Source organism: Mercenaria mercenaria, chromosome 1 (assembly GCF_021730395.1).
Source record: "Mercenaria mercenaria strain notata chromosome 1, MADL_Memer_1, whole genome shotgun sequence".
Lineage (NCBI taxonomy): Eukaryota > Metazoa > Mollusca > Bivalvia > Venerida > Veneridae > Mercenaria > Mercenaria mercenaria.
The window spans coordinates 24,502,663-24,646,841 of NC_069361.1; the positions used below are offsets into that span (position 1 = coordinate 24,502,663).

The 144,179-nt window shown below is 33.8% G+C and overlaps 4 protein-coding genes and 1 long non-coding RNA gene across 7 annotated transcripts; 4 read left to right on the plus strand and 1 right to left on the minus strand.

Annotated features, from left to right (window-relative positions):
• Positions 1-1,177: 1,177 nt before the first annotated feature.
• On the minus strand, positions 1,178-28,837 carry LOC123543493 (equilibrative nucleoside transporter 3-like). Its single transcript, XM_053542405.1, has 13 exons — positions 28,719-28,837; positions 23,470-23,591; positions 21,875-21,956; positions 15,439-15,599; positions 14,843-14,937; positions 14,353-14,403; positions 11,725-11,957; positions 8,627-8,657; positions 8,129-8,226; positions 7,746-7,857; positions 4,317-4,402; positions 3,435-3,634; positions 1,178-2,194 (listed from the first exon to the last, which is right to left on the minus strand). Exons 2-13 carry the CDS (start codon positions 23,526-23,528, stop codon positions 2,083-2,085), a joined length of 1,320 nt encoding a protein of 439 aa, XP_053398380.1. The 5' UTR covers positions 23,529-23,591; positions 28,719-28,837; the 3' UTR covers positions 1,178-2,082.
• A 15,081-nt stretch (positions 28,838-43,918) lies between these two features.
• Positions 43,919-47,557, plus strand: LOC128556746 (uncharacterized). Its single transcript, XR_008370811.1, has 5 exons — positions 43,919-44,412; positions 44,800-44,832; positions 45,073-45,114; positions 45,313-45,372; positions 47,461-47,557. It is a non-coding gene; the product is annotated as an uncharacterized LOC128556746 (long non-coding RNA).
• Positions 47,558-64,970: 17,413 nt separating this feature from the next.
• LOC123545701 (uncharacterized) lies at positions 64,971-78,024 on the plus strand. Its single transcript, XM_053542412.1, has 7 exons — positions 64,971-65,378; positions 68,232-68,306; positions 72,194-72,274; positions 72,755-72,787; positions 73,243-73,287; positions 73,492-73,551; positions 75,512-78,024. Exons 1-7 carry the CDS (start codon positions 65,342-65,344, stop codon positions 75,568-75,570), a joined length of 390 nt encoding a protein of 129 aa, XP_053398387.1. The 5' UTR covers positions 64,971-65,341; the 3' UTR covers positions 75,571-78,024.
• Positions 78,025-92,015: 13,991 nt separating this feature from the next.
• Positions 92,016-104,619, plus strand: LOC123543087 (uncharacterized). 2 transcript variants are annotated; one of them, XM_053542416.1, is made up of 6 exons: positions 92,016-92,096; positions 95,454-95,534; positions 98,575-98,601; positions 98,921-98,983; positions 99,479-99,544; positions 101,749-104,619. In XM_053542416.1, exons 1-6 carry the CDS (start codon positions 92,039-92,041, stop codon positions 101,844-101,846), a joined length of 393 nt encoding a protein of 130 aa, XP_053398391.1. In that variant the 5' UTR covers positions 92,016-92,038; the 3' UTR covers positions 101,847-104,619. The 2 variants fall into 2 exon arrangements, with proteins under 2 accessions (XP_053398391.1, XP_053398396.1); XM_053542421.1 differs by lacking the exon at positions 98,575-98,601.
• Positions 104,620-113,131: 8,512 nt separating this feature from the next.
• Positions 113,132-126,339, plus strand: LOC128556754 (uncharacterized). 2 transcript variants are annotated; one of them, XM_053542432.1, is made up of 7 exons: positions 113,132-113,180; positions 117,195-117,281; positions 117,904-117,987; positions 121,451-121,492; positions 122,089-122,133; positions 122,367-122,423; positions 123,235-126,339. In XM_053542432.1, the coding sequence occupies exons 1-7, from the start codon at positions 113,147-113,149 to the stop codon at positions 123,303-123,305; spliced, it is 420 nt and encodes a 139-aa protein (XP_053398407.1). In that variant the 5' UTR covers positions 113,132-113,146; the 3' UTR covers positions 123,306-126,339. The 2 variants fall into 2 exon arrangements, with proteins under 2 accessions (XP_053398407.1, XP_053398404.1); XM_053542429.1 differs by having other exon boundaries at positions 122,364-122,423; positions 123,235-126,337.
• Positions 126,340-144,179: the final 17,840 nt, after the last annotated feature.

Here is a 144,179-nt window from a genome sequence, read left to right on the forward strand (position 1 = left end):
CATTTGAGAGCACCTTAAACTTTTCCTAGAAATTGTGTTGTTATTCAAATATAGGCTATCAAAGTACACTGTGAACCATTAACTAATTTAATGTAGTCAGTGAATGTGTAACTGAAAGAATAAAACTATTTTACAGTCAATAAATGACAACCCTGTTAATATCACATGAATATTACACAACAATATAGTTGAACAATCAGTCAAACAACTGCCTGGAATACAATGCCTGGAATACAGTAAACTAAATACAGAATAGTCTCCCAACTGTCTCTAGTGTTCTTATATCAAAATTACACTGAAGTCAAGTAAAAATTTACATCAAGTCAACAAAACTTGTCATTTCATAATTCCAAGATAATTATCATATACATGTACATTATTCAACATTAAGAGCCACATTAAGTCTTAATTTATTTTGAGAAAAAAAAGGAACTCCTTGCTCATGAAAATGTAATGAGAACTGAAACAAACGAAAAAAGCAAAGTCTAAAGTTACAGTACTTCAGTGAAACACTGATCCCTGGAGCATTGATGAATCAAGCACCTGTGCCTACACATGCAATTCATGTGTTACTTGCCATTTCATTGCTTATATTGGCCTATGTTTGGATCACTTGAAACCCTGGCAAACTCAAGCAATTTGTTCGTCTCCTTCGGACATCAAGCAATTGGTGTTTTGATGTAGAGTAATATTTTGGTGTTAAGGAAGGCTGTCATATATACAGCAAATTACAGCATCAAACAATCTCAGTTTATAATAAAATAACTGAATATAATCATTACTGTACATCATGGAAAATAAAACGTATTTCAACCTCTAGCCTATTATTGCACAATCCACAATAATTTGTGTACATTGTTGTTAAATAATCAATCTGTATATACATCTAAATAATTCACATAATGTAGCAACTTCTATATCAAGTCTATTTATATAATTACAGCCAGACTGATGACACACAAGTGGACATTTCCTGGACTGTCCTTCAAGTACTGGACAATCATTATAATAAGTCTATAATCAAGAACAACTTGTATTGGGCAAAGTTCAAGTACAAGTGTACTTATAATCTATAAGCTATCACTGCTTACATTTGACTTTCATAAAAGACTGCCACTTAATGCATGTTAAAATGTTTTACTTTTGTATTTAAGAAGATGGATATTTAAGTAGCCTAATGTTTTATACATGAAAAACTGATAACATCAAGTTCTGTAGAAGTGTTTGTATCAGCAAGAATCAATAAATTAGGTAATAAAGTCTTGTCAGCAATGATACTCCTGTTCATCTAACTATATCAAATCGGTTCATGTGTACTACTTGTTAAATGTTTGAAAATTACTGACAACTTCCATACATGTGAGTTTGATGTCCAAAAAAGGTGAAATCATATGGAAAACACTTGCATCAAAGACAGCCCAAAAAACTTGCAGACATGCACATATTGCAGGTAAAAATATAAAAATATCATTGGTGTAAACTGGTGCAAATAAATGACCGATTATACTTTATATTAAACAACATGTACATTGTATATTTTACAAATATCCCAAGGGAAACAACTGTAGTACTCCCTGGTATAGGACACCATGTAGTTGTTTCATGTATACTGTATACATGTTAAAATATGAACCAGTATTACAATGGCTCATTACAGAAAACCAAATTGGACACAGGAAGTACCAGCTAATCACATATATTTACAGAATGTAACTCTCCTTTCAAACAATTAATTAATTGCTTAAAACATATTTTTCAACAGTTCTGCATTAATAATAGTCTTTGAGACAACATAAATCAAATGAACAAAGTGAAACAAATATAAAAACATATTCAGCAAAGAAAATTCGAAGTGTACAAAAGTTACTACAAGTAAAAAAGGAAACACCCTAGAACATTTTAAGTCTGTACAATTTGGTGTTATTAATAAGAGCAAAGACTTTATCTGCTTCTAAAATGTTGGGAGGTCTGGCATGCATGAGCAAACAATATATTACTGGCTTTTGGGACAAGTGAATGGATTTTGGCAAATATAAAACAATATCATTTACATAACAATGAAATATATCTTCTTGTACATCATCACAGAGATTTCATTAGAAGTATGGCTATCAATGATCCAGATACAAGACCAGTTGTCAGAAATGTTGACATCATAGCACCAGTGCTCTCTGCTTTTTCTGGTGGTACACGCCTGTAAAATGACAAAATATGACAAACATAAAATACCGAACTAATTAATAGGATCAAAAGGAATATAAACAACATAAGAGAATTTCTAAATGAACTTTGGCATATGAATAGATAAAAGATGTGAATAAAAGAATGAGAAAAAATACATATATCTCAAACAGTATAACTGACAGTAATTTATACCCCAAAGACACTGCTTTGACAAAGGTATGGTAAAATGTTGTTATTATAACCTTTGATCTCCAAATGTGACCTTAACTTTTGACGTAGTGACCAGGTTTGAACACTCATTCATCCTGAAGAGGTTAATAAATTGAAGCTAGTTTTATGAAAACTCCTCACGTGGTAAAAAATGTAAGATATAAATCTGATGCAAAATACAGCTGTTTGATCTTTGACCCATAAATGCGACCTTGACATTTAGACCTTGTGACCTGAATTAAGAATGATTCTCGTTACATTTATGTGTAAATACTTGAAAACCAATTAAACAGTCTAAAATAAAGCAATCTGACCTTTGACCTGCAATATGACCTTGACATTTGACCTAGTAATCTGGGTTCTGCATGTTGCACTTTGTCTTGATGAGGTAAACAACTGATGTTAGTTTTATGAAAGTCCTTCTAGTGGATATAGTGCATACACAAAGTTAAGCTATTTGGCCTTTGACCTTGACTGTAGTAACAAGGGTCATACCAGTCATATATCATCACAGTGAACATTTATGTGTAGTTATTTGAAAATCCATCAAACTGTTTTTGAGAAATATCTCCAGAAAGGAATAATGGTATGTGTAACTACAATATAACCCACAAATACTTTGTATCTGGGAGTATAATGAGTGAATGAATAGAAGAATAAGAAAAACTGACACTTTAAGAAGCCAACAATTATTTGCTCTTTTTAGGATTAGCTACTTTTTTTTTGATTTTGTTTTTGATGGGTTTAATGTCGCACCGACACATGATAGGTCATATGGCGACTTTCCAGCTTTAATGGTGGGGGAAGACCCCAGGTACCCCTCCGTGCATTATTTCATCATGAGCGGGCACCTGGGTAGAACCACTGACCTTCCTTAAGCCAGCTGGATGGCTTCCTCACATGGAAGAATTCAATGCCCCGAGTGAGGCTCGAACCTAGATCGATGAGGGGCAAGTGATTTGAAGTCAGCGATAGCTAATTCTTATCCTTTCCAGTTTAGCTGTATTAAATAAAATAATGTGTATGTATACAATACAAACCTTGGACCATACATCATAGCTAATGTCCCGAAGTAGCCATTGGTGAGTCCAAGTAAAAGTATAAATACAACAGGGAATACATCACTGTGAAACATCATAGGGCTAGTTCTTGGCTGAGCATTACAAAACATCAGTAGAGGTATAAAAACAACACGCAACACGGAAAACACCAACAATATATTTGACTGTCCATACTTTGGCTGTAAAATAAATATACACAGATTTTCAACATAAAGAAAATTATGAAAATTAACATATGAGATGCAACTGATAAATCAGTTTTCAGTGAAAGTAAAGTGACCAGCCAACATCATAGAGACATGAAGGCTTTTAGGCTTGAGAAAAGCCTCTCTGATCATCTTTTTTCCACACAGACACACACAGGCATTCACCTCACACAAAGATACACAGACACACCTATCTTGCACACAGACACCTACCTCACACAGACACAAAATTTGCACACACTTCATACACAGACAAACACCTTGCAGACAGACACACATCTCAAAAACAGACACACATGCATTGAACAGACACCTTGCACACAGACATACAAACCTCAGACACAGACACACACCTTGCACACAGACACACACACACCTCCCACAAAGACACATACCTCACACAATGACAAACATCTTGCACAGACCTAAGAACATCACTTAAAAGGCTCCCACATAAATCAATTCAGAACAAATTGAAGTTCAAACCTATTTATAAATGTGAAGTATTAAGCAACAACATAAAATTTGACTGAATAAGAGTATTTAGGTTATTAAAGTAATTATTCTGAAGTTCTGCCACTTTTATGTACACAATATAAGACAGTTACTTAATGAACATAGATATGTATGTGATGTAGATAATGGTCACACTTACCCACTGTACAGAACCTGCTACAGATCTACCGCTCCAATCTCCACAGTTAAACAAGAGAAAACATACCAGGGCAGAGAAATATTTCTCTGAAATATAAATATTTACAGTTCATATGTCGAAAAGGGGAGGTCAATAATACTCAGATATGGCAGCGTACCAGTACAACAGAAAGCATGATAGCCTACTTACAGTCAAACTCGCTTTATACGAACTCATCCGGACCTAAGAAATATGTTCGTATCAAACGAAATTCGTATTAATGAATGTATGACCAGATAATTTGTCCGAGTAATTTGGGCAGTATCACCGGTATCATCGGTGAATAGATTCCAATATTATGATACATGAAAGTAGTTAATAGTTTTAAACTGATTAAGTTAATTCATTCAGATAACATTGAAATTACTCAAGAAAAGTCATACTTAAACAGGTAAAACTGTATTGATTTAAATTTTAATGTGCGGTCGAGGTCAAGAGCGCCAAATTATATCCGCCGCCAACATTAAAGCTTGTACTAATAACTAATGTTGGTCGCACCCTCAGATAATCAATAAACGTGTCAAACGGTCTGATTGTCACTTTGATAATCGGTCCGTAATTAGCACGTGACGCAATCAGTGCTCGCGCGGCACATGCTTTAATGTTTGCAGACAGCTGACTGCAATGTATTAAACATTTTTGACTGGTTTCCAAATGTTTCTGACTGGATCTAAATCATTGCGACGGGGATCCACTTCTTTTATTTAGAATCCGACGGATGGTTTATTTCAAAAGGTTATGTTTGAACACGGTAAAAAACAAATGGTCACTGCATTTAATCAAAGAGCTATAATTGTACTGAGACATCACACGGAAAACCGATAAAAAATAATTTTTATAATTACTTGATTTGAGAAAATTACATGATTCATTTGTTGGGGCTCCAGTTGAAACAAGTGCAGAAAATCGTCTTTGCAACCCGACTGTACAAAAAAAAAAAATGGACTGGCAGACACGAATGAGAAAGAAAACCGGAGCGGCGCTGTTTATTAAATCGGTCTTTTAAAAAACGTTTTAAAATGAAATTTTGTTTACATCAGAAGAGAACATATAACTTTATAAAATGTAGTTGCTTACTGAAGTACAATGTAAGTGAAATGCGGCCAACCCGCGTGACCTTTTGGTACTGTACATGTGGGAATTTACATAACGTACACATTCGGTCCGCGGCAGAGTATATCTTAAAATACTGAGGCTGTGTAGCAGAGAATATGTGTCGTGTAATTCACTTCGACGCATTGTATTTTATAGAATTCCGTCAAAGAATGAGGAAACATCACAAAGTATATGCCGTGGATACGGTACCTTAGTTCCGTGCGTTGGGCCCGTTGGCTTTTAGACTTGTTCCGCACGCGGTGTCAATGCCTCGGCAATTTTATCCTTGCAAGTATTTTCTCGAAAAAACATCGAAATTTAAACAAAGTAACGATCACACATAACGCTGAACAACTGTCTTCATTGTATGGTAACTCGCGGTGACTGGTATCTCAGTTTTAATGCATGACATGCTTATTTCTTTACTCTGTCACGTTTTACAAAAAATGTAATATTGGGAATGCCGTGGGTGGGGTAGCGCCGATGTCAGGATTTTCGTTTCGGACCGATTGAGTTATCAAAATTTCCGGAGCCCTGTGTACTATATAACAAGCATTCTAAGAGGTATAAAAGTTTGTATATTTTGGAAGACACAGCCTACCTGTATCTACACTAGAACGTCAATAATGTGTATAAAATTATTTACACCTCTTACAAATCTTGACCTGTTAATTGATTAAATTATTTTATATTGACATGATACATAAATGACCGAGTGTTTGTTTGTGAATAGGTGTGAACTACTCCATTGTCCAATTACCAAGCGGCACAAGTTTGACCATATTATTATTTTCAACACATTTTATAACGGCCCCACTTCTAAAATTAATTCGTATCAAAACATGGAAAAGTATAATATTTAAGCTTATTGGGACTTCCAAAATGTGTTCGTATCTACCGATTATTCGTATCAAGCGAGTGTGCTATTACCGAAATAATTTTACAAAGAAAATAGAAGGACTCGGCAGGGGAATTCGGACTTTGTTCGTTTAATCCAAAAATTCGTATCAAGCGAGTTCGTATTAAGTGGACTCGACTGTATATACTGAAATATTGTTTCTGATAAATGTTGTAGCAGTTTTTCTTAAAATAGAAAGTTTTTTTAAAAATGAACCCTAGAGGAAATACCAGACTTTGAAGTCGAAAGGACGATTATGCATATAATACAAAATTTACACAATGGTTAAGACATTTATTATTTAAATAAAGACCAACACTGCAGACATTATCATTTCTGTTTCAGTTCTATCCTAGTGTACTTTTCCTACATATACATGTATGATTTATAACTTTCTTAAGAAATACAATCATATAACTTCTCAGATAATGAGTTACAGGCTTTACAACAAAACTTGTATCATTGCTATCTTCTTTAATACACAAGCACACAGTTTGTATGAAGAAAGGGATATACATATGTTACCACTCTGAGGATGTTTTCTTCACTGACAGTACTGATGAGGCCAGTACAGGGACACATGATAATGTGACATTATGACGTACTCTGGGGGCATTTCCTCAACTGAGACTATTAACAAGGTTATCACAGGGACACATGATAATGTGAAATGTTCACAACTGACGCCTTTGCGGGCATATCCTTCACTGAGACAATTAAAAAGCTTATTACAGGGGGGACACATGATAGCGACTAAAATATGTTCATACCTGACCACTCTGTGGGAGTTTTCTCTACAGAGACTATTGATTAGGTTATTGCAGGGAAACATGATAAAGTGACTAAAATATGTTCAAACCTGACCACTCTATGGGAGTTTTCTCTACAGACACTATTGATTAGGTTATTGCAGGGAAACATGATAAAGTGACTAAAATATGTTCATACCTGACCACTCTGTGGGAGTTTTCTCTACAGAGACTATTGATTAGGTTATTGCATGGAAACATGATAAAAGTGACTAAAATATGTTCATACCTGACCACTCTGTGGGAGTTTTCTCTACAGAGACTATGGATGAAGTTATTGCATGGAAACATGATAAAAGTGACTAAAATATGTTCATACCTGACCACTCTATGGGAGTTTTCTCTACAGACACTATTGATTAGGTTATTGCAGGGAAACATGATAAAGTGACTAAAATATGTTCATACCTGACCACTCTATGGGAGTTTTCTCTACAGAGACTATTGATTAGGTTATTGCATGGAAACATGATAAAAGTGACTAAAATATGTTCATACCTGACCACTCTGTGGGAGTTTTCTCTACAGAGACTATTGATTAGGTTATTGCATGGAAACATGATAAAAGTGACTAAAATATGTTCATACCTGACCACTCTGTGGGAGTTTTCTCTACAGAGACTATGGATGAAGTTATTGCAGGGAAACATGATAAAGTGACTAAAAACACAAAACATACACTGAGACCTTCTTTCCAAACCTGAAATACATATATTTAGATACATTAATTTAATGTTACACCTACCTCAAAAATGGCAGTATTGTTAGGTACACTTGAACAAACTTACTCAGAACAATAAAAGTAATTCTTTTCTGTCTGATGTCAGACAAAATGTTGAATTATGTAGTCTTGAACTTTCGACTTTAAAGCGTTATTACTTTATTAGGAAATCAAAAGTGGTTATTGTAAACCGAGTTTGTTTCTACAATATCAAAACAATTAATGTTTCACTTTAGTGTTGGTGACTGACCTTTTTCAATATATTTATATAGTAAGAACAACCATGATCTGGATCTATGTAATTTACATCATCTTCATGAGAATTGACATCTATGGCTATAGTGCTTCCTGAAATCATAAAAAACAACAACATTTAACAGCCAGTTGATAGTATTTTATCTTTAACACAGAAACAGCTTACTGTTATTTCAAGGTTAATACTTGAAAACTGTAAATATTACTTCTAGTGTGAAATAAATTCCCTGTAACATACTGTGGTCATTAAATTCTAACCTGGATCCATTAATGATTCATGAAAACATGGTACGTCTATACAGTGTGCTGAAACTCAACATATTCATCCTTCTTGCAGTCAGTAGATTGAAACTAAATAATGTTTAATCTTCAACAAAGACTTCCAAGTAACAAAAGTAACTTGATCAATGCTCCATAGCAAATATCAGATAGAGAATTTCACACCAATGAAGCAATATATACACATGCCATGTGTTTAATAAACATGACTTACCTATTTCTAAAATGTGGTATTTAGAATAACCCTGAAAAGAAAGTAAAATCACTACATGTATTAGTTAACAATGTGCAATAATAAAATCTAAGATTTTTCTGTATTTTAAAAGATAAATAGAAAGAAAAACATATTACAGTGGAACCTCCCTAATCTGAACCCCTCTAATCCAAAAACCTTTCTAAACTGAACGAATTATTTGGTCCCATTTTTTCTTATTCATTCTCTATTGTAAAAATACTAGGGATGGGAACGAATATTCGAAAATCAGTCGAATATTCGAATATGAAATTAAATTCGAATATTCGTAAATTATTGTTTTTTTGTTTTTTTTCAAAATGAGTATCATTGATTTTGGGCAATAATGTATAATTGGCAGGGGCCACCGTTACTGATTTACAGTTTGCAACAGGCGTAAATGTGTCAGATGCATGTTAAAAATTGTCCAATTAATAAGATAACTGCAATGCATAATTAGCTGGGGTCATCGTTACGGATTAACAGTTTGTATAAGGCGTAAATGTGATACCTTTTATCTTTTGTTCTTTTTATTAGCGCCTGTTTTATGTATCAAGTTTTAGAATTTTTTTTCTTCAAAACTAATACCAAACTTGTTATTGTCGATCTTTTTACAATATTTTGTATGACATTTCAGACAGTCCGCAGAATCGGCTTTCATCCGAATTCGAAATAAATTTTGAAGTAGTTTATAATAAAGCAAGAAATAACATATGATTGATGCATAAGATCATGTTGAATGAGGTTTAAGTCTGCCATACTTGCTTTTTACTCGCCGATTGAAAATTTTCAAAATGGCGGCAGTAGTACAACAGAGCGACACGTGCTTAAATGGGACAACCTGCTACTTTTAGATAAAGTTGCGACGGTCTAAGTTATAATAATCGATTTGATTTTTTTTTGTATCATTTTTAAAGTAAAACACTGAATTAGTTAAATATGTTCATGATTATTCTGACAGAATCGTGAAATAAAACCTTAGGGTCGGCGGGTTAGGCCTTATTACGTACGATGATTCACGCTTTATACAAAGGAATACAATGTGTACATGCCAATCACTTAATAAGAATTTAAAGCATCGATTAAAACAAACCAAATATTCAAATATATTCGAATATGGCAAATCGAATATCTGAATATTGATTTCAGTATTCGATCCCATTCGTAAAAAATACCCTTCTAATCCGAAACCTCTCTACTCCGAAAACTGAACAAACTATTGAGATTTATATATCTAATTACATTAAAATCTACCCTTCTAATCTGAACCTGGTTAATCAATGTATCTATGTAAATCTTGCTCACATTTTGACATTTTTCAGTCCGTTTACAATTTCAGCTATTACTCTTTATAAAGGTGTCAACATCAATAGGCCCCAACACTGGTAATCAAAAGTCATGTCAGAGATTTGCTTTGTACATCCATGCAATAAGCACAGGTGTGAAAGAAGCAAGTTCAAATAGTTTGTTCGAACAGAAATAATGTAAGAACTAGAAAATGCTTTTGTAAAAAAGCGCATGTCTCCCCCAATGCAAAGTCCTATAGGCAAGAAGCTAATAGGGGTCAGGAGCGAAGTCAAAGAGACACTGATGGTTGGCTGCAATAGGGATCATCTACTTGGCATGTCCAGTCATCCCGCAAAATTTCAACACTCTTGGCCTAGTGGTTCTCAAGTCACTGTTCAGGCTCCTGTGACCTTGACCTTTGATCAAGTGACCTCAAAATAAGCAGGGGTCATCTACTCTGCATGTCCAATCATCCTATTAAGTTTCAACATTGTAGGTCAAGTGGTTCTCAAGTTATTTCCAAAAAAATGATTTTACATGAACAGGCCACTGTGACCTTGACCTTTAATAGACTGACCCCAAAATCAATAGGGGTCATCTACTCTGCATGTTCAATCATCCTATGAAGTTTCAACATTCTGGGTCAAGTGGTTCTCTAGTTATTGATCGGAAATGGTTTTCAATGTTCAGGCCCCTGTGACCTTGACCTTTGACGGAGTGACCCCAAAATCAATAGGGGTCATCTACTCCAGCAGCCCTACAACCCTATGAAGTTTGAAGGTTCTAGGTCAAATGGTTCTCCAGTTATTGCTCGGAAATGAAGTGTGACGTACGGACGGACGGACGGACGGAAGGACGGACGGACAGACGGACGGACAGGGCAAAAACAATATGTCTCCTGGGGGAGACATAATTATAGACATATGTGCAACAAGTACTGCCAATGTAATAGATCCTATTAATCTGTACTTTCCTCAAAATTGTTTGTGCAATTTGTTTATTTAAACACTGAAAGTGGTACTAAATCGGATCATTACAATAACCGGTCAAGTAAAATATTCTCCTTTAAGCTACATTCTGTGAATGTAGGAGTGGTGAAAAAAATGTTTACAAGCGATACTGAGAAGTTGAATTAACATGAAATTTACATTACACTAAAGCAATCTACATGCTGCTAATAATTTGATTATTTTTATTAGTCTGTACACAAAAAGATAAATTTACTCTTCATGTGTAACAAACAACATAATTTTTCGTTCTAAAATAGAAACCTTTCTAATCTGAAAACCCCTCTAATCTGAACTTTTTTCTGGTCCGAGCATGTTTGGATTAGACAGGTTCCACTGTACACTACCAAAAATCAGATGCTGCTGCACTGAGTATTTGAAATCATCATGTTTTATTTAAGGTAAAGAACTTGTAATGACACTTGGAATTTCTGATATTTCCATTTGATTATGTACTTTTGTTATGCAAAATGACATTGCTGGGATGTAAAAGTAGCTGAATACACGCAAAACATTCCATAAAAATCTTAGAATGCCAAAATTTGCATACAGAAACTATACCATTTGCCAATTATCATTACAGGTCCATTATGATTGCATTATTACTACCTTAATTATTATACATGTACATGATATTATATATAAACTTATTTATACTATGTCAAAAATAAAGCGCCTTCGAATATGCTTCTAAAATTTCCGATCAATTTAAGTTTCAACCACATCATGCAAAAGCTAAAGATATCTTTATCTACAAAATACATGGTACAGAAAATATTAACTTACTATACAGTACAGACAACCATAGCCTATAAATGTTAGCACAGCCATAAACACCGCAAACATGAAGAACACGAGGCCGCTGTCTACGACATGTGACCCGATGGCCAGAGTGACTAGATTAGCAACTGCTGCAAATACTCCACCCATAGCTTGCCCTGTCATTGTCGCCTGAACATACTGCGAGGGAAACAAACTCGCCAGACCAAACAATGAGGCTCCCAGTATAGAACCACCAGCTGAAATGTGTATACAAATACTGGTCAAGCAATTTCAAACATATTCTTCAGGTACATATGAGCCGTGCCATGGGAAAACCAACATAGTGGGTATGCGACCAGCATGGATCCAGACCAGCCTGCGCATCCGCGCAGTCTGGTCAGGATCCATGCTGTTCGCTAACAGTTTCTCCAATTCCAATAGGCTTTAAAAGCGAACAGCATGGAGCCTGACCAGACTGCGCGGATGCGCAGGCTGGTCTGGATCCATGCTGGTCGCAAACCCTCTATGTTGGTTTTCTCATGGCACGGCTCATATATAGCAGCAGGTGCAGATCTTACTGGAGTCAAGATAAAATGGAAATCTTTATAATGATAATAGTTGCACTAAAATCATAATTTGTACAAATTTCCTCCTTAAGGTCAATATGAAAATGCTATACTATAAACTCTTGTCATAGATGTTCCACATTCTGAAATATTGAGTTTTCTTCAGTTCTGCTAAAAAAATAGTGAAAGTTAACTACTGAAACTATAGTAGCCATATTCATTGTTATTATGTATGTACAAAAGAAAAAGTATACATATCTTCAAAGATTGATAACTGCTTTTATTCTATATCTATTTTATCTATCCAATCGCGAACGTTCATTTGCAACATGTGACCGTACAATATATTACGGTATTTGGATGCATGTGCATACAAAAATCCTGTATTTTCTGTATTTGGACGGTTCAACAGTCCCATGTTAAACATACGATAAAGCCCGAAACGCGTGAAAATGTTCCGAATGTAAATCGGATGAAGAAGGTGCTCTATGTACAGAGTTTGATTATGCGTCTTGAAATCTGGATTTAATTTTTTGTTTGTTTACAACACAAAAAAAACGATTCAAGGAATAACAATGCTATCTGAGTTAGATATAAAAACCTTTGTCAATAATCAAAAACTTAAAAATACAGTAAAAAGGATCATCAGATGTTGGAATATTTGAAAAGTCGCTAAAAGAAGCCGTTCCGGACGAAACTTAAAAATTGGTATCAGCCCTGACTGTCTAAATAGCTACCGCAGCAGTTTTTATTTGACGGTTAAGAAACAAAATGGAGAAGATTATGAATGGCAGCGGACGGGCGGTCAGCATCCAAAACATGTCTGCTCTCTAATTCAGTTTTCAACTTGCTGACAATGTTTGTGGGCATTACATCTCGGCCAATTTCGATTACCAGCCAAATTGTACCAGGCACCCTCTGATTATAGTCCTTGAATTACTCGAAAAACGGGGAATTTAGCCTTGTCTGCTCTTTTAAGTCGAACAGTTTTCATCCGATCTTCACCAAACTTGCTGACAATGTTTAGGGGCATAATATCTCAGCCAAGTATTATTACCACCCAAATCGCCAAATGGCTGTTGTAGGGAGGAAAGCTGGGAAAAACTAGAAAAGGCAGGCATACAATATTCAGTGAAACATTTTTAATTTAAACTATTATTACAGTAAGATAAAATAGATATAGAATAAAAAGGTTATTTAACAATGCACTGTACAATACAAGACATATTTGGACTCGTACCCAGCTGAGAAAACCATACTGAACTCGCCTAGCGGCTCGTCCAATATGGTTTTCTCAGCTGGGTACCTGTCCAAATATATCTCCATATTGTACAGAACAATGTTAAATAACCTAATAGTATTACAATAATAAAATTATTATATACAATACACCTTTCCACAATACGGTTTGATAATATAAAGGATGTCAAAAATGACATGGTCCCCTTTTTAAATGCATTTCTGTGTGAAGTTGTGCAGCATGAAATTGGAGTATACGTATCAGGTTACTGGAGGGTTACAGGTGTCTCAGGTGTATGTATTGCAATAAATAGGATTCTTTATATAAAAATACAACTTATATTTCAGGTATCATTCTGGATTCTCATAAACTATTCTTTCTGTATGTGCTTGGTGCGATGTAAAAATGGGATTGGAGGAAAGGAAGGGCTATAGTTGTATATACCCTCAACCATTATTCCATTCTTCCTTCTGTTCTGAAACATGTATTCTGCTTCAGTATGTTAAATGAAACTTTTACTGAAACTCTTGTATAGTAACTTACAACAATAATTAACAGTGCGACAAACTGGGGAGTTTAATGGAAACTATATGAAGATCCATTTGAAGCATGTAAAGCCATCAAGAGACTTTTTTTTACCTGAGTTAGTGTATGGTAGATGATGAAATAAATATATTGTTTCTTAACAAACTAATCTAAAACTCATCAAGTTTTATTCATTCTGTGGTAACTATTTTGCCGCAGCAATTGAAAACAGAGGCAATAATTACATCCATGACAAAATTCTGAGAAACTACAGGCACAATATTTCTAAAATTTGACAGGAAACATATCTTAAATACTTACAGCTTATTAAAACTGCTGTTACTAAGGTAACAGAAAAGAAAGCCGACTGCCCTGAAATATATAAAGCATCACATTTTCATTTACGCTCAGAAATTTTTAAACAAGTAAAAGCATCTAAATCCATGTGATAACTTTAATATTTAATATTAAACTTTTTTACATCATTTTCCTTCTGTTTCAGCTACACTCTGGTCTTGGCAAGTCTTTCTATTGTTTAATCTGCTTTTTTTTTATTGATATATCAGGTATATTACCAAGTCCACAAAAACTGCATATCTCAACAAAAATGGTTAGGTTAAGAACTGTTGACTTCTGTTTTACCTATATGCAAAAGGATAATTATGATTATATTTTTTTTCATTCATAGTAAATCTGAGAAATAATTTATCTAAATTTAAGAAATACTTAACCATAAAAAGGAAAAGTGGAACCGATGACCAAATGCTGTAATTTCATTTTACTTCAAATAAGAGAAGAGAATTATACATACATGTATCTGTGTCTATTTTGACAAGACTAACAGTAAGCACAAACATCAGTATAACCAACACCAGAGAAAATATCATTCTTGTCTTCAAACATATCCTGAAAATTTAAGACAGTAGACAACAATATGTTGTATGCTTTAAAACAAAGGAGTCTGAGAAGAGATGTATATATCCAGGGTTAACTATTTACCACCCTTAATAAATATTTTTCACAAAGAACGTTATCATAATTTAGCATCTTGTTCAGATCAGCTAATAAATCTGTGTTGCAGGCAAGCAGAGATTGCTTTAATGGCCTTCTTTTTTTTTTAAAAGATTAATGCTCTTCAAGACATACTAGCTGTTACAAATCACAAGCTTTATAAACAACTGACATAACTACCAGGTATTACATGTCTTGGTTATATTTTCTTGCTTTTGTCATTTACTAAAATTTGAACAAAAAATAATTGTGAGGAAGACTAAAATCAATAAATATACAAAAAACTGACAAGGATGCACCTTTAATGAAGAATAATTTTAATAATTTTCAGATGATAATCCAGATATAAGGTATTATACTTTTTAAAAGCTCAAGGTGGATATTTGTTTCACTTACCGCTGTATAATAAGTGCTGTTATAAAGTTAAATGCGAGGTTTGGTATTGTGTTAGCCACAACCAGGTAACTCTCAAACATTGCTTGTAGTTCTGTCTCATATTGTGGGTCCAGATATTCTGATTCTGGCTGTGTAGTGTTGCGCAACTTGTACTTGAAATACTAAAAGCAACAAGCAATATTTCATATATCAGTGGCCAGTGTGTCGAATGCGATTCGAGTTCTTTTTCATATTTTAAATGAAATTTAACAAGAGTTTTCACATGACACACTAGTAATAAAAGGTGTAAATTTCATAAAATACTTCTTCCAGTGTTTTGGCCATTGTGTCATAGTGTATAGGTAATGATGTACAACAACAGCCTGAAGTTTAATTCAAATTCTTTTAAATAAAAAAGAGATACAGAGCAAGTGCATCATGAAATATATTAGTTGGAGAGTTATGAAACTTGTGTCATACAATGTGGGTGATGATGTTTAACTATAACCTTCAGTTTTCAGAATCAAACTAGAAAATGCTTTTGTAAAAAAGCGCATGTCTCCCCCAATGCAAAGTCCTATAGGCAAGAAGTCAATAGAGGTCAGGAGCGAAAGTCAAAGAGACACTGATGGTTGGCTGCAATAGGGATTATCTACTTGGCATGTCCAGTCATCCCGCTAAATTTCAACACTCTTGGCCTAGTGGTTCTCAAGTCACCGTTCAGGCTCCTGTGACCTTGACCTTTGATCAAGTGACCTCAAAATAAAAAGGGGTCATCTACTCTGCATGTCCAATCATCCTATTAAGTTTCAACATTGTAGGTCAAGTGGTTCTCAAGTTATTTCCAAAAAAATGATTTTACATGAACAGGCCACTGTGACCTTGACCTTTAATAGACTGACCCCAAAATCAATAGGGGTCATCTACTCTGCATGTTCAATCATCCTATGAAGTTTCAACATTCTGGGTCAAGTGGTTCTCAAGTTATTGATCGAACTGGTTATCAATGTTCAGGCCCCTGTGACCTTGACCTTTAACGGAGTGACCCCAAAAACAATAGGGGTCATTTACTCTGCATGAACAATTATCCTATGAAGTTTCAACATTCTGGGTCGAGAGGTTTTCAAGTTATTGATTGGAAATGGTTTTCCATGTTCAGGCACCTGTGGCCTTGACCTTTAACAGAGTGACCCTAAAATCGTTAGGGGTCATCTACTCTGCATGACCAATCATCCTATGAAGTTTCATCATTCTGGGTCAAGTGGTTCTCAAGTTACTGACCGGAAATGGTTTTCCATGTTCAGGCCCCTGTGACCTTGACCTTTCACAGAGTGACCCCAAAATCGTTAGGGGTCATCTACTCTGCATGACAATCATCCTATTAAGTTTCAACAATCTGGGTCAAGTGGTTCTCAAGTTACTGACCGGAAATGGTTTTCAATGGTCAGGCCCCTGTGACCTTGACCTTTAATGGAGTGACCCCAAAATCGATAGGGGTCATCTACTTTGCATGTACAATCATCCTATCAAGTTTCAACATTCTGGGTCAAGTGGTTCTCTAGTTATTGATCGTAAATGGTTTTCCATGTTCAGGCCCCTGTGACCTTGACCTTTGATGGAGTGACTCCAAAATCAATAGGGGTCATCTACTCTTTATGATCAATCATCCTATGAAGTTTCAACATTATGGGTCAAGTGGTTCTCTAGCTATTGATCGGAAATGGTTTTCAATGTTCAGGCCCCTGTGACCTTGACCTTTGACGGAGTGACCCCAAAATCAATAGGGGTCATCTACTCTTCATGACAAATCATCCTATGAAGTCTCAACATTCTGGGTCAAGTGGTTCTCTAGTTATTGATCGGAAATGGTTTTCAATGTTCAGGCCCCCGTGACCTTGACCTTTGACGGAGTGACCCCAAAATCAATAGGGGTCATCTACTCTTCATGGCCAATCATCCTATGAAGTTTCAACATTCTGGGTCAAGTGGTTTTCTAGTTATTGATCGGAAATGGTTTTCAATGTTCAGGCCCCTGTGACCTTGACCTTTGACAGAGTGACCCCAAAAACAATAGGGGTCGTCTACTCCAGCAGCCCTACAACCCTATGAAGTTTGAAGGTTCTAGGTCAAATGGTTCTCCAGTTATTGCTCGGAAATGAAGTGTGACGTACGGACGGAGGGAAGGACGGACGGACGGACAGGGCAAAAACAATATGTCTCCTGGGGGAGACATAATTATTCATTGTCAGGCAAGTAATATTAGGGATAGAGCCAAAAAACTTTAACCTGAAATTTTTAGTACATGGCACTTCATTGAATGACACATAAATAATAACAAGAGGACCATGATGGTCCTGAATCGCTCACCTCTTCCCACATGACCCAGTTTTGAGTATGACGTCGTTTTTTCTATTATTTGACATAGTGACCTAGTTTTTGAGCTCATGTGACCCAGTTTTAAACATGACCTAGATATTATCAAGATAAAAATTCTGACCAATTTTCATGAAGATCCATTGAAAAATATGGTCTCTAGAGAGGTCATAAGGTTTTTCTATTATTTGACCTATGGACCTAGTTTTCGAAGGTACGTGACCCTGTTTTGAATTTTACCTAGATACCATCAAGGTGAACATTCTCACTAATTTTCATGAAGATCTCATGAAAAATATGGCCTCTAGAGAGGTCACAAGGTTTTTCTATTTTTATACCTACTGACCTAGTTTTTGACCGCACGTGACCCAGTTTCGAAACTGACCTAGATATCATCAAGGTGAACATTCGGATCAATTTTCATGAAGATCCATTGAAAAATATGGCCTCTAGAGAGGTCAAAAGATTTTAATTATTTTAGACCTACTGACCTAGTTTTTGACCACAGTTGACCCAGTTTCAAACCTGATCTAGATATCATCAAGATGAACATTCAGACCAATTTTCATACAGATCCCATGAAAAGTATGGCCCCTAGAGAGGTCACAAGTTTTTTTTTATTATTTGACCTACTGACCTAGTTTTTTAAGGCATGTGACCCAGTTTCAAACTTGACCTAGATATCATCAAGGTAAACATTCTGACCAATTTTCATGAAGATCCACTCAAGGGTATGGCCTCTAGAGAGGTCACGAGGTTTTTCTATTTTAAGACCTACTGACCTAGTTTTTGATCGCAGTTGACCCAGTTTCAAACTTGACCTATATATCATCAAGATAAACATTCAGACCAACTTTCATACAGATCCCATGAAAAATATGGCCTCTAGAGAGGTCACAACGTTTTTTATTATTGACCTACTGACCTACTTTTTGAAGGCACGTGACCCACTTTCAAACCTGACCTAGATATCATCAAGATGAACATTCAGACCAACTTTCATACAGATCCCATGAAAAATATGGCCTCTAGAGAGGTCACAAGGTTTTTCTATTATTTGACCTACTGACCTAGTTTTTGAAGGCACGTGACCCACTTTCGAACTTGACCTAGATATCATCAAGATGAACATTCAGACCAACTTTCATACAGATCCTATGAAAAATATGGCCTTTAGAGAGGTCACAAGGTTTTTCTATTATCTGACCTACAGACCTATTCTTTGATGGCACGTGACCCACTTTCGAACTTGACTTAGATATCATCAAGATGAACATTCTGAATAATTTTCATGAAGGTCTTATAAAATATATGGCCTCTAGAGAGGTCACAAGGTTTTTCTATTTTTAGACCTACTGACCTAGTTTTTGACCGCACATGACCCAGTTTCGAACTTGACCTAGATATCTTCAAGATGAACATTCGGACCAACTTTCATACAGATCCCATGAAAAATATGGCCTTTAGAGAGGTCACAAGGTTTTTCTATTATTTGACCTACTGACCTAGTTTTTGAAGGCACGTGACCCACTTTCGAATTTGACCTAGAAATCATCAAGGGGAACGTTCTGACCAACTTTCATGAAGATCTTATGAAATATATGGCCTCTAGAGAGGTCACAAGGTTTTTCTATTTTTAGACCTACTGACCTAGTTTTTGATGGCACGTGACCCAGTTTCGAACTTGACCTAGATATCATCAAGGTGAACATTCCGACCAATTTTCATGAAGATCTTGTGAAATATATGGCCTCTAGAGAGGTCACAAGGTTTTTCTATTTTTAGACCTACTGACCTAGTTTTTGACGGCACGTGACCCAGTTTCGAACTTGACCTAGATATCATCAAGATGAACATTCTGACCAACTTTCATAAAGATCCCATGAAAAATGTGACCTCTAGAGTGGTCACAAGCAAAAGTTTACAGACGCACGGATGGACGACGGACACCGCGCGATCACAAAAGCTCACCTTGTCATTTTGTGACAGGTGAGCTAAAAACAAGGCAGTCTGAAAGACAGCTAAATCCCCCGCCACTGGTATGGATAGTGAAAGGGTACACCTTTGACCTTGAGCTGTGACCTTGAACTGACATGGCTGACCCATGAATTCTGCACATAGTCTAGATGAGGTGATCATTTGAACTATGTTTCATGAAAATCCTTGAAGGGGTTTAGGAGATACAGAGCTCAAACCTTTGACCGTGAGTTGTGAGCTTGACCTTGAGTTGACATGGCTGACTCATGAGTTCTTGATGAGGTGATCATTTGACCAAAGTTTAGTGTAAATCCTTCAAGGGGTTTAGGAGATACAGAGTGGACACAAAATGGAAGGCTCAAACCTTTGACCCTAAGTTGTGACCTTGACCTTGAGCCGGCATGGCTGACTCATCAGTTCTGCAAATTGTCTTGATGAGGTGATCATTTGACCCAGGTTTCATATGAATCCTTCAGGGGGATTAGGAGATACAGAGCGAACACAAAATGGAAGGCTCAAACCTTTGACCCGGTGTTGTGACCTTACTCTGAGCCAACATGGCTGACTCATGAGTTCTGCATATTGTCTTGATGAGGTGATCATTTGACCCAAGTTTGATGAAAATCCTTCAAGGGGTTTAGGAGATATAGGGTGGACACAAAATGGAAGGCTCAAAATTTGACCTTGAGTAATGACCTTGACCTTGAGCCAACATGGCTGACTCATGGATTCTGCACATCGTCTTGATGAGGTGATCATTTAATCTAAGTTTCATAATTATCCTTCAAGAGGTTTAGGAGATACAGAGCGGACACGAAATGTTAGGCTCAAACCATTGACCTTGAGTTGTGACCTTGACCTTGAGTCAACATGGCTGACTCATGGATTCTGCACATCGTCTTGATGAGGTGATCATTTGACCCAAGTTTCATGACTATCCTTCAAGGGGTTTAGGAGATACAGAGCGGATACGAAATGGAAGGCTTAAACCTTTGATCTTGAGTTGTGACCTTGACCTTGAACCGACATGGCTGACTCATAGATTCTGCACATTGTCTTGATGAGGTGATAATTTGACCAAAGTTTCATGAAAATCCTTCAAGGGGTTTAGGAGATACAGAGCGGACACGAAATGGAAGGCTCAAACCTTTGATTTTGAGTTGTGACCTTGACCTTGAACCGACATGGCTGACTCATGGATTCTGCACATCGTCTTGATGAGGTGATCATTTGACCAAAGTTTCATGAAAATCCTTAAAGAGGTTTAGGAGATACAGAGCGGACACAAAATGTTACGGAAGGATGGAGACCATTCCTATAACCCCCAACACTTGTGGCAGGGATTAATAAAACATGATTATGCTCCATATCATATAAAACATGATTTACATGATGTATGGGTCAAATGATGCATAATTCATGTGACATATGGTTTGCAATAAGCAAAATCACATAAAACATGGTCCGCATGACGTATAGTTTGCATGACATTACTAAGATGACCTATGATTTACATGATACACAAATCAAATGACACATGACTTGGAACATGATTTACATGACACATGATCCACAATACATGTGATTCAAATGCAACATGATTTACATGGCACATGGTTCATACAATGCAAGACATTACACATGATTCAAATGACATAAAATCTGTATAATTTACATGACACATGATTCATAAGCACATCATTCAAATGATAACTTATTCTCATGAAGCATGACTTACATGACAAATAATTCACATACCACACAATTTCGTAACACATGAACATGATACACATGATACATTATATACGATACAACATACGAGCCACATGACAAATGGGTCACATGGAACACAATTTACAAGAGACATAATTCATATGGAACACAATTCAAATGGTAAGTGATTCTAATGAAGCATGACTTAAAAAGACTCACCAGATACATGATATCTGTTTTCATTCTACTGTAAGTAACATTAAGGAAAATTCACTCAGGATTACAAACAATTTTTCTTCACTTCTCATTTTCTGTATAAAATATACCAGAAACGTGTATTAAAGACACATTTAAACATTAAATGTAAAATGACCTTTAAAAACTTCACCCTTACCTCACTAGCCGTAATAAAGAAATTCCAAGGCGCCAAAGATCCAAGACCCAGCAAGTAAAATATCAAGTAAACCAGGTGAAATCTGAAAAATAATTATATATGCATATTTCAGTTGTGGATAAGAAAATGGGGTTTCTTTAACCTGCTGAATTAGTAAAATGGGCAGGTACATCATTCAAACTGGGCAATACCATTTATTATTCAAAGGGGTGTTCACTGAAAATTTAATGACTGAATAGCGAACAGTGAAGACCAAGATCAGCCTGCATGAACATGCACTGGTCCCAAAGGCAGAATAACTTGAAGTTAATTGTTAGAAGATAAATAAAAATTCCCTGCCTACCTATCCAATTTGTACCATGACAGAGGAAACAAAGACATTTTGAGGTTGGCCTCTCTGTGAACAACTTGTGTTCAAATCAGCTAACAGTCTGAATCTATATCATCATCCCTAAAAGTCTGAATCTATATATATCATCATCACTCTATCATCACCATCCTTTTTACATTCTCACTCTTAAAGCATTTGTACATACCGTATAAGTACTTATTTCTGCGGGCTTATTATTCTGCGATTTTTTTCAAAAATGAGGTGTTATTAAATTTCTGCGTACCTTATTTCTGCGGTGTCTTCCTTCTCACGTTGATTGGATTTATTTCTGCGGTTCTGTATTCACCGGTTGTTTCATTAATTTCAAATAGACAGGTACATATTTTGTTGTTATTTTGACAGTTATGTTGGCTTCCAGATTGAAAATAAAAGTTGAAGAATACTAATGTGGCATCATCATCATCACATAATGTTGAGTGTTAAATCAAAACGCAAGAAAACAGTCATTTTATAAATACAGTCATGCCAAACAGACATGAAAAATGCTTGAATCTATATTCTGCAAACATTCTCATCTGTGCATTGTAACGGTATGATATTTTTTGTTAATCACGCCTTTTTCAAGTCCCATACAAATAACGATAATATGACCATCACCAAACGGATTGGTTAACAATAGACACAAAGGATACAACGGATTGTGTTTGTCACATAATTTAAGAAAACTGAAACGGGCAGCTGATTGTTCAATAGTGAACGAAAATCAAAACAAATTCGATGTTTTTATTATGTTTATTCAACAACAAAACAATAATAAAACAGTTCTATTATATTACCGTACTACTAAATTTTTTAAACTTGCTTCGTCGGCCTTCGGCTACATGCAGGACAAAAGCGGATAACACTATAGGACACTGTCTTATACTTAACCGGACTATAATGGCGGCCTGTATCATCGGATCGCGGCATGTCAGGATAAAATTTTCTGCGGATTTTAAATCTGCGGTCTTGTTGTCTTCCGCAGAAAACGCAGAAATAAAGTTCCCGCAGAAAACAGTGCTTATACGGTATTCCTGTAAATAAATGTAAGAAAAAAAAGTTGAATTGGTTCTGCAATTTTTACTGTTATTAGCTATTTAATCTAAACTCCATCAAATACAGTCTAGATAGCTTCTGGTTTCTTAAGAAACTTGTTTTTCCTGCTGACTGCACCTTTTTAGTGTATGTTATTGTTTGATAAATACTTGACGAAAGATTGCTTTACCTGTCCCTGGGTATAGGTCCATGAACTTGTGGAAGAAGTGGATCTTCTGAGGTATCCATTCTTTCAACCTTCACAAGTCCCCCTCCTTACAATCTTTACTGTAGCTGTATGAAAATCATCTCCTGTATCAAAGCAGACAAAGAAAAGTAAATCAGGTCAACATCATACTGGGCATCAGTGATCATAATGTAGTAGACATCCGCAAGGATATGTTACCAGAAGCCTTGAGAAATTCCCTTGTATAAAAAAGCAAACTGGCAGGAAATAAAACAGTCATTAATTGACTACCACCAGGTTATGACAAATGAAGGCAAATACTCTGCACTAAACACAGAAGAGTTATGGCAAAATTTCTCAAATACCCTAAACAACCTTACAGAATTTAAAATGGATTCCATCCAAACAGTCAACTATATGAGATCACCTTCCATGGGTCAATCAGGACATTAAGAAACTAATCAGAAGTTTTAAAAAGGTTAAAAAAACTAGCTCATCTTCTGATCGAAAGAAATTTCTAGACTTAAAGCATCTAGTGCGGAAAAAGGTCAAACAGGCTTATAGCCAGTATCTTGAGCACATCCAAAACTTGAACAACACTGATGCTTCACTCCCAAATAAACCAAATACTAAGAAACTGTACTCGCTCATTAAACACTCGGGACAGGAATCTGCCTCTATCCATCCCTTTAAGTATGAAAATAAACTCCATCTGGATGATCAAGCTAAGGCAACAGTACTGAACAAACAGTTTCAGTCTGTTTTTAGCCCCAAATCACCACTAAACCTTGCCTTGCTCAGCAAAATGAAACTAACTCCAGATGGTAAATCAGTCCCTACTATGCCAGATATTAGGATAGGCACAAATGGTATTGAGAAACTCCTAAGCAACCTGAACCCCCATAAGGCCAGTGGTCCTGACAAAATCAAGCCTATAATACTTAAAACACTCTCTGTAGAACTATCCCCCATCCTTGAGGTCATATTCCAGAAATCCCTGGAGGAAGGATCACTTTCATCCCAGTGGAAATCCGCATATGTTACCCCCATTTTTAAACAAGAGGGCCAAGATGGCCCTAGGTCGCTCACCTGAGAAACACACCATAACCGTGCAAACATGTTTGACCTAGTGATTTCATGGAAACAAATATTCCGACTAATTTTCATTAAGATTGGACCACAAATGTAGTCTCTTAAGTGTAAACAAGTATTTTCTTCAATTTGACCTAATGACCTAGTTTTTGAGCCAAGATGACCTACATTCGAACTTGTCCTTTAATTCATCAAGACTATCATTCTGACCACATTTCATGAAGATCAATTGAAAAATCCAGTCTCTATTGCATACACAAGGTTTTTCTTTGATTTGACCTAATGACCTAGTTTTTGACCCCAGATGACCCATTTTCAAACTTGGCCTAGAATTGATCAAGGTAATCATTCTGACAAAAATTCATGAAGCTCAATTGAAAAATACAGCCTCGTCTATCGCATACACAAGGTTTTTCTTTGATTTGACCTAGTGACCTAGTTTTTGACCCCAGATGGCACATTTTCGAACTTGACCTATAATTCATCAAGGCAATCATTCTGACAAAAATTCATGATCAATTGAAAAATACAGCCTCTATCGCATACACAAGGTTTTTCTTTGATTTGACCTAGTTTTTGAACCCAGATGCCCATTTTCGAACTTGGCCTAGATTTCATCAAGTTAACCATTCTGACAAAATTTCATGAAGATCAGTTGAAAAATACAGCCTCTATCGCATACACAAGGTTTTTCTTTCATTTAACCTAATGACCTAGTTTTTGACCCCAGATGACCCATTTTCAAACTTGGCCTAGATTTCATCAAGGTAATCATTCTGACAAAAATTCATGAAGATCAGTTGAAAAATACAGCCTCTATCGCATACACAAGCTAAATGTCTGATGACAGACAGACAGACGCCGGACATCGAGCGATCACAAAAACTCACCTGAGCAGCATTGCTCAGGTGAGCTAAAAAGGTGATAGGTCAAATCCAGTAAATTATAGGCCAACTTCATTAACATGTGTCCTATGCAAAGTTCTTGAACACACTGTTTCTTCATCTGTTAAGCACTTTACCAACCATGGTATTCTGTATGACCTACAGCATGGATACAGGGAAAAAAGATCATGCATTACTCAATTAGCTATGTTAGTAAATGAGCTGGTCACTTCAGTCTACAATAAGAAACAAGTAGATCTTATACTACTGGATTTTAATAAAGCTTTCGACAAGGTTAGCCATGAGAAAGTCCTAAAAATGCATGAATATGGAGTCAGAGGTAACACAGTAGTCCTAAATTGCACTTCCTCTGATGCCATCCCAGTATCATCAGGTGTCCCACAGGGGTCTGTACTTGATCCTCTGCTCTTCCTAGCTTACATAAATGACCTCCCACAAAACGTCAGTTCCAAAGACCGTCTGTTTGCAGATGACACGGCAATATATCTAACTCTGTCATCTGCATACCAATCTGTCACTCTCCAAAATGACCTAATACTTCTAGAAAAGTGGGAGATGGAGTGAGATATGGAGTTCAACCCCTTAAAGTGTCAAGTGATCCACGCCACTAGAAGGAAACATCCTATCCCTACCCAGTATTACCTACATGGAGTCCAACTTGAATCGGTCAGCTCAGCTAAATACCTAGGCATTGATATCTCAAATGACCTATCATGGGACAATCACATAAACAGGTCAATCAAGAAAGCTAACCAAACTCTAGGGTTCTTACGAAGAAACATTAAGGTCAAATCCCAACCCATTAAGACCATTGCTTACCAGACTCTAGTCCGACCCCAGCTCGAATATGCCTCCGAGGTATTGACCAAATTGAAAGCGTCCAAAGGAGAGCCGCCCATTGGATCAAGACCGACTACGGCCGTACTTCCAGTGTAACAGATATGCTACACTCCCTAAACCTTCGTCAACTAGATTTAAGGTGTATATATTCTAGCTTATCATTCTTCTATAAGATTCATCATGATCTGGTTGCTATCCCAATCGCAGATTACCTGACCCCAATGACCCGTTGTGTCCGCTATGGCCAATCCCTAAGTTATAGGTTAATTACTGCAACAACTGACTATTACAAGTTTTCTTATTTTCCGAGAACAGTGTACCATTGGAACCGACTCCCCCGTGTTGCCCACCTCCCTACCCTAGAGCAGTTCAGTGCTGCAGTATGCAGCCTTAACATGTCTCGCCCTAGTTATCCTGCAAATTCAAGTTTTAACCTTTTTATATCACCAAAGTTATTTTTAGTTTCTTCCACTCTAAATTTTTATCACTATATCCCAAACAAAAAAAATTTCTAATAAACACTATAAAAACACATTATAAACACTTTCAAAACCGCTTTTTTGGTGTTTGTTAGTGTGTTCCATTAGTGATCCATTGAAACAATCAAGAAATGGTTGCAATGGATCGCTAACGGAACGTTCCATTAAATGGATCGCGATTTTGAAGTGAGTTATTAACTTTACAGAGCCATGTCAGAAGGCTTTCTCCTCTTTTATCAGGAAACATATGGTTTTAATCCATCCAATGTACCGTAACAGCAGATCTTCTAGTTGCTATGGTTATGTTATGTAATCTCATCTAAGGTATAATATAGAGGGACAGAAATTAGTGCATTTTGTAGGTTGTAAGTGTAAGGGTTGGACATATGGATTTACTGAAGAGAAAATGGTGGTTGTTATTTCATTTAATTTCTATGATTTACAACTAAAGGTATTTTCTTAATACATGTACTTACAATTCAGTATAAATAAATGCATGTTAACATTGTGATTCTTTATAGATTTCATTGTATGTTAGAATTCAAAGATTTATCAAATGCATAACACAATAGTTTTGAAATGCTGATTCAAATGACCTATATATTACTTTCTTATATTGAAACTAGTTAATAAATATATGTTTCTCTTTGTCTATCTATATTTCACAAAATTTAAGCTGGAATTTCTGTTAGCTGCATGATTTATCAAATGATTTGTATAAAACTGCATTCAAATGATTATGAAAATGTTGAATGCTTCTATATATACATTAATAAATTAATATTTGAATAATTTTAACAGAAAAACCTTTTCAACAGTTACTGCATATCTCTGCAAATCCAGGCTATATATATATCCAGTCACATAAACAATTTGCCAAAACTGAATGCATCAGGTTTCAATTAAATACAGCCTGTAGTTAGGAATTTATCAGTTTGATGAAACGCATTCCATTGAGTGATCTATTAAGCGATCTATTATATATGCGTTCCATTAAGCGATCCATTATGCGATCCATTATACGATCTATTATGCGTTCCACTGAGCGATCTATTGTGCGCTCCATTAGCGTGTTGTTAAATGACACATTTATGTTAATTAGCGATCCATTAGCTCATTTGCATGTGAAATAGGAACACGGTTTTGATGGTGTTTATTGGATTAACAACTCGCTTACGGATCATGGTTTTAGTGGTGTTTATTGACAGTGTTTATTGGGCCTTTTTTTTTTGTTTGGGATTCTTTCTCTTTTTGATTTTGACGCACAAAACATCTATGTTCCCGCAAGGGGTTTGACGTCAATGGCAGATAGATAGATATCTAAACAATAGAATATCCAGTGCTGTATAAATACATCCTGTCTTACAGTTGTTTTATTTTTCTATGTTTTCGTGACATCTTTGCACCCTTATAGTATGTGCAAGTTGTTGATATATAATGATACAGGATTTCTTATTGTGTTTGTGTTCTGTATGCCTTCAGAACCCTCTGTTGCCATCACAAAGAACAACTTCACAGGGTGTCTTATACAGGTTGACACATGGTCATGCGATAGTCGGAAATCGAAGGTTGGGTGAAAGATGTAGATGTAAGTGTTCAGAATGAGTTATTTAGGCTTTGTTTACAGGAAAATATTGACCTGTGCAAAAATTATCAGAATATTGCGACACGCACACAATTAGTTGGACTATTAAATGGGGTGACACTTTGTAAAGAAGCAAAACTGAATTATGTGACCTATGTCTTATCTTCAAAGCACAAGTGTGCTTTGTTTCCAATTGTGAAAATGTGTATGAACACAAGAGATTTAAATGCATGCATAGGTCGAATAATATTAAGTACGAATCACGATCAAAAATTATTTCACCTTTATAATACTTAACAATTTTGCTCTTAGAAGTAAAATTAAAACGACAACAGAGAAATTTATCCTCACCTGTATGTACATTTTTCGGCAACTTATGAGTAATATTTTTGTGACTTTCTCAATTTTCGCAGGAAACGGAATCTGTCATTTAATCGCGCATGCGCGGTAAAACCCACGTGGGAAATGGACAGCACACCGATTGAGTTCTCACAAAATGGTGAATTTGCAGTGCATTCAAGTCATGACGGTGTAATAAAAGTATGGGAAACAGCTACGAACAACCTAAAGAATGATTACAAACCTAGTTCTCATCTTTCCGCATGTTGCAGTTGTCTGTCTTGGTGTCCAAGATCCAGAGAGGTAAACTATGGGTTTTTGAAATAATTCACATTTTGGAGTAATCTGCCTTCTGTTTTCTCTGTACTACATAACTTGTTAACAGATTTTTCTTTCAGCAGATATTTGTTTAGAGCACAGTGAGATCTATTGCCAATATCACACTTTTCTGTAACACGTGATGGCTCATAGACATAGTTTTAAATAGGTGTTGTTGTTATTATCATTTAAATTATGGCTTAGCCCCATTTGTTAACCTAACTAGCCACAATCCACAACATCCACACTGTCTTGTTAAAAATAAGTGTAACGGAAAATTCATATTCATTGTGAGACAACTGCAAAATATTACAATTTACGGACAGTATAATAATACACTCGAAACCCTTTATAATGCTATTCGATATTCAGCAGTATTCGGTATAACGCAGTATGCTCTTGGCTCGTTAAATGTACATGCAAAGTAGTTGTAGGATCTCTTTGCTTGTCCTTTTTAGATTTCCTGCAATGTATTTATTTAGTTGAACAACGGTGTTGTTTGCCGCTTTATTCATGCGTCACGCAACATCAAGTTGAAATAATGAAATGAAAGAACTGGCACGCAGAAAAGTGCCATTCTAATATTCCAATTTAATGCAAACACAATTCACCGTGTCCAACCGTTCAAAAGCAGTTTGGACAATTTTTAATTATTCGAAAGTTTAAAAATATAATAATCACTCTCATGCATCATGTATCAACACAACCCGACAACATGCACACTAGCGGTCTGAAGGATTCCCCGGACATATTACCAGATAAATTCCCTTGCGAAGAATTAATGGCAAGTTAAGGCCTTTACGCGCGCGCAACGCTCCTTGCCTATCTGGCCCGTCAACCGTAGAAAACCATCCAGCCAAAATTGCTTACCTGTCCTCATTGAAGTTAATATCTTTCATGAAAAAGTGATCATTGTTTCAAATCATTATTCATTTTGTGCAAGAATCTAGCTAGATCTTTATTGAAAGAGGCTACCAGTTTAACCGTGCAGTCATCCTGAACATAGTAGATGATAAGACAAAAGTGTTTGTAATAACTGTGGTGATCATCCAATCGGTCTCCTGTTCCTTGCATTTGTTTTAGATCAAATCGGCAGCTGTTTGCCATCCAGAAAACATCTTCTGAGTCAACAAGCAATCTATCCATAATTAAATCCATGTGTTCATAAGAATGATACACTTTATTACTAAGAGGCAGTTCTGTTATATCCTTGACCCAATCCATGTTCCTGTGATAAAGCAAACACAAGTAGTTAATAGGCACTACTCGTCCGTGTAATCAAATAATTTTGATGCACGGTTTGCATATGACGTAATTTTACCAATGCTTGATATTTTTCATACGACCGAGAAACAATTGCTACAATCTTGAGAAAACTCCCCCAAAAACAAAGACAAATATCAAGGAAAACCACGTACCAAAAAGTCAGCCTCCCCAAAACGAAACCCACAGCACGCAAACGCGCACACCACAAACAAACACACCTACACACCCGCACACAAAGCCAACACAAGAGGACAAAACGAACAAACAAAGGAACACAGTGGGGCACCGCCTTGGAACGGTCCCCTACCTATTCTATCCGCCCTATTATTAACACAAAACAACCCAGGTGGCGGGGCTACTCTCAAAATCCGAAGCCCACACATATGTGCCTCGTGTAAATTAGTATATGACATTATGTATTATTCTCACACCCCGGCAAGCGGTGCAGGGGTAAATTATTACCTCGTGTAAATAAGTGTTTTTCATGGATTGTTATTCTCACGCACCGGCTCACCGGTGCAACATAAAAATCACCTATTTATTATCAAGGAGCCATTGAATGAGCAGCGGGTGACCTTGGGAGACCGCACAGTGAGTGGAGCCGCAACACATTATCTTGCTGCCTAGGCCCTATAGTTTTGTCCTCGTGTTTTGCTTTGTATGCGAGTGGTGTGTGTGTGTTGATAGTGTGCAAATGCACTCTGCGTACTGCGAGTTTCGTTTTGGGGAGGCTGCGTATTACTTGTTTGATATTTATCCTTGTTTTTTAAGATTGCCTTATGGTGTATAGATATCCATTTTCACAGCAGCTATTATCTATTCGTGTAAGTGGGTGGCAGCAGATTCCCAGTTTTTCTAAATAGTAGAGCAAATGAAAGATAAAGCACTAGTCTAGATGACATAGAATAAATGAAGATGATATACCTTATGTATGGAGGCTACAGTAACTGTATGGTTTATCTGTGGGTATGACATGGTTTACAGCAGGTACATTTTAGCAGAATAGTGTTATTTTGACTAAAGAAATATTGAAGTGAAACACGCTATTTCAGGCATGAAAATAAAGTCAAGTTTTTGTAGAGATGCTGGTGGAATATGAACCATTTATGATATAATTGTTGTACATACATTTATAAAAATAAGAAATGTCACTCTTAAAAGCTATTTATTGTTGTCATCTTTTGTATAGCAGACCTCTCTTCAACCAGCATGAAAAATCTTATTTGTTAAGATACAGATTTACAACTTATTGTTGAGTGAGCATTTTCCTGTCTAATTCCATATACTTTGAGTTAGCAGCTTGGTCAAGTGTTGAAAGATTTGTGCCAGGTTTAATTATTGTATGGAATTCATATACAGTAAATTTCTCATATAGTATGAAGAAATGAACCCGCATCCTCTGGAGTCTGTACAAAATATGAGATGATTCATCTGTGGTAAAAAACAACAGCTCATTAGTTATCAGTACAAATGTATTTAAAAAGTGTCACAATTAAGGAAAAATATTTGTGAATTTTTAAGTTTAAGTTTAAGTTTCATTTGACCACATGTGAGGAAATTATTATGTTATTTTGTTTGTTTTGGGTGAACAGACTCAATCAAACCGAGTCTGCTATTATTCTTCTTGGTTGCATTCTTTGCTTTGAAAGGATCTTTTTACAGATTTTATTAACTATCACAACAGCAGTTTTTAAATGCCGCGTGGCGGCTGTAAAATGTCTCCCCGTACTTGGATTCAGTGTTGTTATATTTTCTGGTCCTTTGGGATCATGGAGTTCATTCAACATATGTGTAATAGAGTTCCGCTTAAGCCGGTGCTATGGGGCGTGTGAGGTGTTGCACATTTCATTACCTCTCATGAACAGACTCAATCAAACCGAGTCTGTATTATTCTTCTTGGTTGTATTCTTTGCTTCCAAAGTATCTTTTTACAAATTTTATTTTTTTTAATGACGTTTCTCAACAGATTTATAATATTTGTTTAAGCAGTACACATTCATTTCAAAAACACATGTAAGCAAGAACAATAGAATTTAAAAACTATTTTAAAGCATGTAAAGTGTACCATAATTATAATTTCTTAATGTTTTCCACTCATTCCATGTACACATACATGTTAAAGCATACATATACACATTGAAACAATATATCTTCAACACAAAATGTAAAATACCATGAATCTGTGATTGTTGCTCAGTATATAAATAATGCATTTGTTAAACGCAAAAAAAAAAAAAAAATCATTTTACTACATATGAGGAATTTATAATTTAATATTTGGTTCAGTAGTTGACATACCACCAAACACATTCACATAATTTCAAAAACAATTATAAGCGGGGATAAGTAGAGTATATTAATAACTGTTTAAAAGCAAGTCAAATTGACTTCTTAGTGTGATTTTAACTCATACCCTGTACACGTACATGTTCATGCACACATACAAGCACTCATTTAAACAGTTAATTTTAACATGATAAGTAAATTACCATGATTTTATAACTGTGGTTGTAGAAGTTTTAGTGTTGCTAATGTAGTGGTGTTCAAGATTAATTGAAAACTTCTTGACATGCAACTTGTAAAAATCATAAATAATTCTGAAAAATATCCGTTAGTGGTTGACATACTACCCACCGAATTTCCATACATTTTACTTATCCCGCTGTTGTTGACAGTATGTGGGATGTGCTTTGATTATCCAATTCAGTTTCAGTGTTGAGAACAGCAAAATCATTTTTAGTTTGCCAACTCACTAATTCTTTGAATCTCATATTTTCTAGACTTGGTTGTTGGCGTTTCTACACAGTGGTGTCGTTGACACTTCGATGCCATTGCAAAGTCTGGATACTCATCTGTCCCTTCAGCAGAGTTTGCTTTGACAGTGCTACAAATACCGCTCCTGATTTGTTTTAATTCAAAAGATTTCGTGCCAGGATCAATCATAATGTGCCGACTGATCTTACCTGCACCTATTGTCATTCCTTGACATCTGTGAATGGTTGTTCAATGGCATTAGCTGTCTTTTGGCATAGACATTCTATCATGCGCTCCACAGGGACAATAAGTACCACTTTTGATTCATGTGTAAGGAAAGTTTATGGAATCGAACCATTATAACATCTGGAAGAGAATGTTTTTGACGTCTACCTTTAAGACACTTACAGCTCCAGTTGGTTGGTTACCCTTACATGCATATCCTGTTATATACTTTTCAGTTGCAATAATTTCAACCGAAGGGTTTTCGTATGAGCTGTTAGACAAAATAAGAGAAATGTCCCCATTAGCTTTCCAGCCTTGTGTCTGATACTTTGAATGCTGCACCAGCATTGAATGAGCTCTAGTCTCATTGAGTTATTTTTGTTAAAAACAATTTCTGGTGATTTACGCAAGGTTTTTTTCTGAATTTTTGTCTGTACCAAATTCAATACGGTGAACACGTTTTCAGACAGTAATTAGAACATCTGTGGAGATTTATTCTGTTACAAAGCAAGATATGGTGTTCCAGTAATATTTCTTTAGATTCACTAACTTTCATTTAGTTTCGGCAATGTTTTTATTTTCTTCTGTAGGGGCTGGTGGTGTACTTTCAGGGGGTGGCCATAAATATTTGTTTTGCAATGTATTTTTGTCATTACCAGCAGGATGGTTTGCAGTTAAATCAAAATTAGATTCAGCTCAAACTGACAGGTGCTGTACAGCTTGATCATCTAATACGCCACATTTTATGGTTTTTGTTTCCATTACGTGTGTTAGAGATTCACCTGGCGGGGATTACTTTTATTTACACTGTCCCGTGTCTTAGGAGCATGGTGGGGGTAAGAGTGAGGTTGGGTGCGCACCATAAACCGGTTTAAGCTCCCCAGTGGTGTTTTTGCCACTGACCGTTCCAAGGCGGTGCCCCACTGTGTTCCTTTGTTTGTTCGTTTTGTCCTCGTGTGTTTGCTTTGTGTGCGCGTGTATGTGTGTGTGTTTGTGGTGTGCACGTCTGCGTGCTGTAGGTTTCGTTTTGGGGAGGCTGCGATTTTGGTACGTGGCATTCCCTGTTTGATATTTGTCTTTGTTTTTCAAAGTGTAAGTTATATTGTTGAAGGTCGCCGCGCCATTGAATCATGCCGCTACACAGCAAATTCTTGTCGTTGCCAAATAAATCACGGAATCATTAGTTTTGACGCCCTTAAGAAATTAAGCATACATTTTTTTTGTTATTTAGTTCTATAACAGTATTTTCATTAGCTGTAGTCTGATTTCTAATACAGTAAAACCTGTCTATAAAGACCACCGTTGGGAGAGGCAAAATGTGGTCTTTATTGGGAGGTGGTCTTCATTCACAGGTTAAAATACACTTTCGATGTTAAGATGGGAAACAAAACAAGTGGTCTTTAAAGCTAGGTGGTCTCTGTTCCGAAGTGGTCTTAAATTCAGGTTTGACTGTACTTTATACCTGCTTAAAAAGTTGTTATCAGCTATAATTGGTCAATATTCAGATTTAAGTTGACAATTTGGCCATGTGCGAAACATGGTCAACTTTAAGAATATACCAAGCAAATGCCATTTTTTAAACATCACTATTAGGGGTCCAATACCTTAAATAGTGTCTTTTGGATTCTTGGTTCTGACTGAGGCCTCCTTGGCTACGAGGAACTCAGAAACAGTTTGAGGAGTTGACTGTGTTGGCTCAACATCAGCACGGTTGTGTATGTACTCAATGTCCTGCTGAAGTGGTTCAGAGGGTTTGAAGCTTGCAGGATCTACAACATCAGGATTGAAGAGACATATACAATGTACCCGCTTTTCTAAATGATGAGCGTAAATTTTCTAGAGACAATGCTTTTGGTATATGCTGAGCAACCCAGTTCACAGATGTTATACCTTGTAATGCTCTTTCCACAATTTTCTCGAATAAACTTGTGACTCACTTTGTTTTAGATCTTTTCAAACGGTCAGAAGCAACCAATGTCCAGTGGTTGTAACACATGACTTGTTTCTAAATTGATTTTTGTACTTGTATCATGTATAAATGTTGAGTTCTGCTCAACCCGGTGCTAGAGGGCGTGGACGGTAGCATGCATTTCCATTACCGTCCATGAACGGGCTCAATCAAACCGAGCAAGCAACATTTTCGTTTTTGTCGTGTTGAGCGACCTGTGGAGTTTCCATTTTTTCTATTTCTGTATGTGCTGGTAGTATGAACAAAATCATGTTCTTTGTTTTAGACCAGTTAATCAAGTTAATGATGATGTGTGATCTATCGCCATAGTACATAATCAACACTGGATTTACCTCAGAACTCTGGCATTATTCGCATCTTACTGCACAAGTGTGTTTTTGGTGAATGTTTTATAAAAGCAATTTTCGGTTGCTGTGCATTGAAATTTGTTAAATTAACGACAATGCCGCATAAGTATTTGAAATTGATGCATTAGGAATTAAGACATCGGACTAATGAAATAATAGTTCTTTTCTTCAATCTTCTACGCAGTGATCTCCCTTACCTATAGGCAGAAATTTAGAAGTTGAAGGGAAGCAACTCCTGCTTGCAGTTTGTCATTTCTTAAAAGGACTGCCCCAGTCAAAATAAGAAAAGTCATATTTGGAAAGTTATTATTTCGTACTGGTAACAGAGAAAGAGTTTGGTATATTGGGTTAAAAGCTATTATTTCCTCCACCCATTTTACACAAACATCTATTTCAGGTGGAAATGTACTTGAAAAATGCATATCTTTCCATTTTAACAAATGATATGAAAAATATTACCTAAATATTGCACTGTTACTTCAGCCTGATTCTGACACATCACCGTCAACTCCTAGGCAACCACCATCTAAGAGCTACTGTCGCATTCGTGCTTTTGGAAAGATAAAGAAAGGTGGAACACTGTCTCAAAGCATTTCCACACCCACTGACAGTCACTGGTTGCCTTGATCCTGTTGTTACGGTTTGAGGCTTAAAGGCAACACGTGTTACCACACATGGAGGTTGATGGGATGTCGACAGAACCTTCTAATCAACGTTGTAGATCCTTTCTGGCCTGTCGGACAAGTTGTATTTCGATAGAATAGACCCAAACTCTCTGTAGTAATTGCTTACGCAGTCCACAGTTGTTGTTTTGGCTCTCTGGATCTGTAGGCCTCGGGGTTTAAGGACCTTGAGCTCTGGCCAATGAGACATAAAGTTTGTGTACCATTGAAATGACATTGGATGGTCACTGGCCCTTTTATCCATGCAAACAGCATATTCAGATGCCATGTCTACAATCTCAGAGCGACCACATAGAGCCATGAACTTTAAATGATCCACAAAATGGGCTTCTTCCTCTTGGGAGAACTGTAGCCTCTGGATAAACTCTACCGCTTATGTCTCAGAGATGCTTCTGGTATTCCATACTCCCTAGCAGTGGTCTTGATGTGTGTCCCAGTCTCTCTCACCTTCTCCATTGCCTTGACCATGAATGTTTGGGAATAGCATCAGTACTTAGTCTTAGAGATCTGAAAAAGATAAAGGAAACAATAATTTTAGTCAGAACTTATATATGTTTACAACAGATTAGAAACAAAATCATATTCAATTAAATGCCAATTAACGTCTTCTAATGCTCAGTACAGTTTACAACAGAGTGAATATTTAGTACGTTGTACATAATTTTGGTTACCTGACTGTCATGTGACCTAGAAAAATAGGTGCGGCACCCAAACGACCAAGAGCTGACATTTCCAGAATTTGCAAGTATAAGAATTGGGCTTATAAAAAACTGAGGATTTTGTCATCAGTTAAAATACATAAAATTGGATAAAAGTTTGATAATCTTACCACAGTATCTCTGGCTTTCCACATGGTTAATTAGATTCTTGCGAATTAAGACGAAGTGGAGTGTGACGACAGATTTTTCACGGTGGCCGTCTCAACATTAATATATTGTGTGCGGTAGCTAAAATGCGTGAATGGTGATATGCTTGGCTTATTATGCCACCACTATGCCGTAGGGGATGTAGATTTGGCTCCGTCTGTTCGTCCGTCCGTCTGACCGTCACAAAAAGTATTGAACGACCGTCATGAAATTGTTTTGGAATGTTATACAACATTAGGAATTGCTCACCTAAGATTTTAGTATATCTGAGCACATAGTGCTCAAAGTGAGCTATAGTCGTAGGACAGTGTCGTCCGACGTCGTCCGTCGTTCACAATTAACTTAGAAGTTGCAATTTAAGTCCAATCTTAATGAAACTTAGTCAGAATGTTGTGTTGAGAAAATTTCGACAGAGTTTGACACTGGGTCATTATGTGACCAGGTCAAATCATAAAAAATCTTGTTAACACTCAAGACTCCTTTTTTTATACTGGATCTATATAAGACCTGGTCAGAATATCTTTATAAAATTTACATCAAATTTAAAAAGTTTAAAACCTGTGTGTTTTTCTGTTAGGCTGAAAAAATATACCCGTTGCTTAAATCTAGAGAAAGTCAAGATTTTGTTCTGTATGCAAAAAAGTCTTAATAATCTTCTTAGCTGCAATTAAATAAAAAACAAAGAAAAATATCAAACAGGGAATGCCACGTACCAAAAACGCAGCCTCCTCAAAACGAAACCCCCAGCACGCAGACGCGTGCACCACACACACACACACACACACACACACCCACACACCCAAAGCCAACACATAAGGACAAAACGAACAACAAACACGCACACAAAGCCAACACATAAGACGAAACGAACAAAGGAACACAGTGGGGCACCGCCTTGGAACGGTCAGTGGCAAAAACACCACTGGGGAGCTTAAACCGGTTTATGGTGCACCTAACCTCACTCTTACCCCCACCATGTTCCAAAGACATGGGACAGTGTAAATAAAAGTAATCCCCTCCAGGTGAATCTCTTACACAAGTAATGGAAACAAAAAGGCATGGCATGTAAAACACAAAAATGCTCGTGTATAAATATATAAAAAACAAACCTTAAGAACCAAAAACGTATGTACTCAATGCCTTTTCAGAAGACAGAGCAACAAGAGAAACACCCTTAAGGGCCCGACGATACAGGCCAGAAGACAAATATCAAAACAGTTCAGTCCTGGTAGGATTTAAAAACTGCTTATCATAGAGTCCTCCCCCTCTTCCGTCAGACGCAATCAAAGAGGGAAGCGTAGTGTCCAACTGTAAACGGGTTGAACACTAAACATGCGGTATGTCTCAAAACAGTTGGGTCGTAACCTCTTTTAATAAAACGTTTGATAATCTTTCCAAATACATTTGGAAAATTACCGTGACCCAAGATCTTACGAAGTTTGTAAACCACATCCCCATAAAAAACGGGTTTAGAAATACCTTCTCGCAGAAGTGTCTTTAAATTACTATTGAATTTTAAAACTAAATCAGAATTACGATAATAAAATTTAGCAAAATATTTACGCAGTTTGTAATAACGGTAGCCTTGCTGAAGAAGTTTACCTGTAATATATTGATTACGTTCATTGAAATGCTTGACATGACTACACGCTCTGGCAAACCGAATTAAATGAGAAATATATACCCCATAAGATGTAGCCTGAGGTACATCCCCATCCAAATGGGGAAAATTTACAATACTAAAATTAAAATCATCCCTCTTGTCATAAATTTTGGTATGTATAAAATTGTCATAAATAGAGAGATGTAAATCTAAAAATGAAGCATCAGTATCCGAATTGTTAGTTTTAATTAACTGAAGCGCCCTAGGATAAATAGTACCCACCAATTGACCAAAAAACGGATTATCCATATTAAGAATATCATCTAGATAGCGTGATGTATTATTAAATGCCTTTATAATATCTGCCTGCGTATCTGGAGAGAGGCTCAACATAAAGTCTCTTTCATAACAATATAAAAACAAATCTGCGACAAGGGGTGCACAATTTGTTCCCATGGGAATACCAACAACTTGTCTAAAAACTGCATTCCCAAACCTGATGTAAATGTTGTTCAATAAAAAGGAAAGGGCTTTACAAACTTCGTCACAGGTCCACATTGTATAATGTTTAATAATATTGTTAGTAAAAAAAGCTTTATCAAAATTGCAAGCAATAAATGTAGCATTCTCTCTGGCAAAAGTCTTTTGAATTAGGGCAGTTAATTTGTCATTTATTAAGTTATGTGGTAAAGTGGTATAGAAAGTAGAAAAATCGTATGTACTGACTGTAGATACCTTGTAATTATTAATTTTCAACTTATCCAGGATTTCACCAGAATTTTTAATCGACCAAAATAAGTGTTTACCAGAGTTTTCGTATACTTTATCGCAGTATCTTTCCACGTGGGCTTTCACAGCAGTTAGACACGATGTTAATAGTTTTGAAATATTTGTAGTTGTACAAGAGCTTGAATTAGCGATGAAGCGAGCTTTATATGGCTGTTTATGCAATTTAGGAATCCAATACATGGTCGGTAGTTTAATTTGTTGATCGTCTATACGAACTTTTAAATTAGAAACTTCAGTGATGTGATCAGTAATCAACTTATTTTCAACGGAAGGACTCAATGTATAAGTGTTAGTGCTATTTAGTTCGTTTTGTAAAACATTAATATAATGTAGGCGTCAAATGATGATAATATTGTTTGCCGCCTTGTCTGCTGGAACTAAGACATACTTAGAATGAAATTCTTGGATTTCCTTTTTCAAATGTCTTAAAGTAAACTTGGGTTTTGGTGGAAGTAGGTGTTCATTAGTTTGATAAAATTTTATTCGAGAATCAACAATGTTAAAAATATTTCGTTTCCAAGACGTTAATGCATTGGGATCAGCGTTCTCACGACGACACCATTTAACACAGAAGGTTTCGATGGATTCTGCAATCTGACCACGACAAGCATTAAAATCAATAGTTGAAGAAATTCTATATTTAGGTCCTTTAAAGAATAAATTACGAATACGCTTGTCCTTAACAATATCAAAATTACCAGTGATGACATGACCTGCATCTGAATAGCAAAATTTTGAGTTTTTACATTCGCAGTAAGAAGGAGTATTTGTTTGAACATCTAAGTCGGAAACAATTTTATTGCAATTGAAAATAACATTTCTTACAGGTGTTTTATATTTATAACAGATAATAGGAACTTCGGAGTTTCTGAAATATTTAGGCACAGAATCAATGACACGTTTATCACGAAATATACTAGGTACATCGATGAAGTCAATACCTTTGTTCATGAAATAAATTTTAAGAAAATGTCTCTCATGGTCAGATTGGGTGTCAATATGTGGACGGAGAACATGTTGTGTGTAACTTTGAATAAGATATGATACAGTGTAAAACGGATCTGTTTGAATAACATACTGGTCCGCTTCTTCGTCTAGCTTTTTAAGAGACTGTACAGATAAAGATGTAAGACGAGAAAGCATTGAATGTCTACCAGAGTTTGAAAGAATTAAATCGAGGTCAACAACAGATATATTGACTTTAGATTTGCGTTTAACATTACCATTTCGTCTAATTCCATGAGACCTGGATTTACGTTTCCTAATATTTAAAATAGAAAAGATATCGATATCAGGGTTTTTAGAGATATTACCTTCCTGATAAATATTATCATTTAAGCCCAACGGAAACGGTGACTGTAAATTTTTAATCCATTTGAATTCTGCTACATGCCTGGCTTTAATTTTAAAACTAGATGTGGAATTAGTATCATATACGATTTGCTCTACTGGTTGCATTGTTACCTGATCAAATGTATGGCCAGATTTACGAAAGTGTTGGTATAAAAATGTAGTAAACTTGTTCCGACTACGTATTTTGTATGAATGTTCACGGAAACGAATTTTTAAAGAACGTCCTGTTTGGCCAACATATTGAATACCACAATTGGGTGCGTTTCAAGTCAGTACATATATTATGTGGGACGTATTTCAATCAACGTCAGAATTAAGTACCACATTAAAAGTTCTGCCGTTAACGTTTGAGGTAATTGTAGACCTGTGCGATAAATGATTGCAACAACCGCACCTCTTAGAATTGCATTTGTTAATAGAACGGTACTCTCTACATCTCTGTGGAAAATTTGTATGTTTAATTTTATATTTCTTCAGTATAGTAGAAGTTAAAGGTGATAGACAAATACGCAGATTATTACGAAAAACAGCTGGAGAATTTAAACTAGTACGTGGAATATAAACTGGTTGAACAGAATGTAGCTTAAGTGGAGAAAGGCAAATCGATGGTGTATGTCTTAAAAAAGTACTGTTATCTTTAGGCAGATGAACAGAAGATGTAGAATGTAACCGAAGAGGTGAAAGAATTAATTTCGGTACTCTATTATATATACTCATGAAATGTAATAATTGTAATACCATTCTGTGAAAAGTGGCGTACGGGTAGATCAGTCATCAGTTTCAATTAACCTAACAACTCGGATACCACTTCTTCATCCTTTTGAGGTTCTTCTAATGTTTGATCAAAATTTAATGTGGACAATGCTATGTTCCCTTAGTGGCCACCAAAGATAAAAAGAAGGGCCTAGTATAGACTGCTGTGGCCTTTATTCAAATTGATCTTCTTGGTGCCTTTCAGAAGCTAAAAACAGAAAATACTTCAAATAACTTCCTATCATTAACCTCTTGATGGATCATCACGGCACTTGGTTTGTAGCACCTCTCTCAGTTGTTTTGCTTTCAAATTCTTGTAAGGGGTCACCAGAGCTAAAAAAATAATCCTTTATCTTGTGAATGCTACTCATGAAAGACCTGGTGGATCCTTGCCATATTACGTCTGTTCTAATGGTTTTGCCTTGTCCTTTAGAGAGTCCAAAAAAAGAAAATCTTTTAAAGAGTTCTTCTTATAAAACCTTCTTGGATTGTAACTAAACTCAGCCAGTAGCATATGAATAGTCCTCTCTCAAGTCCGTTAGTTAGGTCTGCTTGGCCCCTTTAAGGAGCCACCTGAGCTTAAATAGAAAGTCCTTTAAACAACGTCTTCCTGTGAACCAGTAGATGGAACGTAACCTAACTTGGTCTAAAGCATTTGTGGAGTTGCCTCTCAGTTTTGTATGGTCGCTTTTAGGGACCTCCAGAGCTAAAATAGAACATCCTTTCAACTACAATTTCTAATGAGCTGCCTGATAGATTTAACAGAACTGATATTTGTAGCTTCCTTGGACAGTCAAATATCAAATTCAACCAAATTGTTTCGCATGACCCTTTTTAACAATGTATAAGTCCAGATTTCTTGTCTTCAGTGTCTTCAGTGTTGTTATATTTTCTGGTCCTTTGGGATCATGGAGTCCAATCAACATATGTGTAATAGAGTTCAGCGGTGTTATGGGACGTGAGAGGTGTTGCACATTTCATTACCTCTCATGAACAGACTCAATCCAACAGAGTCTGCTATTATTCTTCTTGGTTGCATTCTTTGCTTCCAAAGGAACTTTTTACAGATTTTATTGATAATATCTTTGCACATTCCAGCATTTATGAAAAAGCTTAATTGTTCATACTGTGTGTCATGCATATATTCGAAGAGGTCAAGGTCAGATGAGCGGCTAAGGGCCACAGCAGTATCATTGTTCTCTTATTTCATTATTAAAAACTGACATGAATTATGCGTATAGTAGTGAACCCAAACCAAACAAGGTCAAAAGAACGTAGTAACACATACTGTAACAGCTGTCCACCAGGAAATATGAATATGTGTAAAAGTATACATGTGTACACAGGCTGAACTCATATATATATAAACACAAATGAATGCAATATTGAAAACACAGAAGTAACAAACACACTCAAACATACGTAAGAAGGATTGTAGAAGGAACACCGCCCCGAAACAGTCAGTGTGAAACCACTGCTTGGGAATTAAAACTATTTTACTGGCGCCAAACATCACACCTTAACCCCGACCATGTTCCTATATTACAAGACAGATGTTTAAAATACTCGAATACTCTGTGATCTTTTACGTTAAGAAATAAGGTAAAATTTAGTGGAGTAAAGGTCCCATAATTAATAAGCAGGGCCTGCGGGGCTTACTTTAATATAGTCCTACATCTGTCAAATTTTGTTACAATTTACTAAGAACGTTAGAATATGGTTAAGTACACCGTAAATCTCTGGTATATGGAGTTTTTTATGGCCTTATTATTAATCATTAATTGTTTTTACGACTCAGTATCTGTTAAAATGATTTGCAACCATTTAAAAGTTAAGCCTTAATATTTTAGTACAAGTAATTATATTGTATAAAGACAAGTGGTAAATACCATTGGATTCTCTTTGACTGATTACTTTGAGGAGTAATCGTGAAACGAGTTGTGAAAATTAATGGAGATTTTCCCTTCCGTATATAAAAGCAATGGTAACTTACGTTGTATATATTGTATATGATCTAAAGATAACTACTAAAAACCCTGGACAATACCTTTATTCCTCTTTTTCCTAATTTCGACAGACGTGAAAGCATATTACTGTAAGTTACCATGTATTTAATGATCATTCTTTCAACATTTTTATATTCAGTGGGGGTCAAATTAAACTGAGCTCTTTTTAAAACATCTTTCTTGTCTAAAACAAAAAGATTGAATCAGTAACAATTCATCCTTCAATATTATTTGAAGTTGGTTACTCGCTATCATTTATGCTGTATATCTCGGACTATACTTCTTACAACATTGGATTGTTTTAATTTCTTTTTGCAGTCGTTTATAATTCACACAGAAAAGTTTATTCGATTCCCTACTTTATCTCATATAACATGGGTCATGTTCTTTTAAGCAATGTACATTGTAATTAAAATAGGATATTTGACGATACCTTGCTATATCAAAGATTTTTCTTTAGATTTGGCGGGGTCTTCCAAGTGCTGATGTTGAATGTTCATGCAGTTTACATACCCTTCTTAAACACATATCAGACAGACTTAAAATGATTTAGATCTAATTCTTGAAATGAATAGTTATTTCTGAGATTTATTTGGGCGTTTTATATTAAACTAAATAATGGAATTTTTAGAATAACTTTTTCCAGAAAATACCCAATTGTAAGTGTTTTCTCGCAAACATCTTCATGTCTTTCAGATTACAAGAGAAAAAATCTCGAAAATGCTGAACCAAAATCATTAAAGAAGCAAAAATTAGACGGGGTGCAGGAAAAGGGTAATTTCATTATGAATTTCTTCTAATAAGTATAATTAAGTTGTAAATCGATGTCCTAGAATGCCTGCTTCTTTATTCAAAAAGAAATCTGACTATTTATGGCATTTAAATTCATCTTACTTGATCGAAATCTACGTTTGAGAGCTACTGGGAGATAAAATTTTCCAAAGATTTCATGATACGCCATTGATAATTAAACCCAGACCATCATGAAATAGTGTACTTATTAGCTGTGTTGGAGGTCTGTTTCATACAAAGTTTCTTTTACGCTTGTTTAAAACTTTGAATCAACACACAACGGACTTCTTTTGTTATCCAGTTGTATACAATTTTGACTCAATTGTCATGTAAGTATTTACTACAAATAAACTTGTATTCTGTTTTCAGGTACCGTTGGCAACCCAGTTCAGGTGGCAGAAGGTAACGTTGTTTTTTTTGGTTTACATATTCAAAGAGGCCATACAGTTTCGCACTCTAAATAGAACTTCTGTGCGTTTTACTTGTATAATATTTACTTTAAATCATATATGGCAATCTAGCTTTAAATATATACTTAAGATATCGGGAAATATATATAATAAGTAAAATAAAAAATACCAGTATTACAGTTTTTCTTTTTCTTTTTACAGACTTTATGACAAAGCTATTTTTCTTTTATAGGGAAAGATCCAACTACAGGGGTAATAGCAGTAGGAAGCCATGGTAATATCATTCTGTAAAAAAACACATTAAACATTTAACTAATTCATGCTTATTAAAACTGATCATTTTTTTATGTGGAAAATATCAGTGTAATATCATTTGTAATCTACCCCGATATTAACAGCGCAATCAGATATATTAATAAGATATGTGCGATTTTGACTATTATTTTATACATTTTATTTAAAATGTTTCCAGGTCTTTTCGCCAGTAGTCCACGTGCAATAACGTACAGTACATTTGGTCAAACATTGGCAGGTTTGTTTTCTATTTTACTACACCCGTTTAGGAAAAACGGGACCTATTATGCGATGGCGCGTGCGGCTGCCTGTCTGTCAGTCCATCCGTCATATTTCGTGTCTGGAGCATAACTTTATAATGTTACGTCAAAGGGTAACACTTTCTTGTTACAATAAATAAAAGTAACAGAAAAATTATCCAGCAATTATTAGCAATAAAATTTTGTTCACGAAAGTAACAATTAAAATACATGTACCTTTAAAAATGTCAAAACGCCGTAAATCCAATTTTATATGTGAAAATAGTCAAAATCCTGCAAATTTGGTATGTAGGTAGGTAGTGATAAGACAATGTGCAGAGAACACAAACCTGGTCTGGAGGTTTAAGGCCAATGTCACAATTTGAGCTCAACGGTCAAATCTGTCATATTTAGTGTCCGGAGCATAACTTAATAACCACTCCTGGTGTTGACTTCAAACTTGGGATGTTGGTAGGTGTTGATGAGACAATATGCAGAGTTCGTGAACCAGGGTGTTAGGTCAAAAATCACAGCAATATTTCTTGTCTAGATCATAACTTACAATCTATTTTGAAACTTGGAATATAGGTTAGTGGTGATGAAACGAATTGCAGCCTGCAAAAATCTACATTACAATCCCCCCTTCTCCCCCGCTATTTTTTTTCATTTCGTTTCTTGCCCTTTAGTATACTAGCACCACCACCACACATACCCACCCTGGTCCTCCCACCTCCCCACCCAACCTCCTCCCAACAAAATCTTTACGGAGCTCTTGTTAAACATGCTAGTAAGGAAGTCATACAATTAAAAATTCGGTTTTGAATTATTAACGTTTCTAATGGCGCAAGCATTTGGTTGGCAAATGTTGGATTTTTTTTATAGAGACTAAAGTTTTGTATCGAAAAGGAGTAAGGATGACTTTTCCGAAGCGTATCCACTTACATTGATAACGGTTTATTTTTAATTTGGTGGAAGGAAATTTCTTACATTATATACTTTTTGCACAGGCCGAGTTGCAGAGGTGTTTTATGGAAGATTTGTATATCATGTAAAAACTTATATGACCTTTGGCACATAATATCTTTATTCACAACTTTACTGATTTAAACTGTAAAACGAAACATGTTTAAACTAAATAAACCTTGAAATATAACTCAGTCTAACTAGCACCTTAACTGTTTAAAAAACAGTCCGTGAAAAAGTAATCCGATGAAACGAAAATATGTCAGGAAAAATATGTACGTTACCCTTCGTTGCTTCATTTTCCAATATCTTTGATTGCTGACTGATGCTTATCAATGCCATTTCGTGTTTTCGATCCTCTAACGAAAGCGAAAACATGAAATCTAAAACATTTTAAATGGCGGGAGCGGGGGAAGAGTTGAGATTTTAGATCTCAAACGGCGGGGTCGCGGGACGAAAACTTGATGTAAACGGAACGCTTTTTAGCCTTTTTTCGCTCCGCAAACCGACACTATTTCTCTTGGAAATGGTCTTTGCGCTATGTGCCGCCAATGATTGGCGTGATTTCGGCCTGTGCCTCGCTTCATGCCTTCTTATTCTACAACTCTCGACTTTCGCCCGCGACACCGCCATTCAAACATTTTATATCTTGTGTTTTCCTCCGCGAACCCGCCGAGCGAAACCCGTGATGACACTCAAATGAATAAATGAAATGGCGCGGACGTGCTGCGAAAACACGATAATTAGCGAGGCTGTACAGTGAAAACCCGACGAATCGAGAGCTGTAATCAGCGTTAATTTTCGCTCCGCGACTCCTACGTTATGTCTCTTAAATCTCGCCTCGCTCCCTCACTTATCATCGTGTTTGTATTCCTCACCCCTGCTGTTAAGCAAGTTTTCACCCCTACCTTTCCACCACATCCCCGACCCGAATGAAATTAATCAAAAAATTCTGATCAATATTTTTTTTACTTTATAAAGCTGGACTCGGAAACGGGATAAAAGTACGTTATGTCATTCTTTGCTTATTTTCTGAGAAAAGCTTGGTACACCTTCGACAAATCGCTAATAGTCTACCTTTACAATGACGCTTTATATTTTAGAATGTAATTTCATTGTTTCAGCTTCCAGTCGGCAACATGTTTTGGACGCAGAAATGAAGAATATAGATATAATTTCTTCTTAGAATAGGCATGGATGGATACTAAAGGACAAGAAACTTTTAATGGACATAGTTTGACTAGATAAACACTTTGCGGATGTTTCAATACAACCGAAATGACAAACGTTTGTATCTATATAAATGGATAAGTATCTTTATGGATTGGTATAATTATTGGCTGACTTTGATCATGTTTTTTGATCTATCTACAACTGTCATATTTATCAAACTTGCAAAATCATTTACAACAGTAAGAAGTTTCCCATCATTGAATGGCTCCAAATCTTATTATTGTTTGAAATTTTCCTCCTGTTGATCCTAGCCTAAGCATGTTACAACAGTAAATGTATAGACATATTGATGTTTCTATTTATTATTTTTATGACGATCAAATTATTAACCCATTTGTTTTACTGTTTTATTTCCTTCATCTTTTAAAGAATATTTTTAAACAACCTTTTTTTTTTATTTTAAATTACTGCTGAAATGAAATAAATCAAAAGCTCAGTTGCGAAAATGGCTGTGTCAAAAATATTCCTAACTGGGCAGTAATGTTATACAAGTTTAATTCTTCACAAGTTTCTCTGAAAAGGTTATTTATAATGAGCGAAAGACAAAAAGTGAAAATACAAAATTATATATATGAATGTGTCTTTGTTTTCTAAAAGCAGGTCTTTGGACGGCAATACGAGTATCTGTTATCTTATTTAATCTCGTATTGTTTGTTTCATTCTAATTACTGTACACATTCTGCAGGTTTTAGATAATACACTTCTATGTGGTAATTCAAATTCATATTCATCTTCATCTTCAAATATTTCATATTAACTATTCGTATATACATTTATATATTTATACAATAAATTGATAAAACATGTCGGATTTATGAATATATCGTTGATTTAATAGAACATTGGGTCTAGCCGTCGTTTGTTACACTCTGAGTTGTTAACTGGTAACAAGTTAAAAGAATACTTGCAAATCAGGTTTAAAAGGAAAATATTACTCGCGAGTGTATACTGTTGAACAAGAAGCTACACTTGGGGACTATTAGTGGGAGTCAGCATTGAAATCAAACAATCCTTTCCACCGAAGGACAATATGGGCTACTCCAACAAAATTGTTTAGAAAATAACAATTGTGAGTATCTCAAAACACATCGAGCTAATTATTACTTTCATAGAAATATGATACTTAATTTGAACACCCCCTTCCTTCACATCTGTGGGTTAGAAACCCCACTTGGAATGTAGAATTATTTTCTGTTCGGAAACCGTTCAACTGGCTTACGGAAGATGGTGGTTCTACCCTGGTTCCCACCTGAATTGAATCTCGGCAGTCACCTGGGACCTTCCATTACATCAAAAGGTTTGAAAGTCGCCTAAATGACTAAATTACAGTTTGACTTAAAAACAACAAAATCTTTATTACATTTTAACTTAAGAGGGTTCGGATGTTCTCTTGTCTTGCCATTTAAACCGGTATCTCGAATTTACAAGGGCTCGAAAATAGAAGTTCGCACACGCTAAATGTGGCTAATTTTTTGTATTGATGGAAAGCTTAAACTTCGAACTTTAATTCGACAGTTACTTAACCTGTCAAAAAGTGTCCGTTTTAATGGTAACTGAGCTTTCATTGGCCACACCCTTAAAAACTTCAATGACTGGAAAGCTTTAAACAGAGTTGTATGATCAAACTTGCTGCTACCAGGAAGAATTTATTAACCATGTTGTTTTTTAAAGTCCTTTACATAAGACGTCAGGTTTTGCTGGTTTACCGGTATTTGTTTTCACCGTAACGGCAATTTTAATTACATAAACATTACATATTTTTGCAATGTTGAATGAAATAAAACATATATTGTAATCAATAAATTGATAATCATGTAAGCGATATATTTATGATAATGTAAAGTTAATAAAAAGTTTATAATGAAAGCAATACGAAACCTGTTCCGTATCATTCCAATAAACATGCTAGTCTTTGATCAAATCCAAATGCATTAGAAGCCAACTGCTATCAACTTAGTTACATTGTATAATATAAAATAATGTAACAGTAAACCTGCCAGGAATCTAATGTTTTTGGTGGATGAAAAAAGTTATCATATTTGAAACATACAGGCACTGCATGACTACATCATACACATAAAAAGTACTGACATATTATATAATTAGATTTACTGGAACATCATTAGACACTGAACGAGTGATTTATATGTTTGAAACATACCTAATAAATATTGACTAATACCGAATGTATTATAAACAAAATGACATCGTTATTATAATTGAATTTTAGAGAAAGATGCTTTTCGAAATATAGAACATATTCAATATAAGAGAGAACCATGCGCTGCAACTGCTCGAATAAAGTTGTAACCGACATTATGTTCAGTTGTAAATAACAAACTTAAACATATCTGCATATACATTGATAACATTTCGACCTTGCTTTGTTACTAGATAAAACTGTATGAAAAGACACGCTGTATGCTAAATAAAAGATAACAACTACATGAATAGAAATGAAAACTGCTGTACAAGCCAGTTCTCCTAATTCAATCGTGACGAGTAATTTGCTAGTTATGGTGGCATGTTTTTATCAACTACATTACCATTTTATGTAGATACATTTCTCTAAAATAGTCACAAATCAAGTTATTATTCGGCAAGTTGGAAAGTTTCGAGTTATCCAGACAATTATCTTAACAGTACAAATTGCCTATTTAAGGCTCACTACTGCCAACACATATTCACATAATTAAATAGATGTTGAGAAAGTTATCCTGATAATCAGTTACTAGTTACTAAAGTTAGTTAAATTTAAAGACGTTAGAACGAGATGAACTCTAATAACTATTATGTGTTTGAATGTTAACTGGAAGTAATTCGAATTTGCAGTGAATATCACATTCCATGTGCCTCCAAAGATATTGTCTGCCTACTTTTTGGGGTTTAAAGAAATGAAAAGCAGCATTAACCAACAGTACAATGATGAACGTTTTGGCAGCGGTTGAAAAGAAGAAAAATATTAACTTCTTGACTGTCACCGAAGAATTCGGATGCAAAATCACTTACGTTTTTACATTTTCTGTTATAAAACTACCTGCAATGAACTTTGCTTTATTGTTCCTAATCTTCTTAGGTAGGTAGGTCATCCTTTTTCATGATAACAAACTCCGAAGAGAATAACGCTAAGCATACTACTAGCAGCAGTATTGTATTCGTCTATCGTCCAGCTAATAACTGCACATGTGGAACAGATATACATTGGGATCAAGGAATTATGTTTGAAAATTTGGAATGGATAACTATGCCAAGCAAGAACACCACTTAATTTGAATCACCTGCTCTCATAAATGTTACTACAGAAGGAAACTAATGAAACATATGGAAAATATTACAGTAAACCGCAACTGAACTGAAATAACCGTTGAGTGTATAGATATAACAACCGAAGACTATCAAACATTTTCACAGGTCATTTCAGTACTGTTGAATTTGACACTTGTAATCAACAGCACACAATTTGCCCAAATGAAATGGTTTAATTATTCATACAGAAATAGTAGAAATATGACGGCATACGTTTGTACGAATAAGGGTAATTCAAATCACTCCGGCAAGAAACGTTACACACTTTTTAACCTAGTGAACTTTGTTGTTACCAGTGCTATTCTACTTTTGATTATCTACTCTTATTGTTCAATTGCTAAAGGAACGACAGGAAGAAATAAGAAATACCGACTATGGTTAGAAGCTGAATGTTAAGTTTCGGTAACACTTATGACCTTAAGGTGGAATGCGCCTAATTTGAAGTTCTTGGGCTCCGTTTCGAAATTTTGTTTAACGTAAAATTCAGCATATTCCTCATATAATGTGTATTTTACATTTTTGATATTTCTTTAACTTTTTTCTCTGCAAACCTTCAAACACAACCACTGACGTCCATTTTTGGTGAACCATGATTTCACGTCCGTCAGACTGTTTTCTTAAATCGTTCTGTTCAGTCAACAAGTATCGATTTGCTTGTTTCTCATCATAATTTCATTTAAAAATGTCTTTGAAATGGTGTATAACTTGTGGAGATCATTTTAACGTTGAAGCCGATATTTACGTTAAAGTGACGTCAGAGCGACAAATATGACGTTTAGTTTTGAATAAAAAGTTTGCGTTAATCTTGTCTCATGTAAAACCCAAACGATAGAATTTGACAAAAACCTAACATGATCACGAAAACTTTATTTTCTGTCGATTGAAGGAATAAAATTATGGGGTCACCGAATTCATTTTCGCGTAAAATTACGTTACGCTACCCCTACCCCTCAAATCACAAGATAGTGCAATTGAGTATTTTTTTTATGTATCTTCTCCTTTGGATAAACTCTACATTTTTATTTTTACTAGTAAAATTAAATCAAAATAGCCTTTAAAACTCTGTTACATTAGCGAAATATTTTCTGTGTAGAACTCAGATTTTAATGTTTAGATTATATTTGATATATGAGAATGCGACAAAATCAACATCCCGTTACCCTTTGCGCTGAATTACATTACTCTACTCCTACCCTAGATAAAAAATGCGTAATTCAATGGATTTTCTGATTCTCGTGATCAAGACATACTCATCTTAAACCTTTTTAAGTAGAATTTAATCAAAAGAGGCCTTTACAATTATTAATGATTTCATTCAACGTTATAAGTGAAATGATTTATCACGCAAGTTAATAATAATACATGAAAACTCATGTATCGATGCACATTACATTGTTAACATTTCTAAAAATAAATTAAAAAATACCCGACAGAGTATAATGAAAATCCTTTATTTGAATTATCTCAACCTTTTAATTTTAACAGGTACCAGTATAGAATTCCTTCACATGCCGCTATTTCCGTGACGTATTATCTATACGTAAAAATTGTTACATAAAGAATTTTATACATCTGATAGAACTGAGACAAACAAATATAGGCCTACATTATAAATATATGCCATAAATATCTTATTAGTTAATATAGGTGTATTCTTAATGAAGCAGATTCGGACAACAACCAGTCTTCAGAAAATAATACTGGGGTAAACAGAACCTGGCCAACCTCGGCACAGAACGAAACAAAGTAAAACGTAGGTGAAAATTAGAAATATTCATTTTAACATAACACATAACTCGGAAAAAAGTGCTAATACAACTTTTTAAAATTTAGAAAGCCTTTATGTAATTATAACATCATGTTTGAGTAATCATTATTTTATCTAACTTTATTACAAATTTTACGTTTTTGGAAATATTTCGATTGTTTGGAGAGTAGTCGGACACCCCGATTTCGAATAAAGGGAATCCTCCTGAATAACCGCGGGAAAACAGCATATTTTTTTTGTACGGAGGCTGTTGCTCTGAAAAGCCACGGTTAATTTATTTAGCAACTTGGCTAGTTAGAAACACCATCCTTTGCAAAGAGGTTTTAGCTCCGGAGATGAATTAATGTTATCCTTGTATTCATAGACACATAATAGAAACATATTTCATGCATAATACTGTTTCCTAATATAAGGAACATAAGATAAGAAATACGAGTAAAGAAAACATTCCATGACATAAAAAAGAAAGCTTTTTTTCTTTTTGTTTTTTGGCTTAGCTCTGTTTTTCTACGTGACTGCGGGCAGTAAACCGAACCAGTGTTCCTGGATTCTGTATTCTCAACAAATAATTTCTATCTTCACCACATAAATCAGAGGTGGAGGAAGAATGATTTCGGGCACGTGTCTTCTATCAAATCGTCATGCCGGGGACCGAACTCGCGATCCATAGATCTGCGCTCCTACTGAGCTAAGCGGATGGGGTAAAAGAAAGAAAGAAAGAAAGCAGCGGTTGTGACTGACACTTGCTGTAACTCAACGAAACCTCTCTTATATCGTGAATACTGAACTTGTAGAAGTTATGATTTATTTCAAGTAGCGTCTGTGGTATAAAATTTCAAAATAATGAAAAATTAACTCTGACCCGTAAAACCAAATTCCGCCATCAAATTATACGAACGTATGCGTGGAGCGGGTAATTAATCGGGCAAGCCCATGGCAACTTATCTTATGGTCAGATGTTACTAGGGTGGTGAAGTTAGAAATGTAAGACCTTGGGATGTGCGTACGTGTGTGCGTACTTAGGGAGGGTTACGGATAATATTAAGAAAAACAAGATACAAACAACCTTTACTCCCTTGGAGGGGCGGTTGAGTCAAGGGTCATACGTCTGAAATCATAACCTTTAGAATATTTGAATCTGTTGTATTTTTTTTTTAATATAACATTGATCAATAATATTGTACAATAATGATGCTTTCCGTTTGTGTTTCAAGTGTGAAAACTCCAAACAATAAACACAATTGCATATGCAAATATTCTTCATGTTAGCAGTGTTTTACAACGGAAAACGTGTTTATTGGTACTTTGAATGAGAAAAATTTGAAAAAAATAAGCTTTATCACATAGAAAGTATATTTAAAGCGACTTTCAAAAATAACATTATCAGTATTTTAAGCAAAGTTATCGTATTGGCGTATATTATACATTCTGCATTCAAACCATTTCTCAATGAAGTCGCCAATTTTAGTTATAAGAACCTCTTTTGAAAGGAAAACTCTCTTGCTCACGTTCCATGATTCGTTTCACGCCTGCAGTGAACAACTGATGAGTGAGACTGTAAAATACTAAGATTTGAAAAGAGATATATCAGAAAAACAGCCAAACTAAGCTATGTTGTTATTTGGGGGTAGGGGTAGCATAACGTAATTTTACGCGAAAATGAAATCGGTGACCCCATCATTTTTTTCCTTCAATCGACAGAAAATAAAGTTTTTATGATCATGTTAGTTTTTTGTCTAAGTATCGTTTGGGTTTTACATGAGACAAGATTAACGCAAACTTTTTATTCAAAACTAAACGTCATATTTGTCGCTCTGACGTCACTTTAACGTAAATATCGGCTTCAACGTTAAAATGATCTTCACAAATTATACACCATTTCAAAGATATTTTTAAATGAAATTATGATGAGAAACAAGCAAATCGATACTTGTTGACTGAACAGAACGATTTAAAAAAACAGTCTGACGGACGTGAAATCATGGTTCATCAGAAATGGACGTCAATAGTCGTGTTTGAAGGTTTGTAGAGAAAAAAGTTACAGAATTATCAAAAAAGTAAAATACGCATTCTATGAGGATATACTGAATTCTATATCAAACAAAATTTCGAAACGGAACCGAACAACTTCAAATTAGGCGCATTCCACCTTAACATTTACTATACTGACAGTACTTACAATATCATTAATATTGTTTAGTAAAATCTGTACTCATCTCAAATTTTGACAACAATGATGAGATTAGATTAAAAAACAAAGAAAAATATCAAACAGGGAATGCCACGCACCAAAAACGTAGCCTCCTCAAAACGAAACCCCCAGCACGCAGACGCGTGCACCACACACACACACACACACATACACACACAAAGCCAACACATAAGGACAAAACGAACAACACACACGCACACAAAGCCAACGCATAAGACGAAACGAACAAACAAAGGAACACAGTGGGGCACCGCCTTGGAACGGTCAGTGGCAAAAACACCACTGGGGAGCTTAAACCGGTTTATGGTGCACCTAACCTCACTCTTACCCCCACCATGTTCCAAAGACATGGGACAGTGTAAATAAAAGTAATCCCCTCCAGGTGAATCTCTTACACACGTAATGGAAACAAAAAGGCATGGCATGTAAAACACAAAAATGCTCGTGTATAAATATATAAAAAACAAACCTTAAGAACCAAAAACGTATGTACTCAATGCCTTTTCAGAAGACAGAGCAACAAGAGAAACACCCTTAAGGGCCCGACGATACAGGCCAGAAGACAAATATCAAAACAGTTCAGTCCTGGTAGGATTTAAAAACTGCTTATCATAGAGTCCTCCCCCTCTTCCGTCAGACGCAATCAAAGAGGGAAGCGTAGTGTCCAACTGTAAACGGGTTGAACACTAAACATGCGGTATGTCTCAAAACAGTTGGGTCGTAACCTCTTTTAATAAAACGTTTGATAATCTTTCCAAATACATTTGGAAAATTACCGTGACCCAAGATCTTACGAAGTTTGTAAACCACATCCCCATAAAATGGGGAGACTCATTTCATCTAGTTACATGATAAATAGTTCAGCCGACCCATTTGTATCTCTAGTATTCAATAAGAAATTTCGACGCTTTGTCAAATAAATATTTTGCTGCTGGCTTTTTGGACAATGTTAGATAATTAGAATGTAATAGCCTCACGTTTTCGTGTCTTCACCTATAGTGATATAACGGCTTATGTAGCAAGATTAATTCGGTAAAACAGCCTCTTCCTGATTTGTTTAGCCGACTGAGTGAACTGGAACAAATAAATCATGGATCTATTGCTTTAAAATGTACCTGGATATCATTTTTGTGACATGATTTTAGTTTGAATTAATATTATGAAAAATAATAAAATCTAGTCATATCCCCTTTGTCTTAAAAATTTTGGCAAGAAAACATGTCTGTCAAAGCTTTTGTGATATTGAAACAACCTCACTTCACAAAAATTGTGATATCATGCAGTTAGCAGCTGTAAGTGGAAGTCGCAGTTAATCTCTCAGGGTATGTCTGATGTTACAGGATTGATAGATGATAGAATGTATCACAATGGAAAACCAGTAAAGAGTTAAAGTCTTAGAAATGCTGTAGTGTTTTCCCTTATGGTTACAGTTCAGAGAAAAATGTGTATTCTTACAGGTTACAACTAAATGAAGTTTGATCTTCCTAGAATCATCAGATCCGTTGAAGTATGTAAACTTGTAAATTCTTTTGAAGGTAGTGCTTTTTTGGTCTGTTGATATATTGCCTTTATTCAAATCAGTGTATCTGGATCTTGAATGTTACAAACAAGAATATATGGTGACGAAATGTGTGAATGTTCAGTACTCAGCACATGTATGACACACTAGCTGACGTTGAAAGTCTAAAGCAGTTGGTGTCGCATACTAACATTAGTGTTGATATTTTGGCCGAGCACAGTGAATCAATAACTTCCTTATTAAATATAAATGACAAAGAGTGTGACTATATTATGTTATCAATGGAATATTTAAAAAATGACAAGATTGTTTCAAAAGAAATGAAAAGAATATCAGGCAGTGGTCTTTGGCTTCGGCATTTACAGTTAACCATAAACCGTAATGGTGTACACGCATTGACGCAATGGAAAACCGAGAGTAAAATATCTTAAGCGCATCATTGAGAAACATATAAATTATGACACATAGTGAAAATTTAGATATTTTTTCAATAAAGGAGGGTAATTAACATGATAAATCTCAGAAACAAGCATTACAGCGTATGCATTTCTTTTCGATACATTTTTGTTATATTTCTAATGCATAATAATCTATTATTACAATAAAAAATAGAAAATTTTCTGCGCTAGATTTTTTGTCATAATTTAAAATGTATAATTTTGCTAGTTCCTCTGACTTTTGTCATGTAATTCATCGTTATGTTGCGTTTTAATTTATAGTTATATGATAACACCTAGTACATATATTTAAACAAAGAATTCGTTTGTTGTTTGTTTAACGTTATTTTATTTGATTTATGATGATAGTTATTTATAAAGTCATTAAAAAATACAAAATAGTGGCGTTCTAAATATAGACATAGCACAGAAGGGGCAGGGCTTACCCTTACTTTTAAACACTGATATTTGTTTCTCATATCCCATAGTACATGTGCACAAAACTTTAAAATCATATTCTCGCTGGAAACGTATTGCGTGATACGTCTTTAAATGAGTCTGTTCACTGGCGGTAATGAAATGTGCAACATCCCACACACCCCAAGCACCTGCTTAAGGCCATTTCCAGGAGTTGTTACTGTGCAACCTTTAGCGCAATTGCTTACCGAATCTCCTATCGGACACTTAGTGTTAAATCCGTAATTGCAGTGCGGAACACTTAGTGTTAAATCCGTAATTGCAGTGTTTACAAGTAATGTTTAGAAAATAAGGTATTAATTTTATAAACATGTCGATTTAGACCAAAATACATTGTTTCATCTGCAAATGTATAATGGCTTGAACTGACTAACCGAAGATGTGTTTTAGTGTAATTCGGTAGAGCATTCCAGATAGTGGTGCGGGAATAGAAAAAAGACTTTCTGAATAATACAGTGTTAGGTTTAGGAAAGTAAAGGTGTAAAATAGAAGAGGATCTCAAAGTTCGTCTTTGAATGTCTGAACTGAAAGTATATGTAGTTCTGAGGTATATTGGAGCTAGGTCATTAAGACTTCTGTACATTAAAACAGCTTTTTGAAAAATAATCCTTTCCGGAAATGTCACTCAGTTTAATTCGAGGAATAATTTAGCTGAAGGAGTATCAAATCTTTTTTCAAGAATTAACTTAACCTTGCAGCCTTTTTCTGAAATTCAAAAGTTCCATCTTCAAATGAACAAGAACAGTTACCCTATATAATACAATAATAGTCAAAGTGTGGTAAAAAAAGATATTTACACACCATGTATCAATATTGTTAATGTCTTTAGACAATAATTCAGCCACATTTTTATGACATGAATGGGATGTAGAAAGGAAAGGGCTGTTTCATCTGCAAAAAATATCAGTATGTGCAGATATTAGAAATAACAGGGGGCCTAGCACTGAGCCTTGAGGGACACTAGAAGATACAACACTTGGATCTGAGCATGAATCAGAAATAAAGGTTTTTTTTTTAGTTCTGTTATGATGTTATGAAGATAGGATGTACGCCAAGATAAAGAGGACCCATCTAAATGATATACATATTTTGTAAATCAAATTGACGTAATCGGATTGTAGGATTAACCAGGTGAAGGGAAGGGTTTTGATAGATCAAGGAAAATAATACCAGCAATTCATAATTAATAAACAAAACTGCCTTCTTTTCAAGAAAGTTCCCAAGTTCATAAGAAAGACAAACGTTTGAAAAACATAAATTCATTTTCGTCCAGTCCCTCTACTTGTTTCGATTGCCGGGTATGAATTTTGTTGAGTGTACATTCGCATTTTTTTCAAATTGTACGTTTCTAACGAAAGTGTGGAGCATTTCTGCGGACTGCTTTTTGAAGTGTGGCAACATGTAGGTTACTTGTATTTACAAGTATATTACTCAAACCCTCTTTTGAATAATCTGAAGCTAATCTATATAAGTCAAAATAGTTCTAGTTCTATGTTGGACTAAAAATGTGAAAGTTTACAAATACGTTTTAAAAATGACCGAATGTTACATGGAAAAAGAATAATATTTCTTTAATTGCCTTATAACGTTATATTTATTTATTTATTTTGTTGGGTTTAACGTCGCACCGACACAATTATAGGTCATATTGCGACTTTCCAGCTTTGATGGTGGAGGAAGACACGTTGTGACCCTTCGTGGATTATTTCATCACGAGCGGGTACCTGGGTAGAACCACCGACCTTCCGTAAGCCAGCTGGATTGCTTCCTCACATGACGTTATGAATAAATGAAGTTGTTCAAATCAATTAAACGAGTAAGTATTTTTATTTAAATATGAAAATTTTATCTTCTAATAGGCACCTGTATTTTATAATACTTCACATACATTTTGCACATGAAATTTGAAGAAAAGGCTACTTGAATAGTTTTTTTCTGTAATTCTATTCTTATTCAACATAAACAAATGTTTCATAATCTACATTAATCATGTTGCATGTCTTTTCGCAATATTTCGCTTATAAATGATGGTTTAATTTATGGGTGGGTGCTAGGGTATTTATATATATATACAGTCAAACCCGGCTGCAGAACCTCCCTTGGGGACTGAAAAATGCCGGTATTTGTGAAAACATATATTTTCTCAGGACAGGTGACGTGTGACCATAGTAAGCAGGTTATATTTTTGGAGGCTGTCTACAGTACGGGTCTGACTGCATAAGGGAGTTCATCGGTTCTAAGACAAAGGTGAATGTACCAAGTAATATAGCAAAAACAAAACAAAATTATGTGGGATAAGGCCGTAACTTTATTGTAAATTTTCAAATGAAAATTATGGCATATTGTAAATATATAGCATGGTATATATGAAAATGATGAGAAAATATGAAAGACAAAGCTCCAGCTAAAATGCCTGGAAGCAACACAGCAGCGCGAAGGTGCAGAAAACTATGAAAATAAGCGCAGAACATACCAGACCTAATAGGAAATTGTAGGTTCTAGTACTTCGCACTAATGAGAAACGAGGCAAAGATGCTCTCACCGATCTCTATGATATAAGACGATAACTATAGATTTCAACGAATGTAATGCATTTTAGATTTTAGTACTAATATGATTTACAATATGCCATACCAAAATGCACATTACGTGTATTGAGGGCCACTCAACATTTTATGAAAATAAAATTCGCCAAAACGAGGTATGCAGTGAATACACGTTTACTCAATAGGTACAGCAGGTCATTGACAAACAGTTAAAGTCTAGAGCTAGAAATTCCCTTTTGCTATGTACCTTAATTTTAAGATGTATCAAAATCTATGAAACTCGCTGCATATTTTACATATTGTATATCTTTAAATGTTACAATGTCATTCAGGTACATGTACATATTATCCAATAGTTCGATTACTATAAGCCAGGGTCATCATGAAACCTTTTGCTGAGGTTTCAGTCAAAATGTATTATCTATTTATTTTGAACGAACATCAGACGAACGGACGGACGGACGGGCGGACGAATAGGAAACCATTAGCCATAAGACTTTCAATTAGAAGAGTCTTACTGTCACTGACTTGTTACGTCATAAACAGAATATGCTTGAACCGTTTCCTGTGACGTCTTCTTTGCATTCATATTATTGAAATTATTATTCATATCATTATTGTTATTATAATTATTACTATTAACATTATTCTCATAATTGATTCAATTCTGTTTTACACCTATTTTCGATATTTCTTGGTTATTTCGTTTTCCATATCGATACATTTTTATAACTTATTCTTTTACATTCAGGCAGTTAAGTAATGCATGCAACGGACCTAGATAAATTGATCTAATAAATTAACCAGGTACAGCAGTTACCTTTCAACACAAGGTGCCCCAATAGCTGCCGACCCCGACCATGCCACGCCGCTCCTGTAGCTAAACTGTTTAAAGACATTAGGAGAATAGCCGGTTGACGACATTAGTTTTCTGCAGCCCCTTATACCAGAGATTGGCCGTGTTAATGCTGGTGTTACAGTTGCTGACGTAATGGATTATCCGCATCAAAGCGTACAGGCTAGAACTGCGTATAAAAATAACGTGTATGCATTTCATTAGCGTTTAACAAAATTGATAACCCAAATCCATATTTTAGTCATTAAGAAATACATTTAAAGCTGAATATTGTTCAAAATATAACAATCTGTATTAATTTATATAAGTCCTTGTATATGATAATCTTTTGCAGAACGGAACCATGCAAAGTATTAGCAGATTCGGTTCGATTAACTTGGTTCATGGGAAATCACTCGTGGCACTCCTAAGTATAGTGCGGCTTATTCCATTTAGCTCAGAATGTTTGTGTTTTTATTTCTATAGCACCGTTCTCCATAAGTTTCGTTGTTTTGCTGGATTTTATTCTTATGTAAAATACTCCCAGAAACAGTAACCAGACTTAAGTATGAAAAGCACATCTTACCTTACTTCGAACATGTCCGCATTATATTGTTTAACAGTTCTGAAAGAGCTTTGTAATTTCATTACAATGAATTAATAATAAATCTATAAATCCGTGAATTATTTGATTTAAGGCATACAGACACTAAATAGAAAAATGGCGCGAAAAAAAATGGTAGTCGCATAATGGCGGATACAAATAGTCCTCAGTTTTTTTACTCTGTAGAGCTATTTTCCGTATTTTCTTTGCAATTTTTTTGCTAAAATCACATGACAGATGTATGCTTGACATGTAGGTAGCATTTTCATAATGAAATAACAACATGACAAAATTTTTCATGGAAACTTAGATCATACACCACCAGTATAATTTGGGGTCTCATTTTTTAGCTGATTTTGCAGTTTGTGTGTTTGACTGAAATTATTTTTCTTGCATCAAACATGACCCCCACTTTTCTTTTGATTTTTAGTTAGCACTGACAATATTCTTCAAGAAAATGTAAGTTACAGACATTTAAAATGGGTCCTGATGTGTGCTGCGGTCATTGGAAATAGGTCAATTTTATATAGAATAAAGAACAACAACTATTTAGTGTGTTATAACCTTAAGGTAGTTCTGCACGTTTGATAAACCGGAAGTGATGACGTAACGTCATTTATCCGGAAAACGTGGAATAAAGCCTGGATTCGGCGTACGGAAATGAAAATCATTTTATGAACTAATAGCAACCTATGTGTAAATTTATTACTACTGGTACTGATGATAAACCCGAACAGAAAATGAGGTTTTTTACCTGTAACTTTTTTATTTCTGCAAATTGAAATCAATGGTTGGTATCAAAATAAAGCTTAACCTTTGCTGAAAACTTTACATAATTTAAATTTATATTTAGTAAGCAAACTCACACGAAGTGAGGGTCTGAAAGGGGTATGCAAAAAGGGGACTGTATGAACGTTGACTGATGATAAATTCGAACACTTTGTCATTTACAAAATTTTCTTGGTATTATTATATTGAAACTTTCTCCAAAAAGCTGCAACAGTCATTCCTGATCAAGTAATGAAAAGTTAACAAATGTCAGGCCTTCATGTTTCGACAGTGAGCATGCGCAAATAAACACCCTCTTCCCCAGTAATTTTGGATAAATATTTTTTATACAAATTTATGTAAGTCATTTATTTATACAGAATGTTTACCAATTTTGTTTCTGTTTACACCAGTTGGGGTTGTAAGTGGAAACTATTAGATGGTGTGTTCAATTTTATAAATAACCGATTGCAATCGAATATTTCCAAGGTGGTCGACTTTATCATCTGTCCGGGTTTATCATCAGTACCAGTATGGCACTGGTACTGTTTTTCTAAAGTTAAAATATGACATTAAAACATCTGACACGTTAAAACTTCAAAATAATGCCTTAAAATTAGCGTGAAAAGTGCGGTTTACTTTAGTCATGATCAAATATCTCAAAACTAAGCACACGAACCTATACATTTTATTTCACCACATTATAGGCCATATGCCTATTTACAACTGTGGGAAGTTTCATTAAATTCTACATTGTAGAAAAATTTCTATTCGCGAAAATGTTATGAAAGTTATGATTTTCCCATAGACTTCCATTATGAAAAATTGCGTGAGGTCTATTTTTTTCAAATCAGTCTAGCAAAAAATCAAGCACACGACCCTATCTTTTTTATTTGCTGAATTTTCTAGGTATATTCTGAAGTTTTGAAATTTCAGAGTTTAATCAAATTCTACATTGCAGAAAAAATTTGGAACCAAACGTGCAGAACTACCTTAAACATGACGTTTTCGTGCTTAAGAAATATTTCTACGACTTAGAATTGTGACAGTATGTTATTAATTTTCATAAGCATCACTTACCATTTACTGTTATACATTACAACAGTTGAGATCTAGGTTACCCTGCTGATGTATAAAATGAAAATATATCTTACATTTCTTTCGATATCTAACAAACTACCAATATGTTACATTATGAAAACATCCAATATACACGTATCTTTCTTGTCAGTTGTTAATGTTTCATGCCATGGTACAAACCCAACTGGAATGCTCTCTTGCCAGTCTCGCTAATCAAGTTAATATAGCCAATTTCGTTCCAGGACACGTAAAAAGCGTAAGCTTACATTACCTTATTACATACCAATTTTCCTATGTGCAGTCTCTACGAACGCTTCAACCATCTGACTAAAATACTGTTGAAAACGGCATGGAACCAATTGATTGTATGTCGCTCCTTTCTCATCGGATCTGTTAAGCTGTAACTAGACTATGCAGCATGCTTTTTATCATTTGAAGCAAGATATTTAAAGTATAATTTTGACAACTGGTAAGAAACAACCAAATGTATATTTCTATTTGATTTAATGACATAATAGTTTGTATTTTTTTTTTTGAAATTATATTAGGCTACAAAGCAGAATTCTTTGATTAATCCCAGCGATACTAAATCATGTTACAAAATATTTCCGCAACAATGTACGTTAGAAATGCATAAACCTCAATACACCTCGGGTGAAACCAGTACATGCATATTGTACATATGATTAAAGTCCATAAATAATAATGACCGAGAATAATGTACAGGAACTAACGTACTGCATTTTTGCGCATGTACATGCAAACAAAAAAAAAAAAACGCTCGACCACACCCATGTTTTACCTGTGAGTGTTTGTCAGCTCACTATGTCTGTTAGTTTTATTTATTTATTTATTTATTTTTTATATAACTAAAATTCTCTTCAGACTGATTCAGTCAGTGATTGAATAAAACCAAATAACCAATATCTTGCTGATTGTAAGATGAACACGTGTCTCCATTACTTTCCAGAGGACATATTCAAATGCCGTTTAATTTTTTGTAAACGATCTGTCCTCTACGGATTTCCGATGAAGAATGTACTTGTTACTGCACTAAATTTGCCCATGAAAATCCCGTGGGATTAAAACTTGTCAGACTAGTATTTGAACTGATACGACTATAAATACAAATACAGGTGCGGATTAGCAGTGAGGCGTTATGTTAGACAAGACGATACCCACCAAAATTAAAACAATTTATTTCATAAGAGAACATAAATTTACTTATTTGAACATACCTGTAGTTTGTATAACAAAACGGACTACGTGGCAAAGCTATCATATTTCCGATAATGATCATATTTCCGATAATGATTCAGACGTCACATGCTTGTTGTGGCTATATCTTTGTCTGCGCATGCGCGTGGCAAAAAATACTCAAGGACGTGAAGTGAAGTATTATGTTACCAGCGTTTAACCGCTTGTTTTCTGAAAACAGTTTCCTATTTTCCGAAACTGTGATTTATTATAAGCATTGTATTCGTGATAATGGTTGACTATATGAGGATCTTGTCTCCTATTAACTCAAAGGTTTGTTTATCAGCCATTTTACATTTTTTTGTTTAAATATTATCTCATTTGTAATCTCTAGGTAATTTAGATTGTAAAGTTTCAGCTTTTTCAATAAGAGACCCTCAACAATTTTAACTGTCTTAAGTTGTTTTGTTACATTTCAATCACTTTTAGGTAAAAATGACGATTTACCAGCATATATCGCAGAGGAAGACTACTATTGTTACTCCTGGTATCTTAGTAAAACTGATGAACACGCCTGTAAGCCAGATGAAAGCGACATGAATGGAAATGACTAAGTAGGCTGAGAAGGATTTTTGTGGGGCAAGTGATAATAATTCATTTATGCTAATAATTAAAAGAAAACAAAATACCAATATTACTCTACCTATATCGATATTAGGGCTTTCTTTTCTAACTAATACTGATATATTGGTCAACAGCATATTCACGTTTCATTATATTGATACAAAAATGTACTTAGAAAGAAGGCAGACATTATATTTTATGTGATAGAAATTTCTATTGTGTCTTTTCATTTAGACGAAACGTCCACTGAAGAACTGTTTTGTAGGTCGTATTCAACTTTCATACTTTTAATTTCCAGGATTTAAAATTGTAAAAAGTTATTTATAAGATTCTAAGAATAGCTAAACTGAAGGTCAAGTTCATAACAAACATTACGGAAGCGGAAGCGGAAACGACAAAATGGCCGACAGAGACATTAAAAAATCGCAGGATATTGGTATATTAATGAATTCTTGCCTTTAACATCTATTTGTAAAAAGGAAAAGAATGATTTCTGAAAATAATAATACTATGCATGACCAACATGGCTATTAAACATACTTGAATACAGTTTTAACTGGAAAACAGCTTTTAGAATAAATGCTTTTGCAGGTTATAAAGTTTCGTGTGGTATATAAAATCAAAACAAAACCTAAACATAAACAAACAATACAATTTCATTATTTCAATCACATTATCGTCTTTTGTCTGTTGAATATATTAATAAGTTAAGAGTTTAGAGTTGATTGAAATATATTCCACTGGGCTATTAGCCCACGGTGGCACACATATACATAATATAAACGAACAGTGGTGATATATGGGGAAAGTAAGACAAACATATCTTATATAAATAGATAAAATACACTGACAAATCAGAGGTGTGTATATGAAAAACTCTCGCATCATACAGAGAAATTCTATAGGATAATTGTGTTTGAAATCTAGAATAATCCTAAATTGATCAGATATCAAATAATGAATTTCAAATTTATAATTATTTACAACTCAAATGATGATAGTTTGACACATACATGTATTGTATTGCTATCGTAATGCAGAATATGGTTTTCAAACCACATTTCATGAATATATATAGATTAGATTACTACCATTAATGTATAGTATTTAAGTATAAGACTTCTAGAGCTGAAGAGTCTGATTATATTGTAAGAACATTTAGAATGTACACATATGCAATTGTTCTATGTCATTTTTACATAATTATCATGTTTGATCAAATCAATATCATTTGCCCCTTCCCATTTACTATTTAGTTTATCTTAATTCATTGTATTTCTGTGTACAGTCTACAGAGCCTGATCCAATTTTGATATTTTGAAAGTGCTACTACACACATTTAATAAATATTTAATTTTTAATTCGGAAATATAATTTATAAAATTGATTTGAACACTAAGACTTTATAAATAAGAATTTAAGTAAAATAAGAAACCATTGGATATCTCCTCTTTAAAAATAAGGTTATAGCACACTATATATAATTATGATTATACAATAAATGTTATACCAAGGCATTTAATGCAGGACGTAAGATGCAACTAATAACTTGTTAAACTTTGAATTGAATATACATCTATAAAGAACACGAATTTGACAAAAAGCTCAAAAGATTAACAAGACAACACATTTACATAATGTACCTTTAACAAAAGTTTTTAGCATATATCACAGAATAGGAAGTAGCATTTAAATTGACTGAAAGAGATTGATGAGCATATAAAACAAAATTGTTTACTTTTCAAATTCAAAATGTGCTTATGTCGAATGTCTTGTAACTAATATACACCGTTTGATAAAATAACATTTACATTTTGTTAAATATTCTGTGTGATTTACATGGTCCGTACTTATTATAAAATTGATCGTTTTTCCCATTTCTTTGGTAAATCATCATGAAAATAAAAGAAAAGCAATGATAAATGAATTTGTTTGTTTATATGTATATATATATTATAAAAATGAATAAAATGTTCATACTCTAATGGTATTGACATACATGTATTGGGTGGGAGATAAAAATGACTTTGCATATTGTGTAACTAATTTATTTGCATCTGTGATTTAAAATGTTAGTACTTTTCTGGTACTCAGAGAAGCTGGTGTCACTATATGAGCTACATAGTATATCATTAAAATAATAAATTTCAGAAATATATGCATTATAGGGTGAAACATATGTCTTTATCAATAAAATATAAAGATTTAAAACAAACTCACGACACTACATCATACTTTCAAGAATTTCAACTATATTTAGTGACAGAAAACAAATTTATAAGAAATATGTTTCCTTGGTGTCTATAACATAAACAAACTATACTATTAGTTTTAACATCTAGAAACATTTGACATATTGCAAATCGTACAGTAACTGACTACATCGTGCCAAGCACTAGAATGTTCCTACATATAACAGTGCATGTTGGGACACATTAAGACGTAGGAACCATATTCTCAAACAATCGTTTAAAAGGCCAGTGTCTCAGGTCCATTTTGATATCATTTGCCAAAACTAAATAAGATCTGATGGAATTATCGCATATACATATTGTCATTTACTGAAATGAAACATTGAAATTATACTTAGTGCAAATGACTTTTTTCCTATGGAAACGTTTAGGGGTGCATGATAGGTATTACTGACCCACGGCCTAAGGCAGCTATCTCTAATACATGCATATATCATAACTATTGTATAATCTACTAAATGCAACCAAGTAACTATTTTTGTTTCTTTTTACTCGCAAAAAACCTCAGTCTGATCAATATAATTAAAATATAAAGAAATGACTATAACTGTTTAACATTTATTAGATATATGTCTGCTTTGAATTTGGGAACAGTAAATTATATAACATAGTATAAAGTATTATCAAAACTGCCCTGAAGACTTTCAGGCCATTTGCAATAAAATATGGGTATTTCATTTAAATTTCTAGTATTCTTAAAATATTATTCTCAGAGTGAAAAAAACCCAAACGTTTCGAAACAATTTTGCTTAATACATGAACAAAAAAGTAAATAAAAATAAACAAATTAATAATAATCGTGAAATCTTTTTTTCTTGTTGAGTGTACATCGAGTACATTTTCCCTTCTTTAACAAAACCAAACCGAATTTTTAAATGTATTTTGAAATATTCATGTATATGATCGTTTATTATAATGTTAAAATAAGAAAAGGTCATAAATAATTCTTGATTATATGTTATATTTTCTTATAAATGTCCTGTGTTTTTTTCTCGAAAGTTTCACACTCATGCCTTTGATGTATCTTTTATTTCTAGAGTCCAAGAGAAAAGCAGCTGCAAATGATGTGCCAAACTACACAGTAAAGAAGCAAAGGCTATGCGACGTGCAAGGTAATTCTATTTATAGCTTTAAGTTTTTTTGTTTTGTTTTGTTTTCTGTTGGATTTAACGTCGCACCGTCACATGATAGGTCATATGGCGACTTTCCAGCTTTAATGGTGGAGGAAGACCCTAGGTGCCACTCCGTGCATTATTTCATCACGAGCGGGCACCTGGGTAGAACCACCGACCTTCCGTAAGCCAGCTGGATGGCTTCACATCATGAAGAATTCAACGCCCCGAGTGAGGCTCGAACCCACATCGATGAGGGGCAAGTGATTTGAAGTCAGCGACCTTAACCACTCGGCCACGGAGGTCCCTTCTTTAAGTTGTAATTGGAATGCCTGCTTACAGTTTATAGAAATAAATCATTTAAATGTAGTGAATAACTTGATCGGGTGATATATCATATTGTGTACTATAAAATATGACTTCTTCACTTATTAAAGTTTTTGTGTGTAAACTCAATTAGTTCCCAGTTCTCATCATCATTAATAGACCGCTTCAAATATATATGTACGAGTTACATAAACAAAACCAATAACTTACGGATAAACTGAAACATTATATATATATAATGGAATTAAACTAACATTATGGTTAAGCTTATGAAATTGGTTTAGGATTGTAAGATCGCTTTATTTCTACACGAATGTTAATTGTGCTGGTTGAACAGTCATATTTCAACAGGTTGGCCTTATCATACATGTGTAAACCAGTTGTTCACATTATTGAGACAATTTGTTTGACTGATGGATTGATTGAATTTATTGTGGTAAAATAGACAGTGTATCACAAAATAAATGCAATGTCAACATATTAAATGTGAACATTAAAGTGCAATTGTAGATGACATATAATCAATACCCATGATAACACAAATAGAGGGCATAAAGCTTACTTATTTCCATTGTGGTCCTTTGAATTGATCATATGACATCGGAAAGGCAAATTAATTAATCAAGTATTGCACTTGTTGGATAAAATTTACATAGCACATGTCTTTAACATTTATATTATATTATCTCTGAAAGTCGCTTGACATTGAACAGATAATACTAAGACTCATACACTAAACTTATGAAATAAATATATTATGCCAGAATAAAAATATCGACCAGATAAAAGTATTAGACTGACACATAAAATGTGTCTTCTTAACTTTTTTGAAATATTAATATTATATATAGATCTAAAACTTGACGATAACCTGTCCCACTCCTGACATCCATTATAAGCGCAAGATTTCTTTCAAAAACCCCTTAATCTTAGGAATGGAGTAACTGTTACTATCCCTGAAACGAGTTGTGATATTACTTGCTAATTTAGGATGTCCATGTAAATAGCTAGGTGCACTATTACAGTGTATCTTGTGAACATGACCAAGTATAAGGAGATCAACCCTCAAATGAACAGGTAACCAGCCAACTTCCACGGAGATGGCCTTCCAATATGAGTACGAGGACTGAGATTAAGTATGAATCTTACCATCTTATTCTGAGTTGCCGGAAGTCTATTTTTTAAGTTTTTACTCAACCCCAAATATCAGGAGGCACAAGCATAGTCAAAGTGACACTGAATTAATGACGAAATCAGGAGTTGTTTAGTATACCTATTTAAAATCTTGCTTCTTCTAAGCAAGAACTTTAGCTTCGCATTGGCCTTTTTAATAACCTGTTTTGCCTATAGACTCGCCAGATAAGTTTTAGTCAAGATCCGCACCTAGGTATTTGACAGATTTGGTGGTCGAAATAGAAGTTTCATTGCATGAAATTTCTACTTTATCACATGTCATCAATTTGAGCTTGGAACCAAACGAAATGGACCCTGTCTTACCTACATGCAATGAAAGCTTATTATCAGTAAGCCAATTACTTACACTAGTAAGATCATCAGTAAGCTGCGACTTAATATACTCAATATCTTTACCTGCTACTAAGATACCCGAGGTCGGCATACAAGAGCAATTTATTACGAACCACAACCTTCATATCATTCACATAAATCAAAAGTAGTAGGGGACCAAGGATTCAACCCTGGGGGACCCCTTCGTGACCTTGGTAGTACACTAGCAACATTGACCATTTGTGTACGGCTAGATAAATAAGATCTTACCTAGTGAATAACATCATTTTAAAAACCCCATTTCTTGAAGTTTCATTTGTAAACTATCGTGGTCGACAGTGTCGAACGCCTATTGTTATATATTGTTATATGTGGTTCAATAGCATTAACTCATTTATTCACATTGTGACATTATTTCATTTTGACACATAATTGCTTGTTTTTCTGATACCTTCAGGGAAATAATGCATAAAATGCAGTAAAAACAACATTTAAATTTTCTGTTTACATGCAAAAATTGCTTAAACTTGTCAGTGCAAAAAAGATATAAAAATATCTTCTCATACTGTCACTAGACATAAGTCAGCTTTAAAATTGTAAAACAATAACAACTAGTGCTTCTTTTGAGAAAAGCTCATGTCTCCAACAACTGCCTTATCATCTGAATTGTAAAAAAGTACACTTCAGGAGTAAGTTTTGGTTCAGAAAAGTACACTAAGGAGTAAGTTCTTTAGTTCAGTAATTCAAAGGACCACTCGGTTCAGTAAATTTTGGTTTAGTGATTCAAAGTGGTTCGGATGAGTGGTTCAGATCAGTAATTTAAGGGCCATAATTCCGAAGTGCCTGGGCCGACTTTGCTAGTTATCGAACTTGGCCGATGACTAATAGGCAAACACATTTTGTTCAAGTCTGGTGAAGATCGTTTGAGAAATGTTCGACTTAGAGAGCGGACAAGATTTGTGACAGACACACAGACAGACGGACACATACACACAGACAGGAGTAAATCAATATGTCTCCCACACCACTGTGTGGTGGGAGTCATAAATATAGCAGAATATAGAGAGTAATGTTTTAGCAAGCAAATGCAGCAAATTTATATACCCCGCCGAATAAATTGTTTTGTGAATGAGAAAACTTTACTTTTACAGATATTTAATTTCTAAATGCATTTAAAAAAAAAAAATAAAATAAAAAAAATAAATAAATAAAGAAAGGACAATAACTCTGCAGTTTCCGAGGAGATCCCAATGAAAGATGTGTATGCATCAAGCCCAGTAGTGATCTATATTTGTGTTTAATGTCGTGAAGATCCATCAATGGATTACATTGTTCTTTGAGTTCTTTGAGAATTTATAGACTGTAAAACAAAGGAAAATACCTTTGAAGTTACTTAAGTGATACTGACGAAAATTTGCTTGCACCAGCGCCCTATAGAGATCTATATTTGTGTACAGTTTAATGAAGATCCATTAACAGGTTACTTAGGTGCATTAAAAGTCTCTATTATTTACCAAATCAAAAGAGAAAACTATTCTTTTACTGGGTCAAGGGGGATAATACTAAAGCTAAGCAAAGGTCATGTGCTAATTAATAATTATGTGCGGTTTGGTGATTGTTTGAATAATAATAAAAAAACATTTTCAATTTCCGACGGACGGACGTACGAACGAACGGACGGACGTAAAGCAGGACGGACAATGCCAAATATATATCCCTTTACTTTATAAGGGGGATAATGAAATATTCAAAAAAAAAAGTATTTTTTTCATGTTAATGGTACATGCAGTATATTTTCTCTCCTCTAAAACATAAGTTCTTGTGTGGTTTTGAGTGTAGTTCTGTAAGGAATAATACTTATTTGTCACTAAAATACTTGCAAGTTTGGCATATTATAATTTATCTTTAATGTCTGATATAATCATATTGATTGTTCAGTATAACTATCTAAACATATATTTTGACAAAACTTTCCATTTTTTTCTAAAAAATATTCTCAAAACTTTCTGTCGGTAGTATTACACCTAAGACTTTGTTATCTTTTTTATGCTCAGATTACAAGAGGAAAGTTGACGAAACTGTCGAACCTAGATATCCATCTAAGAAGCAAAGAGTATGCGGCATACAAGAAAAGGGTAATTATGCAATATGTAAATCAATATTTTGTATTGCCTGTTTCTTTGCGTCCCCACCCCTTGAATTACGTTTTAATTCTTTCATTGATCGGTTTAAAAGTTATGATTTGTACAGTGAGATTTAAGTCGGATTCTATGTCTTTGAAATGATGGAATCATTATCACAAAAGATAAGGGTACTTATCTAACTGATGGTTTAGAAAGAACAAGAGATTAGATTTTCTAATATACTTATTGTCACCAATTGACATTAATAACTTTCACAGACCACTTCACATATTACATATGATTGCAACAGAAAAACTTTATTTGCTATATGTTTTTCTTTTTTTTTAAAATACAAACTAAACCATTAATTGTATTGTTTCAATACTATAAATTGACCTCATAAAATAGTATTTTGTATAGCGGTATAACTTGGACAATTTGTATATGCTGGATGATTTCATTCTACCTAAAAACCTTCTATTCTTTTCACAGGTCCTGTTGGCCTTCCTTTTCAAGTGATTGGAGGTAATTCTGGTTTTGAAGTTGTTTCAGTTTAATTTGTGTTCTAGATATTCAAACAGTCTTACACTCGGTATAAGTTCTGTGAAAATTTCTTAATTTCTTAATCACAAAGAAAGCTTTTACTATATGCATAAGAAATTAAGCATATTCCATAATTAAAAGAACTAAGAATGTACTAATAACTGCAAGCTATTCAGTGTTGTTATATTTTCTGGTCATTTGGAATCATGGAGGCCATTCAATATATGTGTAATACAGTTCCGCTTAAGCCGGTGCTAAGGGGCGTGAGAGGTGTTGCACATTTCATTACCTCTCATGAACAGATTCAGTCAAACCGAGTCTGGTATTATTCTGCTTGGTTGCATTCTTTGCTTCCAAGGATTTTTTTTTACAGATTTTATTTACTATTTTTACAGCCTTTTTGACAAATATTTAATTTCTTTCTTCTTTTATTATAGTGAATGATAACCAAAGTGCTGACGGAACCGCAATAGGATGCCTCGGTAATATTATATTGTAAAATACATCTGACATCAAAACACATTATTTCAGCTAATTTTTGTCTTACTTCATTAACATTGGTGGTTTCTTTTTCTAATACGAGAATATTGCTTTAATCTCCTATAATGGAAACGACATCAAGCATTTCTGTTACACATATATGGTCTTGTCTGATTTGTATTCTTTTATCTTATTTCATTTTTTAGGTACTTCCGCCGGAAGATCCTGTGCAATAAAGTATCGTTCACTTGGAAACACTTTGGCAGGTTTGTAATATTTTTAATATTCTTTGACCATACAGTCGTCACATTCAAAAACAAGAACAAATATCCATGAAGAATAGCCATTTTCAAAAACCGCAACCTCATCAAAGTGCAATCCACATCAGTGAATGCATGGACGTGCACACGACCAGTGAACTCACAAAGGCATATACAAAATAAAACACACATACATCGAGGACAAAACGAACAATTAAAGGAACACAGCTGCGCACCGCAGTGGAAAATTTGTTGGCAAAGCACCACAGGGGAGTTTAAATCGTTTAAACTAGCTCTAAACCCCACCATTCTGCCTTCCATTATTAAATTTTCTAATAACACAAGAGATTAGATGGCAAATCTTGAAAGTATTGATTCTGTTTATATGTTTCGAAGAGGAGCACGTCTTTTTAAACCGGCTGTGTTAAGATTTGCATAATATTTATCTCGCTTTAAATAATGGCAGAATACAATTAAATGTCATCACTACGTAAAAACCTATGGCGGCATATGAAAAAAAACAAAGAAAAATATCAAACAGGGAATGCCACGCACCAAAAACGTAGCCTCCTCAAAACGAAACCCCCCAGCACGCAGACGCGTGTACCACACACAAAGTATATTTTGCAAATTTGGTCTGTTTCAAAAGTTGTTACTCAATTTCATTAGCGTTTAAGAACGATAAAAGCAGTACAAGAAAATCTTGAAACTAGAGAAAAGGTTAAAGAGTTGCATGCCTTTCCATAAAGCTAATAATTTGCAAGATTGAATACATATAAGCTACATGTAAGTACATCTTTGATAATATTTGGAAACGGACAGTTTCATGGTCATTAATGTGGTATTTGATACAAATCTATACATATTACTTGATAAAAAAACACGAAACTATTTATATCGATACAATTCGTTATCAATTAATGTATAGATTGATTATTGTGGAACATCTATAAATAAAGATTGTTTGCGTTTGTTAACGTACCTATCTGTAGTTGCATGGAGAGGTTAGAATTTGAAACACAAATGAAATAGGCTTCTTTTGGACTTCAAAAATAATTTACCTATTCTGTATGAAGAAACCATCTATGGAAGGGCAAAGAGTTGTCTCTCAACACAAATGGTCTCGCAACAAAATGAGTAAAGCATCTGAGAAGTTGTGAAGTGACAGATAATCATATAAATAATATTTTGCATATCAATTTAAAGGACATTTGTCTATTGAAATCCTACTTAGTGCTTATAGATCTAAATGGAAATGAATAATATGCATGGTAATATTTTGGTTTGACAACAATACTCATTTCTGAGGGAAACGAGTCGCTTTGCTTAAGATCATAATGTAAAGAACCATTGATATCTTCTATTGTATTAAAATGATAAATTCACCCATTGCCTCAATTGTTTAACTGAAAATCTGTGTAACTGTAAAGTAAGCTGATTTCTGTAACGTTGGTCACTACTAATTACTTTTTTGGAAGAAATGTAAAGCTCGTTTAATACAGATTTGGAAGTTTTACTTCATTTTATTATCATTTTTTGTATACAGGGCCCAAGCGGTGACCTGCAAGCTTTAAAGAAAAATACGAATGTTTTTGCAAAATTAAAAATATTTGCACCATCAGTCTTTTTAAACTAGAACAATTTCTTAGAATAAACTTGATGCTATCAAATGTAATTCTTGCAAAGCCTTGATATAGCTTTTTAAATAGCAGTGTAAATGTAAATCATTGTACATGGGCTAAAATGCAAGTAACTACTTTGTCTTTAGCTTTAAACAACTTGCATCGAAAAAGATTCACCAATGACTACATTCTGTGAGTTTTTGTAATTTTCTCTTTAAAGTAATACTAATATCATATATCAGCATGTACTTCATAGCCTTTCCAGGAGAGGAAAGAAAATCAACAATAGCTGAAAAAGGTGTTCTGTTTTGTCGTTTAAGATAATTATATTTTAATTATTTCAGCTTCAAATCGGCAAGATGATTGGGATGAAGAAAAGAAGGAGAACAATATTCTTGATTAAAATATCAGAATGTTTTTGAACTACAAGGATGAAATAATTTATAAAGAAACTAAAAAGGATCATGAGAAGAAATTTAAAGTGATATGTTGACTGCAAGATCGGCGTTTAAACTACATTTCTTTTATACGTGTACTCTTCAAGATGATACCATCTAAAAGAAATATTAATTGTAAACTGCAATGTTACGTATTATATTTAAACAAGTAATGCCCATTTAGTGTACATATCAGAGAAGACACTGACATTTGCCAAATGACCAATTTAGCCTTTAGTATTCCTGGTTTTGCCGTGGTCACCATACCAAAGAGTAGGAAGAATCTGTAAAAATGCCAATTTTTTTTGTACTGTTTATTTTCGTATTAGAAATCTCCTTCATTTTGAGTATTTATAATAACAACGATTTAATCATCTTCATTGTCATTCTGTACACAACTTTTCAATACAGTAAAACTTATATAGTTAAAGTCGGTAAAAAGGTAGTTCAGAGCAAGTAATATTGATTATTAATTAATTAATATAAATGTACACACAAAGTCTTAAACGAAATAATTTTTATTTTTATATGCCAGAAGGGACTTATTATGTGTTGCTGCTGATCTTCTGTTTGTCTGTACGCACGAACGTACGTATGTACAAATGTCTGTCTGTAAGTAATTCAATTTCCGTTCAATAACTTGACCCACGATTCTCAAACTTACCACGCAACTTACTCATGAGCAGCACATGAACCGTATTGATTTTGAGGCTAGGTGGCCAAAGGTTAAGGTCACAGTAACTGTTCGTACAAAAGAAAAACGTTTCCGCTCAATAACTTTAGAACATTTTGACCTATGATCCTCCAATGTAAAAAGTACACTGGACACTGCATAGCCTGATTTAATTCTGTGGTTAGTGAGTTAAAGGTTAAGGTGGCTGGCTGTTAGTGCAAAACCAGTTTCCGCTCAATATCTTGAGAGCCCTTAGCCTAAGTTTCTCCAACTTTGCAGAGCATTACCATTGGGCAGTGTATAACCTGTTAACTTTAAGGTCAATAAATTAAACGACAAGGTCGCAAAACTACAAAAAACCGTGTCTTGAGAATGCCTTGACTTTAAATTCTTAAACTTAGTAGGCTCATCGTTCATGTGTAGTGGTTATCCATATTGATACAAAGGTCAGTGGGTCAAATATCAAGGTCACAGTTATTGTTATAACAAAAATTTTTCATCTTAGCAAACCCTTGACCTAGCAGCCTTTTTGTCAGGCATATTATATTTGCTTCTCAAGATCGAAACATTGCTCGGGATGAATAATCCTTTTACATAAGGCCATCTAGCTGGCTTAAGGAGATAATCAGTCGCCCATCCATGCCTGTAATAAAGCTTCATCCACCATCAAAAGCTGAAAAGTCGCCATATTTCCGAAAATGTTTCTAAAGCTTTATTTTTGTATTAACGATAGTATATTGAAAGTTGAAATTATAAGAGCACTTATTGAAAGATAACTGTGCCTTGTTTTTCTACATTTCATTATAGTAATACATATATGTGTGCAAGTACTACATCCATTTCTATTCCAAGACAAATCATTTATATGCCACTGTATATATTATTTGATGTATGCTACTGTAGATGTTGTTTTTCAAAATGTTTATTAACAATTTTGTGATCTATTATTTTATGTTTACAAAGTTATGGCAGCATGCCTCCAGACTTCAGGGTGTGTACAACAATTATGAACGTCTATATATTGTTTCAAATTTCACACATTGATAATGATAACATACAGGAATAAATGCAATTTGATATTTACAAGGTAGTATCAGTGTCACCATTATATGTATACATAGTTTTTAAAGGCAGATAATTACTTTTAAGCAACATGTTTTCGTATATTTTGTTAGAGATTTAAGGAACAAAATAACCCATTACATAGTCTTAGATCCCTATTACAAATGTATGTTTCATTGGTTTTTTTTATGAAATTTTATAATTATCCCCAACTTTAATATGAAATAATACCATGTAATTTATAGTTTTACACTTGCATTTGAGAGGCTGTTTTAGGGATACTACAACAATCTGAAACAAAGGCAAGTTCTAAGACTATGGGTGGCTTAGAAATTTGTTTATTTCCAAACTTTGTGGTTGCACAGATACAGTACAATATGCTTCATATTTATATCATTTTTGTGGCAAAGTATGTTTATCAGATTTACACAACACTTGTGAAAACTAACTTGTATTAAGCACTTAGTGAACAAAAATAAGTGTGAATGATCAAATGATAAAGCTTTAAACTAAGTCATTACTTGTCTCAAATCTGATGAAGTTTTGAAATCCTCGTATACAGGCAGCTGAACAATTGGAAAGATTGTAAGCTTGTATATTTTATTTGATACAATGGCAGATAATATGTTAATATTTGTTTATGTACACATATTTATATCTATAGAATAAAGTGAGACAAAAACGATACATTTCTTTTTCTTTTTCTGGTAATGTAAAACCTTTTGTGAACCGTGCGTAAACGTAGCCTGAAGGTATTGTCTTGCTCTTGCGAGACTGTGTAGAGCGATTTATTGATGATTAGATGTTTTTAAAAGACTCATGTGTCTTGATGTACAGGGTCAGCTTATGATGGTGAACAAGTGTTGCAAGTTTCAAAGCAATAGCTTTGATAGTTTAGGGGAAAAGCTGACCTAAACATAAAACTTAACCAAGAAAACTGATTTTCTAAGTACAAAAGGGGCCATAAATCTTGCAAAAAGCAGGATGGAGTTATGTTACTTGCTGTACAGGGTCAGCTTATGATCGTAAACATGTGTTGCAAGTTTCAAAGCAATAGCTTTGATAGTTTAGGAGAAAAGCTGACCTAAACATAAAACTTAACCAGGCAACGCCGACGCAGACGCCGACGCCGGCCGACACCGATCAAGTGATGACAATAACTCATCTTTTTTAAACAAAAATCAGATGAGCTAATAAAATTGATGTTTCCACTTTTAAACCTGAAAATTGGCAACTTGGGAAAAATGCAAACAATGAAATTTAAACACTGCTAAGAATATAGAACTGCCACAACATATTACAGTTATGCTATGATAATTGATGAATCTCAACAACAAAAATGGTGCACAGGGGACATCACTTTTAGCATAAAGTTTGGGGATGTTTAGCAGTCGTTAATACGTGAAGTTGAAAGCTGCTGTTGTATCCATTGTAACTCCCTTTCAAGGGAAATAAAGTAAAAATGCATTTTATTTAAAGAATAAAAGAAAGCTGACACTTAATAACTGAAAAGGTGCACAGGGGACATTTTAGGGTGTATAGACATATATCAAGATTCTGAGAAAGTTGATTTATAAACCAAAAAATCATAAGGTGTCTTCACAGCTGAAAGGATAAAGATCTTAGAAAAACATTAGGACTTAAGAAAAGTAATGGGGTTATGAAATGGTAGTGTTAAACATTTAAATTTAGTTTCTTTTTTCACTATTTTTTGTGGAGGGAGTTCCATCACAAGATATGAACTATTGGTAGGAATAAGATATAGTTAATGAAAAAAGGTATTTTGCTTTAAATATGCAGAGTTTAGGTTACATAAAAAGCCAAAGCTGTGACAATAAAGCTTGGTTTGAAAAAGCAAAACACAGTTGAAAACTATCCTTCATGCAAAATGTCACACTTTTTTGGGTGCACAGGAGACAAAATTAGCTATAATTTATTATAATCTAATATAACTTTAAAATGTTTAAAATGTGTGAGCCATTCAGCAAAATCATTTGGATATGATTTGCCCATTCTAAAACTTAACTGAATTAAAGTAAGGTGAAAAAGAAAAAAAAGCTTCATTATTTTGAAAACCACCCATGTAAGGAAATTAGCGTTATATGGAATCCTGACAAGTTTGGATTTATGTATTTTAAAACTACTCATATAGCGTCACTTCTTTAAGCTTATTCTGTATGTCTACAGCTCAGCTGATGTACAAATGTAGTTGAACAATTTATGCATGCCATGAAAAAAATTATTAGATCTACTGTATACTATTTATTTATTAAATCTTGGTGTAATATAGACCTACTGTACGCTATTTCATTCAACTTGTATAAATTTGTTGATATTTTAGTGCATGATCATGCTTCATTCAGAACCTAGACCTTGTAAGCTATGCAGAGGTGTCCTTTCTTTGGCTTACTTACTCTTTCAAAGTCTTTGGCTTACTTACTGTACAAACATTGTTCTTTTTTTTTACAAAATTATTGTAGATTATAGATTCTATATAGAATATTGACATTTACCTGTCTGTACTGTTGGTCGCCATCATGTAAGTATTAGATCTACTGTTGAATAAGAAATGTCAATGTGCACGTCCAGCACAGGTTCAAACAGTTTATAAATGACATTATTTCCATGATGCAGAACTGTATTCATTCATCTGAAACAAACAAAAGACGAATACACACAGTAGGCCAAATTAATGTTAGGCTACTTTAGAAAGCTTGATGGTTTTTTGCCGGATAATTCAGCACGTCCAATCAAACATGTTTTATGGCATAATTCTGCATCTACCAGTAAATCTAATCATGATAATCTCTGGTGACAGTGATACACGCATGCACATATGCTATGTTCTCCGCCTAAAATCACGCAAATCGTTCCAAGATCTTGAAGTAGAGTCGACTGATTATCACCCTTGCTTTGACTCGTCGCAAAAATAATAAATTTATATAAATCTATATAATTTTGCACTTACCATCGTTCCTAGTACCAGGGCAATTCGACCTGTCAAAATATGTAAACACACGAGGGGCCTTTTGACAGCACTGTCAGGTAAACTTCCGAAAGAAATAGTCCAAATTTATTCCAGTTACTTCCATATGGGATATTATCGTGAATTATAATCATATGCATAATGTATCGCATATAGATATAAGCATAAATTTAATGTTTGTGAATCATGTACTTTAGCTGTTTTCACGTTAAGCGCCAAAAATTATGTAATCCATAAGACCATGTGCTCAGCCTGATCACATTTCTACGCACTAACACATTTTTATGTGAAAAAATATGCTTAAATTTACATTTTATCCTGTCAATTACATTGTGACTGCAACCGTTTCTAAAGATAAAATTGACATATCTGACTTTTGTGTGTATTGCCCTTGTAATGATATTATTGGTTTTTGTCATAAATACGCAGGTTTATCTCAAATTAGTAGTGAAATGATGATGTCTGCATGAAAAAAAGAGAAAATAAAAATTATCTGAAATTATCGACTCTAACAGGCACTTTCAACAAATTTATTTAAAAATCGATTGCTCGCAGGAAGTAGATATATTATCTAGGTACGTTTTGGTCACAATGTTAGGCAGAATAATTTTTGAAAAAACATGACCTCCTAAAAAATATTTTTTCTGTCTTCTGTCTGGATTTTCGGGTACAAGTTGGCATTTGTTTTTCAAGAGATATACTTCCAAAGAGAGCCTAATCATTTTCAATAGGCGTTTCATTCATCAAATTGTGTAATTCTTCAGTAAAAATTTGTATTTCTTAGTTTATATACAATTTTGGTCAGGCACAAAAGACACTTAGACATACAAACAAAAAACGTATATTCCCTAAAATAGGTTTTCAACAAGACTAGATAAATTAGTTGCCTTTGTTTATGTAGAACTATGCTCAGAGAATTGCAAAAAATATTGTGCCAGTAGATGATTAATCAAAATGCACGTTTCTAAAATTCCATATGCATAATGCCATTAACAATTGTGAGGTTTCAACGTATTTTGCAGTTTAATCCAAAGCCGGTTCTCCATGCATTAAAAAATATATCCTTTTCCCTAGCTCTTGATATTTCGTCTTTGTGTCTGGAAATATAATTGCACATTTTATATTATCCATGTAGCCATGTTACAAGTAATAGAAAGAGCATTGAAACTCGAGGGTAAACGATTTGTACGAGGGGGCGTAGCCCCCGAGTATAAATTGTTTACCAGAGAGTTTTAATGTTCTTTCTGTTTTGTATCATAGCCATCCATATATGGTAGTTGTAGGCGTTTCACATTGCCATATACAGCAGTTCAGTGAGTACTTAAAATCCTTGCTTTACAAATGTGTAAAGCCCAGGTAAAATAAACCAATGCGAGAGCAGAAAATCAATAAAATACACTTCGCTGTCTACTGTTTCAGACAAGCTGACATACTTTCTTATCCAACAGTGCGGTAACTAGCGTGCGGTTATTAAATACCTGCACACTTTTAGTTACCGCACCCTGTACTCAGTGTATACGAATTACCTGCACCAAATTTGTTAAGAAAAATCACCGAGCTATGATACAATTTTATGTAGAATTATGCTCAGAAAATTGAAAAAAATATTGCTGTTGCGGTATTGATTGGACACATACTTTCCAGAAGAGTACACCTTTCTTTACTTTCATACGCATTGTGCCAATAACAATTGTGAGATTTCAATGTGTTTTGCAAATTAATCTAAGGCAGGTTCTTCGAGTGATTCTCTAAATTTGTGTCTGGAAATATAATTGTACATTCTGTATGATCCCTCAAACAGTACAGTTTTTGTCGACCAATGCTTCAAACATTTGTGGACATTTGGATGAGCATCTGAAAGGAGGAATTTTAGTCATTTTTACACTAGTATAAATCTTACAGGTTTCGTTTGTTCATTAAAAACAACATATTTTAGAATACAAATTGTAAAATGTTATGTCTAAGAATTATAACAATAGCAGTCTGACAGATATTATTAAGAACAAATGTCCTGACTTTATTAAGAATTGGTAAAACAGTACCCAACACAAATAATAAAGACTAAGACAGATGAATTTTAACAGATGGTTATAATATATATTTGTCTACATGTCTTCATACATCTTCATTGCTATACACATGATCACTTCATGTTGATGATGTATACTAATATAATCTGAAAAGTAGATCCCTCGGATTCACCGAGGACAAGGCAAACAGTGAAAATTGCAGACTCGGTTTCATTGAGTCTGTTCATGATCAGTAATGGAAATTGCAACATTGCCCACGCCCCCTAACACCGGCTTAAGCAGTATTCAATCTTCAAATCTAAATGAGTTGAAATCAATGATTCCGAAGGACCAGAAAATATAACAACACTGAGATGAAGTCGGTGCGACTTTTTACGGCCGCCATACAGCACTTAACACCCGCTGTTGCGAAGCAAATATAATCTGAAAAGTAGATCCCTCAGAAGTTTCGATTGAATTGTTTGAAACTGAGTACACAATGTACAAGTGTATTAGTAATATTTTAAAGTAAAGGGTATAACTAGAAAAAACATAACCTGAAATGGAAGACTGGCAATATGTGCATGCCTACTTCATGTTGATAATTTCATAACAACTTACATTTCCATTGTATGAAAACTGTAGGAGGAAAGGAGTACATTAGATACAAATATATTTGTTATATTTCAAAAAGGGGCATTAAACACCTAAAGTAGATAATGGCCCAGACATTTAAATGATGGTCATGATGTATAACAAGTTTCATGGGCATTTGATAGAAAGTGTAATATTTAATTTATGATATCCAAAAAGAGCCATATCTTTAGAAATCAGTCATCGAATATAAAAGTAAACATATAATGTGTACGTCTGCTGCCTGTCCATGAAGTATACCATGATTCATTTGAATCTGACTGAATCTGCAAAAGGAGTTTTAGTACACAAGGCATCAATGTAGCTATGATATAATAAAATGAAAAAATGGCATGTTAACTGAAGATAAAGGTAATCAAACTTGATATTCCTGACAATATTTGCATGTCCGCTTTATACTGATATTGTGTACCAATTTCATTTAAACTTGATGGAAAATGTAGATGTTTAGTATATACATCAAAGAATTTAATAAAAGCAGAACTAAACTTTCCTTTTTCAAGGTCTAGTCAAAGCTCCATAAGGCTTCATTGAGAGTTTTTATCCACCATAGCATACAGTAACTGAAATAAAAAAAACATGCACTTTTATATATAAACATAAATCTTACTTTCACAATTAGCTGTATTTTCTTTTTTAAAATTTAATTGCTGGCACTGTATATTAAGAACATTTTTGATAAATACATAAATCTAAAATCAATTATTGTAAAGTTTGTTTGATAAATGCTAAATGTCACATTTATTTTCAAAACACTGACATCTAATTTTATACAAATGGTGTAAACATATGGCAAGGTAAGTCTTCTTCTTGGTAATTATAGCATATTAATGGTCCCATTATCTCCTTGGATCGATTTACATCTTTATCTGAAATAAGTACAGTATAAAAAAACTGTGAGTATATTGAAATTAGCATTAACTTATGGATTTCTATTGAATTTTGTCAAATCTGAATTCATGCATTTCAAAACTACTCTTGTTGCTTCAATGCTTTAATTAAGCAAGTTTATTCTGTAAGTCTACAGCACCTGGATCAATTGATATGCAAATGTAACTGAAAAATCCATGCATGCCATGAAAAATAATTATTATACCATTTATTTCTGTTGTAACATATTTCATTGTCTTCGACTTGTATTTGTCTAAATGTCAATTTGAATAACTAAACTATACATGTCCTAAACAAAACGTACATGAACGATTTGTTTTGCTATGACAATGACCCATTCTGATCGAATTACTTATAAAACAATGCGTCATGATAAATAGAAAAAGTGGAAACTCCACGTACAGGTCGCTCAACACAACAAAAACGAAAATGTTGCAGGCTCGGTTTGATTGAGCCTGTTCATGGACGATAGTGGAAATGCATGCTACCGTCCACGCCCTCTAGCCCCGGGTTGAGCAGAACTCTGGTGACAGGATACACGCATGCATGTACGTTCTCTACCCAGTACATACGTTTAAATGGTTATGATTGGGCAAATCGTTTCTAATTCTTGAAATACAGACGACTGATTATCAACCTTATTTTGAACTCGTTGCAAATTAATTAATTTATATATAAACTTGCACATGTATACCGTTGTTCTTACAAGCGCAACTCGACCTGCTAAAGTATGTCAACAAATGGGAGACCATCTGACAGCACAGTCATGTAAACATCCGAAGAAAATAGTCCAAATTTATCCCACTTACTTCCATATGCGACACTATCGTGAGTTATACTCATACGTATAATGTATCGCAGGTATATTTAAGTATAGATTAAACGTTTATGAATCCTGTCCGTTAACTGTTTTTTACGTTAAGCTTCGAAAATGCTGGAATATACATTTTATTCTGTCAATTACTTTGTGACAACAACCATTTCTAAAAATAAAATTGACACATCTAACTTCAGTGTGTATTGCCCTTGTAATGATGTTGACACGTTTAATCTTATGGTGCATATATTGAAAGTCTGACAAGTAGACAAGAGCATGGTCTCCGCCGGTACCGCGTTACTTAAGGTAGTATCACGTTTTGAATTTCCGGTGAATGATAAAAAACCCAAGAATATTCAGTTCTTTCCAAAACTCGTTATGTTATGATCCAACCAAATATTTCCCTTTGTCCACCATGAAAGAACAATCGTTATATCTTAATATCGAGGTTTGGTACCTTTAATACAGACAATAAACTAAAACAATAGTAATTCTTACGTGACTTCAGTGAGCTCAACAAAGCAATTTCAAGCACAAATACTAATGTGGAATGTAAAGTAAGTTACCCATTACACTATCCTACCAAGATACTTACAAAAAACAATTCATATGCAGAATGGAGAGAAAAAAATAATTTTGACAGCTCGTAAAAACTAATGACAAATTTTGACAGGTGTATGATGACTCATGACCTAATTAAAAATGTTCTGTTATTTCTACCTTCCAGTTTGATTTTCTTAAAATGGATCTTCTATATTGGAGCTTACAACTCATAAATGAAAACAATAAAAGAATATATTGTTACCTTACTGTCGTTTTGTCTATCCAAATCACGTAGGAATTCCTATTGTTTCAGTCATTTGTCACTAATTAGAGCAACTCACATTGTTGCAATCATACAAAACACATCCCTTATTTTCACATAGATATTTAGTATTTATCTAATGAGCTCAAGTATTGGAAACACAATTTTAATGTCGATTGTGTATTGCAATAATGCTAAAATATCTCAGCCGTGACGTGTCCTTAATGGTTGCAATAGCGATGTGAATAAACAATAAGTTTACCAACAAATTGCTGCTTCTATAACATTTATACATCTCCTACATATTTGTAGCAAAACATGTCTGAAACAAAGTCGTCTAAATCGCTGCTACCGCCGCAAAATTATATATTCATTTTGATAGTGTTCATTGGAGTCAATTCTGGTCCATCGGTATTTAGAGAAAAACTCAATAATGTAAACTATTGTGTACATTTAGGAGTAAGATCAACAATAAACTTCAATAGACAAACACAACTGACAGTAAAAACGTTTTAAACAGTTGTCTTCATATTTCACCTTCACCAAAATCAATTTAAATATTTTCAATATTTTTTTTTTTGTTTTTGCAATTTAAAGATTTCCTATTAAAAATAATATATTTACAAGCCCTCTAATTTTATTATTTTAATTACATAATTCATTGTTAGATCCACTGATTTTTAAACTTGGTTGAATTTGAGCAGTATCTTAGAACCATTGTTATTAGCAAACAATCGAAAACTGGATTAGTCTTAATTGAAAGGCATTAGTTAAAAAAGTCTTCCTTAGTTTTTCCATGGCATGAACTTTTTCTTGCCCCGGAAGATTACTGTGACGTCATTTGACCTTTGCAGACGCAGGTAAACAGAACCGGAATGTATCTGGTGCGTCTAGTCTAAAATTCTTAGTTTAAATAACATATGGCGTATGGGCCAGGTAAATTTTTTGTGGATTTAAATGTTTTAGGTAGATAATAGCTTTTAATCAGGTGAACGCAAGTCAGCGTAAACAATCAATATGTAGCGTTTTAATCAAACTAGAACGGAAAAAGAACATTGCCGCAGTGCGTCCATGGAGGCGGTACCGACGAGGACTACTAGATGTATATGTTGGAAAAATTAGATAGTAAAATGAAACATCAGAAAGACATGAATGATGGGTGACTATTCACCTAAATTAGTACTGAAACAAAGAGAATCGATTTTAAATGACCCTGTGTTGTAAAAAAAAGTGTGTGTCAAACATATTGTAAAAGAAAAAAACATAAATGCGTAGTATTATGCAAATATGTAAATAGGTATAATGAATCAGTTTATATACAGATGTCTTTCCTTAACGTGCTCATAAATGTAAATGTCTACAAAATGTATGTATATATGAATTATATTAATGAATATGAATATGACACATTTCTAACGGAACTTTACAATGTAAGACATTTAAATGAATTTTCACCATACTACAAAAGTACCTGACCCAGCATTTAAAAACTCGTGTTCTTTTCTGCCTTCAGGATGGGAAACACATGATACCGTTTACTTAATATTTGGCACCAAACAGTAGAAAAAGGGTCTATAGATACTTAGAGTGTGGTAAGAATCCGTATGGAAGTGAAAAAGAAAAGGTCATTTTTAAAGACAGTATGGCTATTGACCAAGTACCATTTTACTGTAACATCTGCAAGTTTTACATTGTCCAAAAATGAACTAAAAATCATTCAGACAACAAACCTACCGATCACATGCAGGAACTGCTGTTAAAGCCATGTTGTAAAACGGAATTTGAATGAGCCGGATAGTCTCCTTCAGAACCTGAAACCTTATATTATTCAGAAAACTGATGTCGAAAGACTAAGTAAAGATGAAACTAACGATATATTTATCAAAAGAAAACGAAATCAGGTTTTAAAAAAAACTCCACGTTCAATTCTGCAGCCAGTTGCGGAATAGACAGTAAAGTGGTATAGAATACAATATCCCTAATGCTTCGAGGAGTTGACTTATCCCCTTGTTTCAGAATCACAGAAGATTCTTTATTATTCAATCCCATCCCTAGTGACAAAAAATGTATTGAACTGCACGCACCAAGGGAAGAAATAAACTCTTTGTGTAGTTCGTCGGCTTCAAGTTCATATAGCAGCTCAATATCAATTCTAGTAATGGCAAAAGTAGCACCGACAGCAAAGAGTGTGTTGAAATAAATCATAAATAATGTTTATATAATGGGTACACCTCTTAACCAGGTATTCAGTGCAATGATGAAAATGAAGACTATGATCAATGAATTGAAAAAGAATAAAGATTTATTTATTTTGTTTGTTTTGGGTTTAACGACGTTTTTTCAACAGTATTTCAGTCATGTAACGGCGGGCAGTTAACCTAACCAGTGTATCTGGATTCTGTACCAGTACAAACCTGTTCTCCGCAAGTAACTGCCAACTTCCCCACATGAATTATCAGAGGTGGAGGACGAATTATTTCAGACACATTGTCTTTTATCAAATCGTCACGGAGAACATACGCCCCACCCCCGATCCGTAGACCAACGCTAGCCCTACTGAGTTTAGCGGGCGGGCTTAAAAAAAGAAAGAAAGATAAATCGAGATGTGTGTCCATAAGACACTGGTGCCGCCACGTTCTTATACTGTACATCGATTCGTGACTCTAGGTGAAATATTAATAAGATACATGTCACAAAATGTTCTTAGCACTTTATGTGTATTTTTCACTTAGTCAAGGACCATAACTCTGTACTGTAACTTAGCAGCGTAACGTCAGATCCGGCTTTGCATTTTATTTGTCATTTTATTCAAAGAATGCCAAAATGTAGAGAATTACTTGAAATTTTATCATTTTGAAAGAATATAAGGCCAAAACGTTTCTCAGATTTACGAAACCAGACAATTAACGTTTTCTCCACTGATTCTACGTAACATCCACCACCGAAATTATGATGGAACCACTTTTCATATAATGGTATGTATTTTACGAAACTAATACTGTCAATCAATTAAATGTTACCTTTAAAAGGCAATATTTGATAAAATACTTAACCGATTTACCAGCTTTAAGGAGATCTTATCATGAATCAAGATATAAAGGTTAACATTTGATAATTCAGTCTGTTTACATAGATACAATTATACCCTAAGACACGCTTTACATTAGGAAAGCCAGTGATAAGATAACCAAGATTTTGTTTACAAAATTGTTTAGCTAAGGATTTTGATTTTAAAGTGATTTAGAACCCCCTTGATGAAACTAGTTTAATACTAAGTTTTTTTTTCACAGTCCACACTGCACCAAAAGCTGCTAAATTATATAAATCAATGTATCAAAATTACTTTTTCTTTTGTATTTTCATTTCATTGACTCACATGGAGTGGTTAACATCGCATGTCAGCCAAAATACAGCAAATGTGAAGTAAACTATCCGGGATTTAGGTAAAATATGATATTAATGGAGCATCCCACCTAAAGATTGTATGAGGTTCAAAAAGGGGACATCTAATAAAACCCAATTTTGTTCAAAATGTAATTAACTATTAAATCTGAAAATATCTGCATAGAATGAGAAGATAATATAATGCATTTTATGTCGAAATATAACTTCTAAGGAAAATTAAACAACTAGAGATCCTAAATGGGGGTTCGATATAAGGTAACATGTTAGTTATGCGTATAGAGTTTATATCATCATAAAAGTCTAATATTTGTTTTTGTTATTTTCCTACATATCTGCGATGTGTCACATGTTTAATTGTAAAGCGCCTTTGAACGTATATTACATATGAAAAGGGCGCTCAACAAATCTGGTATAATAAAATAATAATAATTTTGGAAGTTTTCAGGGAAGAGTAAACACATATCAGTGTAAATCTTTAGAAGACTACAAGACGAAAACAAGATATACGTTGGTCGGTTTAAAGACACTCAATTTTGTGATCCAAAAAAGCTAAAATTATCCACCTTTTGAAGTCTGTGCCATACCTAAAGACTGACGATAAGTGAATGTAAATTAAAGAAGCATGAAATGGTAGTGAGGAAGTAAAGACACCTCATGTAAATATTTTAGCTCTTGCCAAGAAATTAGATTCATATATGCATTGATTTGATACGATGATTGCTCACATGCATATATTCTTGAAAACATAATCATAACAAATAAACAATTGAACATTATACAATTATTGCCTTTTGGTGAGGTCGATATGTGGATTTATCGACCTGATAAAAGCGATTTCGACCGAGGGCGCAGCCCAAAGTTGATATCGCTTTTATTAGGTCGATAAATCCTAATATTGACCGAACCTAAAAGGCAACAATTGTTTTATTTATTAAATCGAGCCTACTCAAAAGTATAAACATTAAATACAAATATCTGCAGCCTTTGGTCATGTTTGTGGTAAATTGTGTACGACGTCGCATTGTTTTGACGTCAAACCGTGATGAAGTCAATACGTGTTTTTGGTTCCGCCTTCGTTTCAATACGTGTTTTTTGGCTCCGCCTTCGAGTCAATACGACATTTTATCATTGATCATGTGACGACATGTAGACTAATGGAAAGGACTTTAAATTTAGATTTAATAATAAAATAACTATGAATTACATCTACCGATTTTATTGTCAAAACTGTCCCCTGTCACTTTAAGATGTTTCCGTTATAAACATGGATCTTCTCTTGTCTTTGAATTAAACCAAAAAAGGGAGTTTCCATAGCGTAGTGAGAACGCGGTACACGAGCGTCTAAAGCTGCACACTTGCACCAGTCTGCTATGAAGAAACATATTACAAAGTACAAAGCAAACTGTTACCTCTATACGGTCCTTAGAGACTACATATTATTATTTGAATGAATACACAAGACTTCTTTCAATATTTAAGTATTTTATGACAAGTAGCAACAAAATTTGTGTAGGTGGAAGTGCTTTTCTTTTCTCTGGTGATAATATAATATATATATATATTCTCAAAGATATTTTAGATGGTGAGAACAAAGGCAAGAACAAAGGCAATAAAGAACAGTTCAAAAATAATACCCGAAAGGCGTTTTGAATATAATAACAGCATAAAAAGAAATATTATATTACCAAAGCAATGCTATTACCATGTTTGATAGTTTACTGCAAAAAAGAAAGCAATTAACAATTTCAATTTGTTCTATCCTTTAATCTACGGTTAAATGTCCCCATATGCGTGCTTTTTAGATGTTCTATGTATAACAGAATGTTTGTCACCTATCTGAACATTAAAATAACCAGCTTATTGTCGTAGAGCTTTGATAAACATTGTAATAAAACTACATTTCTAAAACATAGACTGTGCTTCTGTAATGTGGTAAGATACTTTTTAAACACATACTGGTGCCTCATTTCTAAAGCTGAACTGTAAGAATATTCCTATCACAATAAATTAAGCCTAGAACACATGTGTATTTTAAAGAAGAAAGTTCTTTATTATTGATATTGTTCCCTTTTTGGGCCTCACGAATTTAGAAATGATTTTTTCAGTGTGATATCCGAGCTGATTAAATTGCAGTGACAATACCAAACATTTTCAGGTATGCTGCCATATTGTTTAAACAGTTCTTATGGATTTGTTATGCATGCCCTCTTCGCATTTCGCCTCCATAATGGAGACTGAAAATGATTGAGTGGTTCATACATGTAATTAAACCATTTTTGTACGTTGAACTTTTTTTTATCTTTTCTTATCACGAAGCATATTCTATGTTTATAATTTGTACATTTGAGATTGGCTTAAATGTAAGGCATGATCTAACCAACCAATCAATGTCGAATATTTGTGAACTTCAAGGTCGTTACAGTCAATTGAAGCCACGTATATATTGCATGGTTGCATGATATATTGTTAAGCATATGTGGTGACTTACTTCATAGTCAGATGAATATTAACTTAAGTATATAAGAAAAGGAAATGTTTCCTTATAAAACGATGAGTTCGAATAATAGGACACACATTTAACAAACGTTTTATATGTTTAAAGATTAAAGATATTGATTCGACACGTATCAACTACGTACTTTAAAAATCGAACTTTCGAATTATTCTATATAACCTAGTTTGGAGTAGGAAAGAACTATACGAAAGTCGCTGGATTAAATAAAACACTAATAAAATAGGTGACTTTATTACATGTTTCAGAAACGTTGATGTGTTAGAAGCGGTTGGTATGCAATGACAGGGAAATGGCTTGTTAACCTACAAAGACTTTACTTATGAACAAGCATGTTTTCATTGTAAGTATAAATTTCAATCTTAGCAATACTCTGAGTTTTTGGTTTCTCGGTTTTGATTAATATCTTTATTACTTCGTGAAAGAAATATGTAATGAACGTCGAGGAATATCAATTCAAAAGATTCAATGTCTAAAAATACCTCAGGTTACGGTAAGAGGTTACCTGACAAGTTTTCTAAATATAGATTTTGGAAATCCTTGCTATATCTAAAATTAACTCGGAGTAGCCTGGTTCCCGGCTCGGAATCTCAGCGAGGAAACATCTGAAAAAGTTCAAAATGGCAGATTTAATGAAACATGATACTTTTGAAGGACTAGCAGCTGATCATGGAAATGGTACGGGTAATGTTCTTTATAAATAAATGTTGTTTTACTAAGAGTTCTTTAATACCCCATGAAAGTTGTCCCTTAGAGATTTGTCAAAGGCAATCTTGAAGATAGACGGCTACTTATGGTTTCTTGTCCCATTACCAACGTTATTATAACACACTTTGGTTTGCTGGAATGTCATAGCTTTTTCTCTACTGTACTGCTTTGCTTTAATTTAAGCTTTAATACTCAAGCAGATCAGCCTATCAACCTTTTTACATCCTCTCCCCCGATGAAAAATAACACAACAAAACAAGAAAACAACAATTTATTAGTAAGATTCTTCAGAAGGTGTATGTCGGCAAAGTTATCAATTAGTTATCAAAGTTAGTCAAAATAATTTACTTGTAAATTTCTTTCTCCGCCAATTTTGTTCATAGCACAACATCATATTGGGATTTTCTTTATTTAGACATCTGTTTGGTTTCCAGCTGTCAACAACAGAAACAGTACTGAAATTTATCCTTAATATAATTGATATAAATCATGGACTTAAACCAGACTATTATATTTATATTAGAAACTTATGACAGAGACTCCGGTTTCATAAACAAAAACCAAATTTAAACCAGCTGAGACCCTTGAAAACGTAAGTGATAAACTAAAACAATTAAGAAAAGGGTTAATGAAAACCAAATAATAAGTACTTGTAAGAAGTTCAAATTTAGACAATAGATTGGTTGATTTACTACGTTGGTTTAAACTGATTATCTTAGTGACTCAAAATTCTGTATTGATTATCTTCAGTAACTTTACAAGCAGGGACACCATTAATACTTTTCTGACGGTGATAATAGGATTAAAATGTATCAAGAAATTAATTTCCAAAGGTCTATTTAGTCTTCGTTAGAAAATGTGACATAATTATATCATTTTTTTGCTCACTAACAACTTATTTACAAATGAAACAGAATATTTACTGTGAAAGTTTCTAGCACGATACTACTTCGAGTTTCAGTGCTGGCAAATTTCGTAACATAATTGACAACTGTAGCTTCGTATATGTTTTATGAATTGTTTTCTGTTAGATCTGACCGAATAGCTATCTCAGATGCAATCTTACTCTCGCACATACTGTACAGATTGTTTAATAATAAGAATTTTCTTATTCCACAAGGTGGCTATGGAACATTATTTAATACTTCGAAATGAATAGAAATACGAAGTTCCAATAAAGCCTAAAAAAACATCAGTCATCTCGTGAAACAAGTCCTTGATCAAAGTCCTTGATCAGATTAATGACTTATTTGTTTTATTGCATCAGTTATTTACAAAATACATATCAGACAGTTTTGATATGGTCTTAAAGTCTCTCAGTGTTTTTAGCTTGGCCATCAAAGAAAAGTAGAGCTATTGGACTCGCCCGTGCGTCGGCGCCCGCGTCCGCGTCCCAATTTGGTTAAGTTTTTGTAAGTAAGCTGGTATCTCAGTAACCACTTGTAGGAATGAATTGAAACTTCACACACTTACTCACTGTGATAAACTGACTTATACTGCAGAGGCTCCATAACCCTCTTTTGCTTTTATTTTTACAAAAGTATGCCCCTTTTTCGACTTAGAAAGTTTTGGTTAAGGTTTTGTATGTAAGCTAGTATCTCAGTACCCACTTATTGGAATGGATTGAAACTTCACACACTTGTTCACTGTTATAATCTGACATGCACTGTACAGACCCTTTAAATCTACATAGCATTTTAAAAAAAAAATATGCCCGTTTTTCCTATTAGCAGTTTTTTGTTAAGTTTTTGTGTGTAAACTGATATCTCAGTATCCACTAATGAGAATGGATTGAAACTTCACACACTTGTTCACTGTCATGATATGGCATGTAGCGCAAAAGTTCAATAACTCTACTTTGCATTTTTACAAAATTATGCCCCTTTTTCAACTAAGAAAGTTTTGATTAAATTCTTATATATAAGCTGGTATCTACTAATTGGAATGGATTGAAACTTCACACACTCGTCCACTGTCATTAGTTGATAAGCACTGTGCAGGTTCTATAACCCTGGTTTTCATTTTTTACAAAATTATTATGCCCACTTTTTGACTTTTGTATTCAATTGTCGAAGCTGTTGAATAGTCGAGCATTGCTGTCCTTCGACAGTTCTTGTCTAAAATTGTATTCTGGTACTCTGAAGGTAAATATTTTTTTCCAAAAAAAAGTATGTTTAGCTATTTTGCATAAAATGAACCACTGCCACAACCAACGTCTCAGGAAACAAGAATCTACTAAAACTGAACATCATGATTAAAGTAACTGATCAATAAATTGGTATTTTTAGAACTGCGTCAAACGAAAATATAGTGTACATACTTATTTGAAGGAGGAATCTGTTTGTAACATACGTTACCATTCCAGTTATCTTGTTTTATTGTATCGTTATTTTCTTAGAAAACAGTATAGGAATATTCTGTTATCAAGTTATTCAGTACTCTTACAAAATAGTATTGCTTCATACTGATGTGCTGTTCCCCACCTACATTATGTAATGTCCTTTCAATCAAAAATAATACTTCTCGAAAAATATTTAACCATATTGATAATAACATTAAAAATTGTACCTTATTAAGTAATATCCATAATTACTATTTCAATCATTTATGTAATATCTTGCATTAATTGTATAAAGTTGCTCCTGCAACAACGTTATGAATATCCGCCATTTTGTTTCCCTGAATTCTAGAGGGCGACTTAGTTTTTACGGGAAAACCTAATTTTAGATGACAGTTGATGTTTGGAGATTGATCTGAATGGTAGAAGATAGAATTGCGGGTCGGGCATGCATTGTAGACGTTTCTGGCCCCCGTACTATAGCATTTTCGCGAATACAAATTTTTCTACAATGTAGATTTGAATAAAACTTCTCACAGTTGTAAGTAAATATATGCCCTATAATGTCTTGAAATAAAATGTATGGGTCCGTGTGCTTATTTTCAAGATATTTGACCACGATTAAAGAAAAACGTTAATGCACATTTCATGCTAATTTCAAGACATCATTTTGAATTCAGATGTTTTAACAACGTGTTTTAACACTACGTAACGCCATCACTTCTGGTTTATCAAACGTGTAGAACTACCTTAAATGCTTGATAATAAATTGTATTTCATATAGCTAGCTGTTACTGTAGGCAGTGGCTTTTAGCCAATAAGCTAATGTTTTTTTTTCAAACATTTGTTTGTCGTACGGCCATCTTCTATTTATATTGAATCTCTTGATTAGATACTGGTGCCATACCTGCAATGGTCTTTTACAACCTAGAATTTCCCAGTCTACATACATAGATACCCTTGATCTTCATTGTTTTTTTTTTTGTCAGATGCAAAGAGGAAAAATGCAGATTATACTGGGCAGCAGTATTCGGCAAAGAAACAAAGGACTGACGGAGTACAGGAGAAAGGTAACAAGTCACTTAAATTCAACAATAGATTTAAATTGATGTCCATTAATCAAAAAAGAAAATTAATGATATTTTAAGTCATATTTATGTCTTGGTTGATAGGTGTGTAGTTTAAGCACTTGCTGTTCTCTAAACTCAGTCTGTTAAAATACCTTATATAAACAATTCTTAGAAATAAACTATACAAAAGTGGGTCCTGATGACTCTTGATCGCTCACCTTAGTAATATGAGCTACATACCATCAATAACAAGAAAGTAGGTCAGAATGTGAAATATAGCATAAGGATTGAAATCTTTGTGAAAATTTCATATGTCAAACTGATGCTAAAATATTAAGAAAGTAGGTCAGTAGGACACATTCATGGTCACTGAAAGTTAGTTTTAAGATCGTGTGCAAAACTGTATTATGTCATCAAAATTTGAAGGCTGTATCTTAAACAAGAGGGTCATTATGACCCTAGATCGCTCACCTGAGTTATATGAGCTACATGTTACAAATGTCAAACTGATGCTAAAATATTAAGAAAGTAGGTCAGTAGGTCACATTCATGGTCACTGAATGTCAGTTTTAAGATCGGTGTGCAAAAATGTATAATTATATCATCCAAATTTCAAGGCTGTATCTTAAAAAACAAGAATGTATGTTAGTAGGTCAAAGTCACAGTCAAGTGACCCCGACAGTTAATTATAATAAAACAGTCTAGGAAATATAATCAGATAATTTTAAGTATTTTTTCCTATATAACTCATACAACAAGTAACCCCGGGCGCCCTCGTTTCACCCCAGGGACGTTTTGTTGAGAACCACTAGGCAATGCTATGTACCTAATATCAATGTCTAGGCCTTGAACTGTCAGAAAAGAAGATTTTCAAAGTTTTTCCTATATAGGTCAATATAAAATTTGGGACACCCTGCGTGGGGCCTCTTTTCACCTCAGGGGCATAATTTGAATAATCTTAGCAGAGGACCTCTAGGCAATGCAACATACCAAATATCAAATGCGTAGGCTTTGCAGTTTCAGACAAGAAGAATTTCAAAATAAAAGTCTATGTAAAACTTTGGACCCCCGGGCCGGGGCCTTTTTTAACCCCAGGGTAATAATTCGAACAATCGAATAATGTCAAATGCCAAATATCGAGGCTCTACGCAATGCGGTCTTGCATAAGAAGATGTTTTAAAGTTGTTCCTTTCGGTTGCCATGGCAACCAGAGTTCTTTGTGGAATTTAATTCTATGAACTCGGTGAACATAAATAAGTGTAAATTTTCTGTTGGTTAATTTTTGAACAAATCTACTGGTTGGCCAAATTTTGATTAACCACCGTAAAGGTTTTAAAATATTTTTGACAGTGCGGGGAACTTGAAAAGTGTCCTGTTTTTTTTATCCAGTTACATTTGTATGATGCTAGATAAATCTAACAAAATGATAATGCCGTTTGTCTTTCTGATGTGTTTTCACAAATTGAATGTGGCTATGTTGCAAGTCCAATTTATATGTATATATTCATTGTATTCTTGATGGATCCAGTTAACTTTCAGAAAGAAAATATATACCTTCTCTAGTCCCAATCAGTTAAAAGACTAAAATGTCAGGGGCCTCCGTTGTCGAGTGGTTAAGGTCGCTTACATCAAATCACTCGCCCCTCACCGATGTGGGTTCAAGCCTCACTCGGGGCGTGGAATCTTTATGTGAGGAAGCCATTAAGCTTGCTTACGGATTGTCGGTGGTTCTACCAGGGGCACACTCGTGATGAAATAGAGTACGGAGGGGCACCTGGGTCTTCATACACTATCAAAGCTGGAAAGTCGCCATATGACCTAAAATAGATCGATGCGACGTTAAATCAACAAATACAAACAAAATCTAAAATGTCACACATGATTTGAGAGACATGATAACAAAGATTTAATATGTAGAAACAGTGCGAATGTGTAGTACAATTCGGGTGTATATATAAAGTAGCATCGAAACTAATCATACTGGGTTAGTGGACTCGTTGTGAAATATGCAAGCTCGTTTGTACTACATGACGCTTTGTCCAAATTGGTCTTGTATAAACATTGTGGTGGTATATTGTTTTTTAATTAAATCCTGTTTAAAAGGCAGGTAAAGTGTTGTTGTTTTTGTTTAATTTACGTATATTAGTCTCTAATTCTTTTTAATGTTACGTTTCTTTGTTTCTTGCTCAGACTGCTTTTAACGAATATTTTCTGTATATTCATTACGGATATTCTTGAAATGTATTTCAGGTAATTATAATTGACGTTCATATTCTGTTTTGCTACCACGTTTATTTCAGACGTTTCTCATAGTATATTGTTATGATGTTACGTCAATGTATTATTTCAAAATGTAACTTCCTTAAAATGTTTTAACATGAAAAGTCCCAGCGTTTAAAGAATATGTTATAGTAAGAGCTCAACGGTCTACTTCTTTTATTTCATGACGATTGAACTTATATATTCATATATTTAATTTGATATTAAAATGACACATTATATGTCTTATTCATTTCATTGAAATACAGTAGAAAAAATTAAAAGCTTTAAGCCCTTGTGCTGTTTTTGCTTCAGACCGTTCCAAGGCGTTTTCCTTCTTCATCTCTTCTACTTCTCCTTCTTCATGTATGTTTGTGTATTTTTGTTCCTTCTCTGCTATTATTGCATCGATTGTGTTAATGTGTACATTTGCGCAGCCACTGTGTAAGTGCATATTTAAAGCGCTGTATGGACATCTGCGTTCTTTGAATGTGGCTTTTCCTGTTGGACCTTTTATTCATATTATGGGATGTGAAGAAGGTTTTCTAAATTATTTTATTTCCTGATTACAACTTTATTTATCACATACTGCAAACAACGAAAGAAAATACTTCACAATATACCATATGATTAAAAGAATCTTAAAGAATGAATAGATGGGATATCAGACGACAGATATGACAAGTCAATCATATCTGTAATACATGTACAAGAAATGCTTTCTGCCGATATCATAACTTAAAATTATTTTTTTAGACTCGATATTCTTTCATTATTTCAGGGAATGGTAACGGCGGATGTAACCCCGGTAACGTAGTATCTATAGCATACATATCATTTTTCTAAAAGGACACGCCTTCAGATAACGTCGAATATTTCGAATCTATTTCATTCCTCTTATTTGTAAGGTGACTCAATGAGTTTTAGAAAGTATTTTCATTAAATATTGAAAAATGTTGATATGCTTATGTTATTTTCGTTTGTGCTGAAAGTGAAATCTTGTTTTAAATAACAGCAGTTTAGATATCAATTCAAATTAAAACTTGATTTGTAACGAATTTAGAAAATCATTTGAGATTATTTTAATTATTTTGTAAAGTTCTTTTCATTACAAATGTTTTTTCCAGGTTTCCCTGCTACTGAAAGATCAGTTGCAATAGCGTCAAGCGTTAACGGAAACACAACGGCTGGTTTGTATAAATTTGTGAACATTTCAAGATTAGTACATGTAGCAGCTATTAATTATTGTTAAACCAAATAAGTGAAAATCATATATGCTCCCAAAACATCCGACAGATCATCACCCTAGATCTGTGAACTATTTTCAAGTTTTACAACACGCATATGCAGCATAAAATGAATTTTTAAGACTTGAAACCACCTTACCGGTGCAACCAGCAGGGAATCTATGGATACCATGCGAAAAGAGAAATATTTCTATTCTTTGTCACTGACATTTTGAACGAGGTCAATCATTGTATAGAATCTGTAATTTAAGTAGACATCACGAAGTACGGATAGGTAGATAATTTGTCATGGAGTGCAATAAGTTTTGTTTCAATATATGTTTCATACTTCTTCAATCCGTCGGTCGTTTCTCAGGTTTTCACACTACAGTCTGTCTAATTCTTTTCAAGATGATCTGACATACAGAGGCATAACCATTATGAAAACATTCTTTTCAGGTTTGTCCACTGGTACAAGTCGATCAGTTGCATTAGAGTACAGTACCCTCGGAAACACCACGGCTGGTTTGTATAATGTTTGTGAATAGTTCTTGAGCATTACATGATTAGCAAAAAGCAGTAAGAGATTCTAAACAACATTGTAAATAAATGAAAAATAATAAAAAAGTCTGTAAGAAGATCCTTTGGAAGCTCAGAATGCAACCAAGCAAAATAATAGCAGACTCTCGGTTTGATTGTGTCTGTTCATGAGAGGTAGTGGAAAGTGCAACACCCCTCACGCCCCTTAGCACCGGCTTAAGCGGAACTTTATTACCTATGACCATGATCCCAATTGACCAGAAAATATGACAACACAGAATCTTTAAGTTCCGTACGGTGGCTGTAAAAACAGGGGGTAGGACGTAAATGGTGTCTTTCGGTGGTTTAAGTGAGAAACTTTTCTATCGGGTACTATCGGGTAAATATGGCGTATTTTGTTGACAAATCATCATCCTAGGGCGGAGGAAATTTGCCAAGTAAGTGAGTTTTTCTTTTACTTTGGAAACATTGCATGCGTGAATTCTGTGACCACGCTATTTATATCCTTCCAACCACTTACTCTGAGTCTCTGCCTGGTGCTGTAAAGGTTATTGGAGATGAATAGTTCGTCTTGCTCAAGTCCACTTTTCCAACGATTTTTGTAAAATGATAGCCAAGGCTTCATACTTACGACTGCATAGCACAAGTGCAAAAACCTTTTATTGCCGACTTATTGTTGTTTAAGACGATTTCAGTATCTTACAGGGAACCTTTGTCTCTATTCGGGTCACTCTGTACTGTGTAAGAGTTACTAGTGCGATACCAATCCATTGTACAAGTAAAGTCGCCACAAAACATTTTGATAGCCGAATCGATTTTGACGTTTTATATTAGCAAGCTAGCAGTTCATAAGACAATTTATGAAATGATGATTTATTTAATTGTTTTATGTTCAATTACATAAAATTTGCGGAAATGTAAGTAAGTCAAACCTATGTTAAAGACCCCCTCTGAACAGAGACCACCTGGCTCTAAAGATCACATGTTTTGTTTCCCATTTTAACATTTACAGTGTATTTTAACCTGTGAAAAAGACCACCTCCCAATAAAGACCACATTTTGGCTTTCCCAAACAGGTTTGACTGTACATGCTTAATGCAATCAGTAATATGTGAATAGATTATGGCATTTACACGTTAGAATAGTGAATTGTAATTACCACGTACCATGATGTTCTGTCTGATACATATACGAGTCGTTTCCAAGTTGCGGGTTTAATGCTTATGACATTGGACCTCTATTCACAATTACTGATTGCATGTAGCATGTACGTACATGTACATTTCAATAAAAACAATAAAATAAATCATCCTTTGTTACATTGTCTTAGGAATTGCTAGATTGAAAATATAAAACGTCACAATTGGAATCGGTTCGGCTATCGAAATGTTTTGTGATGACTTTCCGTGTACATTGGAATGGTATCATACTAGTAACTCTAACGCAGTACAGAGTGACCGGAATAGAGACCAAAATGTTTTAAGGTTCCCCGTAAGATACTGAAAACAGCTTAAACAAGAAAAATCGGCAATAAATAGTTCTTTCACTGGTGCCACGAAGTCGTAAGTAAGAATAAATAATTCTAAAGACTTGGTTATCATAAATTTGATCGAACTTATACTGTTTTTTACAAACATCGTTGGAAAAGTGGACTTGAGCAAGACTTGAAATATCTATCTCCGTATAGAGCGTTCAATACCGTTTTTACGGCGCCAGGTACAGACTGGGTAAGTTTTCTGGAGGGAGTAAAAAGCGAGGTCACAGAATGCACGCATGCAATGTTTCCAAAGTAAAAGAAATACCAACATACCTGGCAAAATATCCACCCTTGAGTGATTTGTCAACAAAATCCGCCATATTTACCAGATAGACACAATTTTCTCTATTAAACCACCAAAAGACACCATTTACGTCCTATCCCCTGTAAAAAGTCTCACCGTACTTGAATTCAGTGTTGTATGTTTGGTCCTTTGGGAAACAACGGGTGTGAGGTTTGAGTGGGGGGTGAGGGGGTGGGCATGGCCGCGGGGACAGCTTGTTATCATAAATTTGAAATATTGTAAGTAACGTTTTTGTATTTGTCATTCTTACACCATATCGTCTCCTTAATAACTTGCATAAGAAAGTCTAAAAATTGTCTAATGCCACATTTTAAGGCCAATTTACAAGATTGTATTAATATTTTGTAGCCTCAATTCGTTTAGATGAGGATGATCAAAAAATGAGAGATGACGATCAAGAAATGAGAGCTGAGCAACAAGAAATGAAGGACAAACATCTTGAATGATGGAAGCTATAAAGCAGTATTAAAAAATGAATGTTTTAAGTGCTCTTATTTTTGTATTCTACATTATGCTCATTTTGAACAAAACATCACAATTCAATCAGCCTATTTGTCACCATCCAGCTCCTGTTAAAGAACGTTAGATAAACCTACTTTTGTGATGCATACTAGTAATCGATATTGTCTTACTGTGTTTGCAATAAGAGAGAAATATGGGCTTGTCTATAATCAAAAGTTGAAACGTCTTTATTAGACATGTTGCACTTTATATGCATTTTTCAATTGATATATGAAGGATTTATATCAAACACATTGTTAACGCTTAAGGAAACATTTTTAGACTCTTCATTATAAGAGAACGTATAACACCTCTCCCGTAACAGAGAAAATGCTGATATTTGATACTTTCATACTGATTTTATTTCTTCTAAGCCAATGTTGATTTCCCTTTCTTTTAATGGTCATTTACGACATATTCTTTAAAAGGACTAGGAACAAATATCTATTTTCCCAAAGCCAAAATTCTAGCGATTATTAAAACAACCTTGAATCTTGATATTACTTAATGTCACATACATCCTAAAGGTAATAAAAACGACCATTTATTCATAAATTTCTATCATATTCATGACATAGTGTTGAAAAAATGATTGAGAATTATTTCATTTCTTTTTAAAATATTTGCAACCTAAGAATCACTTCAAGACACGAAAAAATGCCTCTTTCAAAAACTATAACTCTTTAACTTATCTTAAAATTTAGGCTTTTTTGATTTTACTCAATCTTCACATGAATTAGATTTAAGTATTTAAAAAGAAAAATTGCAGTAACAATCCTTTCTTTAATTACTTAAAATTTACTTGAGCATAGATCAATAAGAAACTTAGTCTCGTTTACATTTAATGCAAATTTCATTTTAGATTTGCATTACCTTCACTGAACTTAGTCAAAAAAAAAGTGGGTTCATAATTATATTTAAAACAAGTCAAAATACTTGAGGTGGCTAAAATGTCCAAAGTTTTGTATTTGATTTTACTTTATATAGAAAAACAGTTTATAAATCTTAACACTTTTTTTGAAAGGTCTTTTAAATTTCTGGAAAGATAAAACAAATCTCGTTATATTTCTTGTGGCTACAAACAGATCAAAGCCTCTAAAGGGACTAATTTTTTTACCAAGGCTTGAAGCAAGGGACGACCCCTATATTCAAATGTTTTACTGCATTTTAATACGATATACACTGTTCCAGGGGATTGTGTCACGGAATTTTGATATCTGTTTTTGAATTACAGTTAGAGTTAGCGTTAGTAGTAACAGAGAGTTATACTAACTTAACCATACAAAAAGGTAATAAAATTGAAATAAATCAGTTTTGAAAAATATTTGACAAAAAATTTCCTGTTTGTAGTTATAACAACTATAAATCAGCTTTGTTTTATTTATTTGAGATTTAAAAACTCTTTTGTATCTTTTTATATGTTTTCTAAATATGATAAAAAGAAAGATAATCCTTTGCAGATTTTAACGATTTTAACATATAAAGTTTTATAAATCGGTATATGCTACCTTAAAACGGAATGTGATTCATTATCGCTAGCAAATATCTTCCCACAATTTATTTACTACTTGTTTCATTAACTTGTTATTGGATAGTGGAATATAGATGATAACGCAATATACATGTGTGCTGATTGTAAATAGATAATAATATGCAAACTGTCGATACTATTTATATTGAAAAGTACAACAAAAAATTGTAAGTTGTTGCATCAGTGTAAAACGTTTTAAATAGTGACTGAACCATATCGTTTACCATTAATCTAAAATATTTTTTTTCTAGTTTAAAGAAGGTATTTCGTACTAAATGTAGATAAATATGATCAATAAATAATTAGTAATCCAGTGGCGGATATTTTTTATGACTGCAACTAAAAGGTTCGCTGGTAAAGCTCTAAAAGCTATTGGATCATTATTCTCCATAACAAAAGATCTTGAAGTTCCTGTAAATATTATGTTGGCTTTATTTGATCATATGTAGCATCCATATTAAATTATTCTTGTGACTTATGGAGTTTTGATAGCGCTTAAAATAGTGAACAAATACGCAGAAAATAAATGAAATGGATACTAAATGTTAAAATGTCACATTTTGTGTTATATAAGGACTTTAGTAGGTATCCACTATATATAGTAATACCGGTTTGAATTATCAATATTTTCAAAGTTATCTGATGTAGGTTTCTGCAATGTTGTGTTGTTGTGTACTTAGTGTTGTACACAGTCGGTTGTGATGTGATCATGTTTTAGATACATTTATATTTTTGCAATAAAATTGTTATACTTAAAATCATACGTTTATTCTTAGCTGATTAATTTGACTTAAAAAACAACAACAAAATATCAAAGGATGTGTTATTTTTTTGTTCATACAATTACTTGTGTTTTTATCTAATGGAATAAGGGCATCATTATTAGTTATAATTATAATATATATCAATTTCATTCAGAATATGAACAGGATGCAGGATTAAAGATGCAACTAGGAATTCATGTTTTCTCTTTATATCTTAACTATGTTTTTCATATTTTGTTTTTGATGAAAAGCATTCTTTTCAGTTTCAAAAAGGTTGACTTTAATGTTGTTTGCTTCAAATATGGATGATAAATGCAAAACATCTAGATAGTTCTTAGTTACTACATCTATTTACGTTTAAAATGTCTATGTGATTGTATAAAACATCTATGTTATCATATAAAATAAAGAAAACTAAACTTCTTTGTGTCATTACGATCATGATCCGGCATGCAGACATTTAGCTATTTCCTTTGAACAAACTGATGTAACGTTAAAGGTATCGAGCACAACTCACATTTTTGGATTTTTATAAAAAGAAAATAGTATTAATATACTAATACTAGTCTTTTGAATCAACATACCTTGGATATTTTAATCAAAGAACCAAATTTGCACAGTACCTTCTGCCCTTTCTGTTATTAGATGCCATATGCTTAACTATGACGCACAAACCTTCTGTTAGCCGGCTGGAAGGGTTTCTAACATGAAAAGCTCTTCGCCCCAAGTGAGGTTCGAACCAACATTGGTGAGGAGCAAGTGATTCGAAGGCAATGACCTTGGATGAAGTAGCAATTCAACGTACTTTTACAACTAAGTTCCGCGACAGCCGGTGCTTTGGAATATGAGAGGTGCTGCACTTTTCATAAACCCAAAAAGATTACTTGACTTGACTTGATGAGCTCCAGAGAAGTGATTCAGTCAAATATGCGATGTTGCTGTCTATTCTTCAAATATTTTTTGTCCATTGATTTAACTATCACAACATCAATTGTTCACTTGAAGGGCTGTGTAGCGGCCGTAAACTGGTTTTCCGTAATTTGATTTAGTGTTGCTATAACTGATATTACTGTTTGATCGTTAAGTTCATTCAAAGTACTTTTACAGAGTTCCGCTAAAGTCAGTTCTAGAGGGCATGGTAACGATTGCATTTTTCATTGTCTCTCATAAACAGACCGAGTTTGCTATTTGTTTGCTTGATAGTGTGATATGTTTCCAGATGACCCTCTAAAAGAATTGTAACACAAATTGTAGGTGTCATTAGATGATCATTAGGAATCAAGATTCACTTGATATTTTTTTATTATAGACTTTCACTGTAGTAGGTGCTAGAAGGCATGATAAATGCGCTTCTCTTTTCGTAATTTGTCATGAAATATTCGATCAAACCGACTCTGCTGGTTGCGCCCTATGCTTGGAGAGGATCGTCTTACCATGTTACAGTTTAAATATCACTACATAGTCTTTCAGTTCAGTGTGGCGACAAGTATTTGGACTTGGTGCTGGTTATTATTTCTTGTCCTTTGGGATCCTTAAGTATGTTTAATGTACTTTTATAATTGAGTTTCGCTTAAGCCAGTATAAGAGGAGGGCGTACACGAGGTCGGGGCATGGGAAGTGTAGCACTTTTTATTTCTACGGATAGGCTCAGTAAGATCGGTCTGCTAATTTTGTTCTTGTTTGTCTTCTATGCTTCAAAGGAATAATATATTTTAAGTTATCTTAACCCGGCTCTTTCATGCTTAGCAGAAGGTAACATTGTCATCGTCATATAAGGAAGAAGTGAGATCCCATAATAAATACGCTAAAAGTGTCTTGCGATCACTTGCTCCCCATCCCTTTCGAAATATTTTAACCTTAACCCTTTACTCCATACAGATACAATAGTATTGATTATTGATACCCAATACACTCAGTAGCATTATCTGTACACTATCTCCATACAGGTTATTGGAGAAAAATGCAAAATTTATACCTGTGTTACTCAGATCAAAATTAGTCTATGAATACTTGTTTTAACCATTTAGTGTCCAACATAATTTATTTTTATAATTAAATTTCCTTTCTGATGGTATATTTTTCATAATTTTGTGATAAATATTTTTCACAATAGAAAGCTACAAACCTAAGACCTTAGAATATTATTATAATTTAGCTGTTTTATGCATGTGATACAACAGAAAAGAAATATTTTTACTGTTACAAATGCACAATTTTATTAATTGAAGGTAAATGAAAGACTAGAAAGGTCTATATTAAGTGATTTTCAAAATAAGCAAACCCATTTAATTAATCATTAAAATCTACACCCCTACCAAACTTACAGAACTTCATAGATCATAAAATTAATTAATTACATAATGTTTTGATAAGAAGCACTGATCAAAGACACTTTCTATAAAATTTGTTGATCCACATCATAAATAATGATGCAAACAACACCCTAATTGCTTTGTTTTGACAGCTGCCACAATAAACACACTTCCAAGGGGTCCAGGTCAATTAGCATAAATTCCATAATGTTGACAAGTGATCTATGGATTTTAATGGTTGTTATGGTAACCACACCTTTTATTACACCAATCTTATGTCTCACTTTTACATAATTTGCCATAGTTGAATGATAGAATGCAAATAATAACTTGTTTTTGGGTCACCTATGTACTTTTCCATCCATCAATAGCTGTCCTAATATATATAAAGTCAGTGTGATTTTCAGAAAATGCCACCTGAATTAAAAGTGATAATTATCAATAAATTACAATTATAACCACAAGTTTTTTTGAAACTGATCTTTTATTAACAGTTTAAACTTCACAAATATGCTTTTGTGGGCTTCATTGCCAATATATTTTATTGGTATTTTGCATTTAAACTATCAGTGTAGTAGAATGTGATAAAAGAAGTATCTATGGAGTAAGGCATAGATACGTTAAAAGGAGTATCTATGGAGTAATGCATAGATGCGTTAAAAGGAGTATCTATGGAGTAAAGGGTTAACGGGACTAAATTGCGGTTCATCTCATAGTAATCACTACATACCACTTTTAAAAATGTACTTTGAAACTAACGTATTTGATATGTCTTATTTAGCATACAACTGTGAGGTTTTTACTGTAGTAAATTTAGTTTATTGATGAGTGCGTATTTTGCGACTTTTTCAAAATAGATGGGTTCTGTTAGGTCAGAAGATTTGCTAAGTGTATATTATGAGCAACAATGAGCTATTAGGCGTAAAAACCATAAACAAAAATGCTCCTGAGGGGAGGGACCAAACACTTTACTTGAACATTAAGCTTTATTGCAACATTATGGCAAAATTCTTAAAATATCCATAGCAAAACATCTAAAATGTGTCTCCATAGAAACCATTCACTTACAAATTTGTGATAACTTTTATTCTTGCCAATATCCAAATCAACTTCCAGATCTGTCCGTGCTCTTCAACATTGACATCATTTTAAAATGACTGATACTATCAATTTTAGCAAACTATTCCGACGAAGGTAAGTTATATACCAGTTACCAGTTACTGCTTAACATTTTGAATCATAATTGTGTAATGCCCTTCATACTTTTTGAGACGCAGTAATTTCTGCTATATCTGAATTTATCGCCCATATTTACTATTTATTACTTGTTTCTTGCAATCGGTCACTATACACGAGTAAGATTCAAACTATACTATTTTAAAACAGTTTTATACGTAAATTATTTTGAATTTCCTTAAACAGTATAAAGGATGACGCAGTCTCTGTTTCAGTGATACATCTTGCTTCTTTATATTTGTAACTTTCATTCCCACAAGCTCATTAACCCCAGTTAAGGAATTTCTAAAGCAACACTTGTTTCATTTTATCCGTATTCTAAAGTACCTTTGTAGAGATAAATTTCTTGATCCATTTTCATTTTTCTCTTTTCTCTTTCATTCTTAATTGGCCCATTTCGAATAGACAAAGCATTTAATTAACCATACTTGAACATAGTACGAGGTATTTACAGGTTCCTGCCTCATAATGTGTACATATACCTTTTGCACAATTTCTGCTTAGAACAAGTCCCTTAAAAAAACTTTATGTACTACCACTTTACAGATTATTAGAAAAAAATAAAAACAATATATACTAAGGACGTTGTTAACTTGTTTGGCTTTCAGTTTTATCCACTGACTTTATACACATCTCTCATCTTTTTAATAATACTCCAAGGCAAAAGAACGTTATTGACAAACATCTTTACTTGCGTAGAGTTTAATAGTAAATGATACCTAGCCTACACCTTAACTTCAGATGTCAGTGGTTTATATGTGCTTTGTAATTGTGACAAGACATTAGCAAAAGTCAACTTTTTAAGTCTCTCTTTAGAGATAAGTCCGCAGCTGTATTTATGTCTATAAATTCTTTGTCTTAAATGGGGCGGCAAGTGTCTTTATTTCACAGCTGGCATTATAGACTGAAAACAAAATTAGGTGGTTTACCACAGAATCAATCGGAAAATATATACATACATACATACAGACATATATACATACATACATACATACATACATACATACATACAAATGTGGAGCTTTGAAGCGCTTCACTCCTTAGATTCGTGTCCTTGTTTTCCCCACAAGAATGATTTGAAAACATGAAGAAATTATATTAAAATATTTGCATGTAATCACAAGACATTATTTTTTTCTGTACAATTCCTGAATTCCTGTTTCCCATAAATCAAGTATTTGGGTGCATTCAAAATTGTTTATGATTACAAAGACGTGATGTGTAATATTGAAAAAAAAATAACGCTTGTCTTAAGACTTTTTACACTTTAAATTTCAAAGTAGTTGTAGAATTTCTTTGCTTGTCTTTTTCAGATTTCCGCACTGTATTTATTTAGCTTGCTTCTTGAATAACAATGTTAGAGTCTACGTTTAATTAGTACTGGAATTTACATCATAATGATATTGGCATGAAATTGCGATCAAGTTTATGATTTACATTGTTTCTCATAATTTATTTACCACACGATTCACCATTTAGGGGAAAGAACTCTGAACACCTTGTCAGAATAAAGAGACTATAGCCTTAATTCGAGTTTCATAATGCATGAAAAAAGATTTTTATAATATTTTCATAATGAAATATGTAGATATGTTTAAATTTAACATCGGTTTTTAAAACTGTGTATTAAAGCATGTAATATGAACAGGACGTATTCGGGGTGTATCAATAAACATGTGAAAATATCTACTAACCTGGCCGGGCTCGAGTAATGTAAACAAGAAAATAAACATGTTTAACTTGTGTTACTGAAAGGTCATGTGAAATGGAAGGGCTCGTCTTTCATACATAATTGTAATGTAAACAAAACATAATTGTTTCACTACAAAAAAAATTCTCAAAAACCTTAAAACACGATGTTAAACAAATCTAGAGGAAGCTTCTTGTAACCAAGCAAACTTATAATAGACTTGGTTTGCTTAAGTTTGTTGATGAGATGACCAGTAAATATAATAACACTGACACCAAGTATTTTAAAAAGAACTATTTACTACTAATTGGACTACAAGTTTGACACATAATGGTAAATTTTCAACCAATTGTTGATCTTTTATTGTTTACTGCGCGTTTGAATATGCTAGTTTGAAAGGAAAAATGAAGGATATCTAAAGATCTGGAGAAAGCAACCCAGAAACATACAAAGGATATTTGTTTGTGTCAATGTAAGACCGAAATATCTTTCACTAGGTGAGTGGCGTAGAAACGGGTGAAATTTCATGAGTTCCGTACCAATAAGAAATACGTTCTGAAATTCCCAGATATATACTGCACTACACTACTAGAGTAATTCACTAAAACATGTAATAAAGGCCTACTACAGTGTTATATCGGAAAGTCAATGGCTGAAACAGTATACCGTAGTTTGTTGGTAAAGAATTCGATCCTATATGCATAAAGGTGTTTGCATTTAGTTTAAAATCTATTTTTAAAACTTAGGTAATTCTACCCTTACATTTAATCTTTGTGTAGTTTCACGTTTATCAGTGCGCTTTTAATTCATTTCTTTACACATGTGGATCGTCAGTCTAAATAATATATTTACACTTGCTAACATTTCTTAAATCCTGTAATCACATGGTTCAAATTATTAGCATTTATCTTAAAATGGCTTAGGACTTTTCAATTCTCTTCATCATTAACTTTGTCTTAAACAAACAAAACAGAATGATACTGATTGTTGACAAATCGTAAAATAAATACCCTCTTTTCTTTTTAAAAAGTAAGTTAAAGATAAGTTGTCTGGATTGTTGCCTAGTAGCGTCGATAAAATATTGGATGCAAGACTGAAAACGGATCATATCGGCATATAAATATCTAATGATAACCATATGTGTTATGAGATTCGTACATTTAACTTTTTTTTTCGATGTTCTTACGAAGCTGTAAATAGCGAAAACCCTTGCCTACAGACTACATGAGATTTAAAAACCTGCGAACGATGGTTCCATGCTAATACGTTTCTTTATGAGAAACTTTTCATGATAATTTGGTTCTACCTCTAGAGAGTTTCTTATAATTTTGAGACAAGTAAACTGAGCCTTAATGAGGACCAGTCAGTAATTACAACTTCCATATCGTGCATATGGTAAAGGCTGAAGTAAATATTCTAATTCTGGCTTAAATACACATAGTTGACAAATATGTAATATTATACAATTATTTGTAGCTACGTTACATTTATCGTATAAATTTGCCTTAATAGTTCTTTGATAGGGGTTAGGAACTCACTTTAAAACTTAAAAGCCGAACTTCAGAAAGTAAAGCAGTTACATTCGGAATGCCACATAATTCCCTGGCAAAAGGGTTCAATTTATTAAGTCACACCCGTCTCACCCTCTACTAGCATCGGCTTAAGCGAAATTCTATTATACAGATACATTAAATGGACACAAAGAACCAAAAGGGCAAGGAAATATAACAACACTAAGTGTTTGTAATGCTAAAGAAAGGTTGGATGTCCAACATTGTGCAATCTATGATTTGTACATGTACTAGTATCAGATTTCAGTACGATCGTTTGCTAGGGTTACCTTAATGTCTCACAATCCTTTACAAGTAAATAAGGATTAATGTTACTTAAGACACGGGATTTTCAATGGTTGACACAATTAACTGCAAAAATACATTAATTTTAAAAACAATCTTTAGTTTCTTTGCAGATTGACAAAACAATGTTTAATTCGTCTATATGTTCACGACCAAATAATGTATATCTTATGACAACAGTCTGTATCGCCCTGACCGAGTTGTTGTGCCTTTGATAGTTATTCAATGGTAGAATGTCATACTCCTGAAACAATTTTACTAGCTGTCATTATCACAAAAAGAAACTAAATATAAGGAAGTGTAGATGTCTGCTCAATCTTCAAAGCATGTAGCAATAAGAAAACACACCAGCTTTTTAGCCCCCAGTCAAAAATTACTTCACTACATTGCTAAATCTGTAGATTAATACAGCTTCATAGTTGTACTTGTTTAGAATAAAAGTGTTTACAATATTGAAAAAGAACACATGACATGACTATTGATCTAAAAATACACACTGCCCCAATTACGCTTTTCTATCCAGCTAATATTATTGAATAGTCGAGAAAAAAAGAGAGAAACTAATATCGTTAGTGTATTTAAACCTTATATGAAAATAATATTGTATTTAGCATACATGTATAACCATCACGTATGATAGCTACGTCACATACAGTAAACCAATCACAGGCCCGAAATATGGACACGCTAAGTATATCTTATCAGATCGTCTAACGTGCACTAACGCATAATGTAATTAACATAAAAGAAGTGGCAGTGTACTACATATCTTTAAACGTTGTGTTTGTTACCGCGCAATTATCACTGGGTAATTTATACTAGATAGTGGGTAGAATATACTTACTCGGAGGAAGGATACACTCTATAAAAGTAAATACCAACAAGAACAGGCCTGATCTGGCGGCTGTATATGGCGTGAATCAAAATGACGTCAGGAAAATAGGGAAGATTTTAATGTAGTTGAACTAGTTCATGACTGAACAAATAGAATCAATGTTGAGACAAAAACGTATTAAGGACTGAGGTATGGGAAAGATACACGTAACAATCGTCAAGTACTTATGAACATGGCGGAATCCATCGAAAGACTTTATGCATACTATACGAAGGTAATTTTCAAATCTTAAGAGAACATATAATTTTGTATTTAAATACTTCAATTTCAATTACATTTGATAATAACGGTACTATTATTTCAACGAATTTCATTTTAAAATTCAATTACTTATTTCTATGTTTTGTTAATATTCGATATGATTTGTAGAATGGCTCATTTTATGACGTCCACATCATAAACTGTTTTGTCTCTTTGCTGTAAATTGCTTAAACACGGATACAAGATAACAAAAGCATCGCAGTCATTGTTTTATGGTAAATTTGAATTTGAGAAATGAATTTACCATGTATTCAGCAAGTTCTATAACGTGTATATCATGATCATGTCAAGAACGCGCCTTTTTGAAAATTCATATGAACACGTTTTTGTTCTTTGCAGTTTGTTGTTGCTGACGAAGCTTATTTGGAATGACAAGGAACAACAGTTTTCTGATCTCAAAGGACAAAATGCATGTTATGTACTCGCGAACTAGCGGCTTCATTTGTTTTAAATCTGAAGAGAAAAAAATGAATGTGTGTGATATATTCGGGACGAAAGAAATAAAGAAATATGTAAGTGACTATATTATACTATTTTTCAAAAATGTCAACATATCTTCAGTGTCACAGGAAATATGATAATTACATTATATCAAGGGAGGTTACTTCAATTTAATTATTACAAAAATAGAATTTGGAATTCATGTTTAATCCGAGATTTGTGCGAGATTTGTAATTATTACGTCACGGTATGTTGTAAGATGGCAGCTATGTTTGGAAAAATTGCTGTTAAAGGTGATAAAGATCCAGAATTTACTCATTAAATGTCATTGTTATTCAAATATAAGTTCTGCATTGTTTCCTTTGACTTCAAGCAAATTGAACTGTGAATTCATCTGTCTATGTTGCAGCGAAACAGCGTTAATTCATCGTTTTTCCTTACCCCACCCACACACAAAAATGCGCTTAAATCTTATAGCTAAAATAATAACATAATAAAGAACTCGTGGGTCAATTATCCTCCACCTCCCCGTCAGACAGTTTTGTTACTATTCAAGTAAACCGGTAAGTCCCTGTTTCTTTGGATTACTGCTAGAAGTGCACTATAAAGAAAAAAACTTCTGTTGTACATGTGTATTTGTATACACAATCAAGACCCCTCCCCCCACCCCAAAGAAAAAGGGTCAGGTAATTTCTAAAAACTAATGAAAAGAAGCAGTTTTCATGCATATCTGATTTTTCATTCAAATGATTTCGTTTATATTTTGATTGTATATTATTATATATTTAACCACAGAAGTTATTCCTACATGCTTACACTAGTTAGTCTTTTTCTCTTTTAAAGCAATTCTTTAAAAGTGAAAAAAGTATACATGTATCTGTATTACATCTAATGACAATCAGATATCACGCATGCTTTAAGCCTTAATGAAAGGAAATATTAGTCAGAGAGAGAGAGAGAGAGAGAGAGAGAGAGAGAGAGTTATTTACTAGAGATGTTTGAAGTTTGTGTCTGCAGAGTCATCATAATACAGCATCACAAAGGCAAAGGGAAATGGAATTAAAAGGGAAGCAGTTTCACAAGCATATAAACATTATCTTGTATCTGTAATGTTCAACTTAAGTTTAAAGTATTAAGGGATTGGGGTTACTAAATGAGTTTAGCTGTTCGCTTTTACAGCAGGTTTTCCTTTTATGCATTTTTGCTCTGCACTTTGAATTTAAGCTAGTATCTACAACAGTTCAAGTCACATAGAATCTGTTACTTTCTTATCATGAATCAGTCTATAAGGCAGGATTTCGATCTCCACAACGACTAATTCTTAAGTTACGTGTAAGCTCTGAATACAGTTATACGATTGAAGCAGATTCTTTGCCTTTTTTTACATCATTACCCTTTTGTGTGCATATGATTGGGTAGAAGTTTTATCTGTTCTGCCGATGAAGATTTTGTTTGGCACTCCTCGCAGTAATAAGACTTTGGAACTTGAACTTTATCTTTGAATTGCATTAATGCTTTATGATAAGCTGTCTTAAAATCTACTAATTAGCTTTAAGTAACAACAACCGAAATAAATATGGAAGGGTATAGGAATTAAGTACAATATATACTACCCATACCTGAACAGTTATGGCCGGTCGTACATTTTGACGCATACTTGAGAGATAATGTTACTGACTAATTGTCCTCTTAAAAGAAACTTGCTGGCCAATTACATATGACAATACGTATAAACATATGTACACATGCAAGCCTATCGAGTCATGCAATTACATAAAATATCCAGAAAATGGCATAAAACGATATCAATAACGTTTAGATATTCGCACCGTGGGAGGGATGTATCCCTCATAAAAAAATATGTCTGAATCGGTTTGAATTTTTCGGAATTTGTCAGATTTCATACTGAATATTTCTGCACAAAAATCTTCTATATGAATATTTCTGAATCAAGCATTTTAGGAACTGAACATTTCTGAATATTTGCTGAATATTTCTGAATGAGATATTAACTTTCAGACGTCGGAAAGTGTATGAATAAGAAAGTATGAATTATTCAGATGACTTTTTATCTGAATTATTCTGAGTGCCAATAGACTGAAATTTTCAGTCATGTGAGTTTGTCAAAAAATTCTGAATATTTCAGAATGAGATATTAACTATTCAGATGTTTGAAAGTGTATGAATAAAAAAGTATTAATTATCTTATTATTGAATACCTTTTTTATCTTATTTATTCTGAGTGCCAATAGACTGAATTTTTCAGTCATGTGAGTTTGTCAGAATTTTCAGACATATTTGTAAAAAAATTCTAAGACCAAGATGAAACAAAATAAAGTTAACTGGTTTTATCTATACATATTTAAATTGACGTTTGGCCTTACTGGCATTACAATGGATATTGTGTGTTATAGGTAAGGCATTGTGACAGACTGTGGACACTTTCCATAGCGAAATATGGATCATGAATTTAAAATGATTATTTATGTTAAAACATGTTGAAACATGTTTTTGTATCCACAATCATGTTAGCTAATCATGTTTTATGAACATGTTCAACCACCATCATAATTATGTCATAATCTTATTTTCTGCCAAAAATGTTTTTACGCCTTAAACCAGCCAGAACTAAATTAAAACTGATGCAGTGTTCAGATACAGCAAGCAGTTCGACAAATGGTAAACTGTTCAACCATGTTCAACCATGATTATTCAAGAAATAATTTTTTTGTTCAAACATGTTAGACCAAGGCACTAAAAATGACAAATAACCTTGCACTGGTAAGAATTTCCTGTCTGACAATAATATTAACACTGGATATAAATCTACATTATAATTTACTGATAATTCAATACCAGATACTGACAAAACTCTGGTTGTACACTGGTAATACAATAATCTGTACAATTCAGACTTAAGAAAGCCAAGATTGTAATTTTCACAATGTGTTAATTTCACAGAGCACTATGTTTTGGCGCAAAAAATAGAAGGTCTTTCTTATTGTTGTTCATAATTATTTGTAGCTGCAGTGTGTATATTTTGAAATGCTGTAGAAAGGAATGATTTAGTGTAGTGGGTGCTTTTTAATCTGTATTTTGATAGTAAATGACAATATTTTGTTAAGACACAATTATCATCAGTTTTCACGATCTTGATATTACATTATAAATAAAAATTGAAAGGTTTTTAGCCCTATATCTATATAAAATTTATATCGATATCATGACATTCAAGACTTAATTCATCAATAGATAAATATACTGTATATGAAGTAATTCCTGTTTTATTCTAAGAAATTCATAAATATATAAGATGTACGTACACATAATGAAGATCCACGAAAACGACACATTACAACGACACAAAAAGAGTAAAATCTTATATTTCCACCATAGTGCTCGAAAATAAGTTCATTGCATTGGATAATTATCTAAGTAAAAACATTATCAAACCTTAAATTTTGAAAGGCTCAAACTAAACGAAAACAACATTAAAAGTACGTCAAGACTAGACAGCAGTCTCGATTATAAAATGATTTGGTACAACAACATTGGACTTAAAGTTAAGTTTTGGAGATGATCTCTGCACTATCTTTTTAAAACCATATTAATTTTGAGAACAAGGTATATTGAAATTGTGTTTGATCTGGAAACCAATTTAATTCATTAAATGTTCTTTATCAATATAAGCCAAAAAATCCATATTCAAATATTCAAGACAAACCTTATTAAGTTGTTGCGAATAACCTTTGAAATTCTGAGTAATACTATGGTTACAAAACGAGCATGTAAATCGATATTGCATGAAGGTCTTATTTTTAATTTCTTAGCATGGACTAAATATTACTATAGTGATACTGACAACAGAACTGGGGACACAGTCCCAAACATAGTCTTTGCCTTGGGAAATCCCGTAGGAGATAAAAGGGGTTAGCTGTACGTCATTGTCATCAAATATCCTGCTCAAAGAAGAGCTTAATTAACATTTTAGCTTCTATATATATTGTGTGGAATGGTACATAATTTACTTAAACGGCATCTAAACGAGTATGCCCTTTTCTCGTTATTTTATTGTATAGTTCTCTTCTGAAAAATATTTTTTTAGTATTAAGAACAGGCATAAACATAAACTGTGACTGCACATAAAAAGTTGTACAATATGTGGTTACTATAACAAGGTAATGTACTACGTAAGTGTTTTTAAATAAGCAAAACATGTGCCAAAAGTTTAAGTTGTGCATATTTTGGTGTAAATGTAAATAATGTTATTTTGTTTTTTGTGTATTGCTCATAGTCATTTTTTTCAGGTGTAAAAAGAAAACACTCTGAAAATGAAAGCAATGAACAAAAATATTTGGGAAATATTCACCTGGCATATGGTGTGAAAGGAAAGGGTAAACTTACATTGCTTTAATATACATTATAATACACACTTATAATTATTCTATAATGTAAAATTTCATTTTTTGTAAAGTCGATGATATATTTGTTCTTGCGGCAATTGTAATTTCATAGGCTTACGAACATGACCAGAAAAGAGTAATATGCAGTATGTCTCGGCAAGTTCAGGTTATTTCAGCCTTTAAATCCATCTACGTTGTATAGCGTCCTTCTAAGAGGTGTCGAGCTGGACGTAGACACATGGACTTCAGTTGTCGTGAAAACACAATAAAATCGTTTGACTTTTCAGTTTAAAAATCTGCATGTTATACCTCTTCCACAGGAATCGAGTTGGGAGATATAGTATTGTCACTCTGTCCATCTCGTCCTGAAACAATGAAAGATTAACAAAACCAGTTTAATGTAACTAAACACACTGATAGAGTGCATCAAAAGAACCATAACATTATCCTGTAAACTTTTACCATAATCATATACTTTGTACTAAACTTTTAACCTGACAATAATTTTCTGAATACTCTCGATGTATTTTTACTTAATACAATCTTAAATGATAGAATGAGATTTAGTTATACATTGTACACTTTGCGATGTTGTGTTTTGTCTGTTTTTCAGGTATTAAAAGGAATCATATTGAAAATGAAAGTCAAGAGCAAATACATTCGGATAAGATTCAGAGGACAAGTATTCAAGAAAGGGGTAAATGAAAACTGCTTTAACTGTATAGTTTATAAATCTATTTTAAGCTCACCTGGGCAATGCTCAGGTGAGTTATTGTGATCGCTCGATGTCTGTCTGTCTGTCTGTCTGTCGTCTGTTAAAATTTAGCTTGTGTATGCGATAGAGGCTGTATTGTTCAACTGATCTTCATGAAATTTTTTCAGAATGATTACCTTGATAAATTCTAGGCCAAGTTTGAAAATTGGTTATCTGAGGTCAAAAACTAGGTCACTAGGTCAAATCAAAGAAAAACATTGTGTATGCGATTGAGGCTGTATTTTTCAATTGATCTTCATGAGTTTTTGTCAGAATGATTACCTCGATGAAATCTAGACCAAGTTTAAAAATGGATTATCTGAGGTCAAAAACTAGGTCACTAGGTCAAATCAAAGAAAACCATTGTGTATGCGATAGAGGCTGTATTTTTCAACTGATCTTCATGAAATTTTGTCACAATGATAACCTTAATAAAATCTAGGTAAAGTTTGAATATGGGTCATCTTGGGTAAAAAACTAGGTCACTAGGTCAAATCAAAGAAAAACCTTGTGTATGCAATGCATTTTATACCGGATCTTAATGAAAATCTATTAGGATGTTTGTCTGGATGATATCTAAATCAAGTTTGAATATGAGTCATCTAGAGTCATAAACTAGGTTACCCGGTCAAATTAAAGAAAAACATTTTGTACGCAATAGGGGCTACATTTAACACTGGATATTCTTAAAATTTAGTAGATTGCCTTGATGAAATCTAGATCAAGTTAGAATATGGGTCATCTGTGGTAAAAAACTAGGTCAGTAGGTTTAAATCAAAGAAAAACCTTGTGTATGCGATAGAGACAGTATTTTTCAAATGATCTTCATGAAATTTGGTCAGAACAATAGCCTTGATGAAATTAAGGTCAAGTTTGAATATGGGTCATCTGGGGTCGCTAGGACAAATCAAGGAGAAACGTTTTGTATGCGATAGAGGCTGTATTTTTCAATGGAGGTTCATAAAATCTGGTAAGAATGATTGCCTTGATCAAATCTAGGTCAAGTTTGTATGTAGGTCATCTTGGCTCAAAAACTAGGTAACTAGGTCAAATTGAAGAAAATACTTGTTTACAATTAAGATTCCACATTTTTGGTACAATATTAATGAAAATTGGTCAGAATATTTGTTTCCATGAAATCACTAGGTCAAATATGTTTACACTGTTATGGTGTGTTCTCAGGTGAGCAACCTAGGGCCATCTTAGCCCTCTTGTTTCCTTCTCCACATTTTAAAAAATAGTCAAGCTGGACGTGGACACAAAGATATAACGGTATGTTGTCGCGTAAATACATTTTTTCCACTTTTCAGTTGAAAAACTTCATACATTAAATATCAGTTGTAACAAACCAGGATAGGAGCTATGTGTAATCACATTGTCCAGTCTGTCTGAGAACATAAATGATTTTAATATTACTGGATAATGTTATAGATGGTCACGAGAGACTGTGAGAGCAAGAGAATAGGAACACTGTCTTGAATGATTTTAAATCTTCCTTTTATACGTTATACTTTGCATTTCGTAAGAGCAAGGAGAATTATTTTCGACCTTCTTAACATTCATTTGTAAGTTATAAGTTAAATGGCAAACAGACAAAAGCATATCCCTATCAGTATAACTGTAAAGACCCTTTTTACAAACCCGATTTATTACACTTCAGAATATTTCAGACAATACATTTGACTTTGCTTAAGGGAACTAATTCATTTTTTGTACAGTCATAGACGACATTGAGTGAAAGTGTAAAGCACATGAACCATAAGTCTTAATGGAACAAGACCTATCACTAATTGTGATGAATACCACAAACAGAAGGTTATTGTCAGAGGAACAGTAGTATTGAAAATATGATGCATTGCATTTGTATTTTGTACTGGGAGAACTTGTTCAAAGATGCATAAATTTTTTTTGTATAAAACTGTTTAAGATCTCGAAATTTCATATCTGTACCTTAAAAAGGAGAAAGTAGGTCAGTAGGTCAAAATCAAGGTCACTGAATGTCAGTTTTGAGATATGTGTTCAAAACTGTACAAGTGGTCCAAATTTTATGGTAATATCTTAACAAAGAGGTCAGTAGGTCAAGGTCAAGGTCATGGTCAAGGGACCATGTAATCACTAAGGGTCATCAAGTAGTTATACTTAACAGAATATGAAATTTATTAAAATTATTGACGTTTTTTCCAATGTAACACTATTTAAATTTGAAACACAAAAATGGCCATAACTTCATGAAAAATCATTCAAATGGAACGTGCTTCGCACATGCACAACTACACCCGGTATCGATGATAATAATAACAAGGTTTGATTAAAGTCTGGCATACAATGACTGAGAAGTAGCGCGGACAAATATTTCCATATACATATGAAGAAAAAATTAATAAAAGCCATAACTGTGTGAAAAATTAAATGGAACGTGCTTTGCACATGCACAACTTGACTTGGTACCAATGATAATTACAAGGTTTGATAAAAGTCTGGCATATAAGGACCAAGAAATAGCGCAGACAATTTTATTTCCGTATAGATATAAAGAAAACAGTAATAAAGGGCCATAACAAAGTGAAAAATCATCCAAATGGAACCCGCTTCGCAAACGCACAACTAGGCTTAGTACTGATAATAATTACAAAGTTTGATGGAAATCTAGCAAATAATTGCTGGGAAATAGTGCGGGCAAATTCCTTTTACAGACGGACGGACGGATAGACAGACGGACGGAGCGGAATCCATTATAGCCACTGGGGGTATAATAATTGTCAGAATATCTTCCTTCTTTACTTAAGTTTTCACATTGTTTACATTAAAGACAATAATGTTGACTCCATTGAACCTTGTTATAAATATAGATAGCAAATAGAATTTCCTCTCTTTGCTATATACATATCGAGCTACCTTTAAAAGCGCAACACTATATAGTCTACCTTGAATAACTGTAGAATTCTTCTTTTATTTTTATCACTAGATTAAAATATTGCAACTTTTCTAAAATGCCACTATGCAGCAGTTTGCCCATATAAAAGTCTCTAAATTGAACAGATTTTAGATGTATTGTATTTTAAAGGCTACTGCTCTTATACATATTTTCAGTAGAGTCGTTTCAAACAAGCCTTTCGGTTTTGGTATGAAACGCCTTTAGCGATAACTGTAAATAACTATGATGTTCAATGTATGTCTCCATCTTTATGATTGTAAGGACATGTACCAGTATCACATAGATTTTTGGTCTTTACCTTTTAAACCTTTTTTTTGTGACTGACAAAAACTCTCTTTTTTAATATAACACATACTAGTTTGTTACAATATGTGACTTTTATTTAGTTTATGCAAAAAGGGAAAACAAATCAGAGTTGCAGTTACGGATTTAGTAAATAAAACCTCCATGACCATCTTTACTCTTTTGTAGGTGAAGTTGGCATAATGAATGTGTTGGCAATCAGCGGCAGAGGTAACAGCTTACAGTTTCTGTGTGTTAAGAATTAAAAAAAATAATAAAAACTGAATTGTTATCCTTGTAGTAAAGTAAAATAGTTTCAAATAATAATATGGATACGAATTTAAGTCAAATGATAGTTTCTCACTTTATTTATAGAACTATTTCGTCCTTCATAACTTATAATAGCAGAGGCGATGAATGCAACAAAAATGTAAATATCTGAGTTGGCAACAATATTATTTAGAGGGTTTTACGCCATTTTACATTAACCCTGAGTTTCTTCTTTTTGTACACCTAAAAAGAAAACAACGATTTTCAGCGCATGGAGCACTCAAAGGTGGAGGACGAAGTACATCGGACTGCTTTACATAAAACATTTACCAGTGAAAGACACCTCGATTTAAAGTCTTGTGTTCTTTTTACTGTTCATCGAGGGAGATATATAGAATAGTCCATATTTCCCTTCACAGTAAATTCTTGTGATATTAGGGTGAACACATGATATATTTTAGATGATATGGATGGCCTTCCAGTCCGTCCAAGAAAAGTTCTGTCACAAGATTATTGACGAACTACCATCAAAGTCAAAGATATCATTCTTTTTGCAGGGAATGACATCGGGATGACACATTCATTGGCAGACAACGATAAAGGTATTGCAACTGCAACAGCTTAAATATATTTTAAGAATTTTGTTTGCTAAATACTAATTCAATGTGATACAAAAGAGAATTCTGATTTCTTGCTGATCATCATATAGTATTACCACTGCTTACAATAATTTTGTCTTGAATTATGATACAATATGAAAAGAGTTTGGAAAGTCATATGTCTTAATATATCCATTCATTGAAGGGATTATCCATTTAACATTTTGTTGCAGCAGTCGGCGATAGAAGAGCAAGTATGTTAGAAGAAAGAGTACTAGGAAATACCATGCCAGGTATGTATTCAAATGCTCACAATTCCTTTGTTTGTAATGTAACTGTCACATTTTTAAGAACATATAGTATGTCTCATTCTTGTTAAATCCAATTTTGATGATTGTTTTCTTATATGTTGATTATCATAGTAGAAAGCATTATTGAATTCATTGACTATGGTTACCTCACTATATTGTGCCCTCTGTATATGCATAATATTGAAACAAACGTCGACGTTCTAACCATATAACCATGCATAGCATCTATAATTATGGATAGCTGCGTTGATTGTTTATGGAACTTAAAATGCTATGCAAATATCAAAGGTACATCCAACAGTAAAATGTAACGGAGTGCTGGTATTATGAAAAATAATAGCAATATAGAATAACCTTATGAACTGAAAACGCGAACATTTCTTCCTTCTTAAAGTCGACTTTATGTGACGATGCCCGTCCTTAATAGTGATTCGTTGGTTTTAAAGCCAATTCATAAATGTTCTATCTCATTTTATTGTTCTAATAATTTGATATGAGTAATAATTATATCAGTTGTGTATGGCATATAGTGTAGGTATCGTACATTATATCTTACTTAAGTATTCTGTTTTACTGGTGCAACAATTATGCAATTAATGTACGAATATTTCCTGTAGAATATTTGATATAACGTTCTGAGATAAATGCAATTAAAATTGTCCAGCAATCCATCTAATTGGTATCTGGTATCTTAGAACTATCTGGCATATCTAAAGGCCACTTAGTCTTACATTTTTGAGGGAAAATGAAAATAATCGTTTAAGAAAATGTTATTGTATTTTCTTTTTTATAGCTACAAGTTGGGATTGTGGAGACATGGAAATCTCAAGGGATAGTGCCGATGTGGATGTAAACGATATGTGACAGTTATAAAGAGTATAAGTGGCATATTTTGCAGCAATTAGAAACAACCTAGATCGTCAACGAACGTGTCAAATGTGTTTGTCAGTGTGTATGCGTAGAAACTCCCAACAAGTTGATATAATATAATTAGATATCGAATTTCATCGTAACGATTTCGTCTGACACATTTTGTAATTCCTGAACCAGCAGAAAAATTGTGAAATTTGACAATCATATAAAAATAATCTACATGCATATATTTGCATGCACGCGCTCAACCTCTTTAAAACAACTGCAACGTATTAATTTATTGAAAAAGAGATACACTCATACAACCCTTTAAGAAGTTGAAAATTAAGAAATTTGTGATGTGTCGTTGAATAAAATAATTATTTTGAGCTCAGATGCGAAGAAATTATGTCACGACGGCATACCTTGAGTGATATGATGATACGTATCTGAATGACTGGTATGCTGATATTTGCAGTATGTTTTCCTCGCAAGATTTAAGTCATTTAAATGTCTATCTTTTAGCAGTCATTTTAGAATACTAGTATCTCAACATAAGAACGTTCATGAGGTATCCTAGCCATAAATGAGTATGATTGTGATTTTCATTTAAAGGCAGTAACTGTTTGTAAGATTTTATTGTATTATAGATTTAAATATGTTTTCGCCTTTGTAAGAGGGAAGGTTGTACTGTAATATATGACAGTTAGTTCATTCATTTCTCATACAAAAGCTGCAAAAGTTCAAAACGATAGTTGTCAAACATTCCACACCATCTCAGGCGTACGCAGATATTTCGTATATTTTGTACATATTTTATACTTAGCTTTTGTTTAGTTGTTGTTTTTTTTGTGACTGGTTTTTCATAATGACCTGTCAATATAATTTGTGCGTTATTTTGTTTAAAATGCATATTATTTTTGCGAATTAACCCTAATCTTGATTCTGAAATTCGGGCTGTATAAAGAAAGAAGATTGTTAAAACACGAACTGTTTTATTAATTTAAAATCAGTATATATCAGTTCACACAAAACATGGGGATTTTGCTATTGCTTTTGCTTAAAACCTTCTTACTAAAGCCAGACAAAATGACAGCATGACTATATATGTTATGTTGGTATGTTCGCAGATCGGACGCATGTATCATTTAATAGAACATGGTTTCATTAGGACTTAGAAATGAAATTCAATACAAAGCCGCCCTTATCACTTCCGTTTTGTACGTCATTTTTAGTTTAGATTTTTATCGATTGCTCTCACCGGACTTTTTTCTTCTCTAAAAGATGCCAGGAAGTCTTGTTAAAAATTATATAACTTATTACAATAACAAAACTCTGATGAAATTGTAATGCTGTTTTCAAAATGAATTGTTTTCAACCGCTAATAAAGAAATAGGGGTATATTTGTACCCAAAAACTATACAATAATACTGTTGGTGAATTAGAAATTGTTTACTTCTGTGCACTAAAAGCACTCAACTCTCATCTCTCAATATTAAAACGGGGAGAAAAATGTGCAGTCAAACCTGGACTTGAACCCGGGGCCTCGGAAAACCGTTCCGATGCTCTACCGACTGAGCTACCCGGCCGCCTACACACATTCTCCTCGTTTAAATATTCACGTCCTTTACCGTGACAATTATATGACATATTTCTTCCTTTTAATTTTTGTTTTTCTTTGCTTAAGCTATACGACCATGATAAATATTTCACAACTAAACACTCCTTTCACAGGCATGTCAATTATTCACAGAAACACATAAATACATAGGTAATTTTAAATAGTGTTCAGGACCCTGTTTTTCGAAATTTAAACAGGTGATTAAGGTAATGGCGATTAATTTAAAATGTTATATTTCAACATGTTAGAAGAAAAGTTAGGCTCTTAGTGCTCAAATTATTGAGTACATTGGTGTAATAATACCTTAGATTTACCTTAATCCGTTGTTTAACTTTATTAATCTGTAATTTTTGCGCTGATGTAAGAGCCTTTCTCAGCGGGGATTTTATTTACACTGTGCAGTCTAACTTATTGAAAATAGGGTAAGTGCGAGGTTGGCATGCCCTTAACGCGTTTAAACCCCCAGATACCTTTATATAGGTTCCTGACCGTTCTGAGGCGGTGCCCCTGTTTTCAACTGGTTATCTGTCTGTTATTGTCTGTTGCGTATGTTTTCTTGTTTGTTGTATGTGTTTTTTCCTCCTCCTTACTCCCCCTATCGCCCCCCTCCTTTCCCCTTGCATTTGCGCTACTTTATGCATCCCTCCCCCTTTACTTTGAGTTTGTTTTCGTGGCTCCCATTTATTCATGCTGACAGGACCCTAAGGCGGTACACAGTTGTTTTTTTTCCTGCTTATATGGGTGCGTTCGTATGATTGTGTATCTAATACGTACCCTACTGTTTTCTATGTTATTTAGTTGTATGTGGTTGTGTGTTTGATTTTGGTACATGAGTGTCTGCGCTTTTGTGGTTTACGTTGTAGTGTGACTGTTATTAAGGAACGTAGCATTCTCTTTGTATATTCATCCTTGTTCATCTTTCCCCTTCAAGTTTCCCCCTCCACCATTTTACCACTCCCCCTCTGTCTATATTTCACATTAATTAATATGTACTTACTACATGTTGGAAGCAACCCATCTGTAATATTTTTCCATTACAGCTACTTAAATGTTTGTTGTGGGCCTACTTTGCAAATGCTTGGCTCTGAGGCTGTGTTTAAGGTGCTATGTGCTTCCAAGAAATCTACTCTTACCTATTATTTTAAGTAAGACAGATGAGAAGTTAAGGATTTTAAACACTAAAAGTCTTAACAATAAAGTCAAAACATCATACCTGTCCAGTGTTTCCCACAAAGACTGATACTTTGAATCAAAATTTAACCGGTGTTAGCTTAATAGTCGTTTAAAATTTCGAACAACTGGGTCCAGTAATTCAGGAATTTTGTTTTGGTTTTTAAAGATCAACTCTTTTATTCATAAGATTGTAATCGTGTTATATAGTGTTTGTACATATGATATATATGATATATATTTAATAAAAATTGTGATATCAATAGTTTTGTTAGATTTTGAATGTCCAGCTACAATCTTAAAATATGTGATAGGGTTATTCTACTGTTGTTTAGAAAACCGAGACAGACGAATCTAATTATTATGATGTATATTGCAAATGCATAGTAGCTTTTGAACAACAGGCAATATTTTCTCATAAGACATTCATTAGGTGTAGTACTTTCATCCGCAAAAATGCATTTGTCACAGAATATGTGCTATGTGTATAAAGGGAAACAACTCAATATTAATATAAAATCTTTTGAGAATAAAGCTTGGCTTATTAGAATAAAAACTTGTTCATAAATTTGAAACGAAACTCATTTCATAGGTAGTAATCTGTTGTAATTACTTTATAATATAAATGATGATATATGTAAAATATGTAGGAAACCTAATTAATGTATATTTCATTACGCGTGTCGTTAAAAAGATAAAATGTGTTGATTGACTTTAGATGTACTTTTAATGCTAGCAAGTTGACTTTAATAGTACAAGATTTTATGTTCATCAAAACATTTTATTAACATTGTTTTTTGTTTGTTTAAAAAGGAAACTATTACATAAAACATACCTCATAAACGGAGCGAGAAGCACAACAATAACGTTTTACGAATGACTTGTAATAACATTTCAAATTCAATATTCCACGATTCATAAATCCATATAGTAGATTTAAGAATGTAATTTTACTTTTTCAATGTCTGCTTTAAAACAATTTTGAACTTGTGTAGTAAAAGAACTAGTACTACTAGTAGTAGTAGTAGTAGTAAAAGTAATACTATAAATAATAATAATAATAATTTTTGTTATTATGTTTTAAATTGAAGGGACATCTAGTCATCAAAGACAATCAAACTGATAACACAAGCAATCGACTACTGGCGGCCAACTGGCACCGGCCAGTTGTCTCTTACCTGTGTTTAACTTACCAGTTTGATACAATATAAAAGAGGACTTTTTCGAACAAAAACTTGTTAGAGAGATCAAATAGTACAGTAGTTTCCTTTCTTTGCTTTGTCCTAAAATGCTCTGTCTCTATAACAAATAATTTTAATCAAAACATACCAACAACAAACATTATGATAGATATTATTTGCAATTAGTTCAAAAGTATTATACAGCTGACAAAGAAAACAACACAGTTATAATTTAAAATCTGCTCTATGATTACAATAACATAAATATTTGTATAAAAGAAATCAAACAAAACAAACAACTATAGGCATCAATCATAAAGTACAAGGTTATTTGATCTATTTGCAAAGACATGGGTCTTTCACTTATGTTTTGAAGACATTAATGTATCAGCATCTCCAATTTTGCCGAGGACAGCGTTCTCTGGACTGGTAGTTGTGTGTGCTAAGCAGAATTTTCTAGTCCTTGGCACTACTAATAACAAATGGTCTTCCTCTTCTAGTACGTTCTAAATACGACCTTTGGAATAATAATATAGAGACGATTGGAAAATGTAAGTATGAATTATGAAATGTACTCCGTATCTCATGGGTAGCCAAATGAGCTCTTTCCTACAGGGGTAATATAACTGTGATTAGACGTCTTAGTACACATGCAGTTTTCTGCACATACTGTAATATTTTGATGCCACCTGACAATATAAAATAATTGTTTATCTTAAGGTAACAAGAATATTCCCAAGGGAATTATTTTCATCACTTTTAACGTGCCATTTGACGTCAAGGAAGCGTCTAATGACTAATAAATTTGAAATGCCAAAAAGTGGAAATGACTTCTACTTCCTCTAATGAACAGAGACAATCAAACCAAGTCTGCTATTATTTTGCTTGGTTGCATACTATTTTTCCAAAAGGTTTTCTTTTAGATTTTATCAACTATCACAACAGCAATCTTTAAGTGCCGTGTGGCTGCCTTAAAATGTCTACCCTTACTCGGATTCAATGATTTTTTTTAATATATTTTCTTGTCCATTGGGATAACGGAGTCCATTCAATACTATTAGTAATAGTTGTTCCCGTGCTAGGTTGTGTATGGAGTTGTTCCCGTGCTAGGGTGTGTATGGAGTTGTTCCCGTGCTAGGGTGTGTATGGTGTGTTGCACTTTCAGCTACCTCTCATGAACAGACTGAATCAACCCGAGTCTGTTATTATGTTATTATTTTGCTGATTGAAGCTGATCCTGGTCAATAGTGGAAATTTACATCATGTTTTAGACATATTTCTTGTGTGCTAATTAAGTGGATGAGCGCCAGGTGATACTGCTATTCCTTCTTGAAATAAAATCCTGACTGAATAGGTATTAATTAAATCATGTAATAGTTCTTTTATAGAAACACTTTATTTGTACACTAACTTTAATCAAAGCTTTAGGTCTAACAATCATTTTATCAGGGTTGTCTCATAGAAAAGACTAAAATATTTCTAGAACCTTCTCCCGAGTTGTATGCATATCTTGATCTAGAACTTTCCTTTGTTCAAAACATAATTATATACACATGGCTTATCCAGAAAGGAATTATTTCCAGTAACTTCCTTTCCGGATAAGCTACATGCATATAATTTAATATGTACTAGTAGTAAGTACCATACTTTACTCTACAATTTTAGACAAATAAGTACTAAACATATAATTGTGGAACTAATAACTAATTCAAACAACTACATCATCAAATTAATAACATTTTGGAGAATTTAATGTATACGCAGATGAAATGCAACATATATTTAATTTACAGTTAGACACACATACACGCAGACTATATTGTCTATAAGGGGCTCACTGAGGTTTTTGGTGGACTTGGTACCGAAAGTACAATGTCCTAAACCTCTATCCTTAGTTTTATTATGCGTGTTTCGAGATTTGGTATTTTGCCAAAACTTGTGTACCTTTTTAAATACAGCAAGAAAACTAATCGACAGGCGGGAAATCTCCATATATAAATGACGGGGTACAATATATAGTACAAACAAATGAGACAGTATGTGTAACTTACAATTATAAACATATCACATCTTTGAATAATGTTTTCGATCACAACCGGAATGTAAGTCAAAATAAACGAACCTGTGTCAGCCGAAAAAATGTAGTTGATTTCATTGTTTTAAGTTTCTTCCCAACGTTTTGTACCTGTCTAAATTGTTTCCTACGTATTACCAGAACGCACAAATAACAAAAAAATATAATGGTTCCGCAAGTTAAGATAAAGACATTCGTCGTCCAGCAAAATATACACCAATCCGTGTTGATTTTACTCCCCTTTCATCATATAGAAATCTGTAAATGATGGCACTCAGCCAGGCGATAAAGCTAAATATCATATATATATCCGGACTGTTCTTTTGGTTATGTACTTCCAATATTTAAATATATGGGTAATGTAAGGCTATAATACGTTCAACTGACAGAAACGTTGTCAGGCACTAAGAAGTCCTCACGAAAAATCGGCAGAGAACGCTGACCTTGAATTTCATCGTCGGATGTTCATCGACAGAAAGAGATTGGAGGAAAACTTCACTGAGCAGGAATAGAAGATCGTAGAAAATAATGTTTAAACAAACAGTTTTTATAACAGAATTTTGAGCATAATAAACAGCGACATCAGATCCAAAATGGCTCCTAAACTTGCAATAGTAACGATTGTCCACCTTATGTTAACATCCAAGGCGTTGAAATTGTTGGTTTCATTTGCCGAAGAAAGAGCAATATTTTACTTACAATAAATGTCACAAGAAAACAAAACATAACAGAACAGATACATCTTTTATTTATTTTGGTGATAATAGGAACTAATATAAACTGTTCATAAAGTTGTTGTTTAAAACAAAACACGCACGCACGTACGCACGCACACACAATGCATTCCGTAAGCGTACTTAACCCTGCCCTGCTAAATTTTCATAATGAACAGGTCCATCTTTCAATTTCGACAGTAAAATTAACTGTTCAAATGTGTATTAACCAAAAAGATACTGACTGAATGGCATACAGTGAAAATGTTGACAAGACTGCAAGGATGTGCAGGCTGATCAAGATCTACACTGGTCGCAAAAACAGAATCAATCGTGTCCAGCATGATAAGGGTTGTTAAGTATTCAGAAAGATTTTCATTATATTTATCCCCCATCCTGGTCAATGATCTTCTACCAATCCTCCGAAATTAAAGAAAGTTACTCGTAATAGCCAGTTACATGTATATACCAGAAGAAAACAATTAGAATAAAAACAGACGTGACCCTTTCAAGTTATTGTATTTATCAATTCTAATACGAACATGAGCTAACGTTGACGTCAAGACACGAAACAGTGATAACTTGTTATCCCGTGCATACTAGAATCGAAATAATAGCAGAAGCGTGTTTTAACACTTCGAATCGGTTATACGCAGCACGGAAAATACTTTCGGATACGCCATCGGGAATAATCCGCTGAAACATATAATATGGAGAATAACGTAATAGAAACCCTCCAAAAATGGAAATAATAAAAAGAAGAAAATTGAATAAAGGGAGATAATTAAAAATCTAGCTAGAGTTATGGTTCTTGACACTGCACTTTCCGTCAATGGCCTCTATCATTTTGTGAAGTTTCAATGAAATGCCAGTGACACTTTTCAAGTAATTCTCCGGAGAAGCCTTATTTTGGATAATACAGGGAGATGATACAAACACTAGATAAAGTTGAAGTATGGATCTTTAACAATGCACTTCCCGTCAATAGCTTCTATCATTTTGTGAAGTTTCAATGAAAGGCGGATTTTGAAAGGATTTTGAAAGTAAGTACAGTGTACAAGAAGTTAAGATCAATAGCTTGCTTTTTTCCCAAGTTAAATTTACTTGTACAAGGAGTATGACTCTATAAAGTGCGGAAGAGAATGTATTCAAACTGCAAATAAAAACAAATAAACAAAAAAATACGAACGGCATTAGAGGAAATTCAGTTTTAAAGAACTAAAATCTACATTACCTATTCTCTAAAACTATTTCTTTGTCAAAGAAACTTTTTCTTATCAAGTTGAAGGGATTTCATTAAAACTTGGACAGTAGCAGAGGACATTTAGATGAAGTGCAATGTAAAAGAACCGTAACTGCAGCTTGTTTACTTATTAAATTTTTTCCCTTAGTAAATATACGTGAAACTACCGAAAGCATTGCAAAGAACGTATAAACTAAACTTCTCTGTACAAAATGAACGCAGAAGGTCGTATTAACACTATTATTTTTCTCTACCCAATATGCATATTTTTCACTATTACAAAAATATTGGCACATTTGACCGCCTTTGATATCGAACATTGATACCGGCACGGGGATGGCCGTGTCCAATAATACTCTTACTAATGTAAATTTTAAGTTGGTAAGTCTATCATGTGTGCAACATGTAATTGTAAACGGAATTCAAATGATACTTAAAGAGCTGGACATTTTGAAAATCTACTTAGCATCAAACATAAAAAGGTCATAGGTAGATTGTTTGGAATCATCGACCACAGAAACACAGCCAGAACCATACATCACAATGTAGGCCAACCACAAACACAAATTACAGTAGACATATATAGTAGACAGATTTCTTCAAATATCCATCAAGTACATTGTATTTATACCACACATATTAATCATGGGGGTAAAAGGCCAGAGAAAGGAAAGGCTAAGTCAAGCCGGAGAAGTGCGCGTGTGTTGTGTTGTGTGTGTGTGTGTGTGTGCGTGTGTGCGCGCGCGCGCGCGTGCGTGCGTGCGTGCGTGCGTGTGTGTGTGTGTGTGTGTGTGTGTGGCGGGGGGGGGGGGGGGGGGGGGCAGGGAAGAAACACAGCCAACATACACAGCATTCAAGAGCACGGCAAGGCAAGTTTTAAGATAAAAACCTTATTACCGCAGGGTTATTCCAAATAATACGGCCTTAAAATAATTTGACCAACTAATACTTTTTTTAATTTCTGGACAGTTATTGCCTAAACCAGTAGCAAGTACGAATTCATTATAACAGACATAGTACAAAGGGACTGCTTCACAGTCCAGGATGACGTAATGTCGTAGTACAACAAATACACCATGTCCTAGAAGTCCATACAAAGTATTTTTTCCTGATGAAAATAGGGATAATTATACTTGTAAATGTGAGATTTTCAACAGTGTCATTGTAAAGGAGTGCAGTATTATTTCGCGAAAAGGCGAGCGCATATTTCTCAAAGCAAGTCTAATAATCTTTCTTTATATCATTTCATCAATCTTGTATTGTCAAAAAAAACGTCACGCATTTGATATAAAATGTACACGTAAATTTGTAAATAAGTCTTCATGTCAGTTCCCATTGTAAGTAAACAGGGAATGTAATACATAGGGATTTTTCAGTTTACGGCACAGCCGTATTAAGTTCGTTTCTGCCATTAAGTTGACAACTCTCGTTAATTTTAAACTTGAAAATTGTCTTAGAGAGGTATATTTTGATTCGAGGCGACTGCATGAAAAGGTCATTGAAATACTGTTGTGTTTTCTGGCTTTCATAAAAAATGCTATCTTTATATTTCACAATTGTTTCTGACTCAGAGCTGATAACGTCGATGTGTGGAGCAATTATATGTTTTCTATCGATATAACTAGTAACATTGCACAGCATCATTAATTTAATTTGCCTGTCTGCACACGGCATTACTGTATTCGTCGGAATATAACTTTCTTTATATTCAAAATATATTTAAAAAATGAAAAATGATAATAAAAATATTTTTGATATATATTGAAATATAATTCCGAATTTAAAAACTAGTTTCTTTGGAACTATCTAATGTGCCAATCAAATAACACTCATGATTGTATACTACCAGGCAATGTCAAATATGCAATTTTTAGTATCTGCTACTTGGTTGATTAGTCTGAGGTCCATATAAAGTGCCGGTACACAACGGCAAGAACAATCAGGGTTTGATATACATTGTTTTTGTTTAAAACGTGTTCATTGATGAATGTAACCAATATTCAAGCTCAGTTTCATGGGTAAATAGTTATTTACTTAATATAAGTTTTTATCATGGTAGTATATCTTGTTAGAATATACGAGTAGTGTCAGTACAAACTTACCTGTTAATTGAAACAAAGTAGATTAAAGTGACACAGGTTTACTAACATACTGTTATTTATGTATGCCTATGACAAACACGTGCTGAAACTTGAGGAAATCATCTATTTTAAATTTCTAAATATAATTGTAATGATTGTTAACGTCAGACGATGTCTTCGAAATGTGAAACAAAGAATGAAATATTAGGTTTCCTTAACATCAGGCCTGTTGCCTATCGTGTATTTACCTCATTATTATAATTATTGAAAACATAATTATGACGGTAAATCTATACATGCACATTTTGCTGCAAATCATTTCTACACTGGTCTTCGAGGTACCTGGAAGTAAATATAGTCATGCAACGAACAGGTAAGACAACCTGCTTTTGTTTTGAAAATTATGTAAAACTGAATTATCCAAATAAAAAGATCAGTGTTTCAGCCTTAATTAAATTATTATATTTTCAGGATTATCGCCGAGTATATTTAAAAATCGGTTTGTTTTCTGTTTTCTGACTTATTCTAACTATATTGTGTTGGGTATTTGCTTCTGCCGATCAACAGAAACAAGTAAAGAAGTACCTTTAAAAAAAGATACACGGCCGCATTAGTCAATGCACACTTTAAGCTACGAAACGTGCATGCACTCTGCACTCTACATACGATGCAAAACAAAATGTAGTTTTTGAAATAAAATTTTCATGATTTTTATGTAGAACATCTTTTACAGAACACACATTTTACATCATAATTATATTAATCATTATCTAGGAAACTTTGAAAAAAATAAGACTAAAAGGGGACGGGGGAGGGGGGGGGGAGGGGGGAAGCAAAAAGTGTGTGTGTGAAAGGGGAAGGGGGAGGGGTGCAAATTAACCATTTTTGAAATTGTCAAGAAATACGAAATGACCAAAATTTGGAATCTTATTGTACAGTTTTAATCAGCTATAAAATTATATTTACCCCAGTTATAAACAGCTAGTAAAGTTGAAAAAAATATAAGAACCTAAAAACCTATATGAGTGGTGAACTTGTCGTAAGGAAGTCGGCTGCTAAACCTGAAAGCAGGACTAGAGAATGATTCAAATATAAGGTACTACACAACCATCTGATCTGATCATTAAAAATATTGACTACAAACAAAGTTTTCTAGATATAATGTGTATATTTATCAAATTTTCCTAATAAATATGGGTATCAATGGTACTTTTCCTGTGCTACTTGAAGCATGACTTCTGCTCATGAAACTCGTATGTATTTTTGTTTGTTTGTGTGTGTGTGGTATTTTTTTTTTTTTTTTTTTTTTTTTTTTTTTTGGTTCCCGGAGTCTATTCCATTTTACTATAATACAATTCCGCTATAGCCAGCGCTATGAGCCTGAGTGGTTTGCACATTTTATTCCCTCTCATGAACAGACTCTGTCAAAATGAAAGTGTTATTTCATTGCTTGTATGCGTTCTATGCTTCCAAATGATCTTCTTATAGAATTTTTATCTGTCATTACAGAAGTGTTTAAGTGCCGTGTGGCTGCTGTAAAAAGTATCCCCGTACTTGGACTAAGTCTTGTAATATTTTACGGTCTTTTGGATAACTTTACTACAATAGAAATCTGCTTAAGTCGGTGCTAGGGAGAGGGGAGGGATGAAGGGCGTTGCTCATTTCATTCCCTCTCACGAGCATATTAAATCAAACCGAGTTTGGTATATTTTGCTTGGTTGTCTTCTATGTTCTTATAGATTTTATTGACGTAATTAAACAGGTTGACCTGTTAATAACACATTCACCATCAACACCCTTACTGGTCAGAGACCACCAATTCAAAAAAGTACAGGGAACTTACTGGGAATGAGGTAAGTGTATACCTGGGAATAAGGTAACGTCTGTGCGTTCTGATTGGTCAGTCATGTAAACAAACCCAGGAAGTGATTATTTTTTCAAAATTGATATTTTTTCACTGCATTTACAGTATTTTATTATAGATTTTGACAAAATTTGCTACATTTTATGTGTATTGAAAAAAAGTTTTATCAAACGAATTTCTCCCGCCATGCCAACGATGTAAACAGGGGGTCATCTCATTCACACGAAAATTACTTAAATAAAGTATCACTATTCATATGTTTTTCGTCCGATATTTTGGTAGAACTAAGATAGTTCTTGAAAAATATGTAGTTAGATATACATGTTTCGATGTATGGAAGGCCGTACACGCCATAATGTTATAATGTAAGTCTATGGGAAAACAATTGGTGGTCTCTACCCTATATTAGAGCTAAAACATGACTTTCGTCGGAAGACATCACAGGTAATGTTAATGGCCACAAATCTGTTGTAAATGATGTAGAAAGACGTTTTCGTGCTAAAATAAGCGTGAAATTTGAATATTTTTTTAATTTTGGCCTCTTTTTTGGACAAATGTGCCCATTTTTATCTGAGCTTTAGGGCCAAAAAGGATTTCTATCGATATAACTAGTAACATTGCACAGCATCATTAATTTAATTTGCCTGTCTGCACACGGCATTACTGTATTCGTCGGAATATAACTTTCTTTATATTCAAAATATATTTAAAAAATGAAAAATGATAATAAAAATATTTTTGATATATATTGAAATATAATTCCGAATTTAAAAACTAGTTTCTTTGGAACTATCTAATGTGCCAATCAAATAACACTCATGATTGTATACTACCAGGCAATGTCAAATATGCAATTTTTAGTATCTGCTACTTGGTTGATTAGTCTGAGGTCCATATAAAGTGCCGGTACACAACGGCAAGAACAATCAGGGTTTGATATACATTGTTTTTGTTTAAAACGTGTTCATTGATGAATGTAACCAATATTCAAGCTCAGTTTCATGGGTAAATAGTTATTTACTTAATATAAGTTTTTATCATGGTAGTATATCTTGTTAGAATATACGAGTAGTGTCAGTACAAACTTACCTGTTAATTGAAACAAAGTAGATTAAAGTGACACAGGTTTACTAACATACTGTTATTTATGTATGCCTATGACAAACACGTGCTGAAACTTGAGGAAATCATCTATTTTAAATTTCTAAATATAATTGTAATGGTTGTTAACGTCAGACGATGTCTTCGAAATGTGAAACAAAGAATGAAATATTAGGTTTCCTTAACATCAGGCCTGTTGCCTATCGTGTATTTACCTCATTATTATAATTATTGAAAACATAATTATGACGGTAAATCTATACATGCACATTTTGCTGCAAATCATTTCTACACTGGTCTTCGAGGTACCTGGAAGTAAATATAGTCATGCAACGAACAGGTAAGACAACCTGCTTTTGTTTTGAAAATTATGTAAAACTGAATTATCCAAATAAAAAGATCAGTGTCTTTAGGGCCAAAAAGGATCGTTTTTATCTCTGTAATGTCAGAGAATGATCAAAATTAATAGACTTTATTTCTATTTTTTACGGAATGAATCATATTTCAGCTTCCAAGTCAAATCCAGTGCAGATAACTTAAATCTTCACGAAAAATTGCAATCAGACGACGACAGGGACTGAATCTGGGCATATAAATCGACAGGGGGTGACCTCAGTAAACTGTCCATATCTTTCTTAAAACTGAACATTTCTTGATGAAACTTTGTAAAACATTTGGTATCGGATCATGTTTGACAATATCACTGTAAAATTGGAAAATGTGATACAAAACATTCATCTATAGGTCAGAGACCACCAATTCAAAAAAGTACAGGGAACTTACTGGGAATGAGGTAAGTGTATACCTGGGAATAAGGTAACGTCTGTGCGTTCTGATTGGTCAGTCATGTAAACAAACCCAGGAAGTGATTATTTTTTCAAAATTGATATTTTTTCACTGCATTTACAGTATTTTATTATACATTTTGACAAAATTTGCTACATTTTATGTGTATTGAAAAAAAGTTTTATCAAACGAATTTCTCCCGCCATGCCAACGATGTAAACAGGGGGTCATCTCATTCACACGAAAATTACTTAAATAAAGTATCACTATTCATATGTTTTTCGTCCGATATTTTGGTAGAACTAAGATAGTTCTTGAAAAATATGTAGTTAGATATACATGTTTCGATGTATGGAAGGCCGTACACGCCATAATGTTATAATGTAAGTCTATGGGAAAACAATTGGTGGTCTCTACCCTACTCGACATTGTCTGAATTTGTAATCGCCATAGGCTCGGTATACTCCCGTGAATCCAGAAATAGCTGTATGACGAATGGTATTGTAGCGTTAGAAACCCCTACTTTGTTTTCCATAAACCTGCGCTGGATTTTAAAAGTCAGTCATTTTTAAAAAAAAAGTAGTTTGTTAAGTTTGTAATCGACTTTAACTCACCCCTTTAAATGGATAAGGCGTGTCCAGCATATACTACGTATACCTGTTTACCAGATAACTTAAAGGTAACAAGGTAAATGTAAAGCTTTTTAACGTCGTATATAATCAACATACAACACGAGGTACAAAGCTCTTTCCGACAAACTACGTATCCAGTAACAGATACTTACCTGTAGTTATTTTACTTTCTGGTAAAACCGTTGGAATACTGAGTGCAAAACAAGGGAGCTACCAGAACAGTTTTCAACATCGTTGGTATAACGTCGGGAGTGAACCCACGTCCATCCTTATTCAAAGCGGATATAAAATTTGTCATTTTAGCAGATACATGTAATAAAGTCAGGGACAAGAGGCCAGTTAATTGTAGAAATTTTGTCCTGTACAACTTTTGTGTTTTATGATAAAATGAATCAGTTATAACGTTTTCCTTGAAAGTAATGATACATTTTCAAATTTAGTATATAAAGATAAATTATAAATGAAATTGTTCAACATGCTCACATTTACAAGTTTATGTATGTTTTCCCTATTTTCATCTGAAAAAAAAACATGCATTGCTTACCAAAAACATATTTGAAAGACGTTTCTGTAAGTTCACCAAAGAAGTACATGTAAATAAAAGATGCATTGATTCCAAGCACACGATGTATTATTGTACTACGAAAATATGTTATCCTGGACAGTAAACCAGATATGACACTACTTTTGTACTATGTCTGTTTTAACAGTTTCTTATTTCCTTCTGATTTAAGCAATGAATGTTATAAATGTCCACAAATACTGTGTTTTCGATCTGTTCAAATTATCTTATGGCCGTATGATTTGGCACAAGCCTGCATAAACAGAATTTGTCTTACAATTTAATATGTCGTGCTCTTAAAAGTGATTTTCTTAGTGCTGCGTCTTCAGACATAGATGTACTGATACCTCGGGTTGACACTATCTATATGACTGTAATACTTTGTACAATCTAGTATTGTGTCATTAACAATAGAGCTGAATTACTTTACTTACACTGTCTTGTCTAACTAACTGTAATTTTTTTTAATTAAAATTAAATATTAATGATATTACTTTCATACTAATATTCCATGGTTGAAGCAATGCCTAATACATGTTATGGCCCTTATTACTGACAATATTCTGTATTCTTCTACTTCTGGTATACTATAATACCGAAGTTGAATGTCGACATAAAAAGATATTGTAATATATCTAGCATGTACAGGTATGATTACCTTTACTATCTTTTTCTATACGCATCGGGTATCAAAACATAGCACATTGGATTTATGACCAAACTAATACACACGAGTACATTTTTTAAAATAAAACTCACCAAACCTTTTATTTCGGCTCATTGCTGCGCCGATATACAATCTGCCAGACATTTTATTCAGAGTCTTACTGTTTAGTTATAGAACTTTCCTGCAAGCACGTGTACGTACATGCACATGTACATGCTCAGTAATTCTTCTTATATTTTCTGGTACTTTAGGACTATGGAGTCCCCTCATTATTCATTGGTGATAGAGTTCCGCTTAAGCCGGTTCTAGGGGTCGTGAGCAGAGCAATTATTTTCAATAGTAATTAATAATTCACAATTAAAATAGAAATGCTTCAGTTAAATTACAATTATAATTACTTGCTTTTTACAGAAGTAATTAATTAATTGCAATTATTTTACGGAAATTAATTAATTATTTTTTTAATTATTTGGCAATATAATTATTCACAAATAGAATCATGATGTTATTATCAAAGACATATCAATGATGCAGATTTATAAGTCCTTATTGAATTTTGAAAACATGAACACTTCAAAGTTTATTGCCATTCGCAGATTTATGAAGCAGTACCTTGTTTATAAGTACTTGTTGCATTTCAAAAACATTAATGCTTCAAAGATACTGTCTGTCAGTTAACACCGTTCAGGCCTAAACTCTTTCCCAGCTATTGAGAAGAGCCGTTCAACTGGCGCAGACGATGCTTGTAGAAAATGTCAAGTACATTCATATTTTCAATGTCAACAAAACAGGCAAGAGACTCTTTTTTAACTTATTTACGGTTATTCATCGATGAATGTAACAAATACACATGATCTAAGCAACTTTTCTGACTACGAAAACCATTCTGTTCCTCACATAATATTTTATTTTCTTCAACCCAAGACATAAGTCTTTTGTTCAAAATATTTACATACACTTTTAAGGAATAAGTCAACAAAGTTATTGGTCTGTATTCTAAAGGATCAAGTGGATTTGTGTTTACCTTAGGAATAGGGTCTATTATACCTTTGGACCAGTCATTAGGCACAATACCATTTTCAAAAACATAGCTGACAATTTTGAACAGTAACTCGATGCATATTCCATTATGGATAACCTAGCTGGAATCTCCTCTATATATGTAATATACAATAATGCATAACCTTAAACCATAATCATGACATACATGTATGACTTGTGAAAAAATGTAGCATTTTTAGCTCTACGTTTTCTTCGCACTCGCAGCGGCGTTGGCGTCGTCGTTGGTTAAAGTTTCTGATAGTCAAATATCTCTGTTACTATCAAAGCTATTGACTTGAAACTTAAAATCGTTATTTACTATCAAGCCCCATGTGGTTCTGGGACGATCTATGTATGACAAGAATTGGAACCACTGCCTTCCCTTGCATGATCGTAAGATGCGTCTAATAGGGTCTTAACACTTGATTTTGCTGTAACTCTGTGATTCCAGCAGGTATGCAAATTTTGATTCCATACCTCATGTTTTTATTTCGATGTAAATGAGATGTGAAACCAAAATCTGTAGTCCTGTTTGGCGCCATATAACCTATACTGTGTTGGTGCGCCGTAAAACCCAAATAAATCAATATATATTATTTACTATCAACGTCTACACCAGGAGAAACAAACAATTCCCATAACTCTGATTTGAATTTTGACAGAGTTATGTCCCTTTGTAACTTAGAATTTTATGTTTAAAGTTTAATGTAACGTCCAATTTTCTGTTACTTTCAAAGCTATTGACTGTGATGCCCCTTGTACTGGCAAAGCTCTAATTAAGACTCAAGCACTGAGAAAAGTTGAGCGTGCTGTCTTACGGACAGCTCTTGTTCTAACATTAACTTTCTTAACGGATTAAATATGTTGAAACAAAGTCTCAATTAAGGTCTGAAATGGAGATAAACGCGCATTAACATTATTCTACTCGGGGATTGTTGCAACTCAATGGTAAATCATTCGAAGTAAATGTCCTAACTGCATAAGAGGAAATAACTTTAATGCAACTAAATATAAGTATCATGATATATGACAGACGATCTGTGTACTTTTGTGATTAATGTCCATTTTAGAACACTCTGGGCTGGAATTATAAGCATGTGTACACTGTTATGTCCGTAAAAAGTAGCGCACTAACAAATTTTGGCTTGATTGTTTTCAAGCAAAAAACTAAAAAACAATTCTCTGTGTGTTTCTGAACAATCCGATGAACAAATCTTTAATTTGGTGAGGCCTTACAGTATATATTTCTATTGTTCCTTATTAGGTTACAGTGATTTGAAAATACTTTGTTTTACCGAGGGTAAAATATTATAAGGCGTATCTTTTTTTAGTCATGACATGCCAACAAAAGTGAAAAAGGTATTGTTTTTTGGTTACTGCAACATGTTCATAACATAACATAATGTATTTATACAACCTCATAAAACATTAAAAAATTATTCTGTCCAGTATGTTGGAACCAGAAGTACTTCCAACCGTCTGCAAAGCAGATCTGTGATCAGTATAGACGGATACTGATTATATCGTTTCTTCGGTGCAAAAAAAAAGGTTCATATAAAAAGCAGTAATTTTGTTTTGTGCTAAGGTGACGATATCTATTCTGTTCGTTCTTCAGGCCTACCCACGCAGAAATAATATTTTAAGTACAATTGTGTGAAAAAGGTGTTTTCAATAAAACTATATATTTTTACATGCTAAGGGTGATCTATAAAAAGATAGTTCAGACAATGGCGAAAAGAACGAAATATAAGGTATCATTTATTAATCATACTTTTTGTTCAAATAAAGCATCACCTAAAGTTAAATTAAAACAATGCTTAAAGGTACTCTGGCGAGATATGAAAATGCAACAAACATATGCCTGAATATGTTGAACGTTTCAAGGTGATGCTTATATTCATATGTTAGTTGCGTTTTCGTATCTCGTCAGTGTATATTCAGACCTGTGAATATGGTGTCAGGACCCATCCATAACTATGTATTGAATACATAAATTTAAGAGGGAACGGTTAAAAACTGCTGCTTTGATTTTTAAGATTATTTCTATTTTAGGCCAGAGTACAATGTGTATTTGATCATGAAAAATGAATATCTTTCTCACGTGTATTGTTTTCTTAAATCAGTAAACATGTATCGATGTCGTATTATAATAATAAAAGCTGTAAAATGATCATTTGGAAGCAAATAATGCAACCAAGAATAATAGCAGACTCAGTTTGATTGAGTCTGTTCATGAGAGATAATGAGAAGTGCAACACCACTCACGCCCCCTAGCACCGGCTCAAGCGGAACTCTATTATACATATGTTGAATGGACCCCATGATCTCAAAGAACCAGAAAATATAACAACACTGAATTCAAGTACGGCCAGACAATTTACAGTCGTCACAAGGCACTAAAAGATTTCTGTTGTGATTGTTAATAAAACCCATGATTTTTACTTTTGACTTGAATTTCAACATGTTTCAGTTTTTGGGATCATGTATTTGAAATATATTTTGAAAGATACTCTTAAATGGTTTTTAAATATATTGATGCATGAATTTCTGTACTATGATTACAATTCTTAGTGTCTAAATTTTTTTTTTGAATCTGATTTAATTTTTCATGGTTATTTAAGGCAAAATATATAGCAGACGAAGATGTTATAAGTTTCGTTCGTGCGGCGTAAAACCGATTCGAAGTGTTATAACACGATTCTGCTATTATTTCGATTCTAGTATGCACGGGATAACATGTTATCACTGTTTCCTGTCCTCCTGAACCTGACGTCAACGTTAGCTCATGTTCGTATTAGAATTTGATAAATACAATAACTTGAAAGGGTCACATCAGTTTTTTTCTAATTGTTTACTTCTGGTATATACATGTAACTGGCTATTACGGGTAACTTCCTTAATTTCGGAGGATTGGTAGAATATCATTAGCCAGGGCGGGTGATATATATAAAGAAAATTTTTCTGAATACTTTAACTCCTATCATACTGGACACGATTGATTCTGCCTTTGCGACCATTGTAGATCTTGACCAGCCTGCATATTCGTGCAGTCTGATCAAGATCTGCACTGTTCGCCATTCAGTCAGTATCATTTTGGTAAATACCCCTTTTAACAGTTAATGGTACGGTCGAAATTGAAAGATGGACCAGTTCATAATGAAAATTTAGTAGGTTAAATGTGGCTGCGTGTAGTGGGTTTCATTTTGGGGAGGATGCGTTTTTGGTACGTGGCATTCCTTGTTTGATATTAGTCTTTGCTTTTTTAGTACCATTATATGTGTGTGTGCGTGCGTGCGTGCGCGTTCGTGCGTACGTGCGTGCGTGAGTTTGAGTGTGTGTGTGTGTGTGTGTGTGTGTGTGTGTGTGGTTTTTTAAAAGCAACAACTTTATTAACAGTTTATAATAGTTTCTACTATCACCAAAACTTTCTTTGAGCAATTGGGAGATAAATAAATGATGCATCTGCTTCTCCAGTTCTGTTATGTTTTATTTTCTTGTGACATTTATCGTAACTAAAATATTGCTCTTTTTTCAGCAAATGAAACCAACAATTTCAACGCCTTGGATATTAACACAAGGTGGACAATCGTTACTATTGCAAGTTTAGGAGCCATTTTGAATCTGATGTCACTGTTCATTATGCTCAAAACAAGGCGACTGCATTCTGTTATAAAAACTGTTTGTTTAAACATTATTTTCTGCGATCTTCTGTTCCTGCTCAGTGAAGTTTTCCTTCAATCTCTTTCTGTTGATGAACATCCGACGATGAAATTCAAGGTCAGCGTTCTATGCCGATATGCCGTGAGGAGTTCTTGGTGCCTGGCAACGTTTCTGTCAGTTGAACGTATAATAGCCTTAGATTACCCATACATGTATAGAAAGTACGTAACCAAACGAACAGTGCGGATATATATGATATTTAACATTATCGGCTGGCTGAGTGCCATCATTTACAGATTTTTGTATGATGAAAGGGGAGTAAAAATCAACGCAGAATGGTCTATGTCTTGCTGGACGACAAATGGCTTTATCTTAACTTGTGGAACCATTATCATTTGCTGTTACTCGCGCGTTCTAGTGATATGTAGGAAACAATTTAGGCAGGTACAAAACGTTGGAAAGACATTAAAAACAATGAAATCAACCAATT

Excerpts from the sequence above, each read along its gene's own strand:
- LOC123543493 (XM_053542405.1), bottom strand. The coding sequence starts at position 23,528 with ATGGATACCTCAGAAGATCCACTTCTTCCACAAGTTCATGGACCTATA. Across the intron at positions 14,938-15,438 it reads ACAGCACTTATTATACAGCG|GATATGTTTGAAGACAAGAA; the intron begins GTAAGTGAAACA and ends TTAAATTTTCAG. Across the intron at positions 7,858-8,128 it reads ATATAAATATATTGAAAAAG|GTTTGGAAAGAAGGTCTCAG; the intron begins GTCAGTCACCAA and ends TATGTATTTCAG.
- LOC128556754 (XM_053542429.1), top strand. The coding sequence starts at position 113,147 with ATGGCAGCTATGTTTGGAAAAATTGCTGTTAAAG. Across the intron at positions 113,181-117,194 it reads TGGAAAAATTGCTGTTAAAG|GTGTAAAAAGAAAACACTCT; the intron begins GTGATAAAGATC and ends CATTTTTTTCAG. Across the intron at positions 122,134-122,363 it reads ATTGGCAGACAACGATAAAG|CAGTCGGCGATAGAAGAGCA; the intron begins GTATTGCAACTG and ends ATTTTGTTGCAG.
- LOC123545701 (XM_053542412.1), top strand. The coding sequence starts at position 65,342 with ATGGCCGACAGAGACATTAAAAAATCGCAGGATATTG. Across the intron at positions 65,379-68,231 it reads TAAAAAATCGCAGGATATTG|AGTCCAAGAGAAAAGCAGCT; the intron begins GTATATTAATGA and ends TTTTATTTCTAG. Across the intron at positions 73,552-75,511 it reads ACTTGGAAACACTTTGGCAG|CTTCAAATCGGCAAGATGAT; the intron begins GTTTGTAATATT and ends TAATTATTTCAG.
- LOC123543087 (XM_053542416.1), top strand. The coding sequence starts at position 92,039 with ATGGCAGATTTAATGAAACATGATACTTTTGAAGGACTAGCAGCTGAT. Across the intron at positions 95,535-98,574 it reads TGACGGAGTACAGGAGAAAG|GGAATGGTAACGGCGGATGT; the intron begins GTAACAAGTCAC and ends TCATTATTTCAG. Across the intron at positions 98,602-98,920 it reads TAACGGCGGATGTAACCCCG|GTTTCCCTGCTACTGAAAGA; the intron begins GTAACGTAGTAT and ends TGTTTTTTCCAG.